Consider the following 144,179-nt stretch of genomic DNA (forward strand, 5'->3'; position numbering starts at 1 on the left):
TGGTTGACCCAAAATGGGTAGGTTGACTTTGAAAGTGTCAAATGGGTCAAAATGAACCTAAGCTAATTAATATGTGTGGTTGAAGCCTAAAACTAGTGTTAAAATGTGTAATGAACCTACTTTGGTTAATGATAGGGTTTTGTGATGAGTTAACCCGATTTTAGGGTTAAGGGTGCAAATGGGTCGGATTTGCACCATGGGTCAAATTAACACTAGGAGTGAGCTTTAGAGTGTTGACCAACTCGAGTTGTGATTTTGATATTGTGATAAATGTAATAGGTGCGTTACATTGAAGTGTTCAAGCTCGGTTATCTTTCACCAAGAGATTTGGAGGTGAGTGGAATAATTATGCATTCGTGTATATGGCGTGTTTATTTGTGGGTGTTATGGTATGAACCATCGAGCCGGTAGTACCATAGCATGTGTGTAAATTGATGTGAACCACGAGCCGGTAGCATCGAGTGTGAACCACGAGCCGGTAGCACTATAAAATAATTGATGTGAACCACGAGCCGGTAGCATCGAGTGTGAACCACGAGCCGGTAGCACTATAAACAAAGTGTGAACCACGAGCCGGTAGCACTATAAACGAGTGAGACTCAATGCGTATGGTGTGAACCACGAGCCGGTAGCACCATAGCGTCATGGTTAACCATATTAAGATTTGTTGATATTTAGCATGCTAAATTATTTATGGTTGTGTTGAGTATATGCTAACTCGGTTATGTTATTGTATGACTTGTTAAGTGTTTGAGGTTGATGACATGCTTTTGTGTTACACGTTTCGTACGAGGTATCTTGTGTTGTGATTGCAAATAGATGGGCGATATATATGTATGTGTAATTATTGCATTCACTAAGCTTTGCTTACCCTCTCGTTGTTTACCACTTTTATAGGTTCGGTGTTGGACAAGGGTAAGGGCATCGTTTTGGACTAGGGATCCCGCTTGTTGCTAAGGGACGCTTTTGGTTTTAGTAGCTCTTGGAGTTTGACCGATAGTTGGGTAGTTTAATCCCAAACGCCATGCTCATTGTGTAGTTTGGAACTTAAACTTTTTGGTGGTCGAAACTCCTAAATTGTACTAAACTTGTAATTTGGGTCGTGTAGGCCCCGCTTGTAAAACTTTAATTTTATGTTTGAAACATGTTAGTTTTACATATTTGGTTGTATGGTAAAAAGCGTTTTGTCTAAAAGTGCCGGGAACTAGTCAATCTTTTCGCGGTTAAAAGTCCCGGGGACAGCCAGATATGGCGCGGCGCGCGGGCAATATGGCGCGGCGCGCCGATGGTCTGCAACAGAATTTTTTTTTTTATTTCGTATTTTCACAAGGCTTTATCGGGTGTTGGTTTGGGTTGTTACAAGTGGTATCAGAGCATGGTCTAAGGGATTTAGGTGACTTGAGATAGGTGCCTAGACTTAGACTTTTGTGTGCGTGATTATGCGGGACTTGTAGGACTTTGGGTCGGATCGGAATGATTAGTGCATAGGTTTATGTGAACTAATCATGCGCTATTTGTTTGTGTTGTGTTTAGCAATCATCAAGCGAGATGGACGTTGTACTAGCGAGTTAGCGCGACGTGCTCGCGTAGTAATGACTAGCTACCATTACTACGGGTGCAAATTGTAGTGACCCGAACTTTTCCATGTTTATATATATTAATTGAGATTGATATTTACATGATTAAATGTTTCCAACATGTTAAGCAATCAAACTTGTTAAGACTTGATTAATTGAAATATGTTTCATATAGACAATTGACCACCCAAGTTGACCGGTGATTCACGAACGTTAAAACTTGTAAAAACTATACAATGACATATATATGGTTATATATATAGTTAACATGTTTTTATTATAAGTATGTATCTCATTAGGTATTTTAACAATGAGTTATATACATAAAAATGAGACTATTAATTTAAGAAACTCGAAAACGATATATATAACGATTATCGTTATAACAACGTCTTACTAGGTACATATGAATCATATTAAGATATTGATACACTTGGTTAATTATGTTAAATGATAAGTAAATATATTATTAAGTGTATTAACAATGAAATACATATGTAAAAATAAGACTACTAACTTAATGATTTCGAAACGAGACATATATGTAACGATTATCGTTGTAACGACATTTAACTGTATATACATCATACTAAGATATATTATATATCATAATATCATGATAATATAATAATTTAACATCTCATTTGTTATAATAAACAATGGGTTAACAGCATTCAACAAGATCGTTAACCTAAAGGTTTCAAAACAACATTTACATGTAACGACTAACGATGACTTAACGACTCAGTTAAAATGTATATACATGTAGTGTTTTAATATGTATTTATACACTTTTGAAAGACTTCAAGACACTTATCAAAATACTTATACTTAACAAAAATGCTTACAATTACATCCTCGTTCAGTTTCATCAACAATTCTACTCGTATGCACCCGTATTCGTACTCGTACAATACACAGCTTTTAGATGTATGTACTATTGGTATATACACTCCAATGATTAGCTCTTAGCAGCCCATGTGAGTCAACTAACACATGTAGGAACCATCATTTGGCAACTAGCATTAAATATCTCATAAAATTACAAAAATATGAGTAATCATTCATGACTTATTTACATGAAAACAAAATTACATATCCTTTATATCTAATCCATACACCAACGACCAAAAACACCTACAAACACTTTCATTCTTCAATTTTCTTCATCTAATTGATCTATCTCAAGTTCTATCTTCAAGTTCTAAGTGTTCTTCATATATTTTACAAGTTCTAGTTACATAAAATCAAGAATACTTTCAAGTTTGCTAGCTCACTTCCAATCTTGTAAGGTGATCATCCAACCTCAAGAAATCTTTGTTTCTTACAGTAGGTTATCATTCTAATACAAGGTAATAATCATATTCAAACTTTGGTTCAATTTCTATAACTATAATAATCTTATTTCAAGTGATGATCTTACTTGAACTTGTTTTCGTGTCATGATTCTGCTTCAAGAACTTCGAGCCATCCAAGGATCCGTTGAAGCTAGATCCATTTTTTTCTTTTCCAGTAGGTTTATCCAAGGAACTTAAGGTAGTAATGATGTTCATAACATCATTCGATTCATACATATAAAGCTATCTTATTCGAAGGTTTAAACTTGTAATCACTAGAACATAGTTTAGTTAATTCTAAACTTGTTCGCAAACAAAAGTTAATCCTTCTAACTTGACTTTTAAAATCAACTAAACACATGTTCTATATCTATATGATATGCTAACTTAATGATTTAAAACCTGGAAACACGAAAAACACCGTAAAACCGGATTTACGCCGTCGTAGTAACACCGCGGGCTGTTTTGGGTTAGTTAATTAAAAACTATGATAAACTTTGATTTAAAATTTGTTATTCTGAGAAGATGATTTTTATTATGAACATGAAACTATATCCAAAAATTATGGTTAAACTCAAAGTGGAAGTATGTTTTCTAAAATGGTCATCTAGACGTCGTTCTTTCGACTGAAATGACTACCTTTACAAAAATGACTTGTAACTTATTTTTCCGACTATAAACCTATACTTTTTCTGTTTAGATTCATAAAATAGAGTTCAATATGAAACCATGGCAATTGGATTCACTCAAAACGGATTTAAAATGAAGAAGTTATGGGTAAAACAAGATTGGATAATTTTTCTCATTTTAACTACGTGAAAATTGGTAACAAATCTATTCCAACCATAACTTAATCAACTTGTATTGTATATTATGTAATCTTGAGATACCATAGACACGTATACAATGTTTCGACCTATCATGTCGACACATCTATATATATTTCGGAACAACCATAGACACTCTATATGTGAATGTTGGAGTTAGCTATACAGGGTTGAGGTTGATTCCAAAATATATATAGTTTGAGTTGTGATCAATACTGAGATACGTATACACTGGGTCATGGATTGATTCAAGATAATATTTATCGATTTATTTCTGTACATCTAATTGTGGACAACTAGTTGTAGGTTACTAACGAGGACAGCTGACTTAATAAACTTAAAACATCAAAATATATTAAAAGTATTGTAAATATATTTTGAACATACTTTGATATATATGTATATATTGTTATAGGTTCGTGAATCAACCAGTGGCCAAGTCTCACTTCCCGACGAAGTAAAAATCTGTGAAAGTGAGTTATAGTCCCACTTTTAAAATCTAATATTTTTGGGATGAGAATACATACAGGTTTTATAAATGATTTACAAAATAGACACAAGTACGTGAAACTACATTCTATGGTTGAATTATCGAAATCGAATATGCCCCTTTTTATTAAGTCTGGTAATCTAAGAATTAGGGAACAGACACCCTAATTGACGCGAATCCTAAAGATAGATCTATCGGGCCCAACAAGCCCCATCCAAAGTACCGGATGCTTTAGTACTTCGAAATTTATATCATATCCGAAGGGTGTCCCGGAATGATGGGGATATTCTTATATATGCATCTTGTTAATGTCGGTTACCAGGTGTTCACCATATGAATGATTTTTATCTCTATGTATGGGATGCGTATTGAAATATGAAATCTTGTGGTCTATTATTATGATTTGATATATATAGGTTAAACCTATAACTCACCAACATTTTTGTTGACGTTTTAAGCATGTTTATTCTCAGGTGATTATTAAGAGCTTCCGCTGTCACATACTTAAATAAGGACGAGATTTGGAGTCCATGCTTGTATGATATTGTGTAAAAACTGCATTCAAGAAACTTATTTTGTTGTAACATATTTGTATTGTAAACCATTATGTAATGGTCGTGTGTAAACAGGATATTTTAGATTATCATTATTTGATAATCTACGTAAAGCTTTTTAAACCTTTATTGATGAAATAAAGGTTATGGTTTGTTTTAAAATGAATGCAGTCTTTGAAAAACGTCTCATATAGAGGTCAAAACCTCGCAACGAAATCAATTAATATGGAACGTTTTTAATCAATAAGAACGGGACATTTCAGTTGGTATCAGAGCGTTGGTCTTAGAGAACCAGAAAATTTGCATTAGTGTGTCTTATCGAGTTTGTTAGGATGCATTAGTGAGTCTGGACTTCGACCGTGTTTTCTTTAAAAATGATTGCTTAACATTTTTGTTAGAAACTATATATTTTTAACATATGAATATTATGTGATATATTAATCTCTTAACGTGTTTGACATTATGTGATAGATGTCTACCTCTAGAACAAGTCCCATTGACTCACCTAATAATAATGAAGAGTCAAATGTAAATTGGAATGATTCGTGGACTGATTCACAAGTTCCCGAAGAGGAACCGGAAGAAGAGTCGGAACCGGAAGAAGAATCGGAACCGGATGAAGAAATAGAACCGGTGGGGGAAAAAATAAAACGGTTAAGTAAAAGAAAATCCTCAACCAACCGACCAAGGTTAATTATGGTCAATGGTGTTTCCGCCAAGGAAGCAAAATATTGGGAGGATTACCAATTCTCCGATGAATCGGATTCCGAAGAGAATTCCGATGATGTTATAGAAATTACCCCAACTGAATTTAAAAAGGCAAAAGAAAATAATAAGGGAAAGGGCATAAAAATAGAGAAATCTAATTCCAACCCCGATGAACTTTATATGTATCGTCAACCCCCGAAGTCCTTAAGTTGTAACAATGACCCGGGAACCTCTAAACCACCAGGTTTTTCTAAACCAATGTGGATAACGACGGCTCGTATTAGGGGAAAATCATATATCCCTAGAAACTTGGCAAAACGAACCAAAACCGAAGAAGAAGAAACAAGCGAGTCGGAATAAGATAGTTGTATTCATGTGGTGTAATATATGTAATATAGTGTGCTTATGCTTTATGATATATGTAAAAATTGCTTGTATTAATAAGTATTTTTTTTTATGAATCTAACTCTTGTCTATTTTACAGTATAAAAACGCAAAATGGATAGACAACCCAATATTTTAAGAGACCTACCCGGAGACATGATTGATGAAATCTTGTCTAGAGTCGGTCAGAATTCCTCGGCACAACTATTTAAGGCGAGATCAGTTTGTAAGACATTCGAAGAATGTTCCAAGAATGTCTTGGTTTATAAGAGACTTTCGTTTGAAAGATGGGGGATATCACATTGGGAAACCCATAAGTTACGATGTGTTTACTTTGACGCATATATTGCGGGGAACCCAAATGCTATTTTACGCAACGGGTTAAGAAATTATTTTGACTCAATGTATCCGAATATAGGACTTCATGATTTAGAAAAAGCGGCTAACATGCAACATAAAGAAGCATGCTATTCTTATGGGTTAGTAATGTTCACTTCTCACCAAAGTGAGAAAAAGAACATCGGGCTACAGCTATTAAACAAAACGTTCCCACAAGTGACGGAGTCGGTAATTGGGGTAAGAAATGAGGTTTTTAGATTGTTACGGGACTGTTGGACATTACGTAACCCTCGTCCCTTTGACGACGTTACAACACGCTGTCTTATCAACGGCCATAACGGTTATGTTGCACAAGACCAAGGATGGGAAGTAGTCCTAGTAAAACCAGAATGCATGACTTGTTTCTGGACGTATGAATTACGTGTCTTTATTGTCTTTGCTGAACGACTTGTGTACTAGCTAGAATTATCTTCACAACTATCTTGTATCAAAGTTATTGTGTGCTATATTTCATGCTTTATGTAAAATAAGCGGTATTGTAAGTTTGTAAAATATTGTATAAAAGTTTGAACGCGAAATATTATTATAATCAGTTTTTCATATAGAATTGTAGTAGTTGAATTGTATATTAGCTACTAAGTATGAACTTAACGGGTAGGTACTACCCGAATTTAAACTTATAAAATGCTAATATGAAGAAAAAGCTTTTATAAATGAGTTCATATTATGCTACGAAATACTATTAACTACTCTTAATATTCTGTATGATTAACTTGTTCCATTTGACTATTTTGAAGGAAATGGCACCGACTACTTGACACACCGTGAATATGAATGAAGAGGAATTCCGTACTTTTCTAGCTTCAAACATAGCCGCAGTACAGGCTGCGCTACATACCAACAATAACCTTGGATCTAGCAGTACAGGAAATCGTGTAGGATGCACCTACAAAGAATTCACTGCCTGCAAACCTTTGGAATTTGATGGAACCGAAGGACCGATCGGATTGAAACGGTGGACCGAGAAGGTTGAATCGGTGTTTGCCATAAGTAAGTGTACTGAAGAGGACAAAGTGAAGTACGCTACGCATACCTTCACAGGTTCTGCGTTAACATGGTGGAATACCTATCTAGAGCAAGTGGGACAAGACGATGCGTACGCACTACCGTGGTCAGCATTCAAGCACTTGATGAATGAGAAGTACCGTCCCAGAACCGAGGTCAATAAGCTCAAGACAGAACTTAGAGGGTTACGAACCTAAGGATTTGATATTACCACGTACGAAAGACGATTCACAGAATTGTGCCTATTGTGTCCGGGAGCATTCGAAGATGAGGAAGAGAAGATCGACGCGTTTGTGAAAGGATTACCGGAAAGAATCCAAGAAGATATAAGTTCACACGAGCCCGCCTCCATACAACAGGCATGTAGAATGGCTCACAAACTAGTGAACCAGATTGAAGAAAGAATTAAAGAACAGACTGCTGAAGAGGCCAATGTGAAGCAAGTCAAAAGAAAGTGGGAGGAAAACGGTGATAAGAATCACCAATACAACAACAACAGCAATTATAACAATAATCGCAACAACTATCCTAACAATCGCAACATCAATCGCAACTACAACAAACGGCCCAACAACAACAACAACAACAACAACAGCAACCACAACAATCATCTTAACAACAATAATAACCGCAACAACAACAACAATCAAAAGCAGCTATGCCAAAGGTGTGAAAAGTATCACTCGGGGTTCTGCACCAAATTTTGCAACAAGTGTAAAAGAAATGGTCATAGCGCGGCGAAGTGTGAGATTTACGGACCAGGGGTTAATAGAACGAAAGGAACAAATGGTGTCGGAACGAGTAATGGTGGAGCAAGTAGTGTCGGAGCAAGTTATGCCAATGTAGTTTGTTATAAATGTGGAAAACCGGGCCACATTATTAGAAATTGCCCGAACCAGGAGAACACGAATGGACAAGGCCGCGGAAGAGTTTTCAATATTAATGCGGCAGAGGCACAGGAAGACCCGGAGCTTGTTACGGGTACGTTTCTTATTGACAATAAATCTGCTTACGTTTTATTTGATTCGGGTGCGGATAGAAGCTATATGAGTAGAGATTTTTGTGCTAAATTAAGTTATCCATTGACGCCTTTGGATAGTAAATTTTTACTCGAATTAGCAAATGGTAAATTAATTTCAGCAGATAATATATGTCGGAATCGAGAAATTAAACTGGTTAGCGAAACATTTAAGATTGATTTGATACCAGTAGAGTTAGGGAGTTTTGATGTGATAATCGGTATGGACTGGTTGAAAGAAGTGAAAGCAGAGATCGTTTGTTACAAAAATGCAATTCGCATTATACGAGAAAAAGGAAAACCCTTAATGGTGTACGGAGAAAAGGGCAACACGAAGCTACATCTTATTAGTAATTTGAAGGCACAAAAACTAATAAGAAAAGGTTGCTATGCTGTTCTAGCACACGTCGAGAAAGTACAAACTGAAGAAAAGAGCATCAATGATGTTCCCATTGCAAAAGAATTTCCCGATGTATTTCCGAAAGAATTACCGGGATTACCCCCACATCGATCCGTTGAATTTCAAATAGATCTTGTACCAGGAGCTGCACCAATAGCTCGTGCTCCTTACAGACTCGCACCCAGCGAGATGAAAGAACTACAAAGCCAATTACAAGAACTTTTAGAGCGTGGTTTCATTCGACCAAGCACATCACCGTGGGGAGCTCCTGTTTTGTTTGTCAAGAAGAAAGATGGTACATTCAGGTTGTGTATCGACTACCGAGAGTTGAACAAACTTACCATCAAGAACCGCTACCCACTACCAAGAATCGACGACTTATTTGATCAACTACAAGGCTCGTCTGTTTATTCAAAGATTGACTTACGTTCCGGGTATCATCAAATGCGGGTGAAAGAAGATGATATTCCAAAGACTGCTTTCAGAACATGTTACGTTCATTACGAGTTTATGGTCATGCCGTTTGGTTTAACTAATGCACCAGCTGTGTTCATGGACCTTATGAACCGAGTGTGTGGACCATACCTTGACAAGTTTGTCATTGTTTTCATTGATGACATACTTATTTACTCAAAGAATGACCAAGAACACGGTGAACATTTGAGAAAGGTGTTAGATGTATTGAGGAAGGAAGAATTGTACGCTAAGTTTTCAAAGTGTGCATTTTGGTTGGAAGAAGTTCAATTCCTCGGTCACATAGTGAACAAAGAAGGTATTAAGGTGGATCCGGCAAAGATAGAAACTGTTGAAAAGTGGGAAACCCCGAAAACTCCGAAACACATACGCCAGTTTTTAGGACTAGCTGGTTACTACAGAAGGTTCATCCAAGATTTTTCCAGAATAGCAAAACCCTTGACTGCATTAACGCATAAAGGGAAGAAATTTGAATGGAATGATGAACAAGAGAAAGCGTTTCAGTTATTGAAGAAAAAGCTAACTACGGCACCTATATTGTCATTGCCTGAAGGGAATGATGATTTTGTGATTTATTGTGACGCATCAAAGCAAGGTCTCGGTTGTGTATTAATTCAACGAACGAAGGTGATTGCTTATGCGTCTAGACAATTGAAGATTCACGAACAAAATTATACGACGCATGATTTGGAATTAGGAGCGGTTGTTTTTGCATTAAAGACTTGGAGGCACTACTTATATGGGGTCAAAAGTATTATATATACCGACCACAAAAGTCTTCAACACATATTTAATCAGAAACAACTGAATATGAGGCAGCGTAGGTGGATTGAATTGTTGAATGATTACGACTTTGAGATTCGTTGTGGAAGGCAAATGTGGTAGCCGATGCCTTGAGCAGGAAGGACAGAGAACCCATTCGAGTAAAATCTATGAATATAATGATTCATAATAACCTTACTACTCAAATAAAGGAGGCGCAACAAGGAGTTTTAAAAGAGGGAAATTTAAAGGATGAAATACCCAAAGGATCGGAGAAGCATCTTAATATTCAGGAAGACGGAACCCGGTATAGGGCTGAAAGGATTTGGGTACCAAAATTTGGAGATATGAGAGAAATGGTACTTAGAGAAGCTCATAAAACCAGATACTCAATACATCCTGGAACGGGGAAGATGTACAAGGATCTCAAGAAACATTTTTGGTGGCCGGGTATGAAAGTCGATGTTGCTAAATACGTAGGAGAATGTTTGACGTGTTCTAAGGTCAAAGCTGAGCATCAGAAACCATCAGGTCTACTTCAACAACCCGAAATCCCGGAATGGAAATGGGAAAACATTACCATGGATTTCATCACTAAATTGCCAAGGACTGCAAGTGGTTTTGATACTATTTGGGTAATAGTTGATCATCTCACCAAATCAGCACACTTCCTGCCAATAAGAGAAGATGACAAGATGGAGAAGTTAGCACGAATGTATTTGAAGGAAGTCATCTCCAGACATGGAATACCAATCTCTATTATCTCTGATAGGGATGGCAGATTTATTTCAAGATTCTGGCAGACATTACAGCAAGCATTAGGAACTCGTCTAGACATGAGTACTGCCTATCATCCATAAACTAATGGGCAGAGCGAAAGGACGATACAAACGCTTGAAGACATGCTACGAGCATGTGTTATTGATTTCGGAAACAGTTGGGATCGACATCTACCGTTAGCAGAATTTTTCTACAACAACAGCTACCATTCAAGCATTGAGATGGCGCCGTTTGAAGCACTTTATGGTAGAAAGTGCAGGTCTCCGATTTGTTGGAGTGAAGTGGGGGATAGACAGATTACGGGTCCGGAGATTATACAAGAAACTACCGATAAGATCATCCAAATTCAACAACGGTTGAAAACCGCCCAAAGTCGACAAAAGAGCTACGCTGACATTAAAAGAAAAGATATAGAATTTGAAATTGGAGAGATGGTCATGCTTAAAGTTGCACCTTGGAAAGGCGTTGTTCGATTTGGTAAACGAGGGAAATTAAATCCAAGGTATATTGGACCATTCAAGATTATTGATCGTGTCGGACCAGTAGCTTACCGACTTGAGTTACCTCAACAACTCGTGACTGTACATAACACTTTCCACGTCTCGAATTTGAAGAAATGTTTTGCTAAAGAAGATCTCACTATTCCGTTAGATGAAATCCAAATCAACGAAAAACTTCAATTCATCGAAGAACCCGTCGAAATAATGGATCGTGAGGTTAAAAGACTTAAGCAAAACAAGATACCAATTGTTAAGGTTCGATGGAATGCTCGTAGAGGACCCGAGTTCACCTGGGAGCGTGAAGATCAGATGAAAAAGAAATACCCGCATCTATTTCCAGAATATTCGTCAACACCTTCAACAGCTTAAAATTTCGGGACGAAATTTATTTAACGGGTAGGTACTGTAGTGACCCGAACTTTTCCATGTTTATATATATTAATTGAGATTGATATTTACATGATTAAATGTTTCCAACATGTTAAGCAATCAAACTTGTTAAGACTTGATTAATTGAAATATGTTTCATATAGACAATTGACCACCCAAGTTGACCGGTGATTCACGAACGTTAAAACTTGTAAAAACTATACAATGACATATATATGGTTATATATATAGTTAACATGTTTTTATTATAAGTATGTATCTCATTAGGTATTTTAACAATGAGTTATATACATAAAAATGAGACTATTAATTTAAGAAACTCGAAAACGATATATATAACGATTATCGTTATAACAACGTCTTACTAGGTACATATGAATCATATTAAGATATTGATACACTTGGTTAATTATGTTAAATGATAAGTAAATATATTATTAAGTGTATTAACAATGAAATACATATGTAAAAATAAGACTACTAACTTAATGATTTCGAAACGAGACATATATGTAACGATTATCGTTGTAACGACATTTAACTGTATATACATCATACTAAGATATATTATATATCATAATATCATGATAATATAATAATTTAACATCTCATTTGTTATAATAAACAATGGGTTAACAGCATTCAACAAGATCGTTAACCTAAAGGTTTCAAAACAACATTTACATGTAACGACTAACGATGACTTAACGACTCAGTTAAAATGTATATACATGTAGTGTTTTAATATGTATTTATACACTTTTGAAAGACTTCAAGACACTTATCAAAATACTTATACTTAACAAAAATGCTTACAATTACATCCTCGTTCAGTTTCATCAACAATTCTACTCGTATGCACCCGTATTCGTACTCGTACAATACACAGCTTTTAGATGTATGTACTATTGGTATATACACTCCAATGATTAGCTCTTAGCAGCCCATGTGAGTCAACTAACACATGTGGGAACCATCATTTGGCAACTAGCATTAAATATCTCATAAAATTACAAAAATATGAGTAATCATTCATGACTTATTTACATGAAAACAAAATTACATATCCTTTATATCTAATCCATACACCAACGACCAAAAACACCTACAAACACTTTCATTCTTCAATTTTCTTCATCTAATTGATCTATCTCAAGTTCTATCTTCAAGTTCTAAGTGTTCTTCATATATTTTACAAGTTCTAGTTACATAAAATCAAGAATACTTTCAAGTTTGCTAGCTCACTTCCAATCTTGTAAGGTGATCATCCAACCTCAAGAAATCTTTGTTTCTTACAGTAGGTTATCATTCTAATACAAGGTAATAATCATATTCAAACTTTGGTTCAATTTCTATAACTATAATAATCTTATTTCAAGTGATGATCTTACTTGAACTTGTTTTCGTGTCATGATTCTGCTTCAAGAACTTCGAGCCATCCAAGGATCCGTTGAAGCTAGATCCATTTTTTTCTTTTCCAGTAGGTTTATCCAAGGAACTTAAGGTAGTAATGATGTTCATAACATCATTCGATTCATACATATAAAGCTATCTTATTCGAAGGTTTAAACTTGTAATCACTAGAACATAGTTTAGTTAATTCTAAACTTGTTCGCAAACAAAAGTTAATCCTTCTAACTTGACTTTTAAAATCAACTAAACACATGTTCTATATCTATATGATATGCTAACTTAATGATTTAAAACCTGGAAACACGAAAAACACCGTAAAACCGGATTTACGCCGTCGTAGTAACACCGCGGGCTGTTTTGGGTTAGTTAATTAAAAACTATGATAAACTTTGATTTAAAATTTGTTATTCTGAGAAGATGATTTTTATTATGAACATGAAACTATATCCAAAAATTATGGTTAAACTCAAAGTGGAAGTATGTTTTCTAAAATGGTCATCTAGACGTCGTTCTTTCGACTGAAATGACTACCTTTACAAAAATGACTTGTAACTTATTTTTCCGACTATAAACCTATACTTTTTCTGTTTAGATTCATAAAATAGAGTTCAATATGAAACCATGGCAATTGGATTCACTCAAAACGGATTTAAAATGAAGAAGTTATGGGTAAAACAAGATTGGATAATTTTTCTCATTTTAGCTACGTGAAAATTGGTAACAAATCTATTCCAACCATAACTTAATCAACTTGTATTGTATATTATGTAATCTTGAGATACCATAGACACGTATACAATGTTTCGACCTATCATGTCGACACATCTATATATATTTCGGAACAACCATAGACACTCTATATGTGAATGTTGGAGTTAGCTATACAGGGTTGAGGTTGATTCCAAAATATATATAGTTTGAGTTGTGATCAATACTGAGATACGTATACACTGGGTCGTGGATTGATTCAAGATAATATTTATCGATTTATTTCTGTACATCTAATTGTGGACCACTAGTTGTAGGTTACTAACGAGGACAGCTGACTTAATAAACTTAAAACATCAAAATATATTAAAAGTATTGTAAATATATTTTGAACATACTTTGATATATATGTATATATTGTTATAGGTTCGTGAATCAACCAGTGGCCAAGTCTCACTTCCCGACGAAGTAAAAATCTGTGAAAGTGAGTTATAGTCCCACTTTTAAAATCTAATATTTTTGGGATGAGAATACATGCAAGTTTTATAAATGATTTACAAAATAGACACAAGTACGTGAAACTACATTCTATGGTTGAATTATCGAAATCAAATATGCCCCTTTTTATTAAGTATGGTAATCTAAGAATTAGGGAACAGACACCCTAATTGACGCGAATCCTAAAGATAGATCTATCGGGCCCAACAAGCCCCATCCAAAGTACTGGATGCTTTAGTACTTCGAAATTTATATCATATCCGAAGGGTGTCCCGGAATGATGGGGATATTCTTATATATGCATCTTGTTAATGTCGGTTACCAGGTGTTCACCATATGAATGATTTTTATCTCTATGTATGGGATGCGTATTGAAATATGAAATCTTGTGGTCTATTATTATGATTTGATATATATAGGTTAAACCTATAACTCACCAACATTTTTGTTGACGTTTTAAGCATGTTTATTCTCAGGTGATTATTAAGAGCTTCCGCTATCACATACTTAAATAAGGACGAGATTTGGAGTCCATGCTTGTATGATATTGTGTAAAAACTGCATTCAAGAAACTTATTTTGTTGTAACATATTTGTATTGTAAACCATTATGTAATGGTCGTGTGTAAACAGGATATTTTAGATTATCATTATTTGATAATCTACGTAAAGCTTTTTAAACCTTTATTGATGAAATAAAGGTTATGGTTTGTTTTAAAATGAATGCAGTCTTTGAAAAACGTCTCATATAGAGGTCAAAACCTCGCAACGAAATCAATTAATATGGAACGTTTTTAATCAATAAGAACGGGACATTTCACAAATCGGGTCAAACAAGCAATGTACGACGATTGTTGAGCGAGATGGGGTAGTGAGGCATATATGTATGTAATTGTGTATATTTGCCCTTTCGTTTCGTGGTTTAACCTAATTCGTTTTATAGAATGAAGACGAGAAACGGTCCCGATCACGATAACGGAAGTACAAGTGAAGACGCCGAGTTCTCAACCAAGGTCGAGGCCGTCTTTAAGAAGTTGAAATCGGATTTTCTTGCGGACGTTCGAAAGGTCTTCCAAGAGTCGGTCGATGGGCAAGTGACCGAAATGATAAACGAACGAATGAAGGCCACTATTGAAGAGGCCCTTGATGCTAGAAACGTTTATCCTCGAGGTGAAGGGGGTGATGGAAAGAGAGACTTCCACTACAAAAATTTTAAGGATACTCAACCTCCGACGTTTAATGGGGTGAGGGATCCGTTGAAAAGTACTTGTTGGATTTCGGACATCGAGGGGGCCTTCCGTACCGCGGAGTGTCCTCCCGAGAAGAAGACGAGGTTTGGGTCTAGCATGTTACGTGAAGAGGGCAAGTTGTGGTGGGATGATAAAATCAATTTGTATGGCGAAGAGCAATGCATGGACTTGACATGGGAGGAGTTCAAGAAAGAGTTTTTCAAGGAATACCGAACTTCATCCGATCTTGATCGAATCCGGGACGAGTTGCATCATTTGCAACAAGGTTCCATGGATTTAGTTACCCTCAAGTCTACATTCTTGGCAAAGACTCGTTTTTGCCCGGAGTATGTGGGTGATGATCATAAGCTTATTAAAGATTTTTATCGTACCTTGAATGCCGACTACAAGAGCAAGATTAGCCGGGGTATGGCTAAGACTTTTGATGAATTGTTTGAGTTGGCTCGGGGTTTTGAGCCGGAGGTGCCTAGGAAGAGTGATTTTACTTTTTCGAAAAGGAAGTTTGAAGGATCGAGCCATTCGAATTTTTCAAACAAGAAGTCCAAAAGAGGCGCCGAGAGCGTTAATAGTGCGAGGAAGGGTGGTTCCGGGAGTTTTGGACCCACTTGCTTTAATTGTAATCAAAGAGGGCACATGGCTCGCGAATGTCCTAAGGCGTCGACCAAGGTTACTTGCTTTAATTGCGGCAAAGAGGGGCATAAGAAGCCGGAGTGTCCCGACTTGCGAAATGATAATGTGAAAAGGTTGGAGAGGGTGGCGGGTACGGCTAGGGGTCGCAACTATTTGATGACTAATGATGAAGCCAAACAATCGAACGAAGTTGTCTCAGGTACTTTTATGGTTAATTCTAATCCGGCGAGAATTCTTTTTGATAGCGGTGCAAATTTGTCGTTTGTTTCTCCTAAATTTGTGCCTAAACTTGATAGACCGTTAGCTAAGTTAAGTCGTCCGGTAGAAGTCGAAATAGCGGACGGCAAGACGGTGCTAGTGGTTGATGTGTGTAGGAATTGTGATGTTGTTTTTGGTGCCGAAACTTTTAAAATTAATCTCATTCCAATGACCTTGGGCGATTTTGATATTGTCATTGGTATGGATTGGCTTGATCATTACAGAGCCGATATTGCATGCCATGACAAGTTTATTCGTGTTAAGGCCCCAAGTGGGGGAGAAATGATTATTCATGGTGATAAGAGAAGAAGAACGGTACCGATATGCACTTTTGCACGGGCGCGTCGTTCCGTTGTTACCGGTGGCATGGCTTTCCTTGTTCATGTTGTTGATACTCGTAATGAGCCACCACCTATTTGTGAAATTCCGGTAGTTAATGAGTTTGAAGACGTTTTTCCGGATGAGTTACCGGGTGTTCCGGCGGAAAGACAAGTCGAGTTTCGCATTGAGTTGGTTCCGGGGGCTACCCCCATCGCTAAAACTCCTTATCGTTTAGCACCAACGGAAATGCAAGAGTTGTTGAATCAAATTCAAGAGTTGCTTGAGAAAGGTTTTATCCGACCGAGTGCTTCGCCGTGGGGCGCTCCGGTCTTATTCGTGAAGAAGAAAGATGGTAGTATGCGTATGTGCATCGATTACCGTGAGTTAAATAAAGTGACGATCAAGAATCGTTATCCGTTACCTAGGATTGACGATTTGTTTGATCAACTTCAAGGCGCGACGTATTTCTCTAAGATCGACCTACGGTCCGGCTATCATCAAATGCGGGTCCGTGAGGAAGACATTGAGAAAACGGCTTTCCGAACGCGTTATGGGCATTATGAGTTTGTGGTTATGCCTTTTGGTCTTACGAATGCACCGGCGGCATTCATGGATCTTATGAACCGGGTGTGCCAACCTATGTTGGACAAGTCGGTCATTGTGTTCATTGACGACATACTAGTCTACTCGAAAAGTATGCACGAACATGAACGTCACTTGCGTGAAGTTTTGAAGACATTAAGAAAGGAGAAGTTGTATGCAAAATTCTCTAAATGTGAATTTTGGCTAAGAGAGGTCCAATTTCTTGGCCATATTGTGAACGAAGGCGGTATCCAAGTGGATCCGGGGAAGATTGAGACGGTGAAGAGTTGGGGACGACCGACTACGCCTACGGAAATCCGGAGTTTTCTCGGGTTGGCCGGTTATTATCGTCGGTTTATCCAAGATTTTTCTAAGATCGCTTCTTCGTTGACGAAATTGACAAGGAAGAATGCGAAGTTTGTTTGGGAGAACGAGCAAGAAATTGCTTTTCAATTGTTAAAAGAGAAGTTATGTCAGGCTCCGGTGTTAGTGTTACCGGAAGGTGTCGAAGATATGGTAGTTTATTGTGATGCTTCCTTAAATGGGCTCGGGTGTGTTCTTATGCAAAGGGGTAAAGTCATTGCTTATGCCTCTCGACAATTAAAGGAGCACGAGACGAGGTACCCGACTCACGATTTAGAGATGGCGGCGGTTGTGCATGCGTTGAAAATTTGGCGCCATTACTTGTATGGTGTCAAGTGTACGATATATTCGGATCATAAAAATTTGAAACATCTTTTCACTCAAAGAGATTTGAATTATCGTCAACGTAGGTGGATGGATGTGGTGAAGGACTATGATTATGAGATACTTTATCATCCGGGTAAGGCGAATGTGGTCGCGGATGCGTTAAGTCGAAAGACTCAACATCCGGCGATACGTGTAGCATCGTTACGTTTGGTTATCACTAACGACTTTCTTGAAAAGATGGGTGAAGATCAAATAGAGGCTTATGTTCACAATAAGCATGCGGAGCGAATTGTGGGCCAATCGGAATTCATTACTATGGGCCCGCGGGTTTTATTGTCGTTTCAAGGAAGGGTGTGGGTGCCTAAGATGGGTGATTACCGACGGGTGCTACTTGACGAGGCACATAAGTCAAAATATTCTATTCATCCGGGCGCGACAAAAATGTATCACGACTTGAAGAAAGACTATTGGTGGCCGGGCATGAAACGCGATGTTGTGAAATATGTTGAACGATGTGTTACTTGCTTGCAAGTTAAAGCCGAGCACCAAAAGCCGTATGGTAAGTTGCAACCGTTAGAGATCCTGAAGTGGAAATGGGAGCACATTACCATGGATTTCATCACTAAGTTACCTAAGACGGCGAGGACTCAATATGATTCGATTTGGGTTATAGTTGATCGGTTGACGAAAAGCGCTTTGTTTCTTCCCATTAAAGAAGCAATATCGTCGGAGACCTTGGCTAAGTGGTTTATCAAGGAAGTGGTCGCTCGTCATGGGGTTCCTATATCTATTATCTCGGATCGAGATACCCGTTTTACATCTCGATTTTGGGAAAAGTTTCATGAAGATATGGGTACGCAATTGAAGTTGAGCACGACGTATCATCCTCAAACGGACGGTCAAACCGAACGTACGAACCAAACTCTAGAAGATATGTTACGGGCGTGCATTATTGATTTTGGTGGTAGTTGGGACGAGCATGTGCCTTTGGTGGAATTCTCGTACAATAATAGTTATCATACTAGTATCGGGATGCCACCGTATGAGATGCTCTATGGGCGTAGATGTCGAACTCCCGTTTGTTGGGGAGAAGTGGGTCAACGAGAGATCGGGAGTACCGATTTGGTTTTGGAGACGAACAACAAGATTGATATTATTCGGGAACATTTGAAGAAGGCTCAAGATAGGCAAAAGTCGTATGCCGACAAACGTAGGCGAACGATCGAATTTCAAGAAGGCGACATGGTGATGCTTAAAGTTTCGCCATGGAAGGGTATTATTCGATTTCGAAAATGGGGAAAGTTAGCTCCTCGGTTTATTGGGCCATTCAAGGTTTTAGCTCGTGTTGGCGAAGTTGCATATCGATTGGAATTACCCGAAGAGCTTGCGGGGATCCATAATACATTCCATGTTTCCCACCTCCGTAAGTGTCTTGCGGATGATTCCTTATGGATGCCTTTAGACGAGATCGAGCTAAACAACAAGTTGGAATATGTCGAAGAACCGGTCGCCATACTCGATGAGAAAGTTAAGAGGTTGAGACATAAAGAAGTGAGGACTTTTAAAGTCCAATGGCGGCATAGCAAGGGTTCCGAGTTCACTTGGGAACCCGAAGAGTTCGTGTTAGTGTATCTTCCCTCTTGTCATGCGGCTTGGATTGCGAGGGCGCAATCCGAATAAGTGGGGGAGAGTTGTAAGACCCGAATAATTGAAGTGTACACATGTGTATATAAGTGTATTGTGCGGTACTCGAATCGGGGTTTGGTTGTATATATTTAAAAAGGCAAAAGGAGCTGGACTGGGAGAGTTGCGCGCCGCGCGGCCTGGTGGCGCGCCGCGCCATCTGTCTGTGACAGATTCCCTCTTTCTTTTAAATTAGATATTTTGAGGGTATTTTGGTAAAATCACTTGGAGGCCGGATTTAATGCCTTAGATCAGTTTTGGGGAGTTCATTTACTCCTTCCACAACTACCAACACTTATCCAAATCAATTCTAGAGAGAGAGTGGCTTTTAGTGAGGGAAACCCCATTTTGGAGAAGAAGAAGAAGGTTTCTTGCTTAAGTCCAAGCATTAAAGTTGTTCGCCTTCCCTCTAGCTTCGTTGTGATAGTTGTGGTATGCTCTAATCTTAATTTCTTTGTTTAATTTGATTTAGGGCTAGGGTTTGGGGTGAAGATGAACATAAAACCCATTTTGTTAGTGTTTTGGGTGTTCTAGGGTAATTTGAGTCATGTAGACTCAATATTGGGTTAACTAGGGTTTGGAAGAGTTAATTGTTGTTAGAGAACCCTAATTAGCTAGTAAAATTGCTAGAACACCATGATTTATGTAAATGGGTGTAAATGGGTTAGTGGTTGACCCAAAATGGGTAGGTTGACTCTGAAAGTGTCAAATGGGTCAAAATGAACCTAAGCTAATTAATATGTGTGGTTGAAGCCTAAAACTAGTGTTAAAATGTGTAATGAACCTACTTTGGTTAATGATAGGGTTTTGTGATGAGTTAACCCGATTTTAGGGTTAAGGGTGCAAATGGGTCGGATTTGCACCATGGGTCAAATTAACACTAGGAGTGAGCTTTAGAGTGTTGACCAACTCGAGTTGTGATTTTGATATTGTGATAAATGTAATAGGTGCGTTACATTGAAGTGTTCAAGCTCGGTTATCTTTCACCAAGAGATTTGGAGGTGAGTGGAATAATTATGCATTCGTGTATATGGCGTGTTTATTTGTGGGTGTTATGGTATGAACCATCGAGCCGGTAGTACCATAGCATGTGTGTAGCATCGAGTGTGAACCACGAGCCGGTAGCATCGAGTGTGAACCACGAGCCGGTAGCACTATAAAATAATTGATGTGAACCACGAGCCGGTAGCATCGAGTGTGAACCACGAGCCGGTAGCACTATAAACAAAGTGTGAACCACGAGCCGGTAGCACTATAAACGAGTGAGACTCAATGCGTATGGTGTGAACCACGAGCCGGTAGCACCATAGCGTCATGGTTAACCATATTAAGATTTGTTGATATTTAGCATGCTAAATTATTTATGGTTGTGTTGAGTATATGCTAACTCGGTTATGTTATTGTATGACTTGTTAAGTGTTTGAGGTTGATGACATGCTTTTGTGTTACACGTTTCGTACGAGGTATCTTGTGTTGTGATTGCAAATAGATGGGCGATATATATGTATGTGTAATTATTGCATTCACTAAGCTTTGCTTACCCTCTCGTTGTTTACCACTTTTATAGGTTCGGTGTTGGACAAGGGTAAGGGCATCGTTTTGGACTAGGGATCCCGCTTGTTGCTAAGGGACGCTTTTGGTTTTAGTAGCTCTTGGAGTTTGACCGATAGTTGGGTAGTTTAATCCCAAACGCCATGCTCATTGTGTAGTTTGGAACTTAAACTTTTTGGTGGTCGAAACTCCTAAATTGTACTAAACTTGTAATTTGGGTCGTGTGGGCCCCGCTTGTAAAACTTTAATTTTATGTTTGAAACATGTTAGTTTTACATATTTGGTTGTATGGTAAAAAGCGTTTTGTCTAAAAGTGCCGGGAACTAGTCAATCTTTTCGCGGTTAAAAGTCCCGGGGACAGCCAGATATGGCGCGGCGCGCGGGCAATATGGCGCGGCGCGCCGATGGTCTGCAACAGAAATTTTTTTTTTATTTCGTATTTTCACAAGGCTTTGTCGGGTGTTGGTTTGGGTTGTTACACAATGGCATAATCGTCCATCGAGAACTACATGTATAATCTGCAATCGGAAACTGAGGACTCGAGGACATCTGGCTAGCTCGGGGCAGAAAGGCATCAAGGACGCAAGGTTAACCTTGCGTAACAGATGTGCAAGACGCAAGGACGCAAGGTTAACCTTGCGTAACTTATGATCAAGACGCAAGGACGCAAGGGTTACCTTGCGTGCACATGCAAAGGTAAAATTATAGCAAACGTAAGGTCGCAAATATCACCTTGCGTACATTGTGAGGCATACGCAAGGACACAAGGATTGACTTGCGTCTACATAGCAATAGAGTTACACAACTTGAATCTAGCAAAAATTCCTGGGTATCGTACGCAATCTCAATAATATACAATCAAAAACACAAAATACAAAAAATTCCGTTGACACATTTTTTCGAACAGTTGGCGTGCAAAGAGTGCAAAAACTTTGTTTTAGCACATAAATCTAAGCACTATGAAGTAGATCGAATAATATAACATAGATCTAAGAAATCTAACCTGTTCTTGAGACATAGTGAACGATGATGGTGATTCGATGATGTTGGTGGCGTAGAAGCTCGCTTGTACTCGGGAAGATCGAAGATGGAAGGATGAAGAAGATCTAGTAACGATGAAGATGTGAGGAGGATGACGTGAGGATGATGATGAAGATTTTGCGAGTGATTTGCGAGTGTTTGGATCTTGCGAATGACGAGCGAAAGGGCACCAGAGAGGAGTTTGCGTATGTGTGTGGGAACAGTGAACGCAAACTGATCATTTAACTAGTTCTTTTACTGCTACACGCAAGGTCGCAACGTCGCAAAGACGCAAAGACTCAAGGTCGCAAGGTCGCAAGGACGCAAGCTGTCTTGCGCCTTGCGAGGGCAAATTGTCAAACTTTTTTTTTTTAGGGCTGTCAGTCAACAAGCTTAAAAAAAAGGGCATTTTGGTGATAATCCCTTTTATTTAGGGATTATTATTGGGCTTTTTTACTTTATATTTACTATCTTAATTAATGTGGCCATATTACTGAGTATTTCATAATGGAAAAGCGATTTTATTTATATAATATATAGTTTGATTAGGGTTTTTAGTAGACGGGCCAGTCCAGAGGCACATTGGTGGGTTTTGGAGGTTAAAACGTTGGTTGAGTAATTGACCAAATGATTTCTTTGATTTTTCTTTAAAATATATAATTTGGTATATACAACAACACAAAAACAAAACTCAATCCCACATGTATGGGTTATAGGAGAGGTGAGACGTATATAATCCTTCATCTATCCTTGAATAAAAAAAATTCGTTTCTCCACCCCAAGTGAAACACTCACAAATGTAGAAAAAGTTATCTCTCTCTTTGACGGGTAGAGAGATTGCTTTCAAGGAAACCTCCGGCCAATATGAAACCGATCATATACAAATTACATACAAAATAGAAAAATTGTTTACTTTTTAAGTATTATAAAATATCGTTATATGTTACTCCTCGGTCCAAAATACACAGTTTAAAACATTACATTCATTATATTATACTTTTTATTTACTTCACCATTTAACCACTTACTTTTTACCTATATTTTTATCTTATATACAAAAGGTAATGATTATTTTTATCTATTTTTGGAAGTCGACTTATAATTTACCTTTATAAGACGTTTATTTATTATTGATTAAGAAAAGTATTGAAATTATGTGTATGTGGATTTGGTCTCCGTAGCGAAGCACGGACCTCCAAAACTAGTTTATTTACTATAGGACGTGCAGTTTTTTTGCACATGTTATAATTGTCGATGATGCAATTTGTTACACACGAGTATTTGGTATCTGTAAAGTCATGAAAATTTGGGGATAGTAGTGTTTTACTACTGAGAAATTAACCACATCGATTACAAAGTGTCGATATTCCATACACTAGATTATAATTACGTGGATAGTCCATGTGAATAATTTTAACGGACTCAGATAACCTTCGTTAGAGTGAGAGATGAAATTGAGACTTTAAAATGCTTTTAAGGATGAAAAATGCAGAAAATAAAATACATGAATGAAATGAGCAAAAAGTGGAAAACACAAGGACGAAATGAGCTAAAATTTTAAATTAACTGAGTGAAATATTTAATTGCTAATTTAGAAAATAGTAGTCATCCCCCTATAGCCAACCTTTTTTACAATATTATCCTTTTCTCTTGTATCTCTTCGATCCAAATTCACTTCATCATTTGTATTTCAACATTGAAAATCACCTTTGTTACGTCTTCATTTCTGATGGTCCGACACTTGAAACCTCCTCAGTTAGTGTTACTGGCGTTTTGTTCCAATTTCCTGTGTTCCGTTTCAATTGCCCGAGTTCCGATTAGCAGCGAAGAAGACGTGTTTTTCGATATTATATTTTGGATTTAGGGTTCTTTGGATTTTTCGTGCGTACGTTATTAGGGATGATAATTAATCGGATATGGATCGGGTGATGTCATATTCATACCCATTTAATTTTTGTTAATCAATATCCGTTTGATTTCATTTCATCCATCCAAATCTATATCCAATGAATTAAGCTATGTTAATTAATATCAAGTACATATTCAATATATACGGAGTATTAATCTAACAACGATTTTTGAATTTAAATTTATTTAAATATAAATTATAACAAATGTAAATGTATAATCTTTATCAGATGTATCTTTGAGCATAGGCAAGATAGGCAACCGTCTAGGGCTCAAAAATTTTGAAGGGCCCAAAATTTTGAATATGTTAATATTTTTCTCAATATATTTAATTAAATAAAATAAAAAATTGTCAATTAAAGTAAAAATATCTTGTTTTTAATAGTTAAATACAATGTAAGTAAATAAATAGATAAATTGGAGTATAATTTTTAATGCGCAGTAAAAAAATTTAACGTATATGTGGGCCCATTTTTTTTTTCTTCCGTCTAGGGCTTTTAAATTGTTGAGACGGCCATGATCTTTATATTTTGGTTTATACACATGTCTTGATTGTAATTTGTCACTAATTGTGACTTTAATTTAGAAATATATATTACAACATAAGAAAAATATATGTTTAAACCAATCTAAATGTGTAACATTAAATTTTATAAGTAACAATCTAATAATTGCAACTTTTATATTGCTTATTATTGTTAATAAATTTATAATTTATATTGCACGTTATATGTATATGTATATCGATATGTAGATGTATATACATATATTTAGTACGTATATATGTATGTATAGATGTATTTCGGGTGATAATATATATAATAGTTATCAATATCCAATCCATAAAGATAATCAATATCCATATCCATAATTCATTCATTTAGATCATCCATATCCATTATAAATAGATCAAATCGGATGAATATCTATTGATGGAACATCCATTGTCATCCCCTAACATTACTAACAAACGTCCATTTGGAGTTTTGGGTATTTGCCAAAAAAAAAAGAGATATAGAGTTTTTATAGTTGATTATACATATTGAATTCGGAGTTTTTATATAATTAAGTGGTAGTAAGGATTTAATGACAACTCAAAAGTGAGTGAGAACTCTAAGAACTTGAATTTGAACATTTTCATGCAAAGAACGAATTTAGGGTATGTCCCAACAATTTTGAGATGTTGAAGGACGTTCACTCTATAATTTTCTGAAGTCGAACGTTCTACACTGAGTTCGACAAAAAAAAAACGTGTTTGAATAATTTTGTGTTCTACAATTTTTCGCTCTACAGTTTTCAAAATTCAAATTTTTACACTAAGCTAGAACAAAAAATACACTGTTTTCGAACAATTTTCTTTCTACAAATCCGAGTTCGAACAAAAAAGGCTAAATTCGAACAACAAAAATCAAAAAAATTGTGTGCCCTTAGATTTCTCAGCGTCCTCTAATATATTGAGTTCTCATCATCCCTCCCATACATATTTACATTCATCTTTGATTTTTTAATTTATCGATTTTATATCTACTTGCTGAGAATTGAGTATAATTATAATTATTTATTAATTCGTGTTTAAGTCCGGTAAACACGCGGGTTATAAACTAGTATGTTAAAAAAATTCACAATTTAATTAATAAAAATTTGTTATACGGAATTATAATTAGGTGTATTAAACAAACGGTAACACAATCCGGGTTCAATTTCTGGCTATGCCAAATTGTTCAGAAAGTGAGTGTGACCAGAGGGTGCGCATAATGCACAGTTGACATGATACCAAATCTCGCGCTCGGATGACTTGATATGGTAAGCCAATGTACTTGTTTGCTACGAACAAAAAAAAAAGGGTAACACACTACAACCATAATAATAATACTAGCATATTGCGTAAATGTTTGGTAGATTCACAGTACACAACTCTTAGACCATCTTTAACTCTCTCGAGAATGTTGACGTGTTGCTGGGTGGGGGTGGGGTGCTTGATAAACATGATGGTAAACTGTTAGATAATGGGTGGCGTGTTGCTGGGTAGGGGTGGTGTATTTTTAATTTCTTTATTTTTCTTGATTTTAATTTATTTTGTTTAATTACTTATATTATTATTTTGTAAATTATAAAAAAAACAAATAAAATTAATAAAACACACTAAAATTAAAATTAAAATAAAAAAAATACGATTACATAAGTCCTATAAAAAAAACTAACTTAATTTATTTTTAAAAAGTCCTGAAATTTAAAAAATACAATACAAATCTAAATAATAAAACTACTCATCGTCGTCCTCATCCAACAATTAAATTAAGTGTCGTACTCTGCGAGCAAGGTCTTCTTCATCTTCAAGCATCGTTTCTTTTCCTTCAGGTTCCTTATGTTTGTGATGTCCAAGGACGAAATCCATTTTGTGGCTTCGAGTGCGGTTTTCATACGTTCCTTGGTGATTGTGTCCATTTGTTCAAGCTTTTTCTTTGCAACTTCGCTCTTGTACGCGTTAACCGATTCACATAACTCCTCAAATTTTGAAGAGTTTGTAGAACTAGAGCTTTGTGATGCATCGGAAGATGCGGAAGTCCTAGCCACTTTCTTTGCTCGATTCCTTCCAATGGGCGTTCAATCGTATCATCACCTAAAAGCACATTATCATTACAATCATCAGTGGTATCTATCGTTTAGACCATGTCCTCCTCATCCTCTCCGCGCAAACCTTTACCATAAACAGTTCCTCCAACCGCAGCAGGCGCAAGCCACTTCGGTTTGTCTTTCAAAAACTCTAATGCATCTTTAAACGCCCAAGTTTTCAACTCAGTATTACAATACGCTTTTACCGCAGCCTCATAAAAGCATTTTTTAGTTTTTCCACTACGCCTTGGATTGCGTTTTTCGGCCTCATAATAGCATTGAAAAGCTTTGCACCCCCTGTCCACATAACGCCATTTTTCCGATAACGCATCTTCATTTCGATACCATCCTTCTTCGTTATTGTTGAATTTTCTCATAATGGTACCCCACAATGATGCATATCTTTGAGAGTTCCGACAATCGGATTCTCGGACGCATCAAGCCAACATTTCGCCAACCAAACTTCTTCGGCCGATGTCCAAATTCTTTTTTGACACAATTCACGTGCCTTTTGTTTGTCTTTACGTTGGTGACTTCTTCTTCTCCTCGCACCACCGTCTTGTTCGGGTTCGGGTTCTACTTCAAATTGTGATTCAGTTTGTGGTTGTGTTTGTGATTGAAAATGTTGATGTGGGGATACCCGAGTTCTCTTTGAATTTCTTGTAATTTTTGAAATTGTTGTAGTTGATGGATTTGTTGTTCAACTTCTTGTGGGTTCATATTCATATTGAACGAGCTAGTTGTATAATTGGCAAAACCAAGTCCAGGTCGAGTGACGAACCGGGTGTTGTCGGCTCGCCACTGCCGGTTAAAATGTTGTTAAACACGGACCACTCGTTCGGGGTTGACATTGTTAATAATTTTGTGAGATAAAGTGTTTGAAAATGAATATGAGATGAAGTGTTTGAGTTGTGAAAAAGTGTATATGTTTGAAGTGTATATGTTTGAAGTGTATATATAGAGGAGTGTTTAATTAATTTATTTATTTATGTTACAGCCAACACCAACGCTAAACTAGCCGTTGCATTTGAATTAGCCAATAACATTCAAAAATTCAAGTTAATTGCACGCTGTAAACTCCACCTGTGTTGGAAACAAGCACGCCGAACTTTATACACACCAATACGCCGCGTTAGCCACGTGTTGGTGGCGTGTTGGTGGCACTATGGTGGTAAAACGTCATGGTTAGAGATGGTCTTCTATATGACCCAAAACCATCCCTAAAACACCAAAAATAAAAAAAACCCAAAACCCTGAAGCAAAGACAGGCGAATATTTCCGGCCTTTTTGTCCCGGCTACGGTCTTCGTCACTCCCATGGAGTCCACGCTATGAGGTTCTTCTATTCATCATCCTTCTCCGTCACAAAAGATTCAAACATATTCATATTTTGCGTCACTCCCTTCTCTCCTGTATTTCTTCTTGTTTCAGGTACTATTTTATGATCTGGTGATTGTATTATTATGTGTTTTTTACACATTTTTTTATATATTTCTTGCATACTTTAGTAAACGTTTAGTTGAAAAATTTCAGTATATTCCAAATGGATATTAATTAATTGTTTCAATAAAATATATATGATCATATTGTATATATGATATATGAATATGAATATATGATCATTATTGCATCTTTCTCCTGTCTCTCTCCTCTCCTGTCTTTCTTCATGTTTCCGGTACTAATTTTTGATCATATTGTTTTATGTGTGTTTATTTTATGTTTTTATATGCTTTCTTGCATATTTTTTTTTTTTTTAAATTCTTACTTTAGTATTTAGTATATGTTTAATGTTTAATTTGCAAGTTTCAGTATATGTTTCAAGAAAATGCTAACTACATTATGTAAAATAAAAGTTATATCACATCACATGGTATAAATAAGTGTATAATATTGATTGTTACTGAGCTTGACCTATGAATATAAATTTATGTATATTCTTGTTTTGAATTGAAAAGGGAATAATTATTTGAATTGAATAGTGGTGTATAGATGGATCAAAGGGAATTGAACAATTAAACTGGTATCTTGAGGACAAGAGTAACACTTATTCTATGCTATTTTTACATATTTGATATTTATATGCCTGAATTAGAAATTTGTATGTATTTATACTTGAATGAATCTTAATGTATATTTATGTGTAACATCTTGATAGTTGATTACTAAGGAGAGGCCCGTTGAGATGTATTACGCTTTGGAGCAGGGCAGAATCTTTTGATCTTACAACCGACACTACCAGATTCCTTTTTTCTTATCCTGAAGTGGCAGAATTTTCCTTGTATAAGACCATTCCCAACCACCCGCCCTCACCCATGTCATCCACCATTTCCTCGAGGGCTCCATTGGCATTGTCCATGCCCTCACAAGCCCTCATCCGCCCTCAATGACTTCGCCCTGATTCATTTCTTCACCAAGCATATGCGAGGACGGATTTCTTTCTCTTTCTTCATGTATATGTGCAATAATTACTTGTACATAAGCAAATAAACTTGTACTTTAATTTATTTAATTAATTTTGTGGGGTATGTAATGAGGAGAGAGTATGTCATGGTTGGCAATGGTGTGTTCTGAGAGTGTTATGGGAGGAAGTGGTGAGAAAGGAGGAGAGAGAAAGCTGATGTGGCGCTGAGGAAGTGTCCATGACGGCGTCATGGTTGGGAGTGGTCTAAGTCCATTCGTTATCTTTGGTATCTTCTACACGTCGTTTCATGTTTTGCTTGATCTGGGACTTAAGGCTAGTGTTCAAGTTGACATTTTAAGATACGTCAAGGATTTAATTAGTTGGCTTTGTCGATGTCTAATTTCTCTTATTAAAGTATTTTTTATTGTTAGTTTATATTTTTTGATTAAGCTATCTCATTATATATTTATGTAGGATCTGTGAGAATGCGTGCTTGCTGCTCCTTATAGAATTGTTGGTTTAAAGCCATCATTAGTCGCATATGACTCTCCAGGTCTGTATTATAATTTGAAAGTCTGCCATTGTATTTTAAACTTTTAAATAATTATGTCAATCCTGTCTTTCATGGTTATACCTTTGAACTAGACGGTTGGAATATTCTTGATGTGTAAGTACTCTTGATGTTGTCCATTTTCACCTACTTTTAAAGGAGGCTAAATGAGTTTGGAACCTACTTGTAAAGGTGGCAAAATGAGTTTGGGTCATTACAGATTGATGATGCTAAAAAGGAACATATTATTAGTATCATTATCCTTCCAATATGTAAAATTTTTAGTTGCAATTGTTCTATTTTTATGTAATATTCGTTTAAATAAATAAGTGCGAAGACAAAAGAAGAAAACGACGATTTGAAGAAGCAAATGACCAAAGCTTAAATGTACAAGATATAATTCAAGTGGTTCAATTTATTGATGAGAAACGTCTTAAAATTACAAGAGTACGAGTCGCAAAACGCAAAGTACAAGATATTAAATTATACGAAAGGACGTTCGAAAAACCGGAACCGGGACCTGAGCCAACTATCAACGCGCGACGCAACGAAGCTAAAATTACAAGTCAACTATGCACAAGAATATAATATAATATTTAAATAATTATATAAATTATTATATATTATATATTATATTAAATAACGTCGACAAACTAGCAAACAAAAAATATATGAGCTGGATCTGACGGCCATGCGATCGCATGGGAAATAGGCATAAACCCATGCGAGTGCATGAATCTCATGCGATCGCATGAGTTTTTGTAGCAGGCCACATCCTATAAATTCGCCAGTTTTCTGTGAGTTTTAGGACATCTTTTTCTATTTTCTTTCTCTTATCTCTCAATTTATATTTATATTTATATTTTAATTATAATTTTAATTTAAATTAATAATAATTGGGTTATTGTAAGAAATGTTTTACGGGTTTTAAAGTCGGAACTCTGTCCGGGTAACGCTACGCGATAAATAATCACTGTAAGCTATGTTCTTCCTTTTTAAATTAATGACTCGTAACTACGTTATTATTATGCTTATTTGAGCCGAAGTAATCGTGATGTTGGACTAAAATATTAAGACGGAGTTATTGGATTTTGTACCATAATTAAGATTTGGACAAAAGACCGACACTTGTGGACATTGGACTATTGACTTTTAATAGGTAGGAGGTATTGTCTAATTGAACGACAACTCATTAGAACCTGTCGAACCTATTTTCAAATTAGTTAAACTAATAATTATTAAATTGATTACGAATGTCCTATTTAGTGACGTTTATACGACATCGTTTACGATCATTTAATTAATTATTCGGGTTGGGTAATTGATTATTCATTCTGATCAAGTGGGTAAATTAATATTCATATCTCATTAAAATAGGGGTGGATTACATACACGAATAATTGATGTAATTGTTAACAAAGTAATAAAATCTTGGATTACACGCAGTCGATAACCTGGTGTAATCATTAAACAAAGTATTAAAACCTTGTTACAGTTCGAATCCCTAATTAGTTGGAATATTTGACTTCGGAAATAAGGTTAATTTGACGAGCATTTTATAATTATGACCGATGGACTATTATGGACAAAAACCAAATAGGTATCAAATAAATCAGGACAAAGGACAATTAACCCGGGTAACAATTAATTAAAATCAAAACGTCAAACATCATGGTTACGGAAGTTTAAATAAGCATAATTCCTTTATTTCATATTTCATCACAATTTTATTTATCGTCATTTTATTTATCGCACTTTAAATTACCGCACTTTAATTATTATCAATTACTTTACGCTTTAAATTAAGTTATTTTTATTTTTAATATTTTACATTAGGTTTTAACTGCGACTAAAGTTTTAAAATCGACAAACCGGTCATTAAACGGTAAAACCCCCTTTTATAATAATAATAATACTACTTATATATATATTTATATTTATACAAATATAGTTTTAAAAATATAGCGTTAAACTTGGCTAGTTCCCTGTGGACGAACCGGACTTACTAAAAACTACACTACTGTACGATTAGGTACGCTGCCTATAAGTGTTGTAGCAAGGTTTAGGTATTTCCACTCTATAAATAAATAAATAAATAACTTGTATAAAATTGTATCGCATTTAATAGTATTTCGCAATAAAAATATAAATATTTCGTATACACCTCTACGCACATCAAGTATTTTTGGCGCCGCTGCCGGGGAAACTTAACGCCGAAGCGAAACGCTATAAAAAAAATTATTAAGTTTTAATTTCTTTTTGTAAAAATACGTTTTAAATACAAAAATATAAAAAGAAAAACAATATATATATTTTTAAGAGTTTGTTTAAAATTATAAAGTATTTTTATTTTTCTATTTTAGTTTTTAAATATAAGTTTTATTTATATAAATATTTTATTTAAATTAAAAACAGAAAAAAAATATAAATATAAATAAGTATTCGGGCCTGGTACTGTAGCAGCCCAAGACCTGGCCTGGTATCCGAAGCCATGCGATCGCATGGCCCAGCCACATAAAACTCATGTGATCGCATGAGGCTGTCTGACATGTCTGATCCCAGCAATTATTACGCAGTAGGGTTTTATTATTAATTATATTTATTAATTAACCCTAATTAGGTTTTAATTAATTAATTAGTTTTTAAATTTAGTTTTAATTTATATTTAGTAATATTAAGTTTTAATACTATTATTAATTATATAAATTAATACTTTTATAAAATAAATATAAAAATAATATTTTTATAAAAATAAGTAATTTTATCACTTTTTATATCTTTTTATATTTCGTATCTTTTTAATCGTTTATTCGTAAATTGTATATTTATCGTTCGTAATTAGTTTAAGCTATAGTTTTTGCCGTAGTTATTTTTATTTCTAGATTTTTAGGCCTTACCGTAAAATCCCTTAAGTGCTTTTTCTTTAGACTAAGATTTAGGTGCTTTAGAATTTTGCGACGCCGTTTTAAATTTTAGTGCCTATTAAGTTATTGCCGTTTTGGATATATAATTCCCTTTAAACTTTAATACCTTTAGATGTAAGTTTTAATTTTTAGTTTTTAGAATTCTAAGTTTTGACGCTTATTTTCTTATTTTTATTTTTTGACATTTATTTTTCGACGTTTTTCGACGCGCTCTTTTTCTTTCTTATTTCTCGACGCTCTAGTTTTTAGGACATAGAATTTTCTATTTCTTCTCTAAAATTTCAAAAGGAAAATTTATTTTAAGCGGTTAAATTGATAGACATCCAAAATTTTCTGGTTCGTAGTAATAGTTGGATTTGTTAGTGGCGAGTTGTGGGCTTCCGATTTAAAGGGTCCTGGCTACCTGCTGCATCTATTGGCTATTCGAAACGTGGGCAAAATCAGAAAAGTCTATTAATTTGATAACTTATATAATTTTTATTTTTATAACTAATAGGATATTCAGTGAATGCACCGAGCAAAACGTTCACCACCTTTCATACGTTCACCACCTGTAACTCGATCAAGACATCTAGCCAATATTGTCGCCGTTGATTTTTCTTTAGAATCGTCATCCAGTCGACTAAGTACTCCAATTCAAATTTCCGATAATCCATTTTTTGAACCCGACCTCACAATTGAGAATCCGGAGGATATTCAAGGACAATTCAGAGATCCTGAACCACTAATCATTCCTCCGGAACCACAAAGTACTCATCCAGAGATTGTCAAGGAAGAAACCATTAAATCAAAATCCTCTAGTGATTCAGATTCAACAAATTCAATTATGAAAGTAATGGAACCTCTAAGTATGGAAGACCGAATGAGAGCCACACGCACGGGCCAAGGTCACGCCATTATTAAACCAGACATTAATGCGACAGATTATGAAATCAAAGGACAAATCCTACACATGGTAACTAATCAATGTCAATATAGTGGTACGCCAAAAGAAGATCCAAACAAACATCTTCGAACCTTTAATAGGATTTGTACTCTATTCAAAATCAGAGAAGTTGAGGATGAACAGATCTATCTCATGTTGTTTCCCTGGACTTTAAAGGGAGAAGCCAAAGATTGGTTAGAATCGTTACCTGAAGGGCCGATTGACACATGGGATGTTTTAGTTGAGAAATTTCTTAAACAATTCTTTCCAGCATCTAAAGCTGTGAGACTTCAAGGAGAAATTGTTACGTTCACATAAAACTCAAATGAAACTCTATATGAGGCGTGGACAAGATTTGGAAAGTTATTAAGAGGATGTCCGCAACACGGTTTAGATACTTATCAAATAGTACAAATATTCTACCAAGGATGCGATGTTGCTACGCGAAAAGACATCGACATAACAGCTGTTGGTTCCATTATGAAGAAAACCGCAACCGAAGCTCACAAAATCATTGATAACACAGCATCCCACTCGCATGAGTGGCATCAAGAAAAAGATATCTTTCGTTCATCTAAAGCGGCTAGAGCTGATTCTAGCCATGACTTTGATTCCATTTCCGCAAAAATAGATGCTTTCGAGAGATGAATGGAAAAGATGACTAAAGATATTCACGCAATACGAATCAGTTGTGATCAATGCGGTGGACCACACTTAACAAAAGATTGTCACATCGAGCAAACGATGGAACAACGTGAGAATGTTTCCTACATGAACCAAAGGCCGGGAAATAATTATCAATCGCCAAGGCCAAACTTCAATCGAAATCAAAACATTCTTTACAATCCAAATGGACCCAATAATAACTCGTATAACCAACAAGGTCCGAATAACCAACCAACTCAAAACAACACTTTCAATCAACAAAGACCTGGCTTATATAAACCACCACAACAAACCGAAGAGAAAAAGCCAAATCTAGAAGAAATGATGGCAAAGCTAATGGAATCTCAAACACAATTTATTACATCTCAAACCCAAATGAATGAGAGGTTTGATCAATCATTAAGAACTCAACAAGCTTTCATTTTGAATCTAGAAAAACACGTAGGTACTCTTGCTAGCATGATGAGTGAGAGGGAACAAGGAAAGCTACCGAGTAATACTGAAGTAAATCCTCGGAATGAGAATTGTAATATAGTTTCAACCAATTCTGAAAAACTAGCATCAGAAGATGGGAAGTTTTTTGATGTGAGTAACAATGAAGAAGTTACAACACCACCACCACCCGAGTATGTAAAGCCAGTGGTGGCACCATACAGACCACCCATCCCGTTTCCAAGAAAAGGAGTTGAGTATGAGCAAGTAATAGGCAATAAAGTTTGTGAAACCTCTGGAAAGAAGAAGAAGAATAAGAAAGTACAAGAAACAAAAATATGTAAAAGTAAACCCAGTGAAGACAGTTCCACCAAAACCTCCACCCAGGTTGGGTGATCCGGGTGAATTTATCGTTCTTTGTCTACTTAGTGATTGTGTCATGTATGATGCACTAGCAGATTTAGGTGCAAGTGTGAGTGTTATGCCTCTTTCATTCTATAAAAGATTAGGAGTAGGTGAGTTAAGTCCAACGAAAATGAGTGTTCGACTCTTTGATCAAACTATTAAACACCCAGTTGGAATTGCTGACAACCTACCCGTTCAAGTGGGTAATTTAACCTTTTTAGTCGAATTTATTGTCATTGACATAGAAGAGGACTCAAACATTCCTCTCATTTTAGGTCGACCATTCTTAGCGTCCACCAGGACGTTATTTGATGTAAGAAAAGGTAGAATGACACTTAGTGATGGTGACAAATCGGTCACCTTTGTGATTCGGAAGTCTAAATCTCCACCAACCAAAACCGTTGAACCAACAAAAACGATTGGTAAAAACCATATTGATTTACCAACTCCAACGGTAGTGCTTAACAATAATAAAATGCCTAAGTGTGGGGAAGATGAAGCAACACCTAATGATGACCTGATAACAAAGAACCCCGTTGTTGATACGAAATTAAATGACTCCGTTATTAATAGTTCAATGAAGAAACTTATTAAATGGATTCGCGATGCTAGAACCATGGGGAACTTTACGTTATGTAACCGGTTAGTATCCAATCTATCGCCTAAAGAAAAGGCGAAACTAGTTGAATTTGTGGAAATTACACAGGAATCCGACCAATGGCTTAAAGCAAAAGTCACAGATATGCAAGTTGATTATGGTCCAAATGAAATTAACGATGAAGTTAATCACAATTTCAAAACCACAGCTACCTAAGTGTGGGGAGATTCAAATGTTCTAAAAAGAAAATGTTATTTAGAATTAGTTGTTCTGTTCTCGTGTAGTTCCGAGAATGGAATCCGATTGGTCTTTTCCACTAGCAGACACTAAAGAACTAGTTTTTTTCCCCCATTCTGAATTTTTGTTTTGTAGGTTTTATATTAAATTAATACGCATTTTTAAATTTAATTTTTATGTGATTTAAAAAAAAACAAAAATTACTTTATTTCATTAAGTTTAAAAATGATTTCTAAAATTCATCGTAAGTTGAAGACTAGGTCATGAAATCGAAATTGCTTTACCAGAGGGTGGGGCGAAAAATTTTGTTATCATTATTTTTAATTTTATTGATCTAAAGTATACAAAAAAAAAATTAAAAAACCCAAAAATCTTTGCTTTTAAAATAATCGCTTTAAAAACGACAAATTTTAAATTTTGTCGAGGGACGGACTAGGTAAACATACCGAAACTACCTAAAGTAAAAGGAAACAAAATTTTAAAAAAATTATTCATTTAAATTGTTTTAATAAATAAAGGTTTTATAAAATATATATATATATATATATATATATATATATATATATATATATATATATATATATATATATATATATATATATATATATTTGTATATATATTATATATATGTTTGTAGTTTATCTTATATACAAAACTGGGTAAAACAGCGCACTTTTAAAGACAGACATTAAGTTCAGCAAAAGCTACTAATTTTGACGACAAGACGCAAAATATCAAATGTGATATAAAATAATATGTTTGCAAACTCGGTATTTTTAATCACTTTTCTACACTAATCACCCTCATGAATTTATAATTATAGTCTGATTTCATGCAAATGAGGGCATTGCATGATCTCAAGTGTGGGGAAGGGTTATAAATTCTTTCGGGTTTACACTTAGTTTAATTGCCAAATTTTGTGAAAATTTGAAAAAATTTCAACTAAATGAATTCAAAATCATGTTTATACATATTTATGAACGATAAAACTAGGTGTTAATACCGAAATTATTGTTACCTCGGAGAGAACATAAATGGAGAAACAACCCAAAACGTTAGAATTCATTTAAAATGGAATAGAGGAGAATAAAAAGGTAAAGAAAAAAAATAAATAAAAGCTAAGTGTGGGAAGAATTTACCAAGTTATTTAAAACACATTTCACATATGTTTGTACAAGATTATTACAGGTACTTTTGTTTTGGACGATTTTAATCAGTTTTACCTAATTTACTGTAATATATTTGAAAGAAAGATGGATCTGCACGATGAATCAATTCCATCATTAAAAGGAAGTAAAGTGTTCCGAAAAAGACACGCGCTTCTTGATTTAGGTCAGGAAGTTGTCGTCCAGACCAGTTGTAGAGTCTAAGAAAAACCTTGAAAAGTTTTCTCGAAAATCAGCTGGAAATCCACGGACCTCAGCATCAAACAGGGTCGCCAAGTGGTCAGACTTATCCTAACCATGAGAGGATCTGTCTCGTAAAATGGGGAGGGCGCCGTGCAAATTAGCTTGATAAGACTAATGAATCAGACCCCCAGAAAGGATAATCTCCTTAAAAGATTAAAAATCAGCTTTTAAGCCTGATATTACTCAATCCTTGAGATTGACTTTAAAGATTGAGAATTACAAACTCATGGAATTCAATGATATCTAAACTCGAGCTTGAACGAGAAAATATTTTGCTCAAATTACAAACCGATTTGTTTTATGAAAACCCATTTTCAATGCGTTCATTACCATTGAACGTAAAATCCTAAGAATTCATCTGGAATTCATTAGGTCACCTGAACCAATCCGGGTGTCAACCGTAAGAACGGTGGTTGCATAGCATGGTCGAAGACAGGACCTTGTGCCAGACCGAAAAACTATAGGGTGATCTTTACTATTGCTCCTACAAAGGATAGTAATTGCATTCGACACGTTTTAGACCATGAACATCTGCATGTCATTAGACATTGCCTTAACAGTTGCTTGTTCAACGCTTTCCTTTACAACCGGACGGTAGTTTACCGAAAGGTAATATACAGAGCAAGTATACTGGACGTGTGCTTTCCTAATACAAGGTTAGCAAGTGGGTGACACAAAACCGCAAGTTTTGAGCTAAAATTTTAAAATCTGAAACCCACAAAAATATTTTGCAAACACCGGTGAATGGTTATTCCGGAAAACTTATCTAGGGTAAAAGCTAGAATAAATTTTCAAAAGATCAAATGTTTTCATAAAGATCCAATTTCCTTAAAGGATCTAAATTTTTAATAGTCATGTGGGACTATAAACCACATCGTTACTATCATTGTTTATACCGCCGTATCAAAATCACTGATGTATAAAGTGTGAAAATAAAAAAGTGATTCGAGTGAAGTGTGATTTAATTTCAAATTCTGTATTGCTTGAGGACAAGCAACGTTCAAGTGTGGGGATATTTGATAATGCTAAAAAGGAACATATTATTAGTATCAATATCCTTCCAATATGTAAAGCTTTTAGTTGCAATTGTTCTATTTTTATGTAATATTCGTTTAAATAAATAAGTGCGAAGACAAAAGAAGAAAATGACGATTTGAAGAAGCAAATGACCAAAGCTTAAATGTACAACATATAATTCAAGTGGTTCAATTTATTGAAGAGAAACGTCTCAAAATTACAAGAGTACGAGTCGCAAAATGCAAAGTACAAGATATTAAATTATACGAAAGGACGTTCGAAAAACCGGTACCGGGACCTGAGCTAACTATCAACGCGCGAAGCAACGGAGCTAAAATTACAAGTCAACTATGCACAAGAATATAATATAATATTTAAATAATTATATAAATTATTTATATATTATATATTATATTAAATAGCGTCGACAAACTAGCAAACAAAAAATATGTGAGCTGGATCTGATGGCCATGCGATCGCATGTGAAATAGGCATAAAACCCATGCGAGTGCATGAGTCCATGCGAGTGCATGAGATTTGCACTAAAATCTCATGCGATCGCATGAGTTGCTGTAGCAGGCCACATCCTATAAATTCGCCAGTTTTCTGTGAGTTTTAGGACATCTTTTTCTATTTTCTTTCTCTTATCTCTCAATTTATATTTATATTTATATTTTAATTATAATTTAAATTTAAATTAATAATAATTGGGTTATTGTAAGAAATGTTTTACGGGTTTTAAAGTCGAAACTCTGTCCGGGTAACGCTACGCGATAAATAATCACTGTAAGCTATGTTCTTCCTTTTTAAATTAATGTCTCGTAACTAAGTTATTATTATGCTTATTTGAGCCGAAGTAATCGTGATGTTGGACTAAAATATTAAGACGGGGTTATTGGATTTTGTACCATAATAAAGGTTTGGACAAAAGACCGACACTTGTGGACATTGGACTATTGACTATTAATAGGTAGGGGGTATTGTCTAATTGAACGACAACTCATTAGAACTTGTCGAACCTATTTTCAAATTAGTTAAACTAATAATTATTAAATTGATTACGAATGTCCTATTTAGTGACGTTTATACGACATCGTTTACGATCATTTAATTAATTATTCGGGTTGGGTAATTGATTATTCATTCTGATCAAGTGGGTAAATTAATAGTCATATCTCATTAAAACAGGGGTGGATTACATACTAGGATAATTGATGTAATTGTTAACAAAGTAATAAAACCTTAGATTACACGCAGTCGATAACCTGGTGTAATCATTAAACAAAGTATTAAAACCTTGTTACAGTTCGAATCCCTAATTAGTTGGAATATTTGACTTCAGAAATAAGGTTAATTTGACGAGCATTTTATAATTATGACCGATGGACTATTATGGACAAAAACCAAATAGGTATCAAATAAACCAGAACAAAGGACAATTAACCCGGGTAACAATTAATTAAAATCAAAACGTCAAACATCATGGTTACGGAAGTTTAAATAAGCATAATTCCTTTATTTCATATTTCATCACAATTTTATTTATCGTCATTTTATTTATCGCACTTTAAATTACCGCACTTTAATTATTGTCAATTACTTTACGCTTTAAATTAAGTTATTTTTATTTTTAATATTTTACATTAGGTTTTAACTGCGACTAAAGTTTTAAAATCGACAAACCGGTCATTAAACGGTAAAATCCCCTTTTATAATAATAATACTACTTATATATATATATATATATATATATATATATATATATATATATATATATATATATATATATATATATATATATATATATATATATATATATTTATACAAATATAGTTTTAAAAATATAGCGTTAAACTTGACTAGTTCCCTGTGGACGAACCGGACTTACTAAAAACTACACTACTGTACGATTAGGTACACTGCCTATAAGTGTTGTAGCAAGGTTTAGGTATTTCCACTCTATAAATAAATAAATAACTTGTGTAAAAATGTATCGTATTTAATAGTATTTCGCAATAAAAATATAACTATTTCGTATACACCTCTACGCACATCAAGAAAAACAATATATATATATTTTTAAGAGTTTGTTTAAAATTATATAGTATTTTTATTTTTCTATTTTAGTTTTTAAATATAAGTTTTATTTATATAAATATTTTTTTAAATATGAGTATAAATATATGTATATTCTTGTATTGGAAAGGGATTAGTTATTTAAATGGAACACTTATGTATCGATGGATCGAAGGGAATTGAACAATTAAATTGGTATCTGAAGAAAAGAGCAACACTTATTATATGCTATGTTTATGTATTTGATCGTTAGAGCCTTAGAGGTCTGAAATAGAGAGGGAAGTTGAAAATTCGTGTATATTTATTTATGCTTGAATGGCTTATATTGTGTAGCATCAGATTCCTTTTATTTTTTCCTATCCTGGAGTGGCAGAATTTTCCTTGTACAATCTATTTGTTATCTTTGGTATCATTTACATATTGTATGCTTGGACTTAAGGCTGATGATGTTCAAGCTAATCTTTTTTGATACATCAGGTATTATTATTATTATTATTATTATTATTATTTTAAAAAAAATTTCAGTGTGTTTAATATTATTAGAAATCTATATTATTAACATACTATAAATTGTTTGGATATTAGATTTAAGAGGTTTGAACCATTATAGTATTCATTCTACTAATAGTATAATCGACTTGCATGAGTCACATCGATGAGATTGTTTTATTTGTCATGAAGTTATTAAAGATTGGATCAGTTGACCGTTTAGAGTTGTAAGATTTTCTAAACAGACCCTGTAACGACCCGTCAAAATCGCTATTGACGCGGCACGTTAATCATTGATTCCACAGTGAGGTTTTGACCTCTATATGATACGTTTTGATAAAATATTGCATTCATTAAAATAAGTGACTTTCTAAACATAAAAAGTTATAAACATGTGGGCGAGTGCTTAGGTATAAGCAAAACCCCAAAATACATAAGTCTTTAATTTACAGGTTGACATCACAGTCCATTTATTTATTACACAACGCAGTTTTATTTTGAATGCAATGAACTTTGTACAAAGCATGAGAGACTCCATGCAGGCAACAAGCACATCACAGCGGAAGCAGTCTAAGGACCTGAGAATAAAACATGCTAAAAAGTCAACACGAATGTTGGTGAGTTATAGGTTTAATTGCTCGAGTCATAAACATATATAAAGATAGACCACAAGATTTCATCAAAAGTTTATCAATAGATTCTATGTAACAGAGCACCCTGGTAACTAAACTTAATGCTATAGTGATAATTACCCCATTCGTTTTAATACACGCAAACCAACGTGTCTTAAACTCAAATAACATACGTCCATTAAAAGGCTAGCGCTCTAGCTCGGACGGGGATGTCAAGCCCTATGGTTCCATATACAATTATTCGCACCCACCAGTCCATATCCTATGTACTGGAAGCTACTAGTTACCAAAGCTAAGGGATTTTCGGTTTAACTCAGTGTAGAATTTAGTATGTACTTGTGTCTTATTGCGTTTAAAATAAATTGCATGTATTCTCAGCCCAAAAATATTTAAAGTATTTAAAAAGGGAGACTATAAGCTCACAGTACAATATTGCGATTCAATATTGTAGGTAAATTGCGTAGACGTAATGATGGTAGACGACTGTATGGTTGGCCTTGGATTCAAGAACAATACCCCGAACAATACCCAATATTTCCTTAGCTTAAAGCGGTTTGAAACCCGAATTAAAAACACCCTCATATATACCTTATTATTATTAAACTTAAATTTAATATTATAATTATAATATAAATATAAATAAATTACGAAATAAAAATAAAGTGTGAAGTATATCGTCGAACAAACTGGCCTTTTATAGTACTTTTCGATTTACTGTAGCTCATGCGAGCGCATGAGTTTTCAGTGTTTTTGCCATGCGATCGCATGGCCGCCTTTTCCGTTTTTGTTTGCTAGTTCATCGACATCAAATAGTATTTTTGCTGTAGCAAATAGTGTTTACTGTAGTAAATAGTGTTTACTGTAGTAAATAGTGTTACTGTAGCAATTCACTGTAGCAAATAGTGTACTGTAGCAAATAGTATTTACTGTAGCAAATAGTGTTTAATGTAGCAATAGTTTTCACTGTAGTACTGTAGCAAAATACGGGTTTCACTGTAGCAAATAGTGTTTTACTGTAGCAAATAGTGTTTTACTGTAGCAAAGTCATTTTTACAGTAGCAATTAGTGTTTTACTTGTACATATATATATATATATATATATATATATATATATATATATATATATATATATATATATGTATATTTATATAATATTAAATTATATAGAGAATTGATTTAAATTAGTCGAAATTTTCCGGGTCATCACATAACCTCCCCGTTAAAGAAAATTTTGTCCTGAAATTTTGAGTAGTACCTGTTTTATGAGCGATATCAGTGAACAAATGTGGATACTTTTGCTTCATTTGATCCTCACGTTCCCAAATAAACTCGGGTCCTCATCTAGCGTTCTAATGAACCCTAACTATCGGTATTTTACTTTGTTTTAATTGTTTGACCTCACGGTCCATGATTTCAACAGGTTCTTCGATAAAATAGAGTTTATCATTGATTCGTATTTCGTCAAGAGGAATTACGACATCCTCTTCAGTTAAACATTTCTTTAAATTTGACACGTGAAATGTGTCATGAACACTACTAAGTTCTTGCGGTAGCTTTAATCGATAAGCAACTGCTCCAATTCTTTCGGTGATTTCAAAGGGTCCTACGTACCTAGGACTTAGCTTTCCTCGTTTACCGAATCGTACAACACCTTTCCAGGGTGACACTTTCAACATGAGTTTGTCGCCCACTTGAAATTCTAGCGGTTTTCTTCTTACATCAGCATAACTCTTTTGGCGGCTCATGGCCGTTTTCAATCACTGTTGTATTTGAATGATCTTGTCGGTGGTTTCATGAATAATTTCTGGTCTAGTAAGTTATCTTTCTCCTACTTCACTCCAACAGATAGGAGATCTGCACTTTCTACCGTAAAGTGCTTCAAATGGCGCTGCGTTGATGCTCGTATGATAGCTGTTATTGTATGAAAATTCTGCCAACGGTAAGTGTCGATCCCAACTGGTTCCAAAGTCAATCACGCATGCCCGTAACATGTCTTCCAATGTTTGTATTGTTCTTTCACTTTGACCATCTGTCTGTGGGTGATAAGCGGTGCTCATATCTAATCGAGTTCCCAATGCTTTTTGTAATGACTGCCAGAAACGTGATGTGAATTGGGTGTCGCGATCAGATATGATAGAGATGGGTACACCATGCCTGGAAACTACTTCCTTCAAATATAGGCGTGCTAATTTCTCCATACTGTCTATCTCCTTTATTTATAGAAAGTGAGCTGATTTTGTTAGACGATCAACTATCACCCAAATAGTATCATGACTACTTGCAGTCCTTGGCAATTTCGTAATAAAATCCATGGTTATTCTTTTCCATTTCCACTATAGAATTTCTGGTTGTTGCAGTAATCCTGACGGCTTTTGGTGCTCAGCTTTGACCTTTGCACACGTCAAACATTTGCTTACATAAGTAGCAATTTCTGTCTTCATATTAGGCCACCAATAAAACTTCTTGAGATCGTGGTACATTTTCTCGTTTCTTGGGTGAATTGAGTACCTCGTTTTGTGTGCTTCATCTAGTACTAGTTGCCTTAGGTTATCATGTCTTGGTACCCATATCCTACCAGAAAAATACAGGGTTCCATCGGCTTTTACTTCAAGCTGTTTTTCTAATCCTCTGCTCATTTCGCCTTTTTCATTTTCTTCTTTTAAAGCCTCTAACTGTGCTGCTTGAATTTGTTTTCTGAGATCAGTACGAATTGTAATATTCAAAGCTCGGACCCTAAGAGGTTTTACTCTTTCTTTCCGACTTAGGGCATCAGCTACAACATTAGCCTTTCCGGGGTGGTAACGGATTTCACAATCGTAATCGTTTAACAACTCTACCCAGCGATGTTGCCTCATATTGAGTTGTTTTTGATCAAAAATATGCTGAAGACTCTTATGATCGGTGTACACTGTACACTTGCTGCCATATAGATAGTGTCTCCATATTTTGAGTGCAAAAACTACTGCTCCAAGTTCCAAATCGTACGTCGTATAGTTCTTTTCATGAATTTTTAGTTGTCGTGAGGCATATGCGATAACTTTTGTGCGTTGCATTAATACACATCCTAAACCTTGGCGCGAAGCATCACAATATATCACGAAATCATCATTTCCTTCTGGTAATGACAAAATGGGTGCAGACGTTAACTTCTTCTTTAATAACTGGAATGAGGATTCCTGTTCCGTGGACCAATCATACTTCTTTCCCTTTTGAGTCAATGTAGTTAAGGGTTTGGCGATTCTAGAGAAATCTTGAATGAATCTTCGGTAGTAACCAGCAAGACCTAAGAATTGGCGGATTTGTGTTGGAGTCTTCGGTGTTTCCCATTTACTAATGGCTTCGATCTTGGCAGGGTCAACTTTAATTCCAATGTTACTGACAACATGGCCCAAAAATTGTACTTCTTGTAACCAGAAATCACACTTCGAAAATTTTGCGTACAATTCTTCTTTCTTGAGTATCTCTAGTACCAGTCTTAAGTGTTGCTCATGTTCTTCCTTGTTCTTCGAGTAAATCAATATGTCGTCGATAAAAACAATGACAAATTTGTCTAAATACGGTCTACAGATGCGATTCATTAGATCCATGAATACTGCTGGAGCATTAGTTAATCCAAAAGGCATGACTAGAAACTCATAGTGACCGTAACGGGTTCTGAACGCGGTTTTAGGAACATCTTCTTCCTTCACTCTCAGCTGATGATATCCGGAGCGTAGATCAATCTTGGAATAAACACTTGATCCTTGCAATTGATCAAACAAATCATCAATCCTCGGTAATGGGTACCGATTCTTGATCGTTAATTTGTTTAATTCTCAGTAATCTATGCACATTCTCATAGATCCATCCTTCTTCTTGATGAACAGAATAGGAGCACCCCAAGGTGAAAAACTGGGACGAATAAATCCACGGTCCTATAATTCTTGCAACTGGTCTTTTAATTCTTGCATTTCTGAAGGTGCAAGTCTATATGGAGATCGGGCTACAGGTGTAGCTCCTGGTATGAGATCAATATGGAATTCTACACATCTGTGTGGAGGTAGCCCCGGTAATTCTTCTGGAAATACTCCGGGATATTCTCTTACAACCGGCATGTCATCAATGTTTCTTTCTTCAGTATCGATCTTCTTTACGTGTGCCAAAATAGCATAACAACCTTTTCTTATAAGTTTCTGAGCCTTCATACAGCTGATAAGGTTCAGCTTCGAGTTGATCTTCTCCCCATACAGCTGATAAGCATCAGATTCCTTTTATTTTTTCTGAGCCTTCATACAGCTGATAAGCATCAGATTCCTTTTATTTTTTCCTATCCTAGAGTGGCAGAATTTTACTTGTACAATCTATTTGTTATCTTTGGTATCATTTACATATTGTATGCTTGGACTTAAGGCTGATGATGTTCAAGCTGATCTTTTTGATACATCAGGTATTATTATTATTATTATTTTTAAAAAAAAATTTCAGTGTGTTTAATATTATTAGAAATCTATATTATTAACATACTATAAATTGTTTGGATATTAGATTTAGGAGGTTTGAACCATTATAGTATTCATTCTACTAATAGTATAATCGACTTGCATGAGTCACATCGATGAGATTGTTTTATTTGTCATGAAGTTATTAAAGATTGGATCAGTTGACCGTTTAGAGTTGTAAGATTTTCCAAATAGACCCTGTAACGACCCGTCAAAATCGCTATTGACGCGGCACATTAATCATTGATTCCACAGTGAGGTTTTGACCTCTATATGATACGTTTTGATAAAATATTGCATTCATTAAAATAAGTTACTTTCTAAACATAAAAAGTTATAAACATGTGGGCGAGTGCTTAGGTATAAGCAAAACCTCAAAATACATAAGTCTTTAATTTACAGGTTGACATCACAGTCCATTTATTTATTACACAACGCGGTTTTATTTTGAATGCAATAAACTTTGTACAAAGCATGAGAGACTCCATACAGGCAACAAGCACATCACAGCGGAAGCACTCTAAGGACCTGAGAATAAAACATGCTAAAAAGTCAACACGAATGCTGGTGAGTTATAGGTTTAATTGCTTGAGTCATAAACATATATAAAGATAGACCGCAAGATTTCATCAAAAGTTTATCAATAGATTCTACGTAACAGAGCACCCTGGTAACTAAACTTAACGCTATAGTGATAATTACCCCATTCGTTTTAATACACGCAAACCAACGTGTCTTAAACTCAAATAAAATACGTCCGTTAAAAGGCTAGCGCTCTAGCTCGGACGGGGATGTCAAGCCCTATGGATCCATATACAATTATTCGCGCCCACCAGTCCATATCCTATGTACTGGCAGCTACTAGTTACCAAAGCTAAGGGATTTTCGGTTTAACTCAGTGTAGAATTTAGTATGTACTTGTGTCTTATTGCGTTTAAAATAAATTGCATGTATTCTCAGCCCAAAAATATTTAAAGTATTTAAAAAAGGGAGACTATAAACTCACAGTTCAATATTGCGATTCAATATTGTAGGTAAATTGTGTAGATGTAATGATGGTAGACGACTGCATGGTTGGCCTTGGATTCAAGAACAATACCCCGAACAATACCCAATATTTCCTTAGCTTAAAGCAGTTTGAAACCCGAATTAAAAACACCCTCGTATATACCTTATTATTATTAAACTTAAATTTAAAATTATAATTATAATATAAATATAAATAAATTATAGAATAAAAATAAAGTGTGAAGTATATCGTCGAACAAACTGGCCTTTTATAGTACTTTTCGATTTACTGTAGCTCATGCGATTGCATGAGTTTTCAGTGTTTTTGTCATGCGATCGCATGGCCGCCTTTTCCGTTTTTGTTTGCTAGTTCGTCGACATCAAATAGTGTTTTACTGTATCAAACAGTGTTACTGTAGCAAATAGTGTTTACTGTAGCAAATAGTGTTTACTGTAGCAAATAGTGTTGCAAAGTCGTTTTCACTGCAGCACTGTAGCAAAATACGGCTTCACTGTAGCAAATCGTGTTTTACTTGTACATCTTAATATATATATATATATATATATATATATATATATATATATATATATATATATATATATATATATATATATATATATATATATATATGTATATGTATATATATATATATATATGTATATGTATATATATATGTATATGTATGTATATATATATATATATATATATATATATATATATATATATATATATATATATATATATATATATATATATATATGTGTGTGTGTGTGTGTGTGTGTATATTTATATAATATTAAATCATATAGAGAGATTGGTTTAAATTAGTCGAAATTTTTCGAGTCATCACATAACCTCCCCTAGTAAATGGGTAGAATTTTCCACCTCTAGTTGTCCAACTGACAGAAGATCAAGGCTTCAAGACGTTTCAATGGCAACTTATGTAAACCAGTCACTGTATATGATATCTTTTATCTCTGGCCTCTTTATAATTAGAATCAATTTTTTTTCTTGTCACAGTTAGCAGCTTAAACTATATCTGCCCATGCTAAGGCTTTCCATTCATATGTCTAGTATCAGGCTCGCCAAATTTAAAAGGGTTCATTTCACATACCATACTTAAAATTTAAATTTGATCTTTCACCCAAATTGTGTTCTAATGTTGACCTAAGTTTTTACATTCATATACCAGTTTTATATGATGATGGCAGTGATGATGTCAGAGTTTGATGTTCTGATAGCCTTGATAATGCTCTGGATTGCAAGGACATAATGCAATTTAGCAACTTCTCTTTGTTATTTTTTACAAAAGCAGTGGGTACCTAATACATGTTCTGGACTATATAGTATATACAGACTCAAGGATAATAGTTGTAGTATATACTATGTACCACTGATCGGATGTCAATCAATCCATACAACATTTTATGAGTAAACGGGTCAAAATTATCACCTCCACTATAAGCCTCTAATAAATATTTCTGAATAATTTTGTTGCAGGAAAAGCTAAATGAAGATTCATGAATAGAATTTCACTATAGCAGATGTGATCTTTACGCCTACGTTTGAGTATAATCCTCTTATTCCGAATCCATCTACTTTTGACACATATACAAAGGGTTCTTAGTCATCTATGCTCTTATTTATTTAATACTCTAAATTCTATTCTATACACCATAAACTATGAACCACTTGTTAAAAAAGAGGCAAAATAACTCACCTTAGGAATCATATGATATCATCTGTTGAACCATACTATTATCCATCACGCGTCTTTTTTAACCTTGCTATTATATAAATGTCGAATCTGTGAGAATACATGCTTCTCTTTGTGTAACTCTCTAAGTCAGTATTATAATTTGAATGTCCACTTTTGTATCTTAATTTTTTTTAATAATAATGTCAATCTTTGTTTACCAGGGTTACACCTTTGAACTCGACATGTTGAATGGTTGAAATACTATGTGGCACAATGGAGGATTCTCTGATTGTGTAAGTATTCTTGATTCATGATATTTTCACATACCTCTTAAGGAGAAAAAAAAATGAAAATAAACATATACTGTAATGTTTAACATTGTTCAAAACCATATGGATCGGGTTGACCCACCATTTACTTTTCTCCATTTCCTAAATATACAAATAGTAAATGTATTTAATATTTTTAGAAACATTATCTATCGTGATATGGATACCACGTGTTATGCACGTGAGAAGTTAAAGAGATGCCACATGGAGATCACGTGCATAAGCTGGAGAGTTTAAGTCTTTTTCCTTGCTCATTTTCTGTTGTAGTTGTGAAGATAAATAGTAGCTGTAAGAAATTAGTTAATCGTGTTTTTCAGTTGTAACAAATTACTCTCTCTTAATTCCAATTTCAATATCAATTAAGTTCATCGATTCTACTATAAGGTTTTTCTTAATCTTAGGCCTCTAAGTTTAATCGATTGTTCAATTGTGGTTTATGAACTTAGATTGAACATATCATATTGACACGGTATAAATAAAATATTAGATTTAGGATTCAAATAACACGCGACCTTCTAATAGTAATTCATCTTCAATGACTCATATCCATTGGATTGTCTTGTTTATCATGAAGCGATTAAATGTTGGATCAGTTGACTCGTTAGAGTTGTGAGTGATCCCAAACAGACCCATTTCAAGTGAATGGGTAGATTTTTCCGCCTCTAGCTGTCCAACCGACAGAAGCTCATTGGCTTTAAAGCATTCCCATGAGAACTGATGGAAAATCGTGTGTACTTTTACCAAATCAGATTAACGCAGCGGATAGTTAAATTAATAATCTTTTATTATTTCATAAAACTTTTACAAGATTAAATAATCACTTATTTAATGAAACATGCACACGATTAATTTATCCCATTAGATCCAGTTACACCATAATAATTGTCATGAATATAAAACAAAAGAGGAGTTAACGATATACCTTTCTTAAAGAAACTGATGTACGGAGAGAAACCTACGATCAAAAGTATGACCGTCTCTTTGGATAGTCCACACTATACTTCAAACAACGTCAATGGATTCCCAAGTAATAATTAATCAACCTTTGATTAATATTATGAACCAAAATATGTAATATGTGTTTTTGTTCAGTTCACCGAAAGAATGGGGGATGAATTGTATTGTTATTGATTGATATAAATCCATGTGTGTTTTTTAAACCAATAATCTCTCATGATATATATATATTAATGTGTATCTCACATGCCAACAAAATGACTACGATCCTTTTATTTAAACAAATATACTTTTAAGATTTCCAAAATCAATCCAAGATCTTTTTATTTAAACAAATCTACTTTTAAGATTTCCAAAATCAATCCAAGATCCTTTTATTTAAACAAATCTACTTTTAAGATTTCCAAAATCAATACAAATCTCCTTTTCATATTCATGAATATGATTTATTACATTAATTAATCATTAATTAATTAATTAATTTTATTTAATTACTAGAATAATATATATCAAATATATATTATTAATTGACGTCTAGGTGTATATGTGTGTGACCCCGAAGGCTCAAATGAATTTAGCCATATAGTTATATGTTGTACCTTGCACATTAATCCTTCAGACTCCCACTTGTGCATGGCACAACACCAAGTAACTATACAAACAACGGTAAGCGTCTAGCAACACGTCATTGTCCCCAAATTCACGTGAGGGTAGTTTCTCGAAACTGTTTATGGTAAGTTTTAAATATCATTTGTCCTTTTGTTTCAGATACTTTAGTTAAACTTGAGATATGGATCATCGGTCATTCTCATTTGTTTAACAATTTTATTTCTTGATCTTAGAACTGAATTAGATCACCAAATTAATTAAGTATCATCTTAATTACATCTGGGTGCGGCCACACAAATATCTTATTCATTCATCGAGGAGCTCAAAAGTATCTAACTCCAAATATTTTGGAGGAACAAATTGTAGTGACCCGAACTTTTCCATGTTTATATATATTAATTGAGATTGATATTTACATGATTAAATGTTTCCAACATGTTAAGCAATCAAACTTGTTAAGACTTGATTAATTGAAATATGTTTCATATAGACAATTGACCACCCAAGTTGACCGGTGATTCACGAACGTTAAAACTTGTAAAAAATATATGATGACATATATATGGATATATATATAGTTAACATGATACTATGATAAGTAAACATATCATTAAGTATATTAACAATGAACTACATATGTAAAAACAAGACTACTAACTTAATGATTTTTAAACGAGACATATATGTAACGATTATCGTTGTAAAGACATTTAATGTATATATATCATATTAAGAGATATTCATACATGATAATATCATGATAATATAATAATTTAAAATCTCATTTGATATTATAAACATTGGGTTAACAACATTTGACAAGATCGTTAACCTAAAGGTTTCAAAACAACACTTACATGTAACGACTAACGATGACTTAACGACTCAGTTAAAATGTATATACATGTAGTGTTTTAATATGTATTTATACACTTTTGAAAGACTTCAATACACTTATCAAAATACTTCTACTTAACAAAAATTCTTACAATTACATCCTCGTTCAGTTTCATCAACAATTCTACTAGTATGCACCCGTATTCGTACTCGTACAATACACAGCTTTTAGATGTATGTACTATTGGTATATACACTCCAATTATCATATCTTAGCAGCCCATGTGAGTCACCTAACACATGTGGGAACCATCATTTGGCAACTAGCATGAAATATCTCATAAAATTACAAAAATATGAGTAATCATTCATGACTTATTTACATGAAAACAAAATTACATATCCTTTATATCTAATCCATACACCAACGACCAAAAATACCTACAAACACTTTCATTCTTCAATTTTCTTCATCTAATTGATCTCTCTCAAGTTCTATCTTCAAGTTCTAAGTGTTCTTCATAAATTCAAAAGTTCTAGTTTCATAAAATCAAGAATACTTTCAAGTTTGCTAGCTCACTTCCAATCTTGTAAGGTGATCATCCAACCTCAAGAAATCTTTGTTTCTTACAGTAGGTTATCATTCTAATACAAGGTAATAATCATATTCAAACTTTGGTTCAATTTCTATAACTATAACAATCTTATTTCAAGTGATGATCTTACTTGAACTTGTTTTCGTGTCATGATTTTGCTTCAAGAACTTCGAGCCATCCAAGGATCCATTGAAGCTAGATCCATTTTTCTCTTTTCCAGTAGGTTTATCCAAGGAACTTAAGGTAGTAATGATGTTCATAACATCATTCGATTCATACATATAAAGCTATCTTATTCGAAGGTTTAAACTTGTAATCACTAGAACATAGTTTAGTTAATTCTAAACTTGTTCGCAAACAAAAGTTAATCCTTCTAACTTGACTTTTAAAATCAACTAAAAAAATGTTCTATATCTATATGATATGCTAACTTAATGATTTAAAACCTGAAAACACGAAAAACACCGTAAAACCGGATTTACGCCGTCGTAGTAACACCGCAGGCTGTTTTGGGTTAGTTAATTAAAAACTATGATAAACTTTGATTTAAAAGTTGTTATTCTGAGAAAATGATTTTTATTATGAACATGAAACTATATCCAAAAATTATGGTTAAACTCAAAGTGGAAGTATGTTTTCTAAAATGGTCATCTAGACGTCGTTCTTTCGACTGAAATGACTACCTTTACAAAAACGACTTGTAACTTATTTTTCCGACTATAAACCTATACTTTTTCTGTTTAGATTCATAAAATAGAGTTCAATATGAAACCATAGCAATTTGATTCACTCAAAACGGATTTAAAATGAAGAAGTTATGGGTAAAACAAGATTGGATAATTTTTCTCATTTTAGCTACGTGAAAATTGGTAACAAATCTATTCCAACCATAACTTAATCAACTTGTATTGTATATTATGTAATCTTGAGATACCATAGACACGTATACAATGTTTCGACCTATCATGTCGACACATCTATATATATTTCGGAACAACCATAGACACTCTATATGTGAATGTTGGAGTTAGCTATACAGGGTTGAGGTTGATTCCAAAATATATATAGTTTGAGTTGTGATCAATACTGAGATACGTATACACTGGGTCGTGGATTGATTCAAGATAATATTTATCGATTTATTTCTGTACATCTAACTGTGGACAACTAGTTGTAGGTTACTAACGAGGACAGCTGACTTAATAAACTTAAAACATCAAAATATATTAAAAGTGTTGTAAATATATTTTGAACATACTTTGATATATATGTATATATTGTTATAGGTTCGTGAATCAACCAGTGGCCAAGTCTTACTTCCCGACGAAGTAAAAATCTGTGAAAGTGAGTTATAGTCCCACTTTTAAAATCTAATATTTTTGGGATGAGAATACATGCAGGTTTTATAAATGATTTACAAAATAGACACAAGTACGTGAAACTACATTCTATGGTTGAATTATCGAAATCGAATATGCCCCTTTTTATTAAGTCTGGTAATATAAGAATTAGGGAACATACACCCTAATTGACGCGAATCCTAAAGATAGATCTATTGGTCCTAACAAACCCCATCCAAAGTACCAGATGCTTTAGTACTTCGAAATTTATATCATATCCGAAGGGTGTCCCGGAATGATGGGGATATTCTTATATATGCATCATGTTAATGTCGGTTACCAAGTGTTCACCATATGAATGATTTTTATCTCTATGTATGGGATGTGTATTGAAATATGAAATCTTGTGGTCTATTATTATGATTTGATATATATAGGTTAAACCTATAGCTCACCAACATTTTTGTTGACGTTTTAAGCATGTTTATTCTCAGGTGATTATTAAGAGCTTCCGCTGTCGCATACTTAAATAAGGACAAGATTTGGAGTCCATGCTTGTATGATATTATGTAAAAACTGCATTCAAGAAACTTATTTTGTTGTAACATATTTGTATTGTAAACCATTATGTAATGGTCGTGTGTAAACAGTATATTTTAGATTATCATTATTTGATAATCTACGTAAAGCTTTTTAAACCTTTATTGATGAAATAAAGGTTATGGTTTGTTTTAAAATGAATGCAGTCTTTGAAAAACGTCTCATATAGAGGTTAAAACCTCGCAACGAAATCAATTAATATGGAACGTTTTTAATCAATAAGAACGGGACATTTCAGTTGGTATCCGAGCGTTGGTCTTAGAGAACCAGAATTTTGCATTAGTGTGTCTTATCGAGTTTGTTAGGATGCATTAGTGAGTCTGGACTTCGACCGTGTTTACTTGAAAAATGATTGCTTAACAAATTTTGTTGGAAACTATATATTTTTAACATGTGAATATTATGTGATATATTAATCTCTTAACGCGTTTGATATTATGTGATAGATGTCTACCTCTAGAACAAGTCCCATTGACTCACCTAATATTAATGAAGAGTCAAATGTAAATTGGAATGATTCGTGGACTGATTCACAAGTTCCCGAAGAGGAACCGGAAGAAGAGTCGGAACCGGAAGAAGAATCGGAACCGGAAGAAGAATCGGAACCGGATGAAGAAATAGAACCGGTGGGGGAAATAATAAAACGGTTAAGTAAAAGAGAATCCTCAACCAACCGACCAAGGTTAATTATGGTCAATGGTGTTTCCGCCAAGGAAGCAAAATATTGGGAGGATCACCAATTCTCCGATGAATCGGATTCCGACGAGAATTCCGATGATGTTATAGAAATTACCCCAACTGAATTTAAAAAGGCAGAAGAAAATAATAAGGGAAAGGGCATAAAAATAGAGAAATCTAATTCCAACCCCGATGAACTTTATATGTATCGTCAACCCCCGAAGTCCTTAAGTTGTAACAATGACCCGGGAACCTCTAAACCACCAGGTTTTTCTAAACCAATGTGGACAACGACGGCTTGTATTAGGGGAACATCATATATCCCTAGAAACTTGGCAAAACGAACCAAAACCGAACAAGAAGAAACGAGCGAGTCAGAATAAGATAGTTGTATTCGTGTGGTGTAATATATGTAATATAGTGTGCTTATGCTTTATGATATATGTAAAAATTGCTTGTATTAATAAGTATTTTTTTTATGAATCTAACTCTTGTCTATTTTACAGTATAAAAACACAAAATGGATAGACAACCCAATATTTTAAGAGACCTACCCGGAGACATGATTGATGAAATCTTGTCTAGAGTCGGTCAGAATTCCTCGGCACATCTATTTAAGGCGAGATCAGTTTGTAAGACATTCGAAGAACGTTCCAAGAATGTCTTGGTTTATAAGAGACTTTCGTTTGAAAGATGGGGGATATCACATTGGGAAACCCATAAGTTACGATGTGTTTACTTTGACGCATATATTGCGGGGAACCCGAATGCTATTTTACGCAACGGGTTAAGAAATTATTTTGACTCAATATATCCGAATATTGGACTTCGTGATTTAGAAAAAGCGGCTAACATGCAACATAAAGAAGCATGTTATGCTTACGGATTAGTAATGTTCGCTTCTCACCAAAGTGAGAACAATAACATCGGGCTACAACTATTAAACAAAACATTTCCACAAGTGACAGAGTCGGTAATTGGGGTTAGAAATGAGGTTTTTAGATTATTACGGGACTGTTGGACATTACGTAACCCTCGTCCCTTTGACGACGTTACAACACGCTGTCTTATCAACGGCCATAACGGTTATGTTCCACAAGACCAAGGATGGGAAGTAATCCTAGTAAAACCAGAATGCATGACTTGTTTCTGGACGTATGAATTACGTGTCTTTTTTGCCTTTGCTGAACGACTTGTGTACTAGCTAGAATTATCTTCACAACCATCTTGTATCAAATTTATTTTGTGCTATATTTCATGCTATATGTAAAATAAGCGGTATTGTAAGTTTGTAAAATATTGTGTAAAAGTTTGAACGCGAAATATTATTATAATCAGTTTTTCATATAGAATTGTAGTAGTTGAATTGTATATTAGCTACTAAGTATGAACTTAACGGGTAGGTACTACCCGAATTTAAACTTATAAAACGCTAATATGAAGAAAAAGCTTTTATAAATGAGTTCATATTATGCTACAAAATACTATTAACTACTCTTAATATTCTGTATGATTAACTTGTTCCATTTGACTATTTTGAAGGAAATGGCACCGACTACTCGACACACCGTGAATATGAATGAAGAGGAATTCCGTACTTTTCTAGCTTCAAACATAGCCGCAGTACAGGTTGCGCTACATACCAACAATAACCTTGGATCTAGCAGTACAGGAAATCGTGTAGGATGCACCTACAAAGAATTCACTGCCTGCAAACCTTTGGAATTTAATGGAACCGAAGGACCGATTGGATTGAATCGGTGGACCGATAAGGTCGAATCGGTGTTTGCCATAAGTAAGTGTACTGAAGAGGACAAAGTGAAGTACGCTACGCATACCTTCACAGGTTCTGCGTTAACATGGTGGAATACCTATCTAGAGCAAGTGGGACAAGACGATGCGTACGCACTACCGTGGTCAGCATTCAAGCACTTGATGAACGAGAAGTACCGTCCCAGAACCGAGGTCAATAAGCTCAAGACAGAACTTAGAGGGTTACGAACCCAAGGATTTGATATTACCACGTACGAAAGACGATTCACAGAATTGTGCCTATTGTGTCCGGGAGCATTCGAAGATGAGGAAGAGAAGATCGACGCATTTGTGAAAGGATTACCGGAAAGAATCCAAGAAGATATAAGTTCACACGAGCCCGCCTCTATACAACAGGCATGTAGAATGGCTCACAAACTAGTGAACCAGATTGAAGAAAGAATTAAAGAACAGAATGCTGAAGAGGCCAATGTGAAGCAAGTCAAAAGAAAGTGGGAGGAAAACAGTGATAAGAATCACCAATTCAACAACAACAGCAATTACAACAATAATCGCAACAATTATCCCAACAATCGCAACATCAATCGCAACTACAACAAACGGCCCAACAACAACAACAACAACAACAACAGCAGCAGCAACTACAACAATCATCCCAACAACAATAATAACCGCAACAACAACAACAATCAGAAGCAGCTATGCCAAAGGTGTGAAAAGTATCACTCGGGGTTCTGCACCAAATTTTGCAACAAGTGTAAAAGAAATGGTCATAGCGCGGAGAAGTGTGAGGTCTACGGACCAGGGGTTAATAGAACGAAAGGAACAAATGGTGTCGGAACAAGTAATGGCGGAGCAAGTAGTGTCGGAGCAAGTTATGCCAATGTAGTTTGTTATAAATGTGGAAAACCGGGCCAAATTATTAGAAATTGCCGCAGAAGAGTTTTCAATATTAATGTGGCAGAGGCACAGGAAGACCCGGAGCTTGTTACGGGTACGTTTCTTATTGACAATAAATCTGCTTACGTTTTATTTGATTCGGGTGCGGATAGAAGCTATATGAGTAGAGATTTTTGTGCTAACTTAAGTTGTCCATTGACGCCTTTGGATAGTAAATTTTTACTCGAATTAGCAAATGGTAAATTAATTTCAGCAGATAATATATGTCGGAATCGAGAAATTAAACTGGTTAGCGAAACATTTAAGATTGATTTGATACCAGTAGAGTTAGGGAGTTTTGATGTGATAATCGGTATGGACTGGTTGAAAGAAGTGAAAGCAGAGATTGTTTGTTACAAAAATGCAATTCGCATTATACGAGAAAAAGGAAAACCCTTAATGGTGTACGGAGAAAAGAGCAACACGAAGCTACATCTTATTAGTAATTTGAAGGCACAAAAACTAATAAGAAAAGGTTGCTATGCTGTTCTAGCACACGTCGAGAAAGTACAAATTGAAGAAAAGAGCATCAATGATGTTCCCATTGCAAAAGAATTTCCCGATGTATTTCCGAAAGAATTACCGGGATTACCCCCACATCGATCCGTTGAATTTCAAATAGATCTTGTACCAGGAGCTGCACCAATAGCTCGTGCTCCTTACAGACTCGCACCCAGCGAGATGAAAGAACTGCAAAGCCAATTACAAGAACTTTTAGAGCGTGGTTTCATTCGACCAAGCACATCACCGTGGGGAGCTCCTGTTTTGTTTGTCAAGAAGAAAGATGGTACATTCAGGTTGTGTATCGACTACCGAGAGTTGAACAAACTTACCATCAAGAACCGCTACCCACTACCGAGAATCGACGACTTATTTGATCAACTACAAGGCTCGTCTGTTTATTCAAAGATTGACTTACGTTCCGGGTATCATCAAATGCGGGTGAAAGAAGATGATATTCCAAAGACTGCTTTCAGAACACGTTACGGTCATTACGAGTTTATGGTCATGCTGTTTGGTTTAACTAATGCACCAGCTGTATTCATGGACCTTATGAACCGAGTGTGTGGACCATACCTTGACAAGTTTGTCATTGTTTTCATTGATGACATACTTATTTACTCAAAGAATGACCAAGAATACGGTGAACATTTGAGAAAGGTGTTAGAAGTATTGAGGAAGGAAGAATTGTACGCTAAGTTTTCAAAGTGTGCATTTTGGTTGGAAGAAGTTCAATTCCTCGGTCACATAGTGAACAAAGAAGGTATTAAGGTGGATCCGGCAAAGATAGAAACTGTTGAAAAGTGGGAAACCCCAAAAACTCCAAAACACATACGCCAGTTTTTAGGACTAGCTGGTTACTACAGAAGGTTCATCCAAGACTTTTCCAGAATAGCAAAACCCTTGACTGCATTAACGCATAAAGGGAAGAAATTTGAATGGAATGATGAACAAGAGAAAGCGTTTCAGTTATTGAAGAAAAAGCTAACTACGGCACCTATATTGTCATTGCCTGAAGGGAATGATGATTTTGTGATTTATTGTGATGCATCAAAGCAAGGTCTCGGTTGTGTATTAATGCAACGAACGTAGGTGATTGCTTATGCGTCTAGACAATTGAAGATTCACGAACAAAATTATACGACGCATGATTTGGAATTAGACGCGGTTGTTTTTGCATTAAAGACTTGGAGGCACTACTTATATGGGGTCAAAAGTATTATATATACCGACCACAAAAGTCTTCAACACATATTTAATCAGAAACAACTGAATATGAGGCAGCGTAGGTGGATTGAATTATTGAATGATTACGACTTTGAGATTCATTACCACCCGGGGAAGGCAAATGTGGTAGCCGATGCCTTGAGCAGGAAGGACAGAGAACCCATTCGAGTAAAATCTATGAATATAATGATTCATAATAACATTACTACTCAAATAAAGGAGGCGCAACAAGGTGTTTTAAAAGAGGGAAATTTAAAGGATGAAATACCCAAAGGATCGGAGAAGCATCTTAATATTTGGGAAGACGGAACCCGGTATAGGGCTGAAAGGATTTGGGTACCAAAATTTGGAGATATGAGAGAAATGGTACTTAGAGAAGCTCATAAAACCCGATACTCAATATATCCTGGAACGGGGAAGATGTACAAGGATCTCAAGAAACATTTTTGGTGGCCGGGTATGAAAGCCGATGTTGCTAAATACGTAGGAGAATGTTTGACGTGTTCTAAGGTCAAAGCTGAGCATCAGAAACCATCAGGTCTACTTCAACAACCCGAAATCCCGGAATGGAAATGGGAAAACATTACCATGGATTTCATCACTAAATTGCCAAGGACTGCAAGTGGTTTTGATACTATTTGGGTAATAGTTGATCGTCTCACCAAATCAGCACACTTCCTGCCAATAAGAGAAGATGACAAGATGGAGAAGTTAGCACGACTGTATTTGAAGGAAGTCGTCTCCAGACATGGAATACCAATCTCTATTATCTCTGATAGGGATGGCAGATTTATTTCAAGATTCTGGCAGACATTACAGCAAGCATTAGGAACTCGTCTAGACATGAGTACTGCCTATCATCCACAAACTGATGGGCAGAGCGAAAGGACGATACAAACGCTTGAAGACATGCTACGAGCATGTGTTATTGATTTCGGAACCAGTTGGGATCGACATCTACCGTTAGCAGAATTTTCCTACAACAACAGCTACCATTCATGCATTGAGATGGCGCCATTTGAAGCACTTTATGGTAGAAAGTGCAGGTCTCCGATTTGTTGGAGTGAAGTGGGGGATAGACAGATTACGGGTCCGGAGATTATACAAGAAACTACCGAGAAGATCATCCAAATTCAACAACGGTTGAAAACCGCCCAAAGTCGACAAAAGAGTTACGCTGACATTAAAAGAAAAGATATAGAATTTGAAATTGGAGAGATGGTCATGCTTAAAGTTGCACCTTGGAAAGGCGTTGTTCGATTTGGTAAATGAGGGAAATTAAATCCAAGGTATATTGGACCATTCAAGATTATTGATCGTGTCGGACCAGTAGCTTACCGACTTGAGTTACCTCAACAACTCACGGCTGTACATAACACTTTCCACGTCTCGAATTTGAAGAAATGTTTTGCTAAAGAAGATCTCACTATTCCGTTAGATGAAATCCAAATCAACGAAAAACTCCAATTCATCGAAGAACCCGTCGAAATAATGGATCGTGAGGTTAAAAGACTTAAGCAAAACAAGATACCAATTGTTAAGGTTCGATGGAATGCTCGTAGAGGACCCGAGTTCACCTGGGAGCATGAAGATCAGATGAAGAAGAAATACCCGCATCTATTTCCAGAAGATTCATCAACACCTTCAACAGCTTAAAATTTCGGGACGAAATTTATTTAACGGGTAGGTACTGTAGTGACCCGAACTTTTCCATGTTTATATATATTAATTGAGATTGATATTTACATGATTAAATGTTTCCAACATGTTAAGCAATCAAACTTGTTAAGACTTGATTAATTGAAATATGTTTCATATAGACAATTGACCACCCAAGTTGACCGGTGATTCACGAACGTTAAAACTTGTAAAAAATATATGATGACATATATATGGATATATATATATAGTTAACATGATACTATGATAAGTAAACATATCATTAAGTATATTAACAATGAACTACATATGTAAAAACAAGACTACTAACTTAATGATTTTTAAACGAGACATATATGTAACGATTATCGTTGTAAAGACATTTAATGTATATATATCATATTAAGAGATATTCATACATGATAATATCATGATAATATAATAATTTAAAATCTCATTTGATATTATAAACATTGGGTTAACAACATTTGACAAGATCGTTAACCTAAAGGTTTCAAAACAACACTTACATGTAACGACTAACGATGACTTAACGACTCAGTTAAAATGTATATACATGTAGTGTTTTAATATGTATTTATACACTTTTGAAAGACTTCAATACACTTATCAAAATACTTCTACTTAACAAAAATTCTTACAATTACATCCTCGTTCAGTTTCATCAACAATTCTACTCGTATGCACCCGTATTCGTACTCGTACAATACACAGCTTTTAGATGTATGTACTATTGGTATATACACTCCAATGATCAGCTCTTAGCAGCCCATGTGAGTCACCTAACACATGTGGGAACCATCATTTGGCAACTAGCATGAAATATCTCATAAAATTACAAAAATATGAGTAATCATTCATGACTTATTTACATGAAAACAAAATTACATATCCTTTATATCTAATCCATACACCAACGACCAAAAACACCTAAAAAAACTTTCATTCTTCAATTTTCTTCATCTAATTGATCTCTCTCAAGTTCTATCTTCAAGTTCTAAGTGTTCTTCATAAATTCAAAAGTTCTAGTTTCATAAAATCAAGAATACTTTCAAGTTTGCTAGCTCACTTCCAATCTTGTAAGGTGATCATCCAACCTCAAGAAATCTTTGTTTCTTACAGTAGGTTATCATTCTAATACAAGGTAATAATCATATTCAAACTTTGGTTCAATTTCTATAACTATAACAATCTTATTTCAAGTGATGATCTTACTTGAACTTGTTTTCGTGTCATGATTTTGCTTCAAGAACTTCGAGCCATCCAAGGATCCATTGAAGCTAGATCCATTTTTCTATTTTCCAGTAGATTTATCCAAGGAACTTAAGGTAGTAATGATGTTCATAACATCATTCGATTCATACATATAAAGCTATCTTATTCGAAGGTTTAAACTTGTAATCACTAGAACATAGTTTAGTTAATTCTAAACTTGTTCGCAAACAAAAGTTAATCCTTCTAAATTGACTTTTAAAATCAACTAAACACATGTTCTATATCTATATGATATGCTAACTTAATGATTTAAAACCTGAAAACACGGAAAACACCGTAAAACCGGATTTACGCCGTCGTAGTAACACCGCGGGCTGTTTTGGGTTAGTTAATTAAAAACTATGATAAACTTTGATTTAAAAGTTGTTATTCTGAGAAAATGATTTTTATTATGAACATGAAACTATATCCAAAAATTATGGTTAAACTCAAAGTGGAAGTATGTTTTCTAAAATGGTCATCTAGACGTCGTTCTTTCGACTGAAATGACTACCTTTACAAAAATGACTTGTAACTTATTTTTCCGATATAAACCTATAATTTTTCTATTTAGATTCATAAAATAGAGTTCAATATGAAACCATAGCAATTTGATTCACTCAAAACGGATTTAAAATGAAGAAGTTATGGATAAAACAAGATTGGATAATTTTTCTCATTTTAGCTACGTGAAAATTGGTAACAAATCTATTCCAACCATAACTTAATCAACTTGTATTGTATATTATGTAATCTTGAGATACCATAGACACGTATACAATGTTTTGACCTATCATGTCGACACATCTATATATATTTCGGAACAACAATAGACACTCTATATGTGAATGTTGGAGTTAGCTATACAGGGTTGAGGTTGATTCCAAAATATATATAGTTTGAGTTGTGATCAATACTGAGATACGTATACACTGGGTCGTGGATTGATTCAAGATAATATTTATCGATTTATTTTTGTACATCTAACTGTGGATAACTAGTTGTAGGTTACTAACGAGGACAGCTGACTTAATAAACTTAAAACATCAAAATATATTAAAAGTGTTGTAAATATATTTTGAACATACTTTGATATATATGTATATATTGTTATAGGTTCGTGAATCAACCAGTGGCCAAGTCTTACTTCCCGACGAAGTAAAAATCTGTGAAAGTGAGTTATAGTCCCACTTTTAAAATCTAATATTTTTGGGATGAGAATACATGCAGGTTTTATAAATGATTTACAAAATAGACACAAGTACGTGAAACTACATTCTATGGTTGAATTATCGAAATCGAATATGCCCCTTTTTATTAAGTCTGGTAATCTAAGAATTAGGGAACAAACACCCTAATTGACGCGAATCCTAAAGATAGATCTATTGGGCCTAACAAACCCCATCCAAAGTACCGGATGCTTTAGTACTTCGAAATTTATATCATATCCGAAGGGTGTCCCGGAATGATGGGGATATTCTTATATATGCATCTTGTTAATGTCGGTTACCAGGTGTTCACCATATGAATGATTTTTATCTCTATGTATGGGATGTGTATTGAAATATGAAATCTTGTGGTCTATTATTATGATTTGATATATATAGGTTAAACCTATAGCTCACCAACATTTTTGTTGACGTTTTAAGCATGTTTATTCTCAGGTGATTATTAAGAGCTTCCGCTGTCGCATACTTAAATAAGGACAAGATTTGGAGTCCATGCTTGTATGATATTGTGTAAAAACTGCATTCAAGAAACTTATTTTGTTGTAACATATTTGTATTGTAAACCATTATGTAATGGTCGTGTGTAAACAGTATATTTTAGATTATCATTATTTGATAATCTACGTAAAGCTTTTTAAACCTTTATTGATGAAATAAAGGTTATGGTTTGTTTTAAAATGAATGCAGTCTTTGAAAAACGTCTCATATAGAGGTTAAAACCTCGCAACGAAATCAATTAATATGGAACGTTTTTAATCAATAAGAACGGGACATTTCACAAATCCTATATTGCATACACGTGTCTATCACGAGCTTTACATTATACCCAATAATGGCCTTTATAATAGCCTTATTCAGGACAGCGTTTAACCATATCAAAGTACAATGCTACACTCATCAAGATGGGCGTGCATCTCAAGTCTAAGGACACAAAGACATAATTACTAAAAGATTCACTACTGACTACGATCCATGTAGTGACATCTCATGGTTGGGTCATTCCAATATTCATCATCAATGAATACATATGAAATTTGGTCTCAACAAGTTAACTATTTGTCATCAATAAATATAACCAAAACTTCATATTAATCTTAATTCATGTTATTCCCATAACATGATTGATTATGGAGATTTTGAATAATCAACAATTACTCATAGATTAAACATGCTAATATAGAACACAGTGATATATATGAAAACGATCATACGATCAATATATCAATTCATTATGATAAAACTGTTTAATGTTCCAAAAATATCCAAATACTAAATTACAAATTAAAAATATCAGCAGCATAACGAAGTCCAATACTACTAGCATGATCATCATGCTTGTTGTGTGTCATGGACTTCTTGAACGGATCAGCCACATTATCATCTATACGAACCTTAAGAATACTAATATCATTCCTCTCAACGACTTCTTGAATGTAGTCAAACTTTCGAAGAATGTGTCTGCTACCTTTACGTACACGTGATTCTTTCGTAAGTATAATAGCACTTGAATTATCACAGTACATTTCCATAGGGGATTCAATGCTGGGAACTACTCCGAGTTCATCAATAAACTTCCTTATCCAGACAGCTTCTTGAGCAGCTTCTGAGACAGCAATGTATTCTGCTTCCGTTGTAGACTGTGCAACTGTGCTCTGCTTTGAGCTTCTCCAATCAACTGCCCCGTCATTCATGACAAAGACATACCCTGACTAGGATCGAGAATCATCTCGATCAGTTTGGAAACTAGCATCTGTATAACATCTAATACTCAACTCTTCTTCCAAACCACCGTAAACCAAGAACATATCTTTAGTTCTCCGCAAATATTTAAGAATGCTTTTAACAACAATCCAATGTTCTTCACCTGGATTCTGTTGATAACGACTCATCAAACTCAAAGCTAACGAGACATCAGGTCTAGTACATAACATGGCATACATAATGGATCCTATAGCCGAAGCATACATAACACATTTCATTCGTCTTATCTCATCAAGTGTGATAGGACTTTGAGACTTGCTCAAGGTTATGCCCTTTTTGCATGAGCAATGCTACGCGCTTGGAGTTTTGCATGTTAAATCTTCGCAAGATTTTGTCAATGTATGTACTTTGACTCAAACCAATAAGCCTTTTTGTAACAACCCGACTTCATAACCCCAAAAACGCGTACCAAAAAAAAATTTTATGGCAGTGCATCTAGACGGCGTCCAGAATCCTGGACGGCGTCCAGCTTAGAAGGGTGGGACGGCGTCCAGAGTTTGGGACGGCGTCCAGCTCAACCAACTGGGATGGCGTCCAATCAATTGGGACGGCGTCCCAATGGCCTTCCAGCTACTGATCACGGGTCCAACTCACACGAGCGGAAAACCCGCTTCCCGACACTTTAAAACGAAAACCTTTTTACCACAAGTCAATATAAGTGAAACTAAGAGATTTTCATCATCAAATCAAGTTTTACATCAACGGGCCCACATCGCCCATTTTACGAGTTTCGTTCAAAAATAAAAGTTTCGACCAAATATAAGTTTAAGTTCCAAAAGACACTAGAGCATGGTGTTTGGGGTTAAACTACCCAATCTCGGTCGAACTCCAAAAGCTAACACCCAAAAGCATCCCCTAACAAAACAAGCGGGAGATCACTAATCCAATTGAACGCTCTTACCCTTGTCAACGCCCGAGCCTATAAAAAAAAGTAAACAATGAGAGGGTAAGCAAAGCTTAGTGAATGCAATAATTATACGAATACATATATAATTATACCTACTTGCATACACTTACACAACCGCAAACATGCTAGCAAACAACATTAGCTTATCGTCGCAATAACAAGCTATAATTCACCAATACCCCCAAGCTAGCATAACATCCGCATATAAATATAACTCGAATAATATAATATGCTTACAACACAAATAACCATGGTCGACCAATAGTACAAGGGAACGGCGCTCGCGAAAACGCCATCGGTGTTCATAACATCCGTTAGGGCACTTAACACCTCGCACCACTAACCCCTAGGGTGGCACCTTAACACCTCGGCACATCACCCCGAGTGGCATCTTAACACCTCGATGCAACACTCATTATTTTACGGAGTGGTGTCTTAACACCTCGACACTACACTCCTAGGTGGCATCTTAACACCTCGATGCTACACTCGAGTGGCATCTTAACACCTCTATGCTACACTCTTCACGTGAAACGTGGTGTCTTAACACCTCGACACTACACCTTTCACGCTACAACAAATAGATACATTATATACATACGCATATAATTATTCCACTCACCTCAAAGTCTTGTGAAAAGATACCCGAACTTGCAACGTCAATGTAACGTACCTATTACATTTTAGCACATAATCAATTCACAACTCAAGTCGGTCAAGCAACTCACTTAACAATCTAGAGTCTTTTGACCCTAAGTGCAATCCCGACCCATTTTGCACCTTTAACCCTAATAATGGGTTAACTTCACCAAAAACCCTAACTTTATCCAATTAAGGTCTTAACACACTTTTAACCACAAAGTTAACTCGTTTTCATACATGCAAGACAACCTAGGTCATCAAAGACCCATTTGACCCATTTCTAGGTCAACACACCCATTTGGGTCACCCACAACCCAAATCACACCCACTAACATTAACTATAAGTGTATTAGTAATCTATTAGGCCTTTAAGACCCATTTACACATTTCAATATTTCAAAACCCTAAGTTAGTCACCATTTGGGTCTTCATGACCCAACTTACTCAAAACCCCCAAATCACTCATACATGGGTTTTATGTACAACATTAACCCAAACCCTAACCCTTAAACACATTTACTAGAGAAATCAATTTTAGGGCTTACCACCACAATCAAAACGAAGCTAACGAGGAGATGAACAACTTCAATGCTCGAGCTAGGACCCGAAACAAGCTTCTTCCTCTCCTATTTGAGCTTTCTCACACTTAAGAGCACTCTCTCTCTAGAATTAAAGTAGATGATGTTTGGTGGTTGTGAATGGAGTAATGAGACTCCCCAAAACTGATCTAGGGCTTTAAAATTCGCCCAAGAAGTGAAATTACCAAAATACCCATCTAAAAATAATTAATAGCAAAAAGACATGCCTGCCAGCCATTCTGGACGGCGTCCAAAATGTTGGACGGCGTCCAGGTCTTCAAACTGGGACGGCGTCCCAAATGTTTGGACGGCGTCCAAACCCAAAAAGAAAACAGGATCTTACAACTCTCCCCCACTTGAACCGGATTGCGACCTCGCAATCCAAGCCGCATGACACGAGGGAAGATAAACTAACACGAACTCTTCGGGCTCCCAAGTGAACTCAGAACCTTTACTTCGCCGCCATTGAACCTTAAAAGTTCTCACCTCTTTATTCCTCAACATTTTCACCTTCTCGTCAAGGATAGCAATCGGTTCCTCGACATATTCTAACTTGTTGTTTAGCTCGATCTCGTCTAAAGGCATCCATGAGGAATCATCCGCAAGACACTTACGGAGGTGGGAAACATGAAATGTATTATGGATCCAAGCAAGCTCTTCGGGTAATTCCAATCGATATGCAACTTCACCAACACGAGCTGAAACCTTGAACGGCCCAATAAACCGAGGAGCTAACTTTCCCCGTTTTCGAAATCGAATAATACCCTTCCATGGCGAAACCTTAAGCATCACCATATCGCCTTCTTGGAACTCAATCAATCGCCTACGTCTATCGGCATACGACTTTTGCCTATCTTGAGCCTTCTTCAAATGTTCCCGAATCAAATCGATCTTGCTATTTGTCTCTAAAACCAAATCGGTACTCCCGATCTCTCTTTGACCCACTTCTCCCCAACAAACGGGAGTTCGACACCTACGCCCATAAAGCATTTCGTAAGGTGGCATCCCGATACTAGTATGATAACTATTATTGTACGAGAATTCCACCAAAGGCAAATGCTCATCCCAACTACCACCAAAGTCAATGATGCACGCCAGTAACATATCTTCCAAAGTTTGATTCGTACGTTTGGTTTGACCGTTCGTTTGAGGATGATACGCCATGCTCAACTTCAATTGCGTACCCATATCTTCATGAAACTTTTCCCAAAACCGAGATGTAAAACGGGTATCTCGATCCGAAATAATAGATATAGGAACCCCATGTCGCGAGACCACTTCCTTGATAAACAACTTAGCCAAGGCCTCCGACGATATCGCTTCTTTAATGGGAAGAAACAAAGCGCTTTTTGTCAATCGGTCAACTATAACCCAAATCGAATCGAATTGGGTTCTCACCGTTTTAGGTAACTTTGTAATGAAATCCATGGTAATGTGTTCCCATTTCCACTTCGGGATTTCTAACGGTTGCAACTTACCATACGGCTTTTGGTGTTCGGCTTTTACTTGTAAACACGTGACACATTGCTCAACATACTTCACAACATCACGTTTCATGCCCGGCCACCAATAATCTTTCTTCAAGTCAAGATACATTTTCGTCGCGCCCGAATGAATGGAGTATTTTGACTTATGTGCTTCATCAAGTAGCACTCGTCGGTAATCACCCATCTTAGGCACCCACAACCTTCCTTGGAAAGACAACAAACCACGCGGACCCATAGTAATAAACTCCGATTGGCCCACGATTCGCTCCGTATGCTTGTTGTGAACATAAGCCTCTATTTGAATCTCACCAAGCTTTTCAAGAAAATCGTTGGTAATAATCAAACATAACGACCCTACTTTTATCGCCGGATGTTGACTCTTTCGACTCAACGCATCCGCGACCACATTCGCCTTACCCGGATGATAAAGTATTTCACAATCGTAGTCTTTCACCACATCCATCCACCTACGTTGGCGATAATTCAAATCTCGTTGATTAAAGAGATGTTTCAAACTCTTATGATCCGAATAAATCGTACACTTGACACCATACAAGTAATGGCGCCAAATTTTCAACGCATGCACTACCGCCGCCAACTCAAGATCATGAGTCGGATACCTCGTTTCATGTTCCTTTAATTGTCGAGAGGCATAAGCGATGACTTTACCTCTTTGCATTAGAACACACCCGAGACCATTTAAGGAAGCATCACAATAAACCACCATGTCTTCAACACCTTCCGGTAACACTAACACCGGAGCTTGACACAACTTCTCCTTTAACAATTGAAAAGCAATTTCTTGCTCGTTCTCCCAACCAAACCTCGCATTCTTCCTTGTCAATTTCGTCAACGAAGAAGCGATCTTAGAAAAATCTTGGATAAACCGACGATAATAACCGGCCAATCCGAGAAAACTTCGGATTTCCGTAGGCGTAGTCGGTCGTCCCCAACTCTTCACCGTTTCGATCTTCCCTGGATCTACTTGAATACCGTTTTCGTTCACAATATAACCAAGGAATTGAACTTCCCTTAGCCAAAATTCACATTTGGAGAACTTTGCATACAACTTCTCCTTTCGTAGCGTCTTCAATACTTCACGCAAATGATGTTCATGTTCGTTCATACTTTTCGAGTAGACTAGTATGTCGTCAATGAACACTATTACCGACTTGTCCAACATAGGTTGGCACACTCGGTTCATAAGATCCATGAATGCCGCCGGTGCATTCGTAAGACCAAAGGGCATAACTACAAACTCATAATGCCCGTAACGCGTTTTAAAAGCCGTTTTCTCTATGTCTTCCTCACGGACCCGCATTTAGTGATAGCCGGACCGTAGGTTGATCTTAGAGAAATACGTTGCACCTTGAAGTTGATCAAATAAATCGTCAATCCTAGGTAATGGATAACGATTCTTGATCGTCACTTTATTCAACTCACGGTAATCAATGCACATACGCATACTACCATCTTTCTTCTTCACAAGTAACACCGGAGCGCCCCATGGCGAAGCACTCGGTCGAATAAAACCCTTCTCGAGCAACTCTTGGGTTTGATTTAACAACTCTTGCATTTCCGTTAGTGCTAAACGATAAGGAGTTTTAGCAATGGGAGTAGCTCCCGGAACCAACTTAATACGAAACTCAACTTGTCTTTCCGCCGAAACACCCGGTAATTCGTCCGGAAAAATGTCTTCGAATTCACTAACAACCAGAATTTCACAAATGGGTGGTGGCTCATTACGAGTATCAACAACATGAGCAAGGAAAGCCATGCCACCGGTAACAACAAAACGACGTGCCCGTGCAAAAGTGCATATCGGCACCGGTCTCCTTCGCTTATCACCATGAATAATTAACTCTCCCCCACTTAGGGTCTTCACACGAATAAACTTATCATGGCATGCAATATCGGCTCTATAACGATCGAGCCAATCCATACCAACGACAATATCAAAGTCGCCCAAGGTCATTGGAATAAGATCAATTTTAAAGGTTTCGGCACCAAAAACAACATCACAATTTTCACACACATCAACCACTAGCACCGTCTTGCCGTCCGCTATTTCGACTTCTATCAGACGACTTAACTTAGCTAACGGTCTATTAAGTTTAGGCACAAATTTAGGAGACACAAATGACAATTTTGCACCGCTATCGAAAAGAATCCTTGCCGGATTAGAATTAACCATGTAAGTACCTGAGACAACTTCGTGCGATTGTTTGGCTTCATCATTGGTCATCAAGTAGTTACGACCCCTAGCCGTACCCGCCACCTTCTCTAACCGCTTCACATTATCATTTCGCAAATCGGGACACTCCGGCTTCTTATGCCCCTCTTTGTCGCAATTAAAACAAGTGATTTTGTTTCCGGAATGTGGTTTCGGACACTCACGAGCCATATGACCAGGTTGCCCACAGTTGTAGCACGTATAAGAAAACCCGCCGGTAGTGCCCTTCTTTGCACTATTGACACTTTCGGCCCCCCTCTTGCTCTTGCTCTTCTTGCTTGAGGCGTTAGAGTAACTAAAACCTTCAAATTTTCTTTTGGAAAACATGAAATCACTCTTTCTTGGAACCTCCGGCTCAAAACCCCGAGCCAACTCAAACAATTCATCAAAAGACTTAGCCATACCCCGACTAATCTTCCCCTTGTACTCATCATTCAAAGTACGGTAGAAATCCTTCATGAGCTTATGATCATCACCAACATATTCCGGGCAAAAACGAGTCTTTGCCAAGAATGTAGTCTTGAGGGTAACCAAATCCATGGAACCTTGTTGCAAATGGTGCAACTCGTCCCGGATTCTATCGAGATCGGAAGAAGTTCGGTATTCCTTGAAAAACTCCTTCTTAAACTCTTCCCACGTCAAGCCCATACATTGTTCCTCACCATACAAGTTGATTTTATCATCCCACCATAACTTAGCCTCTTCTCGTAGCATGCTAGAGCCATACCTCGCCTTCTTTTCGGGAGGACATTCCGCGGTACGGAAATCTCCCTCAATATCAGAGATCCAACATGTACTTTTTAAAGGATCCCGCACCCCATTAAACATCGGGGGTTGAGCATCCTTGAAGTTCTTGTAGTGGAAGTCCCGCCTTCCTTCACCTCCTTCACCGCGAGGGTAGATATTCCTAGCGTCAAGGGCCTCTTCGATAGTGGCCTTCATTCGTTCATTTATCAAATCGGTCACCTGCCCATCGACCGAATCTTGAAAGACCTTTCGGACGTCCGTAAGAAAATCCGCTTTTAACTTTTTAAAGATGGCCTCAACCTTGGCCGAAAACTCGGCGTCCTCGCTTGTACTTCCGTTATCATGATCGGGACCGTTTCTCGTCTTCATTCTATAAAACGAAATAGGTTAAACCACAAAAACGAAAGGACAATTACATGTGTATATACATATATGCCACACTACTCTATCTCGCTCAACAATCATCGTATATTGCTTGTTTAACACGATTTGCACCCGTAACAACGGTAGCTACTCGTTGTTATACGAGCACGTCGCATTCACTTGCTAGTACAACGTTCGTCTTGCTTGATGATTGCTAAACACAACACAAAACAATTAGCACAAGGTTAATTCTCATAAACCAAAGCACTAACAATTCCCGGTTAGACCCAAAGTCCTACAAGTCCCGCATAAGGCGCTCACACAATAAAGTCTAAGTCTAGGCACCTATCTCAAGTCGCCTAAATCCCTTAGACCATGCTCTGATACCACTTGTAACAACCCGACTTCATAAACCCAAAAACGCGTACCAAAAATTTTTTTTATGGCAGTGCATCTGGACGGCGTCCAGAATCCTGGACGGCGTCCAGCTCAGAAGGGTGGGACGGCATCCAGAGTTTGGGACGGTGTCCAGCTCAACCAACTGGGACGGCGTCCAATCAATTGGGACGGCGTCCCAATGGCCTTCCAGCTACTGATCACGGGTCCAACTCACAAGAGCGAAAACCCGCTTCCCGACACTTTCAAACGAAAACCTTTTTACCACAAGTCAATATAAGTGAAACTAAGAGATTTTCATCATCAAATCAAGTTTTACATCAACGGGCCCACATCGCCCATTTTACGAGTTTCGTTCAAAAATAAAAGTTTCGACCAAATATAAGTTTAAGTTCCAAACGACACTAGAGCATGGTGTTTGGGGTTAAACTACCCAATCTCGGTCGAACTCCAAAAGCTAACACCCAAAAGCATCCCCTAACAAAACAAGCGGGAGATCACTAATCCAATTGAACGCTCTTACCCTTGTCAACGCTCGAGCCTATAAAAAAAAGTAAACAACGAGAGGGTAAGCAAAGCTTAGTGAATGCAATAATTATATGAATACATATATAATTATACCTACTTGCATACACTTACACAACCGCAAACATGCTAGCAAACAACATTAGCTTATCGTCGCAATAACAAGCTATAATTCACCAATACCCCCAAGCCAGCATAACATCCGCATATAAATATAACTCGAATAATATAATATGCTTACAACACAAATAACCATGGTCGACCAATAGTACAAGGGAACGGCGCTCGCGAAAACGCCATCGGTGTTCATAACATCCGTTAGGGCACTTAACACCTCGCACCACTAACCCCTAGGGTGGAACCTTAACACCTCGGCACATCACCCCGAGTGGCATCTTAACACCTCGATGCAACACTCATTATTTTACGGAGTGGTGTCTTAACACCTCGACACTACACTCCTAGGTGGCATCTTAACACCTCGATGCTACACCCGAGTGGCATCTTAACACCTCGATGCTACACTCTTCACGTGAAACGTGGTGTCTTAACATCTCGACACTACACCTTTCACGCTACAACAAATAGATACATTATATACATACGTATATAATTATTCCACTCACCTCAAAGTCTTGTGAAAAGATACCCGAACTTGCAACGTCAATGTAACGTACCTATTACATTTTAGCACATAATCAATTCACAACTCAAGTCGGTCAAGCAACTCACTTAACAATCTAGAGTCTTTTGACCCTAAGTGCAATCCCGACCCATTTTGCACCTTTAACCCTAATAATGGGTTAACTTTACCAAAAACCCTAACTTTATCCAATTAAGGTCTTAACACACTTTTAACCACAAAGTTAACTCGTTTTCATACATGCAAGACAACCTAGGTCATCAAAGACCCATTTGACCCATTTCTAGGTCAACACACCCATTTGGGTCACCCACAACCCAAATCACACCCACTAACATTAACTATAAGTGTATTAGTAATCTATTAGGCCTTTAAGACCCATTTACACATTTCAACATTTAAAACCCTAAGTTAGTCACCATTTGGGTCTTCATGACCCAACTTACCCAAAACCCCCAAATCACTCATACATGGGTTTTATGTACAACATTAACCCAAACCCTAACCCTTAAACATATTTACTAGAGAAATCAATTTTAGGGCTTACCACCACAATCAAAACGAAGCTAACGAGGAGATGAACAACTTCAATGCTCGAGCTAGGACCCGAAACAAGCTTCTTCCTCTCCTATTTGAGCTTTCTCACACTTAAGAGCACTCTCTCTCTAGAATTAAAGTAGATGATGTTTGGTGGTTGTGAATGGAGTAATGAGACTCCCCAAAACTGATCTAGGGCTTTAAAATTCGCCCAAGAAGTGAAATTACCAAAATACCCATCTAAAAATAATTAATAGCAAAAAGACATGCCTGCCAGCCATTCTGGACGGCGTCCAGGTCTTCAAACTGGGACGGCGTCCTAAATGTTTGGACGGCGTCCAAACCCAAAAAGAAAACAGGATCTTACACTTTTGGATCTATTTCTATAGATCCTGGTTCCTAGAATATACTTAGCTTCTCCAAGATCTTTCATGGCAAAACATTTTTCAAGCCAAGATTTGACATCTTGCAAAGTTGGAATGTCATTTCCAATAAGTAGTATGTCATCAACATACAAGATCAAGAAGACAACTTTGCTCCCACTAGCTCTAATGTAAACACATGGCTCATCTTGGTTTTGAGAAAAACCAAACTCTTTGATTTTCTGATCAAACTTAAGATTCCAGCTCCTGGATGCTTGCTTTAATCCATAAATAGATTTTAGAAGCTTGTATACTTTAGTTGGATGTTTAGGATTCACAAACCCTTCTGGCTGAACCATATATACGTCCCCGCTTAGGTCGTCATTTAGGAAATCAGTTTTGACATCCATTTGCCATATTTCATAATCATGAAAAGCAGCTATGGCAATGAGTATCCTAATTGATTTAATGCTCGCGACTGGTGAAAAAGTTTCCTCATAATCAATTCCTTGAGTTTTAGTATAACCTTTTGCCACCAATCGAGCCTTAAAAGTGTTTACATTATCGTCCATGTCAGCCTTCTTCTTAAAGACCCATTTACTGCCCACTGTCTTGCAATTGGGTGGAAGATCAATCAAGTCCCATACCTGATTATCTTTCATGGACTGCATCTCTGCCTTCATAGCATCTCCCCATTTGTCAGATTGTGGATCTGACATGGCTTCACCATAGCTAGAGGATTCATCATAATCCCCTAGATGAGGTTCATCTGAATTAATCTGAAGATTTAACCTCTCAGGTTGAGTAAGAGTTCTACTAGATCTACGAAGTATAGGTGCAACACGTTCTGGCTCACTAACAGTGTGTCTAGCTTCAACGTGCGGTTGGCTAGTGCCTTCAAAAGGTATGTTACTTTGTGATTCTTGAATTTCCTCAAGATCTACTTTACTCCCACTGACTTCTTTTAAGAGAAGATCTCTTTCAAAGAATTCAGCAAACCGAGCAGTAAACACTTTGTTTTCAGCTTGGTAGTAAAAGTAGTAACTCATTGTTTCCTTTGAGTATCCCACAAAGTGACATTTGATACCTCTGGGTTCTAACTTGTTTGAAGTGTCACGTTTCACATACGCTTCACAACCCCAGACTTTCAAATAAGATAACTTAGGACTCTTTCCATGCCATAACTCATATGGTGTCTTTTCTACCTTCTTGGTTGGAACCATATTGAGTATGCGTGCAGCAGACTCTAATGCATAACCCCAAAAAGACATCGGTAGAGTAGTTAGACTCATCATAGATCGAACCATATCAAGTAAAGTTCGATTCCTCCGCTCCGACACACCATTGTGCTGTGGTGTATAAGGTGGAGTGAATTGTGAGACAATCCCACGATTCTTCAGGTGGTCCAAAAACTCTTGACTCATATATTCCCCTCATCGATCAGAACGAAGGGCTTTAATGGTCTTTCCAAGTTGATTCTCTACTTCATTTTGGAAGATTTTAAACGTTTCAAAAACTTCATGTTTATGTTTCAGCAAGTAAACATAACCATATCTACTATAATTGATAATGCTAAAAACGAACATCTATTTCATAGCATTATCCCTCAAGAAAGACAAGCTTTTAGTTGCAATTGTTCTATTTACAAGTAATATTCGTTTAAATAATAAAAGGTGAAGATAAAAGACAGATTTGACGAATTGAAGACGCAAACGACCAAAAAGCTCAAAAGTACAAAGTACAATCAAAGTGGTTCCAATTATTGATGAGAAACGTCTCAAAATTACAAGAGTACAAGACGCGAAACGCAAAATATAAGATATTAAATTGTACGCAAGGACGTTCAAAAATCCGGAACCGGGACCAAAGTCAACTCTCAACGCTCGACGCAACGGACTAAAAATTACAAGTCAACTATGCACATAAATAAAATATAATATTTAAATAATTTTTAAAATTATTTATATATTATATTTATTTATTAAACCGTCGGCAAAGCTAGGAAACAAATCATGTGAGCTGAAAAAAGTGGCCATGCGATCGCATGGCCTGGAAGGCAAAAATCCATGCGATCGCATGGCAGTAGGTAGCAGGCCACATCTATAAATTTCGCGTGTTTTGGCTCAGTTTTACACATCTTTTTCTTCCTTCTTACTCACTCGTAATATATATATATATATATATATATATATATATATATATATATATATATATATATATATATATATATATATATATATATATATATATTAATTATAATTTTAATTTTAATTTTAATTCTAATAATAAGGGTATGTTAGCGAATGTTGTAAGGGTGTAAGTCGAAATTCTGTCCGTGTAACGCTACGCTATTTTTAATCATTGTAAGTTATGTTCAACCTTTTTAATTTAATGTCTCGTAGCTAAATTATTATTATGCTTATTTAATGCCGAAGTAATCGTGATGTTGGGCTAAATATTAAAATTGGGTAATTGGGCTTTGGACCATAATTGAGGTTTGGATAAAAGAACGACACTTGTGGAAATTAGACTATGGGCTATTAATGGGTTTTATATTAACTAAATGATACATCGTTGATTTAATATATAGACTTATAATTTGACGTATTTATATATAACCACATACGCTTGACTGGGTACGGTGGGCGGGATATCTATAAATACCAATAATTGTTCATTTTACCGGACACGGGATTGGATTAATAGTTAATAGACTCGTTGAAACAGGGGTGGATTACATTCAAGGGTAATTGATGTAATTGTTAACAAAGTAGTAAAACCTTTGACTACACGCAGTCGATAACCTGGTGTATTCATTAAACAAAGTATTAAGACCTTGTTACAATTCGAATCCCCAATTAGTTGGAATATTTGACTTCGAGAATAAGAATAATTTGACGAAGACTTCCGCATTTTATGATTATGACTGATGGACTATTATGGACAAATCCGTATGGACATATTGAATAATCCAGGACAAAGAACAATTAACCCATTGGAATAAACTAAAAACAACACGTCAAACATCATGATTACGGAAGTTTAAATAAGCATAATTTATATATTTCATATTTAATTGCACTTTTAATTATCGCACTTTTATTTATCGCAATTTCATTATCGTTATTTACTTTACGCTTTAAATTAAGTTATATTTATTTTTAATATTTTTCATTAGGTTTTAACTGCGACTAAAGTTTTAAAAATCGACAAACCGGTCATTAAACGGTAAAAACCCCCCTTTATAATAATAATATTACTTATATATATTTTTGTATTTTTACAATTATATAGCGTTAAGCTTGTATAAAGTCTCCCTGTGGAACGAACCGGACTTACTAAAAACTATACTACTGTACGATTAGGTACACTGCCTATAAGTGTTGTAGCAAGGTTTAGGTATATCCATTCTATAAATTAATAAATAACTTGTGTAAAATTGTATCGTATTTAATAGTTTTTCCTAATAAATATATAACTATTTCCAAGTACACCTCGCACACATCAAGTATTTTTGGCGCCGCTGCCGGGGAGCGCTAAAACGCCGGAAGCGCAACGCTATAAAAAAAGATTTTTATTAATTTTTAGTTTACTCTTATAAAAATACACTTTTGTAAAAATACGTTTTAAATATACAAAAAAAAATAACAAAATATATATATATTTAAGAGTTGTTACATATATATATAAAATTATAAAGTTTCTTTATCTTTATTTTTAGTTTTTAAGAATTAAGTTTTTATTTAATTTATATAAATATTTATTTATTTTAAAAACAGAAAAAAAAAAATAGTAAACTACTCGGCCCGATCACTGTAGCAGCCCATATCCTGGCCCAGAAACCTACTTCATGCGACCGCATGGATTTTCAACGTGAGGACCATGCGATCGCATGGCCCTGTCTGACACGCCAGAGTTGACTGGTAACAGCAATCATTACGGAGTATATTATTATTATTATTATTTAATCAAAACCCTAATTAGGGTTTAGTTATTTAATTAATTAAGTTTTAGTTTTATTATTAATTTGTATTATTAAGTGTAATTAGTTTTATAAATATATAAAATTAATAGTTTTATAAAATAAATAATATAAAAATAATATTTTTATAAAAATTGTACTTTTTACAACTTTAAGTTTATTGTTATATTTTGTAACTTTTTATTTGTTTTAGCGTAATATTTATATTTTTCGATCGTACTTAGTTTTAAACTTAGTTTTTGCCATAGTTATTTTTATTTCTAGATTTTTTAGGCTTTGCCGTAAAATCCCGTAAGTGCTTTTTCTTTAGAATAAGATTTAGGTGCTTTAGAATTTTGCGACGCCGCTTTTAATATTTTAGTCCTTTTTAAGTTTCGACGCGCTACTTTCTTTTTATTTTTCGACCTTTTATTTTTCGGCATTTTTCGACGCGCAATCTTTTTCTTTCTTATTTCTCGACGCTCTAGTTTATAGGACATAGAATTTTTTTTTTCTATTTCTTCTCTAAAATTTCAAAACGAAAAATTATTTTAAGTGGTTAAATCGATAGACATCCATTTTCTGGTTCGTAGTAATAGTTGGATTTGTACGTGGATCGGGTTATTGGAGCCAAACAGTACTCAATTATATTGAGACCAAACGAATCCTGCCCCTCTGCTGCATCTTTTGGCTATTCGAAACGTGGGCAAAATCAGAAAAGTCTATTATTTTGATAACTTATATAATTTTTCTTATTTTTATAACTAATATGATATTCAGTGAATGCACCGAGCAAAACGTTCACCACCTTTTGTACGTTCACCACCTGTAACTCGATCAAGACATCTAGTAAATATTGTCGCCGTTGATTTTTCTTTAGAATCGTCATCCAGTCGACCAAGTACTCCAATTCAAATTTCCGATAATCCATTTTTTGAACCCGACCTCACAATTGAGAATCCGGAGGATATTCAGGAACAATTCAGAGATCCTGAACCATTAATCTTTCCTCCGAAACCACCAATCATTCAAACAGAGATTGTTGAGGAACCTACCATTAAATCAGAATCCTGCGTTGTTTGTTTATATAACCAAGACGACAATGCCATAGATAGGTATTATTCAAGTCTTTCTTGACTCGTTTGGCAGTACAGGTATATACAGAATTATTATTTGAAATCACACCATGCATATCAATTTCAAAAATACCATCACGTGGAATAGCATTAGAATAAAATACATTATTCTTAGAAACTGAAATGCCAAGGTGCGTAAAAGTAAATTCAAAACCAACATTTTTCAAAAGAGAAACTGAAATTACATTGCTCGTAATACTAGGAGCATAATGGCATTGTTCCAACAAAACAATAAGACCACTAGGTAAAGTAAGCTCATAGGTGCCAATAGCTTCAACAGCAGCTCGAGCCTCATTGCCCACTCTTAAGTCTAGTGTGTCTTTCTTCAGTCTCTTAGTTCTTCTCATTCCCTGCATATTGTTACAGATGTGAGTACCACAACCAGTATCAAAAATCCAGGAATCACTAGAAAAAGTATATAACTGTATATGAAATATACCTGATTTGCTGGTCTGGCCAGCTTTGCCTTTTCTCAACTCAGATAGGTAGGAAGGACAGTTCCTCCTCCAGTGGCCAACCTTTCCACAGTGGAAACATTCGGCGTCTTTCGCTGGGTTTTCTTTCTTGTGAGGTGGTGGAATCTTTTTCTTAGCAATTGACTTGCCTTTTCCTTTTCTCCAAGTTTTCAGCTTATTCTTTCTCACCTTACCATCCCTAATCATCAGGACACCTGGATTGGAAACCTTATATGGAATATCCTGTTCAGCAGTTTTGAGCATCGAGTGCACCTCTGCCAGAGATTTCTCCCAACCTTGCATACTGTAATTCATTACAAATTGGTGATACGATTTTGGTAGTGAAACCAAAACCGTGTTCATAGCCAAGTTAGGCGGCAAGGTAGTTCCAAGTTTTTTCAATCGGTCAATGTAGCTTTTCATTTTCAAGACATGAGAGCTCACTGATTGACCCTCCTCCATTTTGCATGTTTGAAGAAGCTTATAAGTTTCATATAACTCTTGACTAGCCTGTTTTTGAAACATATTTTTCAGCTCAGTAATCATATCATATGCTGTACGATCTTCCATTTTCTTTTGGAGGTCAGAAGTCATACTAGCAAACATGATTAAAGCTATCTTCTCTTGCTCATCAAACAACTTCTGATAAGCATTCTTTTGAGCAGCAGTAGCTGTCTCAGGAGGAGCTTCGGGTAAGGGTTCTTCAATTTTGTTCAACTTTCCTTCATATTTGAGAACAATTCTCAGGTTGCGGTACCAATCGAGGAAGTTTGAACCATTGAGTTTCTCCTTCTCCAACAAAGAACGGAGGGTGTTTTGGTTTACCTTTTAATTGTTTGACATCTACAAAAGAACAAGGTTCAATTTTAGTATTTTCGATATATTACTTTAATAAATTAATTATCCAAGTTTTAATATATTTAAAGAAAAACAATTAATTTACGAAAGCCTAAGATCCACATAGATGTTCCATAACTACATCTGTTGATCAGCTAGCAGTTATAGAGTCTACTGGTAGGTAGCGAGTACCAATTGCATCACATGTGCAACTCTTAGATCTTTATGGATCTTGAGATATGTGTAGTCTAAAAACCACTATTATCTATTGACATGTTTGTCCCATCCTTGCCTCGAACTCAGGTCTCACCGTGAATACGATTAAGTCGTCCAATTTGGGAACGGTGGAAATTCAACCTAGTCTCACTCGTAACTGAAAATCCACCTCGTGGCTATAATTCGATTAGGTCTCACCGTAATCAAAAAATAACGAGGAGTGTTTGCAAGCTCATTGGATGGCATGACTTAAATTTGACGGGTATTTTTTAAAAAAGTGTGTGTTAACGAATAATGCATGCACACAAGATTCGCTACACTATTTGTTAAAAATCATTTTAACCAATTTTATATAGATCGATCGTGTTTCTGCGTCTAGTTTGTTATTTTATTTTATATATAAAAGTAACAAATACACAAACGTGTATCGTTTTAAAACAATTTTAAAAGATTTCGGTCATATATAATTTATGTTTCAAAAAAACATTTAACTTTAAACTCGTTAGAGTTTAACTTTTAAAATCATCAATTTTAATCTTTGAAACTGTTTCCGGTTTTATTTGATGTTTTCATCAAAAACATTTACCATATATTATAATCAACAATTAAATATAAATGCATAAAATAAAACACAATCATACCATGCATCACACACACATAGCCTAGCCCAAAAATCCTATGCTTGATCCCATGAGCCGACATGAGATCAAGAGGTTAAACTAAGGGTAATATTGTAGCTCCCACTTGATTCAAGAATCAAGTGAAAACTTGACAAACGCCATCGTTGTCAACTTGACCTGTTCGCCATCCTCTAAGCCAAAAGCATGTTGTATTTTATCTTCAATCTTCATCTTATTACATTTATTTAAATTTAAAAATACAACTAAACTAGTACTTTTACAAATTGAAATAAACTTAAATACAATACTATGAAAATGAAAAATAAATATAATACAACTTTGGCTTCAAAATGGCCTTTTCTAATAATACAAATAATCAACATGACATAATATTGCCGTAATCAACAATCACAACAATCATACATAGGTCGGGGCATCATGAGCTATGTGTGCAATCACAATTTTAATAACTACATTATTAAAGCTTAAAAATGACTTGTCCATGGTTACAATACATGTGTATAACCATGGAATAAAACAATCAACAATTATAATAAATATTCAAGTCATAACAATTAAATCTACAATTTAAATTTGTGATATTCTTTCAATCATATTTGTGCGTCATGAGGTTAAGTCTAGATCAGCCGAGTTGACTTTAAAAACCAAAAAGGTTTCGACTTTCACCAATATACCACAAAGCTAAATCTAAAGAATAGTCACACGACAATTAATATGGTGTAAAAGCGGCTCTGATACCACTGATGGAAAATCGTGTGTACTTTTAACAAATCAGATTAACGCAGAGGATAGTTAAATTAATAATCTTTTATTATTTCATAAAACTTTTACAAGATTAAATAATCACTTATTTAATGAAACATGCACACGATTAATTTATCCCAATTAGATCCAGTTACACCATAATAATTGTCATGAATATAAAACAAAAGAGGAGTTAACGATATACCTTTCTTGAAGAAACTGATGAATGGAGAGAAACCTACGATCAAAAGTATGACCGTCTCTTTGGATAGTCCATACTACACTTCAAACAACGTCAATGGATGCTAGTCCAAACCCAAGTAATAATTAATCAACCTTTGATTAATATTATGAACCAAAATATGCAATATGTGTTTTTGTTCAGTTCACCGAAAGAATGAGGGATGAATTGTATTGTTATTGATTGATATAAATCCTTGTGTGTTTTTTTAACCAAGAATCTCTCATGATATATATATATTAATGTGTATCTCACATGCCAACAAAATGACTACGATTCTTTTATTTAAACAAATCTACTTTTAAGATTTCCAAAATCAATCCAAGATCTTTTTATTTAAACAAATCTACTTTTAAGATTTTCAAAATCAATACAAATCTCCTTTTCATATTCATGAATATGATTTATTACATTAATTAATCATTAATTAATTACTTTTATTTAATTACTAGAATAATATATATCAAATATATATTATTAATTGACGTCTAGGTGTATATGTGTGTGACCCCGAAGGTTTAAATGAATTTAGCCATATAATTATATGTCACATTAATCCTTCAAGAACTTATGTACATCAATCACTGTCATATACTCATATGTTATGCTGGAATGAGTGGTGGATCTGAAAACACAACTTCGTTCTCTTACCTCTTTATAATTTTGTCCCATGAAATCCTAGATCGTTCTTGTAATTTGTTTGTTAGTTCTCTCCATGTACACCTTTTTATATGACCCTCGAAGTGACTATACGGGGATAAAAAAGTGATGCGTTTGGCAGATTATGTAGCTATAGGCGCAGATCGTGTAACTTATCTACGGCATTATTTTGAAAAGCAGTACATACTTAAAACATGTCAAGGACTATATATAGACTCAAAGATAATTTTTCTGAATATGTATAGATTATTCTTATTATCATTTAAGCATATTCCAGTTACTGTTTATGGGGTTATTATATTAAATTTTTATACCACTATTATTTCTTTTTAATACGAAGGTGAATAAGGCTAAGTTACTTTCATAATAATTTATCTTATTATTTTTTTGCTTTTTGTTGGAATTTGATATGGTGTTTACAAGATAAATGAATTGATTAAAAGTTTATATATGGTTATTGTTTAATACTTTTATTAAAAATTGATTTTCGTTGGTAATGGTAAAGCAATATATTAATAAAAGTGAGGAAGGAGGATACAATGGTCGTGAGGAAGGAGGAAAAGGCGTTCACTATGCCGAAGTCGAATGATTATTCATGTACCAAGTCGAGTTGTATATCATCGTTTATGATTTTCAACTTCCCGGATACGTGGTCTCGAGTCGATTGTTGGAGTGTTTTCGAGAAGTACGGCGCTCTTAATGACGTGTATTTAGCTCGTAAGAGACTATCGAGTGGACAACGCTTTGGATATGTAAGATACGATGACATTAGCGATATTGAATGCTTCATCAGAGTATTAAACACCATTCAAATAAATGGTAGACGGATTCGTGTGTTCAAGGCATTGGAGAGAAAACATGGTGTGGCAAATCGTTCAGGGTGTTATGATAATAAAAGCTCCCCGGAGGCTGCTAGAAACATGGACTTCCCGACTGCTCCTTGGAACCGTGTTCCATCTAAACCATCCAAATGGGAAGGAAGAACCTTTGTTGATACACTAACAGGTGAAGATAAGAACTCCAAGAAGTTTCTGTTTCAGACGAGTGATCGTATCGAAATAAAGGTAGGGGATATGTGTCTCGAGTTTAATCTTCCTGTTTCTGTGAACAATCACAACCTCGTGTTTAGCTATAGTAAAGAACGGTTATCGTGGACCTTGGTTGAAGTGAATAACAAACAGCTTGATGTCGCTGATATCGATGGTTTGAGAAAGGGTATCGTGTCTGGTACTAAAGACAAGGGTATACCGTTCCAAACCTTTTCTGGTGAGGCCAAAGACAATGTTGTGAACATTGAATCGACAACCAGTGATAAAGAAAAAGCTCATTCTGGTTCGTCGGTTTTTTCTCCGGCAGAAGATGTCGAAGAAGGTGAGATAATTATGGATATTTCTACTCACGACAATGAGATTACTACAAGTATCGGCGACCTTCAGGCAAAGGTTCCCACACCGGAGGTGGATTCCAACGTTGATCGGGAGGCAAAGGGATCCCAGAGAGACGTTTCAATTCCGTCGGATGATCCTACTGTTTCTCATGGGTTATCCGGCGACGTACAGTCGAATAACTCCAACAATTGCCAAAAAGAAAAACCTACGCTGGTCAAGAATTTAGAGTCATCTGATGTTAAAACATGTGAGAAGATTCATGTTTCGTCGTCGTTATTTACTCCGGCGAAGGATGACAACGGCGGTAGAGAGTCTCCGACCAACGGATTTGAGGGTAGTTCGATGGTTGCGGATGCCCATGAGTCTCCGGGCATCGATTCATGTGCATCTTTCTCGTGTTCCAAAGATGGGCGCTCCCTTCCCGAGGCTGACGTGGGAAATAGTAAAAGCTTCACGCATGCTTGTGAGAATTCAAATTCAAAGTATAAAGTTGGAAAAAGTGAATTTTTAAATGCATGCATGCCTAACTTTTCAGCTGGGTGTAACTTTAACAATGTTAGTAATCATGTCAATTCACTACGTGATATTGCATCAAAGCATGGTCCACAAAAATCAAATGATGTTTTCTATTCACCTAGGCCATTTGTTGGACCATCATATGGGCCAAATGATTTGGGCTCCTCGTTTTCTATTGGGCTAAACACAGAGTTGTCTATGGATGAATCTATTGGGCCAAGCCTAAAAATTGCGAATTATAGTAGTTTAAACATCTCTAGTTCAACATCTACCGTGGTAGCTCGTTTTCGTATTAAAGAGAGAAAAGCCCATCCATTAATTAAAAGTCATTTCATTAATCATGTTTGGGGAAGGAAAAATATGAAGCGTAACCGACGTCGGGATAAATTTCGATGGTGTGAAAGATATATTATTAATGATGTGATGAATGATTCGGAAGAGGACGATGATGAAGTTGATTGTTGCTCATGTTCCTCATCCTGCTCATCCTCGGGCTCAGAAACATAGATTTAAAAACTAGTCGTGGTGTTTCATCATTTCGGGGTCGTGTATGTATGTGGTTCTCGTGTATGGGTTCGTGTATGGTCTTTTGTGTGGTTCTTTAGTAGTTGGGCTAGGGGTTTGCGTCTTTCCTTTAGTGTTTTCGTGCTAGTGTGTTCGAGTTTTTGTTAGTTTGTGTGTGGTCTCGTGTCTTGTCTAGCTTCTTGCTAGTTTGTTCGTTTATTTTTATATATATTTAATACATGCTTGCCTTTAAAAAAAAAAAAAAAAAAAAAATTTTTATACCACTTTTTTATTCGTATAAGTAGTATATTTCAGGGATAAACTTCAATTGTAATCTGGCTTGGATGGTAACTATTGCTTTATGTCGCACAAACGTCCGGGTTCAACTCATATCCTACGCGCTTTTCTAGTTTTTTGTCAATCCACCCATACAACCTTTCATGAGATGGGTCATAATTATCACCTCCACTATATTTCAAATAAATATTTCTGAATAACTTTAGTGCAGGAACCTTTAAATGAAGATTCACGAATAGATAGATATTCACTATGGTAGATGTCATCTTTACATCTATAGTCTTATTATTAGGGATGGCGCCCGCAGGTAATGGGCACGGGTTCTATATACCCGCGACCCGTTCGTCGGGTTTCTTTTTTGCACGTTGAGACCCGTTACCCGCCCACGGGCAAAAACTTTTCGCCCATGCTCGTGACCCCTGGATACCCGTGATCCGCGGGTAACCCGCGGGTAATAATGATATACAAATTTTTATTAGAAAATTCAAATAATTTTATTAATTATAAAACCATATGTACAAGCTTTATGTATAATGACGTGAAAATTAAGTTTTTTACTTGTATATAATATTATATTTTTAATCATTATTCAAATACTAGTAAAATAGCCTTTTAATTTAATAATTGTAAGTATTAATTCGTGGGTAAATTAAGAAAAGTCTTATGTATTCAATTCACGGGTCAGGATTTACCGGCGACGGGTAGTATATACCCACGACCCGCCCGCGACCCGTCGGCGGGCGTAAATTTTTACCCGTACCCATGCCCGCGGGTAAGATTTAATGATTTTACCCGCCCATCGCGGATCGAGTACCCGTGGATCACAGATTTTTTCTCGCCCATTGCCATCCCTACTTATTATGAATCCAATGGTCGATAGTTTTTATGCTCGTATTAGCTAATACTCTAATTTCTATGCATGCAACTATGAACCATTTGTTAAAAAAGAAGCATGAAAACTTACCTTAGGAATCATAGGTTGTACATAATCATTATACTTCAAATATCTCAATTTGACTTATTTTTGATTTTTTATAGTGTAACAATTTGATATGAAATAAAGGATGATGTTATGAGACTGTTGAATTTGATTACATAGATGGTTTAAAATTTTTATGTCTCATTGTTTAGTTTCGTTTTTAGGCTGCAATCGTTCTTTCTCTCAGCTTCAGTTGTGCGATATGCGATACCTGGAATTTTTTTGGGGTTTGGTAGCTGTGACTGTTAGGCAGGCTGCATTAAGTCGCTTTGTTTTATTCGTAAAGGTGACAGAATGGGTGGTTCATATGGTGAGTCCACTGATGTCGTGTGTGACGGGCTTGTTGGAAATAGGAGGCTAGGTATATTATTTGGGGAAGAGAGGATTGATAATTTCGAAGTTTGATTGATCTTGAAAACTTTGTTTTATTGCTTAACTAGTTAAATACCCGTGATTTCGCGGGTTTTATGGAATAGTAATATTTTAAGACAATCTTCAACCATTATAAAACAAATAAATAATATATCATTCTAAAAGTTCAAATGTGTAAAAATATGAATAAAAAAACTGTTCAAAACAATTAAATTCGAAAGTAGTAGTATTCAACAGTTCGTATATGCTAATAGGTTCGAAGTATAAAGTTGCATGCATGGGTGGAGCTTTATTAGGGCAGTAGGGGGCCCTCGCCCCAACAAAACTTTCAGTAAGTAACGGAATTTTGTAACCTTTGAGTTACGGACGTTTGAACTTTTAAATAAACAAAATCGGAGTCTGTATGAAGAAGATATTGCGAAAATGGTGAATGTTCGCAGATTTTGTTTTTCTCAACATTTTGTTTCATTCTTCCATATCTCTTGGGAATTTTTACTTTGAAATTAAACTAAAACTAAAGTTTAACGAGTTAACATAGATTATATACAATTACGATCGATATTATCATCTAAAATATGTATAAAATGTAAAATTTTGTTCTCCAAAATTTGTGTTTTTTCTTGCTAAAAACTTATCACACATTAAACAAAATTTGGCTCCTCCAACCATTACGTCCAAGCTCCGCCACTGGTTGCAGGCAGTGATAACGTAAAATAAGAACAACTTTTTTGAAGGTGTTTTTTATTAGTATTAAACGTATAATCAAGCCTAACAAACCTATGATGTAATACAAAAGAGGTCATGTGCAAGTTTTAATGACTAAAGAAGACATTATTACGATGTATTTATTCTCTCATTCAAGTTTAGTGAATTTTCAAGTGCACATTTGGGGTACAAGTTCACTATTGTTGGGGTTGCTTTTCTATGTACATTTAGCAAAAGTTTAGAGAGACAAACTTCTTTTATAACACCACAATATCGACTTCAAAGAATGAAACATTAACAAGGACTCTTATAGCATGGAGTGACACTTTCGTTTGGTATTCCATTGCAAACTTCCATTTGTGTTCTGGATCTTAAAGCACAATTTAGGAAATAATAACTTAATTTGAGAAAAGTGATACACATAATATTGAACATCAAGTCTCGCCAAATTACATCTATGGGAATTATGTGAGGAAAGTGATACACATAACATTATAGCAATCGTGGTCCTTAAAAAACATTATTCAAATTAAGTGAGAAATACCTATTGGGAATAATATGATTACATATATACGAAGTAGAAGTACAGGTTGTACAACTATTGACTCATTAGTGATGAAACGTGAACTAAATCAACCCATTCATACAAAATGAGTTAAAACTGAAACTCCTACAAATTTTGTTACTTTGAAGAAAACCCTAAGCATAAGCATCAAGGATGTTATACCTTCTTGGTATGCACCTATCGTATGTATCCTTTTATTTATAAGATAGAACCTTTAATATACGAGTAAATATAAAACGTAAAAGAAAATGACGTTTCTTCCTTGATGATAAAACTATAAATGCATAAACATAAGCTTGAAAGATAGTAAACACCTTAATAACAGTTTTTCAATTTTAACGATAAACAATAGCGAAAACGTTCATAAAACTGACCAAAAGTGAGTAACATTAAGTGTACACAGAACATGAGTTAAAGAAATTAATTCACATGTATTTGGATCTCATTGTTAGTGCTCACAGCAACCCTCCGCCACCCGAGATAACAAAATCACCTACAAAATCCACCGATACATCACAAATTATAAATTAGTCCTATAATTCGACAGTGGAGTATACGGTAAGACGTAGATGTGATATTCTATAGCAACACAATGTTCGGTTACCTTCACTAGAAAATTTTGGATCCTATTTCTAAAAGTCTCTATTATTATAATTAGAAGACTTACAGTGACATATATTCTTGCGTATATGTCATTTCAATCTTTCCTTTTATGTCCATAACTGATGCCAAATTTTTTCCCTATATGTGGGATTCAAACTTTTCTCATTCTCATTTTCACAAACCTCAATCCATCTGCATTTGTCGTCAAATAAACCTACCATCTGTATTAACGTCATTCCCTAGAATCTAAACCCTAGAATCTAAACCCTAACATAAACCCTAAATCTAAACCCAAAACCTAACATCTAAATCCTAAAATCTAAACCCAAAACCCTAGATCTAAACCCTAACCTAAACTCTAAATCCAAACCTCAAACCCTAAACCCTAAATCTAAACACTAAACCTAAACCCTAAATCTAAACCCTAAACACTTAAACTAAACCCTAAATCTAAACCCAACCCTAAACCCTAAACCCAAAACCATAAACACTAAACCTAAACCGAAAAACCTAAATCTAAACCCGAAACCCTAACCTAAACCCAAAAACCCTAAATCTAAACCTTAAACCCTAACCTAAACCCTAAATCCTAAACCCTAAACCCCAAACCCTAAATCTAAACCCAAAACCCTAAACCCTAAATCTAAACCCAAAACCCAAGAATAGGTAAATTAGGTTAAAAATCACCCAAATAGTAGTTTGAGTGTATAAAACCTCTGTATTCATTTCACTCGAAAACTAATAATATTTTAACGTATCATAACTTGTGTGTTGATACGTGAAAAATCAACTTTAAAAGTTAGTACTACAAATATGGATGCTTTAGAGTTTTGGTTCAACCCATGTTTTGACCCATTACTCAACATCCACTTAACCTAAACATTTTTTTAGCATAACCCGAAATAGTAGGAAACCGTGAGTAATAAATCATCTTTAGAACTAAATATTACTAACGCTACAGTCAGTGTTACGCTCGAGCAATGTGTTCATAGTTGAGCTTTCCTCTGTTCTAAGAGAGTGCCAAACAGAAAGGTGCAATACAGAGTCATTCCATTATGCATGTCTTAGAGTGCCAAACAGAAAGGTGCAATAGAGAAGCATTCCATTATGCATGTATAGAAGATAAATTATTAATATATCTTTATAAGTTTAGACTACATGACTCGATGCAGATTAGTAGACAAATATGGTTGATTCTCATCGGGTCAAAGCGGTCAACGCTTCGTTTGATTTTTCTAACCTTCATGATAAACCAAAACAATAGTTGATACCTATAGTTATTTCAAAATTATGATTCAAGTGTCAAATTTTTATCATTACTATCGGAAGTAAAGGACCGAATATCTTTCTGAATATCTCCTCAAGGAGTCTTATGGTACATCAAGCAAAATGGTAAGAGAAATCTTTCTCAAACAGATAAAAAATAGCATTAGTTAACACCAGCTAAAAGAACAATCGCATACTATAATCAATTAATCATGTATAAATAATAGTTCAGTAAACAAAACTGAAAAAACAAACGCATAAATGTAAATGCAGGTACCAGAAAACATGGGCAAAATAAAAAAAAATTGTATTGTACGAAGAAGAAACCTGTAAATATTTGATACTCCATGAAGAAAAATGAAACCAAGCACGTCTACGAAAGATATACGCATATGATATCATCTGCACAAACATGCTAACAAAATATTAAAAAAGGCACATGTACTGTTACCTTTTTTTTCAAGCAACAAAGGAAAAGATGGTAAAGATAAACGAAAAAAATAAAACACTAACCTTTGAGTCATTTTTTCATGGATTTTATTTCATGTATTTTGCGTTGCACGGGTGGATAAAAAATCGAGCAAAATTAATTGACTTTATCAAATGATTATTGTTGTGAGTTATAGATAAATTAGTCTAAATAAAATGTCGTATTATATGTACTTATGAATAGCCAATTTTGCTATAAATGCAAAAAATAAACAGGAAAACATCTTTGTCTAATACGATTGAAATATAAAAAGTAAAAAAGGTAGATCGAGACTACAAAATATTTGTTAAAACGTTTGGAAAATCTCCATTATCTTAAGTCCAACGATAAATGCAACAAAGGCCAACTAAGAAAACCACATTTTGTCAGCTGTGAAATCAAGTCGACTACTCCCAGCAAGTATCCTAACTAACAGAGTTTTGACCTGAAAAGCCAAATTAACTGTTAGTATGCAGAATAACTTTATTTATGAAATATATTTGTAGTTTGGCCAACTAAATCAATGAGTAGAAATAGAGTTAATTAAAGTAACTGAAGTTGACGAATATTTATATAAAAAGTCTAGTATCTCATATCATAACACAACGGAGTTTACTACCAACTTTGAGAATAAAAAGCGAGACGTAGAATATACCTAGATTGGAAATCAGTAATATTGAGCTCAATTCTATTCATGTAAACCTTAGTAGTAGTAGTACTGATATCCCCAATAGTGAGTCGACCTTCTGTTGTGATGATACAGATTGTAGAAGTTTTTGTGTACATATGTAAATTTTTAGATCATGGGCCGAAAAATCATTCCCTAATAACAATAGTATATTCACTGTACATTGTTTATTTATCACCAATTCCTTATAAAAGTTTCATTTCAAGTGTGTTTGGATGTGCAATTTAAAAGTGTTTGATATATTTTCTTGAAAGATCTTAATTTAGTTATTTCAACATAGTGTATTTATTAGCACTAAACAAACTGAATCCTGTGACAATCGTTCCAAATCCATATGGACGAACACGTCATTCATCGATTTCATTGCGTGGTATTTGACCTCTATATGTTACGTTTTGTAAACATTGCATTCTTTTGAAAAGGCACACCATAAATGAATATTTAAATCAAAGGTTTTCGTCATCTGATGATTTCTACATATAGACAATCACCGTAAATAATAGTTTACAATAGTACTTCCGTTGACAATGCAGTCAAAATAAGATACATGGTGATGATTTGGTGAATGCAACGTTTCCTTGAAAAATATGCCATATAAGACTCCATGCACATAGCTTGTCTAACATATATGCAAACAGCGGAAGACTTCTAGGAAACCTGAGAATAAACATGCTAACAAGTGTCAACACAAAGGTTGGTGAGTTCATAGTTTTAATGTTTTGCATAATCTGTACATAAAGGTAGATCACAAGATTTCAGTTGTTTCATCCAGAAACGTTTATCAAAATATTCTACAAGATTGAGCACCCTGGTAACTAAACTTTAACGTCTATATAATAAGTACCCCTGTTTTAACATACATGCAACCAACATGTACAATACACGCAAACCAACATGTACTAACCTCAAATAGCATACGTCTGTTTTATAGTTCAGGCTAGGGTTTCTATACCTGGAACAGACGGGGATGTCAAGCCCTATGGATCCATATACAACTACTCGTGCCCACCAGTTCTTATAACCGGCAGTTACTAGTTACCAAAGCTAAGGGATTTTCGGTTCAAACTCAGTGTAGAATTTAGTATGTACTTGTATCCATTGCGTTTAAAATAAAGTGCATGTATTCTCAGCCCAAAAATATAGATTGCAAAAGCAATTAAAAAGGGAGAAAATGAAACTCACCTTAGCAGCATATAAAGTCGTTCACCAAAATGTGACTGAAACTCGGATTACCAAATAACCATAGATCTCAACCTAGAGAACATATGTTGGTCAATAAATGTCTATCAAGCTTGGTCAGGTCATAGTGTATCATAATCCTAATGCTCGAGATCGACATACAAAAGTTATCAAAAGTTATTTCAAAAAGTCAATCTGACTCAATACAATAGTTGAATGATCATGGTAATCGAATCATTTTAACATTTCTCATAGTTTCCCAATTCTTGTAAAATTAAACTATAGTTTTTATAAGGTTTTAAAATATGATAAAACAATCAGTTTTGACAATTGTTCAACAAAACGAGACGTGCCTTATATAAGAATTCATTTACTCGGCTGGTAATATTTAAAAATCCATTTTATCAATCTCGTAAACAAGTTGTTTAAATCTTAATTGCAGATTCAAAAGCAATTTCAATTATCGTCAATCATAATTCAGTTGATCATATCTTTTAATCCGTTCATCGAAACTATTCGATATCTAAATAAAAAGTCATTGATTTTTCGCCAGCTTTCCAAAAACATGCATATCATATACCTTTTTCTAGTAATATATGTATTTAATTCATGATTCATTATAAACTATTTAACGACGAAATTTAGCATACAAGCATATATAAATATATATACTCGAGCACTAGACATGGATACACAATTAATATATAAAAGATAAGATATGAATGCTCACGTATCAATATTGAGATTCAATATTGCAGGAAAGTACGTAGACGCAACAGAGATGATAAACACTATGTATGACTTGCAAACAGTACCCATGAATATTACCCATAACCTCCATAGCTATAACCCATAATTTTCTTAGCTCTATCCCACTCGAAAACCTATTTTTGAATGTGACATGCTCATAACATCGTCGTAGTATTTTATGTATAATACTAATTTATAATACTAATAATAATAAGATTAATAATAATATTAATCTTAATAATAATAATAATAATAATAATAATAATAATAATAATAATAATAATAATAATAATAATATAAATAAGTAAATAATTACGGAGTATATGAAATGAATGAGACCAGAGCCAATTCGATCAATTTATAGGACTTGACCTGAAAAAGTACCCCATGCGACCGCATGGTTTTTGGGCATCAAGGCCATGTGATCGCATGGCCCTCTGATCCAGCTCACATTCTTTTAACTTCTAGTTTGTCGACATAATTAAATATTAATATAGAATATATAATTTAAATTAATTAATTATATATTATATTATATTCCCGTGCATAGTTGATTTGTAATTTTTGTTCCGATAAGTCGTACGTCATCACGCGACTTATGTCCCAGTTCCGGTTTTTCGAACGTCCTTTCGTACGCTGAGAAAACTTGTACTTTATGTTTCGTGACTCGTACCTTTGTCAAAATGTAGATTTAAATTATCCATAAACTATATCACTAGAATTGTAACTTATACACTTGAGTGTTTTGGTCATTTACTTCTATAAATCATCGTCTCGCTATTTGTTAATACATATATAATATCAAATCGTTTTATTACCAAGTTAATATTATATTTTATCTTATTGATAAATATATATTTTCAATATTAATAAACACGTTTTGAAATACACATCGCAAGTTATTCATATATCTAATTCTAACAGTTAATATTCTTGTTATTGTATGCGTCCAAATTACGTTATTTAAACAAACACTTTACCATTTATTCCGAATACCGTTAAACATGAATGATTTCCCAAATCAACGTGAACCTCACAACAGAGACCCGTAATAATATCATAATCCTTAAGGGACTCAATAAATATCTTTTAATTCAATCGTTTGGCATAATCTTTTAACTCTGTAGTTAAATATATCAATCAGATAATCAAACCAATAAGTTTAATGCACAATATCATATACCCATAACTTTGTTACGTTTTCAAGTTATAGAATGTATCTATTTACATATAATTGTTCGTGATTCGTTGAGAATAACCGAAGGGTATTTGAATAGTTTAATAATTTTAGGATTCAACTTCATAGACTTTGCTTATCGTGTCGGAAACGTTAAAGATTAAGTTTAAATTTAATCAGAAATTTTCGGGTCATCACAGTACCTACCCGTTAAAGAAATTTCGTCCCGAAATTTGAGTGAGGTTGTCATGGCTAACAATAAAAATGTTTTCATGACGAATATGAGTCGATAAATAGAGTTTTATCTCCGTTGAATAATATGGATAAAACAATCCAATTACTCGAAGCGTATGAGGGAAGTTATCGTAATAGAATGAAATGGAGAATAGAGATGTGTCTTATCTCTTGATGTAGTAACGATTGATTTCCAGAATTTAACGAATAGAAAATCTTCATAATCTAAATAAGATTTGATTCTTTGGGAATTAAGGAAATTAAGATTTCCTTTGATTAAATGCGTAATCTGCCTTGATTGCTATGTCTGATATTTCGCTATAAATTAACCACTTCCGTTTCATTATTTTCATCACTCCTACATCTTCTTCCTCATTTCATACTTCCAAAAGATTGTGAAATGCTTCATCCAGTTCTGATTCTTGATATACTCCTAACTTTCATATCTGTCATTCTTCTCTTTCATCTACCGCCATAGGAAGTTGTTTTCTTCTACCATTACCTTGGGGTTATAGTGTTTTTCATTCTTCCGTGTCTTTATAGTGATATACGCATTGATATACACGGTTTGTAAATTTTGGGGTTGTTATCGGGCTTATATTCTCCTTTATATTTCAGAGCTCCATGCTTTCAATTTCTCTTCCCGACTTTAAGTCAAGCGAATAATGGTCCAGAATTTGTAGGTATGGATTTCAGGATGAACATAGTTAATGTTCTAAGAAAGAAATTGTAATGGCACGATCTTAATTTGTCAAATTACTAGAATATCTGAAAAAGACCAAATCATCAAGAAATATATTTTCTTGATATATTTAGAGAGTATATAGAATAAAAGAGTTATGTAACATGGTTCATGATGATGGTGGGATCTGTGAACCTTTATCACGTTCCATTAGAAACTCAGCATGACTTACTATAATATAATCACGTTGATCAAGTGTCATTATATTATACTAACTCATGCTTCAGTTCCCCACACTACTTCAAAACATTCATATTTTAAACTTGAAGATTTCAGAATTTAGAAACTAAAATAGTTTCTTTTATGATGTAACACAGATAGCATGAGAAGATAAATGATTTCAGATAAGAATAGTTATGAAAATATCTTCAGAAATATCGAGGATATTTATAATGAAAGATATGATGATATCTTAGAATATTTAAGATAAGATGATGATGAAGAATATTATCCGTAAAGGTTTTAGAGTAAGGAGCAAGGTATTTGCTAAGGATTTCAGCAGACACTGAATCATTTGGATTCTTTGAAAGCATGTTTAGTCCTTGTGATTTGTCCACAGCCTCCTTCATGATTTGCTCAATCCGTTTTTTAGTACCAAACTTTCTCTTTTTCTGTACTTTTCCAACACACTACTCTTTATCATCAAACTTTCGACTGTTAAAGTCGTTTACAGTTTTTGCTGCTTCATCAGCATTTTTCCAAAATTCGGAGAACTAGTTTCGCAGTTTGGGTGTTTTTCAGAAACTTCATATTCGAAGTAAATAATTCTAGGAGATGGACATTATATGTATATATATAACTGTTGGCGTAGAATTGCTGCGAAATTCGAATTACTGATTGCTAATTCCCAGTAGTTGGTATGGCAATTACCGTTACAAGATGTGGATGAGTACATGATAGGGTTTCAATGAACAATTATAATGGTTTTTCGGAGAGACTTTAAGTCACAGATTAATGAATTTACTGGTACATTTACTGTTAATGTGGTGGAACATGAAAGGTTCCCCAGTAATAAAAAGGTATATGCCAAAGTTACAAGTCTGAAAGGTCGTCGTTGACTGGTTGAACGGTTGATAATACTGGATACTTTGAAAAGGAATTGCAAGGTTATTTTCGGTAAAAACAATGCTAAAGGATCTTGCACAGATTTAAAGTCAAAGTATATCTTTGAAAGATGTAGAGATCTAAGAATGATGTCACCGGTTCAGAGTTATGACTTGGATTCTGATCCATCAATATCAGAATATGTAATTGAATTTGTATGAAAACGATTGTATATCGTTGTGAACATTGTTAATATTTTTTGAATCAAAGTTGAAGAATGTACAGTGTAACATATTAATTGCGAACTTATATATTTTCCGGGTATTACCTACCCGTTAAAGATTTCACAATTAATACTTTGTACAAAAGAATTTTTATTACCGTCTTTATGAAAATATGTGTATGTATATTTTCTTCAGATGTAACACAGATTTAATGAGTTAATATCATATTAAGCTCATTTGATTTTCGGCTTGACTTAGAAATGATTAATCTCTAAAACATTAAAGATTACATAATCTTTGCAGAGTATTTTGCTAATGTAATCGATACTTCATTATTTATTCTTATTCCTCGGTGAAGGATATTGATGCTCGTGGAATTTTTGTGAACCTTACAAGACACAGATGATGTTTTCTGGAAAGTTTCGAGTACATTGAAAATGAAAATGTAAAATCAATTATGTAATTGAATAATACACTTGGTTTATTATGAAATGGAATTCATTGAGTTGAAACAGAGTTTGTAGTTAACAATGGTTAAGTTGTTAAGGAATGATGTACATCATTGCATATTAGTAATTTGAACTAACCGAGTAGTACCTACCAGTTAAGATTCACACGTAATAGCTTAGTACGAAAAGATTTATTTTGATTTCAAAATTCATATATATTAAATATACATAAAATTTCTTCTGGGGAAATGAGTTAATACTTCATCGGTTATTGTTGCTGGTATTTCTTGGTAACTACGGTGCGTATGACATTGATGTTCAAGGTACATATTGTGATGTTGAGGCTTGCGGTGCGGATGTTGTTGGTGGTGGTAATGGTACTGTTGGTGTTGTTGTCGGTGGTACTGATAGTGCTCCAAATGAACATATATTTAGTAGCAATATCCTCCCAATATGTAAATTATTTAGTTGTAATTGTCCTATTTTAAGTTGTAATCGTTTATATTAAATAAGTGCGAAGACAAAAGGCGAAAACGATGATTTGAAGACGCAAATGACCAAAAAGCTCAAATGTACAAGATACAATCCAAGTGGTTCAATTTATTGATAAGAAACGTCTAAAAATGACAAGAGTACAAGTTACAAAACACAAAGTACAAGATATTAAATTGTACGCAAGGACGTTCGAAAATCCGGAACCGGGACATGAGTCAACTCTCAACGCGCGACGCAACGGTGCAAAAATTACAAGTCTACTATACACAAGAATATAATATAATATATAAATAATTATATTAATTATTTATATTTTATATTTATATATTTATTATGTGGACAAGCTAGGAGCCAAAAGTTTGTGAGCTGGATTTTCAAACTCCACGACTCGCGGAGTTTGAAGGCCAAAAACTCCACGACTCGCGGAGCTGCCAAATTCCAAAATGCCTATAAAAGGTCACGAATTCTGCGAGTAAAAAGATAAAAAAAAACATAATAATAATAATAATACTCCGTAGTATAATATAATATATATATATATATATATATATATATATATATATATATATATATATATATATATATATAATATAGATTAGTGTTATATTAGATTAGTTCGGGTTATGTAAAGGTTATTTTACGGGTTTTAAAGTCGGAGCTCTGTCCTTGTAACACTACGCGATAAATAATCAATGTAAGCTATGTTCTCCTTTTTAAATTAATGTCTCGTACTTAAGTTATTATTATGCTTATTTAAGACGAAGTAATCATGATGTTGGGCTAAAAAATATTAAAATTGGGTAATTGGGCTTTGTACCATAATTGGGGTTTGGACAAAAGAACGACACTTGTGGAAATTAGACTATGGGCTATTAATGGGCTTTATATTAAATTAACGATACCTCGTTAATTTAATATAAAGGTTATGATTTGACGTATCTATATATAACCACATACGCTTAATCGGACACGATGAGCGGGATATTTATAAGTACGAATTATTGTTCATTTGACCGGACACGGGAATGGATTAATAGTCTATGGAATTATTAAAACAGGGGTGAAATTATGTACAAGGACACTTGGTGTAATTGTTAACAAAGTATTAAACCTTGGATTACACGCAGTCGATATCCTTGTGTAATTATTAAACAAAATATTAAAACCTTGTTACAGTTTAAGTCCCCAATTAGTTGGAATATTTGACTTCGGATATAAGGATAATTTGATGAGGACACTCGCACTTTATATTTATGACTGATGGACTGTTATGGACAAAAACCAGACGGGCATATTAAATAATCCAGGACAAAGAATAATTTACCCTTGAGAATAAACTAAAAATCAACACGTCAAACATCATGATTACGGAAGTTTAAATAAGCATAATATATTTTATTTCATATTTCCTCGTACTTTTATTTATTGTCATTTTAATTATTGTTATTTATTTTATATTGTTAGTTAAATATCGTCATTTACTTTACGCTTCGCTTAAAATATAAAATCGACAAACCGGTCATTAAACGGTAAACCCCCTTTTATATATTATTAATATAATATATTTTGTACAAATATAATTTTTTAAAAATATAGTGTGAAATAAGCCCGCTCCCTGTGGAACGAACCGGACTTACTAAAAACTATACTACTCTACGATTAGGTACACTGCCTATAGTGTTGTAGCAAGGTTTAGGTATATCCCATCTGTAAATAAATACTTAAAACTTGTGTAATTTGTAACGTATTTCGTAGTAAAAATATAGTACTATTTCGTACCCCCACGCTACGACACCAAGTTTTTGGCGCCGCTGCCGGGGACTCGGCGAAACGCTATATTTTTAATTTATTTTTGTATAAATATATTTTTATATATTTTTAGAAAAACAATATAAAATTAAAAAAAAAAAAACCTGGAACCCAGACCCATGCGATCGCATGAGCCGGGTGCCATAAAACCATGCGATCGCATGAAGCCAACTGACACGCCAGGTTTGACTCTGCAACTGCATTAATTACGGAGTATATTTTAATTATTATTATTAAAACCCTAATTAGGGTTTATTAGTTAATTAATATTAATTACTTTAGTTTTATTTATTTAATTTGTATTTTTAAGTTTAATTAGTTTTATAAATTATAAAATTAATACTTTTATAAAAATAATAATATAAAAATAATATTTTTATAAAAATTGTACTTTTTACAACTTTAAGATTATTTTTATATTTTGTATCTTTTTGTTTGTTTTAGCGTAATATTTGTATTTTATCGCTCGTACTTAGTTTTAAACTTAGTTTTTGCCGTAGTTATTTTTACTTCTAGATTTTTAGGCATTGCCGTAAAATCCCTTAAGTGTTTTTTCTTTAGACTAAGATTTAGATGCTTTAGAATTTTGCGACGCCGTTTTTAGATCTTAGTGCCTAATTAAGTTATTGCCGTTTTGGATATAGAATTCCTTTAAGCTTTAATACCTTTAGGCGTAACTTTTTAGATTTAATTTTTAGACTTTTAAGTTACGACGCGCTATTTTCTTATTTTTATTTTTCAACATTTTTCGACGCGCTCTTTTTCTTTCTTATTTCTCGCCATTCTAGTTTTTAGGACTTAGAATTTTCTCTATTTCTTCTCTAATAATTCAAAACGAAAAATTATTTTAAGCGGTTAAATTGATAGACATCCAAATTTTCTGCTTCGTAGTAAGAGTTGGATTTGTTAGTGGCTGAGTTGTGAGCTTCCGATTTAAAGGGTTTTGGCTCCCTGCTGCATCTATTGGCTATTCGAAACGTGGGCAAAAGCAGAAAAGTCTATTAATTTGATAACTTATATAATTTTTATATTTATAACTAATAGGATAATTAAAATTTGGTAATAAGCGCATTATGAAAAGTCTCGAAGATATTTTGGAAACTCTTTACGACATACGAAATCAATACTCTCAACCGGGTGTTGATGACAATTCGTTCGGTCAATCTTGGATCACGAATGACGAAACAATAACTGGTTGTGAAATCTGTGGAGATTATCACTCAACATGGAAATGTTATTATTACGTTCCTATGGAAAATTACACACCCACGGAACCTGAATGGAATGATTATGAAGAATACAATTCAAATTGGGATTATTCCCAAGAATATTTCCAAACTCAACAACCAGTAGACGAGGAAAATTACGTGTCTGAAAATTTATTAGACAATATGAAAATCAAACTCGAAGAACTCAATGCTCAAAATGAACAAATGAGAGAGTTTGTAAACCGGCAAGCTGAAACTCTATCAGACTACACACCTGTTGATCTGAGGAGTAATGTGCAAGAAAATCTCATATCATCGAATTTTGATGAATTCGAGAGCTCCGAAATCACCAATTATCCCGATGATACTTTTTATTCAGTCTTACCAATTTCACAACATATCGACACATTAGCCTCTACCGACGAAATCATCGATCCATCAATGGATAAAGAAGAAGTAAGGGTAACAAATTGGTACTCTTGGGAATACGATAACGTTGAAAATTTTACCCCCGAGGCCAAACCGAACTTCACCATTCCACAACCTTCCAACCCAATATTCTCAATAGATGAGTCATCCACCGGAAATGAACTACGAGCTGTAATAGATAATGACACCTCGAATTTCACCCAATTGGGTAATAGAGGTGAAAACTTTGATCACGAGAATAAAAGGAAGGAAATATTAGGAATTGTCCACCCTATAGAAATAAGTATGTCGGTGTATATCGATCCATTTGACCAAGAACCAGAAAAGAGACATATCCATTTACTAAAAGCTACACTTAAAAAAGAATTAAGTAGTGACGATCGGGTGAGTCTAAACTTTAAACCCATTGATATATTATACACCACCCGAGATGTAAATAACTGGCTCACTATTCTAATTCGTGGAACTTATTCTACCGACTTCACATGTCATCAGCTAAGTGTGGGGAAGTCTAACCCCACTTAACGTTAAACTAGGGGTTCGGGTTAGTGCATAACTCGTTAATAAAAATGCACAATTAGGGTAAAAGACGCATTTTCAAAAATTAGCAAACAGTTTAGAAAAGCAACCATTCTTGAAGAAAAACATGTGTGATAAAACAAGAAGGAATGAACGATGAGGTGCGCCATCTATCATTCGACGAGCTTTGTAATTACAAACTGGGTATTTTCAATCACTTTTCTACACTAATCACCCTCATGAATTTATAATTAGAGTCTGATTTCATGCAAATGAGGGCATTGCATGATCTTAAGTGTGGGGAAGGGTTATAAATTCTGTCGGGTCTATTCTTGGCTTATTTTCTAAATTTTGTGAAATTTTAAAAAAAATTTCAACTAAATGAATTTAAAATCATGTTTATATATATTTATGAACGATGAAAACTAGGTGTTAATACCGAAATTATCGTTACCTCGAAAAGGACATAAATTGAGAAACAACTAAAATGCTTGAATTTATTTATTAGGATATAAAAAGACGCATGAAAAAAGCCAAGTGTGGGGAGAATATACCAAGTTATTCAATAAAAAATTATCTATCACATGTTTCTGTAAAGTTTATTGCATGTGCTTTTGTTTTGGACTAAATTAACTGTTTTACCCAATTTACTGTAATGAAAGATGGATCTACACGATGAATCAATTCCATCATTAAAAGGAAGTAAAGTCTTCCGAAAAATACACGCGCTTCTTGATTTAGGTCAAGAAGTTGTCGTCCAGACCAGCTGTAGGTTGACGAAAAATCTAGAAAAGTCATCTCTAAAATCAGCAGGAAATCCACGGACCTCAGCATCAAACAGGGTCACCATGTGGTCAGACTTATCCTAACCATGAGAGGACATGTCTCGTAAAATGGGGAGGGCACCGTGCAGATTAGCTTGATAAAACTAATAAATCAGATCCCCAGAAAGGATAATCTCCTTAAAGATTAAAAATCAGCTTTTAAGACTGATATTACTCAATCCTTGAGATTGACCTTAAAGATTGAGAATTACAAACTCATGGAATTCAATGATATCTAAACTCGAGCTTGAACGAGAAAATATTTTGATCAAAATTACAAACCGATTTGTTTTCTGAAAACCTATTTTCAATGCGTTCATTACCATTGAACGTAAAATCCTAGGAATTCACCTGGAATTCATTAGGTCACCTGAACCAAATCGGGTGTCAACCGTAAGAACGGTGGTTGCATAGCATGGTCGAAGACATGACCTTGTGCCAGACCGAAAAATCATAGGATGATCTTTACTATTGCTCCTACAAAGGATAGTAATAGCATCCGACACGTTTTTGGACCATAATCAAATGCATGTCATTAGACATTGCCTTAACAGTTTCTTGTTCATCGCTTTCCTTTACAACCGGACGGTAGTTTGCCGAAAGGTAATATACGGGACAAGTAAACTGGACGTGTTGCTTTCCTAATACAAGGTTAGCAAATGGGTGACACAAAACCATAAGTTTTGAGCTAAAATTTTCAAATCTGAAACCCACAAAACCCACAAAAATATTTTGCAAACACCGGTGAAGGGTTATTCCGGAAAACTTGTCTAGGGTAAAATCTAGCTTGAATTTTCAAAAGATCAAATGTTTTCATAAAGATCCAAATTCTTAACGGATCTAAATTTTCATAGTCATGTGGGACTGTAAACCGCCTTTCAAATGTGCACTTTGCTTTGGAAACTGAAAGTAAATCGGCTATTTGATTGCAAGTGTCGTTGACCTAAACCCGAGGCAACTGTGGATGACACACCCACCTTTAACCATGGTTCTATCGTTACTACCATTGTTCATACCGCCATCTCAAAATCACTAATGTATAAAGTGTGATGAATAAAAAAGTGATTCATGTATGTTTTTATTTCAAGTTCTGTATTGCCTGAGGACAAGCAACGTTCAAGTGTGGGGATATTTGATAGTGCTCCAAATGAACATATATTTAGTAGCAATATCCTCCCAATATGTAAATTATTTAGTTGTAATTGTCCTATTTTAAGTTGTAATCGTTTATATTAAATAAGTGCGAAGACAAAAGGCGAAAGAGACGATTTGAAGACGCAAATGACCAAAAAGCTCAAATGTACAAGATACAATCCAAGTGGTTCAATTTATTGATAAGAAACGTCTAAAAATGACAAGAGTACAAGTTACAAAACGCAAAGTACAAGATATTAAATTGTACGCAAGGACGTTCGAAAATCCGGAACCGGGACATGAGTCAACTCTCAACGCGCGACGCAACGGTGCAAAAATTACAAGTCTACTATGTACAAGAATATAATATAATATATAAATAATTATATTAATTATTTATATTTTATATTTATATATTTATTATGTCGACAAGCTAGGAGCCAAAAGTTTGTGAGCTGGATTTTCAAACTCCACGACTCGCGGAGTTTGAAGGCCAAAAACTCCACGACTCGTAGAGCTGCCAAATTCCAAAATGCCTATAAAAGGTCACGAATTCTGAGAGTAAAAAGATAAAAAAAAACATAATAATAATAATACTCCGTAGTATAATATAATATAATATAATATATATATATATATATATATATATATATATATATATATATATATATATATATAATATAGATTAGTGTTATATTAGATTAGTTCGGGTTATGTAAAGGTTATTTTACGGGTTTTAAAGTCGGAGCTCTGTCCGTGTAACACTACGCGATAAATAATCAATGTAAGCTATGTTCTCCTTTTTAAATTAATGTCTCGTACTTAAGTTATTATTATGCTTATTTAAGACAAAGTAATCATGATGTTGGGCTAAAAAATATTAAAATTGGGTAATTGGGCTTTGTACCATAATTGGGATTTGGACAAAAGAACGACACTTGTGAAAATTAGACTATGGGCTATTAATGGGCTTTATATTAAATTAACGATACCTCGTTAATTTATTATAAAGGTTATGATTTGACGTATCTATATATAACCACATACGCTTAATCGGACACGATGGGCGGGATATTTATAAGTACGAATTATTGTTCATTTGACCGGACACGGGAATGGATTAATAGTCTATGGAATTATTAAAACAGGGGTGAAATTATGTACAGGGACACTTGGTGTAATTGTTAACAAAGTATTAAACCTTGGATTACACGCAGTCGATATCCTTGTGTAATTATTAAACAAAGTATTAAAACCTTGTTACAGTTTAAGTCCTCAATTAGTTGGAATATTTGACTTCGGATATAAGGATAATTTGACGAGGACACTCGCACTTTATATTTATGACTGATGGACTGTTATGGACAAAAACCAGACGGGCATATTAAATAATCCAGGACAAAGAATAATTAACCTATGGGAATAAACTAAAAATCAACACGTCAAACATCATGATTACGGAAGTTTAAATAAGCATAATATATTTTATTTCATATTTCCTCGTACTTTTATTTATTGTCATTTTAATTATTGTTATTTATTTTATATTGTTAGTTAAATATCGTCATTTACTTTACGCTTCGCTTAAAATATAAAATCGACAAACCGGTCATTAAACGGTAAACCCCCTTTTATATATTATTAATATAATATATTTTGTACAAATATAATTTTTTAAAAATATAGTGTGAAATAAGCCCGCTCCCTGTGGAACGAACCGGACTTACTAAAAACTATACTACTCTACGATTAGGTACACTGCCTATAGTGTTGTAGCAAGGTTTAGGTATATCCCATCTGTAAATAAATAATTAAAACTTGTGTAATTTGTAACGTATTTCGTAGTAAAAATATAGTACTATTTCGTACCCCCACGCTACGACACCAGGTACTGTTGATGCCGGTGATTCTGCTGGTGCTTGTAACCTTTGCACCATATTCTTCAAAGCCACTACCCGAGCACGAAGCTCGTTGACTTCTTCTACTACACCGGGATGATTGGCGGTTCAGACGAGCGGATGAATAAGATCCAGAATTTGAGAGAGTATATGATTATGACGAGATATTCTGGAGATGAGAGAGAAAATGGTATTACGAACAGGTTCACCGGTAAGTGCTTCAGGTTCTTCGCCAATAGGGCAATGTGGTGGATGGAAGGAATCGCCTTCTTCTTGTCTCCAATGATTAAGTAAGCTACGAACCCATTCTCAATTCATCCAGAATAGGTGATGGCTGATTGGTTGATCCATTCCGGTTACACTGTCTTCGGAATTCAGGTGAATATTCATATCGAAATAGCTGTCGGAGTTTAAGGAATTTGAACTAGATGCAGGATCCATCTTGTATAATTAGGGAATTGATTTTTGATATGAATTAGATTATAGGACTAATTTGGTACTCCTCAATACATAGTTTACATATGTATTTATAATACCAGAATCCCATAAATTACGGGGGATTTTACGGAAGATGTCAGACAAAGTTTACTGTAATAGATATGCCAAGATATGAATTTTGTCTATACTATCTATGCAATCAATGCAATAAGACGCGTTTAGACTTAAGATGATAGACAGGTAATTTTCGACAAGAAATGATAAGCAAAACTTTTGACATGCAGACACGGTCGAAGTCCAGACTCACTAATGCATCTTAACAACTATCAGTTAGACACACTCATGCAAGACCTGGTTCGCTAGGACCAACGCTCTGATACCAACTGTGACGATCGTTCCAAATCCATATGGACGAACACATCATTCATCGATTTCATTGCGAGGTATTTGACCTCTATATGTTACGTTTTGTAAACATTGCATTCTTTTGAAAAGGCACACCATAAATGAATATTTAAATCAAAGGTTTTCGTCATCTGATGATTTCTACATATAGACAATCACCGTAAATAATAGTTTACAATAGTACTTCCGTTGACAATGCAGTCAAAATAAGATACATGGTGATGATTTGGTGAATGCAACGTTTCCTTGAAAAATATGCCATGTAAGACTCCATGCACATAGCTTGTCTAACATATAAGCAAACAACGAAAGACTTCTAGGGAACCTGAGAATAAACATGCTAACAAGTGTCAACACAAAGGTTGGTGAGTTCATAGTTTTAATGTTTTGCATAATCTGTACATAAAGGTGGATCACAAGATTTCAGTTGTTTCATCCAGAAACGTTTATCAAAATATTCTACAAGATTGAGCACCCTGGTAACTAAACTTTAACGTCTATATAATAAGTACCCCTGTTTTAACATACATGCAACCAACATGTACAATACACGCAAACCAACGTGTACTAACCTCAAATAGCATACGTCTGTTTTATAGTTCAGGCTAGGGTTTCTATACCTGGAACAGACGGGGATGTCAAGCCCTATGGATCCATATACAACTACTCGCGCCCACCAGTTCTTATAACCAGCAGTTACTAGTTACCAAAGCTAAGGGATTTTTGATTCAAACTCAGTGTAGAATTTAATATGTACTTGTATCCATTGCGTTTAAAATAAAGTGCATGTATTCTCAGCCCAAAAATATAGATTGCAAAAGCAATTAAAAAGGGAGCAAATGAAACTCACCTTAGCAGCATATAAAGTCGTTCACCAAAATGTGACTGAAACTCGGATTACCAAATAACCATAGATCTCAACCTAGAGAACATATGTTGGTCAATAAATGTCTATCAAGCTAGGTCAGGTCATAGTGTATCATAATCCTAATGCTCGAGATCGACATACAAAAGTTATCAAAAGTTATTTCAAAAAGTCAATCTGACTCAATACAATAGTTGAATGATCATGGTAATCGAATCATTTTAACATTTCTCATAGTTTCCCAATTCTTGTAAAATTAAGCTATAGTTTTTATAAGGTTTTAAAATATGATAAAACAATCAGTTTTGACAATTGTTCAACAAAACGAGACGTGTCTTATATAAGAATTCATTTGCTCGGCTGGTAATATTTAAAAATCCATTTTATCAATCTCGTAAACAAGTTGTTTAAATCATAATTGCAGATTCAAAAGCAATTTCAATTATCGTCAATCATAATTCAGTTGATCATATCTTTTAATCCGTTCATCGAAACTATTCGATATCTAAATGAAAAGTCATTGATTTTTCGCCAGCTTTCCAAAAAACATGCATATCATATACCTTTTTCCAGTAATATATGTATTTAATTCGTGATTCATTATAAACTGTTTAACGACAAAATTTAGCATACAAGCATATATAAATATATATACTCGAGCACTAGACATGGATACACAATTAATATATAAAAGATAAGATATGAATGCTCATGTATCAATATTGAGATTCAATATTGCAGGAAAGTACGTAGAAGCAACAGAGATGATAAACACTAGGTTTGACTTACGAACAGTACCCATGAATATTACCCATAACCTCCATAGCTATAACCCATAATTTCCTTAGCTCTATCCCGCTTGAAAACCTATTTTTGAATGTGACATGCTCATAACCTCGTCGTAGTATTTTATGTATAATACTAATTAATAATACTAATAATAATAAGATTAATAATAATATTAATCTTAATAATAATAATAATAATAATAATAATAATAATAATAATAATAATAATAATAACAATAATAATAATAATATAAATAAGTAAATAATTACGGAGTATATGAAATGAATGAGACCAGAGCCAATTCGATCAATTTATAGGACTTGGCCTAAAAAAGTACCCCATGCGATCGCATAGTTTTTGGGCATCAAGGCCATGCGATCGTATGGCTATTTGATCCAGCTCACATTCTTTTAACTTCTAGTTTGTCGACATAAATAAATATTAATATAATATATATAATTTAAATTAATTAATTATATATTATATTATATTCTCGTGCATCGTTGATTTGTAATTTTTGTTCTGATAAGTCGTACGTCATCACGCGACTTATGTCCCGGTTCCAGTTTTTCGAACGTCCTTTCGTACGCTGAGAAAACTTGTACTTTATGTTTCGTGACTCGTACCTTTGTCAAAATATAGATTTAAATTATCCATAAACTATATCACTAGAATTGTAACTTATACACTTGAGTGTTTTGGTCATTTACTTCTATAAATCACCGTCTCGCTATTTGTTAATACATATATAATATCAAATCGTTTTATTACCAAGTTAATATTATATTTTATCATATTGTTAAATATATATTTTCAATATTAATAAACATGTTTTGAAATACACATCGCAAGTTATTCATATATCTAATTCTAACAGTTAATATTCTTATTATTGTATGTGTCCAAATTACGTTATTTAAACAAACACTTTACCATTTATTCCGAATATCGTTAAACATGAATGATTTCCCAAATCAACGTGAACCTCACAACAGAGATCCGTAATAATATCATAATCCTTAAGGGACTCAATAAATATCTTTTAATTCAATCGTTTGGCATAATATTTTAACTCCGTAGTTAAATATATCAATCAGATGATCAAACCAATAAGTTTAATGCACAGTATCATATACTCATCATTTTGTTACGTTTTCAAGTTATAGTATGTATCTATTTACATATAATTGTTCGTGATTCGTTGAGAATAACCGAAGGATATTTGAATAGTTTAATAATTTTAGGATTCAACTTCATAGACTTTGCTTATCGTGTCGGAAACGTTAAAGATTAAGTTTAATTTTGGTCAGAAATTTCCGGGTCATCACAAATCCACACCCCCAAAACTATAATGCAATTTTGTAACCATCGAAATATCACAAAACCAAAAATATAAGCATAAAAAATAATTGAACTTCATATTCCTATTTACCCCAAAAAATGTCAATAATACGAATACTAATTGGCGATAGAACATTAAATCCTAAATTGAAAATCACAGTCATTAAGGAAAATAAACATTAATTCGATTAGAGAATAAGTTAAGTAAGGGGCTGACCATGTGGAAGGTAATCAATAAGCATTATTGAAATTGATATATGAATTTCTGACCAGTAGCATGCTCGTAATTGAAAGGGGAATAACCGTGCAGAAATGTACACACAATAGCAGGAGAATGGGTGGGTGACATTAAATTATTTCTTTTAAGTTATCTGGCCCACCTGACCCTCCCAGATTGCCACCTACACAACATAAAAAGATATGTAAAGACAAGCAGTACATAATTAACGTACCTGTAAGTACCTCAAAAGGATAATATTTCACAAATATTACATATAGTGTTACACCCACAATACACACATCTCCAATCAGTATTTTTAAACAATGACTACATGATAAACAACTGTCACAATAGATCTATTTATTATATAATAGAGCAGGGATGCAGAAATAGGTTTATTTGGATTAGAACGTCAACTGTCATTCCGAAATCAAAAGATATAAGATACAAATACCTCTATGTTGCCATCATAGTCTTCCTTTTGCAAGGCTTCGGGCAGCTCTGTGAACTTCCAAACAGTAACAAATGAGCTGCCTTCATCGACCCTATTAAAAAATTCCTTTATCATTTAATTAAAAATAAAATAATTAGCAGCCTATTAGTGCCACGTCAGCATAATTAGCAGCGCATTAGTCTCTAATTGCCAGCTAATACCAAGTTTGATAATAAAGTTACTTTGACCAAAGGAAAAATGTAATACAACTTTTAAGCCAACTGAAAAGTTCAACAAATATTAAATAAATTTACAAAGCCATAAGTTGGAACGACTTGCAAATACTTTACACATTTTGTTTCTTGGCTCATTTGATCTCCTTAAACCTATTATGTACTAAGTAATTTAAAAAGGTATCTATGTGACCCGTAATAGGCGAAGTATACCCAAATCCGCTTATTTATCATTTACGGAGTAATAGATTCAAGGTTACACCTCTGTATAAATGACAATTTATAAAAAAGATTTAAAATATGTTTTTGCATATTCAGAGATTTAATTAAGAATAATACCTTAAATTGTAAGATGATAAATTGATTGCTCCTTCGATCTTTGAATATGATTTAAGCGATCAAGTCAACGACTACCATTGTAGCAGATTGTTACCTGAAACACTATAAAATATTCACAATTTATCAGAATATAGATATGGGTGTTGCAAAACAGATGGTAAATTTAGGTTTTCTATATCAGAGATAAAAGGGAAATCAACAACTTCGGAAAAATTGTTGATAATCGTAAAAATTTGACAATTCCTTTCCATGGATAACAACAAAACTTTAGTAAGATTGATTATGGTGATTGATATTAACAAACCTGTAATCAAATCGCAGTGACTCAAAATTAATTCCGGCTTTTAAATAATGGAGATCATAGATATGTAGCACGGGAGTCTGGATCTCTGTGAATCGATGGGTTCAATTTGTTAGTGTTTGTCAGAAACCCCTAATTTTTTTTAGAAGCTACCGTGTTTTTTTATTATTAGAAGGGTATTTTAGGGATGAATTATATGTAAAATTGATTTATTAGCTACTTTTTTAGTGGATGATTAAGGACCGTTGGATTAACGGGTATTATAATGTAATTTTCTAATCTAATGGTAATAAAGAGGGTTTTAAAAATATTTATTAGCTAATCGAGACTCTCTTTTAATGTATATAGTGATTGTTTTGCTTGATTACAAATGAGGGGTGAAGCCCTCTATTTATACTACTCAATGGAGTAGTCTAGAACTCTTCATCATCTACTAATATCTAGATATTTCCTAAGCATTATCTAGATATTTTCTAAGTATTATCTTTAGATATTTTACAAGATTTTTCTACGCACTTTCACTACTACATATTTCAAGAAGTTTCTACATAATGAACTACAATCTTGATCCAAAATACTTGATATTTGCAAGCCTAAATCCAAAACACATAGCCCAAATCAAGTTTAGTTTCCAACAGCCCCCCTTAAACTTGATTTAGTTACTCCGAGCATATTTCGTAGTCTCTGAAACATCTTGTGTTTTAGAGGCTTTGTGAAAATATCAGCAACTTGGTCAAATGACTTCATGTATTTTATATGCACCTCTTTATTTGTAACACCCTCCTTGATGAAATGGTATTTCGTATCGATGTGCTTGCTTCGATCATGGAAGACTGGATTCTTTGCTAGAGCAATCGCATACTTGTTATCCACATATATCTCCGTAGCTTCCTTTTGGAAAAACTTAAGCTCGTTTAGTAACTTCCTCAGCCATACTGCATGACAGGTGCACGATGTTGTTGCTATAAACTCGGCTTCACACGTTGACAAAGTTACTATAGGTTGCTTCTTCGAACTCCATGTGAATGCCGTATCTCCCATATAGAACACGAAACCACTTGTACTCTTACGATCATCTTTGTCTCAAGCCCAATCACTATCACTGTATCCAACTAGCTTGAAATGATCAGAAGGTGAATAAAACAGACCATAGTCAACCGTACCTTTGATGTAGCGAAGTATCCTCTTAGCTGCCTTCAAGTGATTTATTGTAGGTGCTTCCATATATCGACTCACTAGTCCAACTCCGTAGAGAATATCTGGCCTTGTGCAGGTTAGGTACCTCAGACTTCCAACTAAACTCTTGTATTGTGTTGGGTCCACCAAGTATCCTTCATCATCTTTTGACAATTTGAGATTGAAATCCACCGGTGTGTTCATTGACTTGCAGTCATTCATCTTAAACTTCTTGAGCACCTCATTCGCATAACCTTCTTGGGATATGAATATTCCTTCTTTCTTTTGAGCCATAAGTTCAATGTCGGTCATCTCGAACTCCCGAACTATTGCTTTCTTGAACTCCTCAAATATTTTGGGATTACTGCCAGTGAATATCAAGTCATCCACATATAGGCACACAATCATAACATCTCCTTCCTTGCTTACTTTGGTATAGAGAGCATGCTCATATGGGCATTTTGTAAAGCCATTCTGTTGGAAATACTTTTCTATCCTGCTATTCCATGCTCGAGGCGCTTGCTTAAACCCATATAAGGCCTTTTTCAATTTCAGCACCTTATTCTTTTGGCCTTTCACGATGTATCCCAAAGGTTGTTCTATATAGACTTCTTCTTCTAAGTGGCCATTAAGGAACGCGGATTTGACATCCATTTGATTAATCTTCCAATTATGTTGAGCCGTAAGTGAGATTATTAATCTTATAGTTTCTAGACGAGTGACGGGAGCAAATACCTCGTCATAGTCTATGCCGGCTCGTTGACTATATCTCTTCGCCACCAACCTTGCCTTATATCTTTTAACTTCACCTTTGGAATTCTTCTTGGCCTTGTACACTCATTTTACACTAATAGCCTTATGTCCCTTTGGTAGTGTGGCAAAATCCCACGTATTATTCTTCTCAATTGCTTGAATCTCTTTGTCCATAGCACGTTTCCACTTTTTGGCTTTTTGCTGCATCTTCATAACTTATTGGCTCACAATCGGCAAGAAGGCGGAACAATGATAGATCCTCCATAGGCTGGGTTACCTCGTACAACTCCCTAATGCTCCTTGTGTTATGTTGTAGCCTACTTAATTCTCCTCCTGATGTTGGTGTCACTTCATTAGGTGTAGTGGTTGGAGTACGTGGATAGTGCGGAGATGGTGTACTAGAAGGTTCTTGAACTTCTAGATATTCTTCGTTCCTTGCAGTACTCTCGAATAGATAAGGGAGAAAGTCGTAGTTCTCCTCTTTGGGAACATTCCAATCCCATGTTGCTTCTTCATCGAACACCACATCTCGAATTGAGATTACTTTACCAGTCTTGGGATTGTATAACTTGTAACCCCTTGAGTCATAGCCAAAGAATATGAGTTTCTCGCTTTTATCATCGAGCTTCGTCCTCTTCTTTTCTGGTACATGAGCATATGCCACACTTCCGAACACTCGAAGGTGTGAGATGCCAGGCTTGCTTCCACTCCAAGCTTCAATGGGCGTTTTGTTCTTGACGCTTCTAGTGGGCGAGCGATTTGCTAGGTAGTTCGCACAGTCCACTGCCTCAGCCCAAAACTCCTTAGGCATCCTTTTGCTCTTTAACATACTCCGGGCCATATCAAGGATGGACTTATTCTTTCTTTCTGCAACACCATTTTGCTGAGATGAATACGGAAGAGTAAGAGGATGTCGTAAGCCATTGGTGTCGCAAAATTCTTTGAACTCCTTGGATGTTAACTCTCCTCCACGGTCGGATCTTACAGCCTTTATGGTGAGACCACTTTTATTCTCTACAAATGCTTTGAACTTCTTGAACATTCCAAAGACTTCTGACTTCTCTTTTAGAAAACAGACCCATGTCTTTCGACTAAAATCATTAATGAATAGAAGAAAATATCTATTTTTACCCAAAGATGGTGGATGGATGGGTCCACAAATATCCGTGTGAATAAGTTCTAGAGGTTTCTTTGCTCTACTGGAAGCCTCTACTGGAAAACTGTTTCGAAAGTGTTTTCCTAGAAGGCATCCCTCACAGATTTGATCCGGATGATTAATTGGAGGCAAACCCTTCAGCATTCCTTTATTAGATAATAACTTTAAGCCTCCAAAATTTAAGTGCCCGTATCTTATGTGCCAAAGCCAAGAATTATCTTTGAAACACGCTTTTAAACATCTTGGAATGTCATGTTGAATATTTAGCAAAAACATCCTATTCGTGGACATTGGCACTTTAGCAATCAAACCTCCTCTTTGATCTCTTATAGAAAGACTGCGATTTATCATGTGAATATCATAGCCTTTCTCTAAGAGTTGTCCAACACTCAGTATATTTGTCTTCATATTGGGTACATAATATACGTTGGAGATAAATTGATGTCTTCCATTCTTCAAGCGGATGAGGATCTTACCTTTGCCTTTAACCGGGACTTTAGAGGAATCACCGAATGTGATATTTCCACTTATTACCTCGCCTTTCAGGTATCACAATTAATATATATTAATCTACCAATCTTACATATTAATAAATGAAAGTTCAGTACCCATAGTTTCTGAGCACGTAGGTCTGCCACCCCATTGCCGACTCATATCTGCCATACCAAGTACAATAGGGCATAGCCCTTGTTGGAAACTAAACTTAATTTAGGGTATGTGTTTTGGATTTGGGCTTGCAAATATCAAGTATTTTGGATCAAGATTGTAGTCCATTATGTAGAAACTTCTTGAAATATATAGTAGTGAAAGTGTGTAGAAAAATCTTGTAAAATATCTAAAGATAATACTTAGAAAATATCTAGATAATGCTTAGGAAATATCTAGATATTAGTAGATGATGAAGAGTTCTAGACTACTCCATTGAGTAGTATAAATAGAGGGCTTCACCCCTCATTTGTAATCAAGCAATTCAATAAGCAATAAAAGAAAAACTTTCAATATCAATCAAACTTCTAAATCACCAATCCTCTCTTCCACAAATAATATACATAACCTCCTATCACTACAGGAAAAAAGCTCTTTCCGGACGACTCTTGGGGACGATTTTTCGTCCCAGAAAGTCTTCCCGGACGACACATCGTCCAGAATGTGTCGCCCAGAAAGGTTCGTCCCGGAAAGTTTTTCTGACGGCATTTTTTTTCCCGGACGGAAGGTGGGGCCCACATTGACTTTCAACGCTTGCCTTCGTGGACGCTTTTTCCGGACGACCCTTGGGGACGACTTATCGTCCCAAAAGAAATAATATTAAAATAATACTAATTATTTATTATTAATTATTTATTAATAATAGAAAAAGAAAAAAAAAACCGGACGACTCTTCCTGGACGACTAGTCGTCCGGTGTAACACCGGCCATTTTTTTTAAACACAGCGGAAGACTTTATTAACAAACACACTATAAGTCGCGTCATTAAAGTAATCTGGGTAATTAAGTTTAATTTTACACAACGGTGTTACGTTATTACAAAACATTATTTAAACAAAAGTCAACATCAGAGTAGGGTTGTCAAACATGTCTTCTGCAACAGCACCCATCCCGACTAGCAGTACCTAAACCTACAAGGGGAGAATATGTGGGGGATTAGCGCACCGCTAAGTGAATGGAATCTATCTAACAGATATAGCTTAAGCCACACACAAGCTATATACTACAACAATATATGCTAACTACCAACTAGCATACAATAAGACAATACGAGGATCGACGGCTTGTACGAGCACACGACTCTCAGCTGATCGGGCCTGAGTCTACTGATAGTCCCTGCTACTCAATTCACAGTATAGTTATCCAGATGCAGGGGATGCATCATTCACACTATACTCCACAATCAGTAGCCTATGGACCCAACCTCCCCTAGGCACGGTTGACCTCATACGGACTCTAACCTCTCCTAGGCACGGTCTCGAGTCCCCAGTCTCCCTAGGCCCGACTGGTGCCATTCACACAGTGTACACATAATTTACACACAACATCAGGCATACGATATCATTCTATCATGGCAATTTCTACACTATGCATGGTAAAAGAGTCAACCACAGTAGCATGATATGCTACTTAAACTCTATCCGGAGATAGACCCACTCACTGAATACCAGCAACTAGCTCAGATAATCTGTCATTGAGCGGCTTCCTTATCCTGATCACCTAAACATAAGGCAAATCAAGTTAGTTTCTGTCTGTTAACACAAAATAGCACAGTACAGAAAATCAGTCACAAAAAGCGTCGCAAAAAGGTCTACTTAACAAAAAGTGTACGAGTTGTGTTCAGTTTTGAAAATCATAAAAACACGCGGACAGCATAACAGCTATAAATCAAAACTTAGTAAAAATTTTACTGTCTAAGACCATCGATCGATGGTCCCATCCATCGGCTGATCGTCAACACATCATCGGTCGATGGTCTCCCATAATCGGTCGATCGTCAAAATTACATCCGTTGGTCAGAAGTCATACACCATCGGTCGATGGTCTTGTCCACCGGCGGATTGTCCCTCACCATCGGTCGATGGTCAACGACCATCGGTCGAAGGTAGTTCATCAGCTGCAAAGTAGCAAAGTGACGGGTTTCAACCCAAAATCACCAAATCTCGAATTTGGACACGTTTTTGACCTCAAAACTGAACACAACTCGTACACTAAACTTTTTGGAACATAAACCCACAACATTCAAACACAAACAACATCAATTTCTACTAATTTGACACAAAACCCCATTTTAACAAAAACTAACTTAAAAACTCGTTTAATCACAGATTTGATCATGAAATCTTACAAACTTTACCTTGTTAGAATCACAATGGCACAAGGAACGTTTTGACACCAAAATCAATCTTCAATTCGAGATCAAATGATTTAGGGTTGAGATGAAGATGGTAAAGTTTAGGTTAGGTGAATGTGTGAGTGAGAGGAAGGTTCAGAAAACCTCAAGAAAAGAGCTGGTCACTAGCTTTTATTTGTGTTAAAACACAATACCCCATCGCACACGGGTATTTACCAATTATCTGATATCTTTCGAACAAGATTAGGTAACCCAAACGAGGTCCAATTAAAATAAACAAACCTGTTCCGGGACCCTTGTCACAAACTAGGCAACTTACAACTTGCCCGGGTTTCAGTCTGTTACAAATCCACCCCCTTTAATGAGATTCCGTCCTCGAAATCTCGTCTTGGTCAAACAATTGAGGGTAGCGAGTTCTCATCAACTCTTCTGTCTCCCACGTAAGGTTAGAACCCAAACTGTGTTTCCACTCAATCAACACCATCGGAATCTCTTTCTTTCTCAGCTTAGTCACCTTTCGGTCAACTATACGAACTGGCACTTCCACCAATTTCTTATTCAAATCGACCCTTAAATCTTCTAAAGGAAGAAGTTGCGTTTCATCGTCGACTTTACACTTACGAAGATAACATACGTTGAATGTATTATGAATACCGGCTAACTCTGGCGGGAGATCTAACACCACAGTCTGATCATTCAACACTTCACTGATCGAAAATGGACCAATGAATCTCGGCGCTAACTTATCACGTTTACCGAATCTAATAACCCCTTTCCATGGCGAAACTTTCAGATACACTCGTTCACGCACACTAAAGGTTACCGGACGTCTTCGCGGATCAGCATACATTTTCTGCCTGTCTCTAGCGGCTTTCAACTTTTCTCCGCGCAATTGCAACTTTTTCGACTGTCATTTGAACAATTTCGGGACCTGGAAACTGTTTCTCCCCGGCTTCTAACCAACAATTCGGAGTTCTGCAACGACGACCGTACAACATTTCATAGGGCGGCATCCCTATACTCGAATGATATGAATTATTATACGCGAATTCAACCAACGGTAAATGTGTATCCCACGAACCACCATATTCTAACACGCAAGCCCTTAACATATCCTCCAAAGTCTGTATCGTTCTTTCACTCTGACCGTCTGTCTGAGGATGATAAGTTGTACTTAAATTCACACGTGTACCCAGATTCTGTTGAAGACTATTCCAAAAATTCGACACAAATCTGGAATCTCTGTCTGAAACGATCGATAACCGCACACCATGTCGACTAACTATTTCTTTCACGTACAATTCGGCTAACTCACTTAACGAAGCTGTCTCACGAGTAGTAAGAAAATGAGCACTTTTAGTTAGACGATCCACTATTACCCAAATCATATCATGTCTTTTCTGAATTCGAGGTAATTTAGTCACAAAATCCATCGTTATATGTTCCCATTTCCACTCTGGAATATGTAACTAACGTAATGAACCATAAGGTTTCTGATGTTCTGCTTTCACTTGAGCACATATATGACACTTTTCGACATAACAGGCGATATCTGATTTCATTGTTGGCCACCAATACACTTTTTCATGTCATGATACATCTTATTACTACTCGAATGTACTGTTAATCTGGATTTGTGAGCTTCTGTCAGGATTAAATCCCTCAAATCTCCAAGTTTAGGCACCCAAACACGATTGTTTTGTAGTGACCTGAACTTTTCCATATTTATATATATTAATTGAGATTGATATTTACATGATTAAATGTTTCCAACATGTTAAACAATCAAACTTGTTAAGACTTGATTAATTGTAATATGTTTCATATAGACAATTGACCACCCAAGTTGACCGGTGATTCACGAACGTTAAAACTTGTAAAAACTATATGATGACATATATATGGATATATATATATATATAGTTAACATGATACTATGATAAGTAAACATATCATTAAGTATATTAACAATGAATTACATATGTAAAAACAAGACTACTAACTTAATGATTTTTAAACGAGACATATATGTAACGATTATCGTTGTAAAGACATTTAATGTATATATATCATATTAAGAGATATTCATACATGATAATATCATGATAATATAATAATTTAAAATCTCATTTGATATTATAAACATTGGGTTAACAACATTTAACAAGATCGTTAACCTAAAGGTTTCAAAACAACACTTACATGTAACGACTAACGATGACTTAACGACTCAGTTAAAGTGTATATACATGTAGTGTTTTAATATGTATTTATACACTTTTGAAAGACTTCAATACACTTATAAAAATACTTCTACTTAACAAAAATGCTTACAATTACATCCTAGTTCAGTTTCATCAACAATTCTACTCGTATGCACCCGTATTCGTACTCGTACAATACACAGCTTTTAGATGTATGTACTATTGGTATATACACTCCAATGATCAGCTCTTAGCAGCCCATGTGAGTCACCTAATACATGTGGGAACCATCATTTGGCAACTAGCATGAAATATCTCATAAAATTACAAAAATATGAGTAATCATTCATGACTTATTTACATGAAAACAAAATTACATATCCTTTATATCTAATCCATACACCAACGACCAAAAACACCTACAAACACTTTCATTCTTCAATTTTCTTCATCTAATTGATCTCTCTCAAGTTCTATCTTCAAGTTCTAAGTGTTCTTCATATATTCTACAAGTTCTAGTTACATAAAATCAAGAATACTTTCAAGTTTGCTAGCTCACTTCCAATCTTGTAAGGTGATCATCCAACCTCAAGAAATCTTTGTTTCTTACAGTAGGTTATCATTCTAATACAAGGTAATAATCATATTCAAACTTTGGTTCAATTTCTATAACTATAACAATCTTATTTCAAGTGATGATCTTACTTGAACTTGTTTTCGTGTCATGATTCTACTTCAAGAACTTCGAGCCATCCAAGGATCCGTTGAAGCTAGATCCATTTTTCTCTTTTCCAATAGGTTTATCCAAGGAACTTAAGGTAGTAATGATGTTCATAACATCATTCGATCCATACATATAAAGCTATCTTATTCGAAGGTTTAAACTTGTAATCACTAGAACATAGTTTAGTTAATTCTAAACTTGTTCGCAAACAAAAGTTAATCCTTCTAACTTGACTTTTAAAATCAACTAAACACATGTTCTATATCTATATGATATGCTAACTTAATGATTTAAAACCCGGAAACACGAAAAAACACCGTAAAACCGGATTTACGCCGTCGTAGTAACACCGCGGGCTGTTTTGGGTTAGTTATTTAAAAACTATGATAAACTTTGATTTAAAAGTTTTTATTCTGAGAAAATGATTTTTATTATGAACATGAAACTATATCCAAAAATTATGGTTAAACTCAAAGTGGAAGTATGTTTTCTAAAATGGTCATCTAGACGTCGTTCTTTCGACTGAAATGACTACCTTTACAAATATGACTTGTAACTTATTTTTCCGACTATAAACCTATACTTTTTCTGTTTAGATTCATAAAATAGAGTTCAATATGAAACCATAGCAATTTGATTCACTCAAAACGGATTTAAAATGAAGAAGTTATGGGTAAAACAAGATTGGATAATTTTTCTCATTTTAGCTACGTGAAAATTGGTAACAAATCTATTCCAACCATAACTTAATCAACTTGTATTGTATATTATGTAATCTTGAGATACCATAGACACGTATACAATGTTTTGACCTATCATGTCGACACATCTATATATATTTCGGAACAACCATAGACACTCTATATGTGAATGTTGGAGTTAGCTATACAGGGTTGAGGTTGATTCCAAAATATATATAGTTTGAGTTGTGATCAATACTGAGATACGTATACACTGGGTCGTGGATTGATTCAAGATAATATTTATCGATTTATTTCTGTACATCTAACTGTGGACAACTAGTTGTAGGTTACTAACGAGGACAACCGACTTAATAAACTTAAAACATCAAAATATATTAAAAGTGTTGTAAATATATTTTGAACATACTTTGATATATATGTATATATTGTTATAGGTTCGTGAATCAACCAGTGGCCAAGTCTTACTTCCCGACGAAGTAAAAATCTGTGAAAGTGAGTTATAGTCCCACTTTTAAAATCTAATATTTTTGGGATGAGAATACATGCAGGTTTTATAAATGATTTACAAAATAGACACAAGTACGTGAAACTACATTCTATGGTTGAATTATCGAAATCGAATATGCCCATTTTTATTAAGTCTGGTAATCTAAGAATTAGGGAATAGACGCCCTAATTGACACGAATCCTAAAGATAGATCTATTGGGCCTAACAAACCCCATCCAAAGTACCGGATGCTTTAGTACTTCGAAATTTATATCATATCCGAAGGGTGTCCCGGAATGATGGGGATATTCTTATATATGCATCTTTTTAATGTCGGTTACCAGGTGTTCACCATATGAATGATTTTTATCTCTATGTATGGGATGTGTATTGAAATATGAAATCTTGTGGTCTATTATTATGATTTGATATATATAGGTTAAACCTATAACTCACCAACATTTTTGTTGACGTTTTAAGCATGTTTATTCTCAGGTGATTATTAAGAGCTTCCGCTATCGCATACTTAAATAAGGACGAGATTTGGAGTCCATGCTTGTATGATATTGTGTAAAAACTGCATTCAAGAAACTTATTTTTGTTGTAACATATTTGTATTGTAAACCATTATGTAATGGTCGTGTGTAAACAGGATATTTTAGATTATCATTATTTGATAATCTACGTAAAGCTTTTTAAAACCTTTATCTATGAAATAAAGGTTGTGGTTTGTTTTAAAAATGAATGCAGTCTTTGAAAAACGTCTCATATAGAGGTCAAAACCTCGCAACGAAATCAATTAATATGGAACGTTTTTAATCAATAAGAACAGGACATTTCAGTTGGTATCCGAGCGTTGGTCTTAGAGAACCAGAATTTTGCATTAGTGTGTCTTATCGACTTTGTTAGGATGCATTAGCGAGTCTGGACTTCGACCGTGTTTACTTGAAAAATGATTGCTTAACAAATTTTGTTGGAAACTATATATTTTTAACATGTGAATATTATGTGATATATTAATCTCTTAACGTGTTTGATATTATGTGATAGATGTCTACCTCTAGAACAAGTCCCATTGACTCACCTAATAATAATGAAGAGTCAAATGTAAATTGGTATGATTCGTGGACTGATTCACAAGTTCCCGAAGAGGAACCGGAAGAAGAGTCGAAACCGGAAGAAGAATCAGAACCGGAAGAAGAATCGGAACCGGATGAAGAAATAGAACCGGTGGGGGAAATAATAAAACGGTTAAGTAAAAGAAAATCCTCAACCAACCGACCAAGGTTAATTATGGTCAATGGTGTTTCCGCCAAGGAAGCAAAATATTGGGAGGATTACTAATTCTCCGATGAATCGAATTCTGACGAGAATTCCGATGATGTTATAGAAATTACCCCAACTGAATTTAAAAAGGCAAAAGAAAATAATAAGGGAAAGGGCATAAAAATAGAGAAATCTAATTCCAACCCCGATGAACTTTATATGTATCGTCAACCCCCGAAGTCCTTAAGTTGTAACAATGATCCGGGAACCTCTAAACCACCAGGGTTTTCTAAACCAATGTGGAAAACGACGGCTTGTATTAGGGGAACATCATATATCCCTAGAAACTTGGCAAAACGAACCAAAACTGAAGAAGAAGAAACAAACGAGTTGGAATAAGATAGTTGTATTCGTGTGGTGTAATATATGTAATATAGTGTGCTTATGCTTTATGATATATGTAAAAATTGCTTGTATTAATAAGTATTTTTTTTATGAATCTAACTCTTGTCTATTTTACAGTATAAAAACACAAAATGGATAGACAACCCAATATTTTAAGAGACCTACCCGGAGACATGATTGATGAAATCTTGTCTAGAGTCGGTCAGAATTCTTCGGCACAACTATTTAAGGCGAGATCAGTTTGTAAGACATTCGAAGAACGTTCCAAGAATGCCTTGGTTTATAAAAGGCTTTCGTTCGAAAGACGGGGGATATCACATTGGGAAATCCATAAGTTACGATGTGTTTACTTTGACGCATATATTGCGGGGAACCCAAATGCTATTTTACGTAATGGGTTAAGAAATTATTTTGACTCAATATATTCGAATATTGGACTTCGTGATTTAGAAAAAGCGGCTAACATGCAACATAAAGAAGCATGTTATGCTTACGGATTAGTAATGTTCGCTTCTCACCAAAGTGAGAACAAGAACATCGGGCTACAACTATTAAACAAAACGTTCCCACAAGTGACGGAGTCGGTAATTGGGGTAAGAAATGAGGTTTTTAGATTGTTACGGGACTGTTGGACATTACGTAACCCTCGTCCCTTTGACGACGTTACAACACACTGTCTTATCAACGGCCATAACGGTTATGTTCCACAAGACCAAGGATGGGAAGTAATCCTAGTAAAACCAGAATGCATGACTTGTTTCTGGACGTATGAATTACGTGTCTTTATTGCCTTTGCTGAACGACTTGTGTACTAGCTAGAATTATCTTCACAACCATCTTGTATCAAATTTATTGTGTGCTATATTTCATGCTATATGTAAAATAAGCGGTATTGTAAGTTTGTAAAATATTGTGTAAAAGTTTGAACGCGAAATATTATTATAATCAGTTTTTCATATAGAATTGTAGTAGTTGAATTGTATATTAGCTACTAAGTATGAACTTAACGGGTAGGTACTACCCGAATTTAAACTTATAAAACGCTAATATGAAGAAAAAGCTTTTATAAATGAGTTCATATTATGCTACGAAATACTATTAACTACTCTTAATATTCTGTATGATTAACTTGTTCCACTTGACTATTTTGAAGGAAATGGCACTGACTACTCGACACACCGTGAATATGAATGAAGAGGAATTTCGTACTTTTCTAGCTTTAAACATAGCCGCAGTACAGGCTGCGCTACATACCAACAATAACCTTGGATCTAGCAGTACAGGAAATCGTGTAGGATGCACCTACAAAGAATTCACTGCCTGCAAACCTTTGGAATTTGATGGAACCGAAGGACCGATCGGATTGAAACGGTGGACCAAGAAGGTCGAATCGGTGTTTGCCATAAGTAAGTGTACTGAAGAGGACAAAGTGAAGTACGCTACGCATACCTTCACAGGTTCTGCGTTAACATGGTGGAATACCGATCTAGAGCAAGTGGGACAAGACGATGCGTACACACTACCGTGGTCAGCATTCAAGCACTTGATGAACGAGAAGTACCGTACCAGAACCGAGGTCAATAAGCTCAAGACAGAACTTAGAGGGTTACGAACCCAAGGATTTGATATTACCACGTACGAAAGACGATTCACAGAATTGTGCCTATTGTGTCCGGGAGCATTCGAAGATGAGGAAGAGAAGATCGACACGTTTGTGAAAGGATTACCGGAAAGAATCCAAGAAGATAAGTTCACACGAGCTCGCCTCCATACAACAGGCATGTAGAATGGCTCACAAACTAGTGAACCAGATTGAAGAAAGAATTAAAGAACAGACTGCTGAAGAGGCCAATGTGAAGCAAGTCAAAAGAAAGTGGGAGGAAAACGGTGATAAGAATCACCAATACAACAACAACAGCAATTACAACAATAATCGCAAAAATTATCCCAACAATCGCAACATCAATCGCAACTACAACAAACGGCCCAACAACAACAACAACAATAACAACAACAACAACAACTACAACAATCATCCCAACAACAATAATAACCGCAACAACAACAACAATCAGAAGCAGCTATGCCAAAGGTGTGAAAAGTATCACTCGGGGTTCTGCACCAAATTTTGCAACAAGTGTAAAAGAAATGGTCATAGCGCGGTGAAGTGTGAGGTCTACGGACCAGGGGTTAATAGAACGAAAGGAACAAATGGTGTCGGAACGAGTAATGGCGGAGCAAGTAGTGTCGGAGCAAGTTATGCTAATGTAGTTTGTTATAAATGTGGAAAACCGGGCCACATTATTAGAAATTGCCCGAACCAGGAGAACACGAATGGACAAGGCCGCGGAAGAGTTTTCAATTTAATGCGGCAGAGGCACAGGAAGACCCGGAGCTTGTTACGGGTACGTTTCTTATTGACAATAAATCTGCTTACGTTTTATTTGATTCGGGTGCGGATAGAAGCTATATGAGTAGAGATTTTTGTGCTAAATTAAGTTGTCCATTGACGCCTTTGGATAGTAAATTTTTACTCGAATTAGCAAATGGTAAATTAATTTCAGCAGATAATATATGTCGGAATCGAGAAATTAAACTGGTTAGCGAAACATTTAAGATTGATTTGATACCAGTAGAGTTAGGGAGTTTTGATGTGATAATCGGTATGGACTGGTTGAAAGAAGTGAAAGCAGAGATCGTTTGTTACAAAAATGCAATTCGCATTATACGAGAAAAAGGAAAACCCTTAATGGTGTACGGAGAAAAGGGCAACACGAAGCTACATCTTATTAGTAATTTGAAGGCACAAAAACAAATAAGAAAAGGTTGCTATGCTGTTCTAGCACACGTCGAGAAAGTACAAACAGAAGAAAAGAGCATCAATGATGTTCCCATTGCAAAAGAATTTTCCGATGTATTTCCGAAAGAATTACCGGGATTACCCCCACATCGATCCGTTGAATTTCAAATAGATCTTGTACCAGGAGCTGCACCAATAGCTCGTGCTCCTTACAGACTCGCACCCAGCGAGATGAAAGAACTGCAAAGCCAATTACAAGAACTTTTAGAGCGTGGTTTCATTCGACCAAGCACATCACCGTGGGGAGCTCCTGTTTTGTTTGTCAAGAAGAAAGATGGTACATTCAGGTTGTGTATCGACTACCGAGAGTTGAACAAACTTACCATCAAGAACCGCTACCCACTACCGAGAATCGACGACTTATTTGATCAACTACAAGGCTCGTCTGTTTATTCAAAGATTGACTTACGTTCCGGGTATCATCAAATGCGGGTGAAAGAAGATGATATTCCAATGACTGCTTTCAGAACACGTTACGGTCATTACGAGTTTATGGTCATGCCGTTTGGTTTAACTAATGCACCAGATGTGTTCATGGACCTTATGAACCGAGTGTGTGGACCATACCTTGATAAGTTTGTCATTGTTTTCATTGATGACATACTTATTTACTCAAAGAATGACCAAGAACACGGTGAACATTTGAGAAAGGTGTTAGAAGTATTGAGGAAGGAAGAATTGTATGCTAAGTTTTCAAAGTATGCATTTTGGTTGGAAGAAGTTCAATTCCTCGGTCACATAGTGAACAAAGAAGGTATTAAGGTGGATCCGGCAAAGATAGAAACTGTTGAAAAGTGGGAAACCCCGCAAACTCCGAAACACATACGCCAGTTTTTAGGACTAGCTGGTTACTACAGAAGGTTCATCCAAGAATTTTCCAGAATAGCAAAACCCTTGACTGCATTAACGCATAAAGGGAAGAAATTTGAATGGAATGATGAACAAGAGAAAGCGTTTCAGTTATTGAAGAAAAAGCTAACTACGGCACCTATATTGTCATTGCCTGAAGGGAATGATGATTTTGTGATTTATTGTGACGCATCAAAGCAAGGTCTCTATTGTGTATTAATACAACGAACGAAGGTGATTGCTTATGCGTCTAGACAATTGAAGATTCACGAACAAAATTATACGACGCATGATTTGGAATTAGGCGCGATTGTTTTTGCATTAAAGACTTGGAGGCACTACTTATATGGGGTCAAAAGTATTATATATACCGACCACAAAAGTCTTCAACACATATTTAATCAGAAACAACTGAATATGAGGCAGCGTAGGTGGATTGAATTGTTGAATGATTACGACTTTGAGATTCGTTACCACCCGGGGAAGGCAAATGTGGTAGCCGATGCCATTAGCAGGAAGGACAGAGAACCCATTCGAGTAAAATCTATGAATATAATGATTCATAATAACCTTACTACTCAAATAAAGGAGGCGCAACAAGGAGTTTTAAAAGAGGGAAATTTAAAGGATGAAATACCCAAAGGATCGGAGAAGCATCTTAATATTCGGGAAGACGGAACCCGGTATAGGGCTGAAAGGATTTGGGTACCAAAATTTGGAGATATGAGAGAAATGGTACTTAGAGAAGCTCATAAAACCAGATACTCAATACATCCTGGAACGGGGAAGATGTACAAGGATCTCAAGAAACATTTTTGGTGGCCGGGTATGAAAGCCGATGTTGCTAAATACGTAGGAGAATGTTTGACGTGTTCTAAGGTCAAAGCTGAGCATCAGAAACCATCAGGTCTACTTCAACAGCCCGAAATCCCGGAATGGAAATGGGAAAACATTACCATGGATTTCATCACTAAATTGCCAAGGACTGCAAGTGGTTTTGATACTATTTGGGTAATAGTTGATCGTCTCACCAAATCAGCACACTTCCTGCCAATAAGAGAAGATTACAAGATGGAGAAGTTAGCACGATTGTATTTGAAGGAAGTCATCTCCAGACATGGAATACCAATCTCTATTATCTCTGATAGGGATGGCAGATTTATTTCAAGATTCTGGCAGACATTACAGCAAGCATTAGGAACTCGTCTAGACATGAGTACTGCCTATCATCCACAAACTGATGGGCAGAGTGAAAGGACGATACAAACGCTTGAATACATGCTACGAGCATGTGTTATTGATTTCAAAAACAGTTGGGATCGACATCTACCGTTAGCAGAATTTTCCTACAACAACAGCTACCATTCAAGCATTGAGATGGCGCCGTTTGAAGCACTTTATGGTAGAAAGTGCAGGTCTCCGATTTGTTGGAGTGAAGTGGGGGATAGACAGATTACGGGTCCGGAGATTATACAAGAAACTACCGAGAAGATCATCCAAATTCAACAACGGTTGAAAACCGCCCAAAGTCGACAAAAGAGCTACGCTGACATTAAAAGAAAAGATATAGAATTTGAAATTGGAGAGATGGTCATGCTTAAAGTTGCACCTTGGAAAAGGCGTTGTTCGATTTGGTAAACGAGGGAAATTAAATCCGAGGTATATTGGACCATTCAAGATTATTGATCGTGTCGGACCAGTAGCTTACCGACTTGAGTTACCTCAACAACTCGCAGCTGTACATAACACTTTCCACGTCTCGAATTTGAAGAAATGTTTTGCTAAAGAAGATCTCACAATTCAGTTAGATGAAATCCAAATCAACGAAAAACTTCAATTCATCGAAGAACCCGTCGAAATAATGGATCGTGAGGTTAAAAGACTTAAGCAAAACAAGATACCAATTGTTAAGGTTCGATGGAATGCTCGTAGAGGACCCGAGTTCACCTGGGAGCGTGAAGATCAGATGGAGAAGAAATACCCGCATCTATTTCCAGAAGATTCGTCAACACCTTCAACAGCTTAAAATTTCGGGACGAAATTTATTTAACGGGTAGGTACTGTAGTGACCCGAACTTTTCCATGTTTATATATATTAATTGAGATTGATATTTACATGATTAAATGTTTCCAACATGTTAAACAATCAAACTTGTTAAGACTTGATTAATTGTAATATGTTTCATATAGACAATTGACCACCCAAGTTGACCGGTGATTCACGAACGTTAAAACATGTAAAAACTATATGATGACATATATATGGATATATATATATATAGTTAACATGATACTATGATAAGTAAACATATCATTAAGTATATTAACAATGAATTACATATGTAAAAACAAGACTACTAACTTAATGATTTTTAAACGAGACATATATGTAACGATTATCATTGTAAAGACATTTAATGTATATATATCATATTAAGAGATATTCATACATGATAATATCATGATAATATAATAATTTAAAATCTCATTTGATATTATAAACATTGTGTTAACAACATTTAACAAGATCGTTAACCTAAAGGTTTCAAAACAACACTTACATGTAACGACTAACGATGACTTAACGACTCAGTTAAAGTGTATATACATGTAGTGTTTTAATATGTATTTATACACTTTTGAAAGACTTCAATACACTTATCAAAATACTTCTACTTAACAAAAATGCTTACAATTACATCCTCGTTCAGTTTCATCAACAATTCTACTCGTATGCACCCGTATTCGTACTCGTACAATACACAGCTTTTAGATGTATGTACTATTGGTATATACACTCCAATGATCAGCTCTTAGAAGCCCATGTGAGTCACCTAACACATTTGGGAACCATCATTTGGCAACTAGCATGAAATATCTCATAAAATTACAAAAATATGAGTAATCATTCATGACTTATTTACATGAAAACAAAATTACATATCCTTTATATCTAATCCATACACCAACGACCAAAAACACCTACAAACACTTTCATTCTTCAATTTTCTTCATCTAATTGATCTCTCTCAAGTTCTATCTTCAAGTTCTAAGTGTTCTTCATATATTCTACAAGTTCTAGTTACATAAAATCAAGAATACTTTCAAGTTTGCTAGCTCACTTCCAATCTTGTAAGGTGATCATCCAACCTCAAGAAATCTTTGTTTCTTACAGTAGGTTATTGATGTTTCGCGAGGTGTATATAAAATACTATTAAATTTTACAAGGAAATACTATTAAATACGATACAATTTTACACAAGATATTTATTTATTTATAGAATGGATATACTTAAACCTTGCTACAACACTTATAGGCAGTGTACCTAATCGTACAGTAGTGTAGTTTTTAGTAAGTCCGGTTCGTTCCACAGGGAAAATCTTTAAACAAAGCTTAACGCTATATTAGTTTACTTTTATAAAAATACAAATATATATACAAGTAATATTATTATTATAAAGGGGGATTTTTTTACCGTTTAATGACCGGTTTGTCGATTTTAAAAACTTTAGTCGTAGTTAAAACCAAATGTAAAATATTAAAAATAAATACAAGACTTAAATTAAAGCGTAACGTAAATAACGATAATGAAATTGCGAATAATAAAAGTGCGATAAAATAAACTTGCGATAATTAAAAAGTATGATAATTAAAAGTGCAATTAAATAAAGTAACAACAAAAATGCGATAATTAGAAGTGCAATTAAATATAAAATAAATTAAATTAAATATGAAATAAAAGAATTATGCTTATTTAAACTTCCGTAATCATGATGTTTGACCTGTTGATTTTAGTTTTATGCCCATGGGTTAATTGTCCTTTGTCCTGGATTATTTAATATGTCCGTCTGGTTTTTGTCCATAACAGTCCATCAGTCATAAATATAAAGTGCGAGTGTCCTTGTCAAATTATTCTTATACCCGAAGTTAAATATTCCAACTAATTGGGGACTTAAACTGTAACAAGATTTTAATACTTTGTTTAATAATTACACCAGGATGTTGACTGAGTGTAACCCAAGGTTTTAATATTTTGTTATCAATTATACCAAGTGTCCTTGTACATAATTTCACCCCTGTTTTAATTATTCTAATGGCTATTAATCCATTCCTGTGTCCGGTTAAATGAACGATTATTCGTACATATAAATACCCCGCCCATCATGTCCGATCGAGTGTATATGGTAATTTATAGGGACGCCCAATTGTAAATCTTTATATTAACATTAACAAACTATCATTTAGTTAAACAAATATAAAGCCCATTAATAGCCCATAGTCTAATTTCCACAAGTGTCGTTCTTTTGTCCAAACCCCAATTATGGTACAAAGCCCAATTACCCAATTTTAGTAATTAGCCCAACATCATGATTACTTCGGATTAAATAAGTATAATAATAATTTAGCTACGAGACATTAAATTAAAAAGGTTGAACATAACTTACAATGATTAAAAATAGCGTAGCGTTACACGGACATAATTTCGACTTACACCCTTACAATATTCGCTAACATACCCTTATTATTAGAATTAAAATTAAAATTAAAATTAAAATTATGATATATATATATATATATATATATATATATATATATATATATATATATATATATATATATATATATATATATATATATATATATATATATATATATATATATATATATATTACGTTTGTAAGATAGAGAGATAGGATATATGATATGAAAAATGATCAGAATTCGGTTGGCTTTATAGGGAATTGAGTTCAGGTATACTCCGCGACTCGCGGCCCTTTTTGCCTTCAAACTCCGCGAGTCGCGGAGTTTGAAATTACAGCTCACAAACTTTGGAGTCTTTCTTGCCGACGGATTTTTATTATTTATATAATATATAAATAATTATAAGAATTATTTAAATATTATATTATATTTATGTGCATAGTTGTCTTGTAATTTTTAGTCCGTTGCGTCGAGCGTTAAGAGTTGACTCTGGTCCCGGTTCCGGATTTTCGAACGTCCTTGCGTACAATTTAATATCTTGTACTTTGCGTTTTGAATCTTGTACTCTTGTAATTTCGAGACGTTTCTTATCAATAATTGGAACCTCTTTGATTGTATTTTGTACTTTTGAGCTTTTTGGTCGTTTGCGTCTTCAATTCGTCGAATCTGTCTTTTGTTTTCACCTTTTATTATTTAAACGAATATCACTTTTAAATAGAACAATTGCAACTAAAAGCTTGTCTTTCTTGAGGAATAATGCTATGAAATATATGTTCATTTTTAGCATTATCAAATATTCCCACACTTGAGCGTTGCTTGTCCTCAAGCAATATCGTCTTGAAATACTAGAATCACTTCTTTATTCTTCACACTTTGTACATCAGTGATTTCTATACGGCAGTATAAACAATGGTAGTAACGATATGGTTTACAGTCCCACATGACTATAAAAATTTAGATCCATTAAGGAAATTGGATCTTTATGAAAACATTTGATCTTTTGAAAATTAAATCTAGTTTTTACCCTAGATAAGTTTTTCCGGAATAACCCTTCACCGGTGTTTGCAAAATATTTTTGTGGGTTTGGTGGGTTTCAGATTTGAAAATTTTAGCTCAAAACTTGCGGTTTTGTGTCACCCACTTGCTAACCTTGTATTAGGAAAGCAACACGTCCAGTTTACTTGTCTCGTATATTACCTTTCGGTAAACTACCGTCCGGTTGTAAAGGAAAGCGTTGAACAAGCAACTGTTAAGGCAATGTCCCCTGACATGCTTTTAATTATGGTCTATAACGTGTCGGACGCAATTACTATCCTTTGTAGGAGCAATAGTAAAGCTCACCCTTATAATTTGTAGGTTTGGCACAAGGTCCTGTCTTTGACCACTATGCAACCACCGTTCTTACGGTTGACACCCGATTTGGTTCAGGTGACCTAATGAATTCCAGGTGAATTCCTAGGATTTTACGTTCAATGGTAATGAATGCATTGAAAATAGGGTTTTCAGAAAACAAATCGGTTTGTAATTTTGATCAAAATATTTTCTCGTTCAAACTCGAGTTTAGATATCATTGAATTCCATGAGTTTGAATTCTCAATCTTTAAGGTCAATCTCTAGGATTGAGTAATATCAGGCTTAAAAGTTGATTTTTAATCTTTAAGGAGATTATCCTTTCTGGGGATCTGATTCATTAGTCTTATCCAGCTAATTTGCACGGTGCCCCCCCCCATTTTACGAGATAAATCCTTCTCATGGTTAGGATAAATCTGACCACTTGGCGACCCTGTTTAATGCTGAGGTCCGTGGATTTCCTGCTGATTTTAGTGATGACTTTTCTAGATTTTTCGTCAACCTACAACTGGTCTGGACGACAACTTCATGACCTAAATCAAGAAGCGCGTTTCTTTTTTGGAAGACTTTACTTCCTTTTAATGATGGAATTGATTCATCGTGTAGATCCATCTTTCTTACAGTAAATCAGGTAAAACTTTTTAGTTTAGTCCAAAGCAAAAGTATTTTCAGTTATTTGTACAAAAATATGTGATATATGTTTTGAATAACTTGGAGAATTTTCCCACACTTGGCTTTTATTTTCCTTTTTATCGCCCTCTATTCCATTTTGAATGAATTTTAACATTTTGGTTTGTTTCTCAATTTATGTCCTTTCTGAGGTAACAATAATTTCGGTGTTAAAACCTAGTTTTATCGTTCATAAATATGTATAAACATGATTTTGAGTTCATTTAATTGAAAATTTTGAAAAATTTTACTAGAATTGGGTAGTCAGTATATAAGACTAGGGCTGTTCTTTATTATCAGAGAGCACTAGATTCTAACACAACTACTGCTTTACCAGTATTTTTAATGGTAACCCAGTGTTTAAGATAAAAATTTTAAAATCCGAAAGAATTTAACCCCTTCCCACACTTAAGATCTTGCAATGCCCTCATTTGCAAGAAATCAGTAACAATTTAAATTATTGAGGGTGATTTGTGTGAAAATGATTAAATTTTACCAAAGTTTCCAAATATATTGGCGTTTGTTTGCTGAATGATAAATGGTGCACATCATTTGTTCATTCCGTCTTGTTGTTATTTCACATATATTTTGCATCTTGTCGTCAAAATTAGTTGCTTTTGCTGAACTTAATGCCAGTCTTTGAAAATGCGTTGTTTTACCCTGTTGTGTACATAAGATAAACTGCAAACATATATACATATTTTTGAAGTTTGGTATATTACCTCACATTCAAAAATTATTAAAATCTAAGAATAAAAGTTAGAAAATTATAAAAACTATAACAATATTAACATAAGTATTAAACGTATCAACATTACAAATTACAAAATAAATAAAACTAAGTAGACTAGGGATGATACTGATACCAATAGGGGTTCCATGCATAACCATAGGTGCTATAGAATGCTTCGGCTGGGTTATACGTAGGATACGGTGGTTGCATCTCTATAGACCAGGGAGGGAATATGGGTTTTGGAGTAGGAATATAGTTTCTACCTATATATTGGCAATGAGCTATGATTTGGTTTTGATGAACTTGCCAATCTTCAAATGCTCTCTGTCTAGCATTTTCGTATTCCTGTGAAGCTATAAACCTTTGCATTTCTTGCATTTCATTTCCCCCTCCTACATTACCTTGCTGTTGGTTTCTCTCAACCTGTGGATGTCTACCATGGTATTGTACTGCGGCGTTATTTCGCTTTTTCAAAACTTTCGCACCATGGTATACATTTAAACCTATCGTATCGCGGGGTTCTGGTTCTTCGACTAATAATCCCCCCGACTTATATCCACACCGAGATATTTAGCAATCAAAGTAATAAAAATACCACCTCCTATTATGCTATGCGGTCTCATCCCCCTAACCATAGTTGATAAATAATAACCCACACAATAAGGTATACTTACAGCGCTTTGTGGGTCTCGAATACACATATGGTAAAACAAATCCTGTTCATTTACCGTTTCCTTGTTCTTACCTCTTTGTATAATCGAATTAGCTAAAAACCTATGAATTACTCTTAATTCAGCTCTATCTATATCCAAATAAGAGTAATTTCCCCCTTTAAATCGGTGATGGCTTGTCATTTGACTCCATACACCATGTGTATCAAAATTTTCATCTATCTTTCTACCATTTAGTATCAACCCTCTACAATCGGCAGATGCTAACTCCTCAGGCGTATATATACGTAAAGCCTGAGCCATGTCTAGTAAAGACATGTGGCGCATCGAACCTCCTAACAAAAATCTAATAAAAGATCGATCGGTTAAACTAGCTACCCGATCATTTAATTCTATACTACATAACAATTCTTCACACCATACTTTATATACAGGTCTACGCATGGTGAATAAACGTACCCAGTCGTTAAAAGTAGAATTACCATACCTCTGTGCAAGTAATTCCCTAATTGGCCCGGCCAATTCTACAGCTTCTAATGGTCCCCATTCTATGACCCTAGGTACCTCAACAACTTTAGAATGAAGAATATGCAAACCCCTTTGGTATTTTGGATAATCTATCCAAAGTCTGTCAAATCTCAGGTTCGGATGCAAATCTTCCAAGTACATATCAGAAAATGTCATGACTGGATGAGGTATATCTTGCTTGTAGTAGTTATCCACCTCTTGTTGTTCCGCATTCTCAGCAGGAGCATTGCGAGCTTGGGATGAAGATTCACCCCTTTCAGTCTGCAAAACACATCAAACACAATTTTTGTGCATCCAAATATGCATTAGTGTCAGCAAAATCATCAATCAAAATAATTACAATGACATGATCAATTTATATCAAACTTGAGCTCATTTTCATATTTTTATCAAATCTACACTTTTTTAAATAAGCATATACGAAAATGTTCGCCAAGTTCATAAGCATTCAACTCAATTAACATGTCAAAATAATCATTACTAGCAATTAAACAAGTTTCAAATGGCATTATCTCTCAAAAATCAAGTTCATGAATTTTAGACTTGAAAAAGTCCACTTTAATTCTCATAATCATGTTTAGGCTCAAAGTTTGGATCATTTAACTACCTAAACATGTTACACTACTTAATTTAGCAACAATTCATGACAAAAATCGGCCATAACCTGTTTATATCAAAAAGCCCCAAATTTGCTCAAGAACACAAACCCTAGATTACTCAAAATTTGAAGTTTAAGGCTTCTAATCATGTTAAATAGCATCAATCTAGGTTATACAAGCATAATACATAAACAATTTAAGCATAATTACACTAAAAAGCATCAAAATCAAATTGGGGAAAAAAATTGCTCAAGAACACTAATTTTCGGATTAAATGGTGTTTAGGTGTAGAAATTTACCATTTTTCTTGAGTAATTCCTTGATAGCATCCTTCTCAACATGATTTTAGTAAAAGATTTGATGATTAACGGTTAAAAATTGTGATTTTAGGGGTGTTTTTGCGGGTTTATTTTTGCAGTGTTTTCTTTGTGTGTTGTGTGGACTGAGCTGTTCCAGCTCTTATATTTTTTTTTTCTGTAATTCGATACCTCCGCGAGTCGCGGTGTTTGAAACTGCAAACTCCGCGAGTCGCGGAGTTTGTATTTTTTTTTTTTAACATCTTATACTAATTAAAACAATTAAGTAATTAATTTTAAAATTTTGTTTCCGTTGTTATTTAGGACGAGGTCGTTTCGGATCGTTGTCCTAGTCCGTCCTTCGACAAAATTTTAAAATTTATCTTTTTGTAGTGATTGTTTTAAAAGCTAAGATTTTTGGGTTTTTTAATGTTTTTGGCATACTTTAATTCAATAAGATTAAAAATAATGATAATAAAAGTTCTCGTCCCTCCCTCGGGTAAAGCAATTTCGGTTTAAAGACCTAGTCTTCAACTTACGACGAATTTTAAAAATTATATTTTTAACTTAATGAGATAAAGTAAATTTTTGTTTTTAAATTCACACAACTTAAATATAAAATTCAAAATTAATATTAAAAATTCACACCAAACTTAAAATTTGAAATGCATAAAATTAAAAATTCATATTTTAAAAATTAAAAATTCATACCAAACTTAATTTAAAAATTCATATTATAAATTCACACCAAACTTATATTAATTTTTCAAATATTTACAATTTTAAATATATTGATTTTATAAAGTTTACAATATTAATTTAAGATTTAAATATTAATTTTAAAAACATGGTAAAAATAAAATTAAAAATCTTTTTGGCTTTTTATCCCACTTTAATCAATCAAATATTATCAAAAATATGCGCCCCTCTTTTCGGTAAAGTAATTTTGGTTCCAAGACCTAATTTAACTCATGACGAATTTTTGAAATATTTTGGGTTGATTGATTAAAGATATTTATACCTTAAGAATAAACGTTAAATTTCGCAGTGATGTAATAAATTTTTGAATGATATCAATAATTTCGGTCGCCAAACCTAATTTTATTCAATATCAATTTAATACTTTATAGCGAACAAATTAGCGTTTATTATCAAAAGGTTAAAAATAAAAAAAAAATAAAATAAAAACTGTACAAACATACCTGTGAAATAGATTTCTTAGTTATATGATCTATCCCATTCATAAGATAGTCGGTTTAATTGGTTTTTCATGGCTACATAGGCTTAATCTCGAGCATTCAGTGTCTTTTCTTCTAAACATACGAACGGTCCGTCTCTGCATAAAGTAACAAATTCGGTATTTGAATAGGTTTGATTATTTGAACATTTACCTCCATGTGACCATTTTCCGCATTTGTGACATCTTTCTAGGTGTCGTGCTCTTCTTTTCACTGCGGATTTTGATTTTCCTTTACCAAATTGTAACTTATTATCTTCGCATCTGGATTCTTTTCTAACTCCGTCAAATCTTTCTCTGATTACTGATACTATTTCACTCGGTAGTGTGTCATTATTACGTTTAGTGATCAAAGCGTGTAGCATTAGACCATGGTTTAGTTCACAGGCAGTCTTCATTTTATAAAAACCTAAAAAAAATAAAAATTCAGAATGGGGGGAGAAGACTAGTTCTTTAGGGTCTGCTAGGGAAAGACCATTCGGGTTCCTTTTTCGAGAACTACACGAAAACAGACAATCTAACTCTAACAGAAATACATATTATCCTTTAAAGACTTGATTCTCCCCACACTTAGTTAGCTGTGGTGTCGAAATTGTGATTAACTTCGTTGTCGACTTCCATAGGACTATATATGTAGTGTTTAACTCTGTGACCATTAACTTTAAATTCAATCCCATTTGAATTTATTAATTCTATCGTTCCGTATGGGAAAACTCTTTTAACTATGAATGGTCCAGACCATCTTGATTTCAATTTTCCAGGAAATAGCTTGAATCGTGAATTGAAAAGAAGAACTCTGTCTCCTTCTTTAAATTCTTTTGAACTTCTGATTCTTTTATCATGCTATTTCTTCGTTCTTTCTTTATAGATTAACGAATTATCGTATGCTTCATGTCTTAATTCTTCTAATTCATTTAGTTGACTTAATCGTAGACGTCCGGCTTCATGTAAATCAAGATTACATGTCTTCAAAGCCCAAAATGTTTGTGTTCAATTTCTACTGGAAGATGACATGCTTTTCCATAAATAAGTCTAAAAGGTGTGGTTCCAATTGGAGTTTTGTAGGCTGTTCTAAAAGCCCAGAGTGCATCCTCCAATTTAATGGACCATTCCTTTGGATTTGATCCTACGGTTTTCTCTAGAATACGTTTTAAAGCTTGGTTGGTATTTTCAACTTGTTCACTTGTTTGTGGATGATATGCGGTGGAGATTTTATGAGTTACTCCATATCTTTTAAGAACTTTCTCAAGTTGATTATTACAGAAATGAGTACCCCGATCACTTATTAAAGCTTTCGGTGTTCCAAACCTTGCAAAAAGACGTTTTAAAAAGTTGACTACAACTCGTGCATCGTTAGTTGGGAGAGCTTGTGCTTCCGCCCATTTAGATACATAATCAATGGCTACGAGTGTATATAGATTATTATGAGATTTTGGAAATGGACCCATAAAGTCAATACCCCAAATGTCAAATACTTCACATACTTGTATGACATTTTGTGGCATTTCATCACGTTGACTTATTTTTCCGGCCCTTTGACAAGCATCACAGGATTTGCAAAGAAGGTGTGCGTCTTTGTAAATTGTAGGCCAATAGAATTCAGCATCATAAACTTTTCTTGCTGTTAGTTGAGGCCCATAATGCCCTCCTGTTGGTCCTGTGTGACAATGGTTTAATATTTTACTAGCTTCATCTCCAAATACACATCAGCGTATTATTCCATTGGGACAACTTTTAAACAAATGTGGATCTTCCCAAAAATAGTGTTTTATATCACTGAAGAATTTCTTTCGTCTTTGGTACGATAATCCTTTTTCAAGGAATCCACAAACTAAGTAGTTTGCATAGTCTGCAAACCATGGAATTTCTTTATAATCTATCTTCAATAGATATTCATCAGGAAAGTTGTCTTGTATGGCCGATTCATTTAGAACTTCTAACTCAGGATTTTCAAGACGAGAAAGATGATCAGCGGCGAGATTTTCTGCTCCTCTTTTATCTCGGATTTCAATATCAAACTCTTGTAAGAGTAAGATCCAACGGATTAATCTTGGTTTAGCATCTTGTTTTGAAAATAGGTATCTAAGAGCAGAATGGTCGGTATAGACCACCGTTTTTGCTAGAACGAGATATGATCGAAATTTGTCAAAAGCAAAGACAATAGCAAGGAGTTCTTTTTCGGTAGTTGTATAGTTCGTTTGTGCTCCTTGTAACGTCTTACTAGCATAATATATAGGTTGAAATTATTTTTCAATCCTTTGTCCTAAAACGGCTCCCATTGCAAAATCACTTGCATCGCACATTAGTTCAAATGGTAGATTCCAATTTGGTGTTATCATGATCGGCGCATTAGTGAGTTTCTCTTTAAGAATATTAAAAGATTTGATACACTCATCTGAAAAGATGAATGGAGCATCCTTTTCTAGGAGTTTATTCATAGGAGTGGCAATTTTAGAAAAATATTTTATGAAACGTCGGTAAAAAATGGCATGCCCTAGAAAACTCCTAACTCCTCTAACATTGGTAGGATGTGGAAGTTTAGCAATTACATCTACTTTAGCTCTATCCACTTCAATTCCTTCTTTTGAAATTTTATGTCCAAGAACGATGCCTTCTTTAACCATGAAATGGCATTTCTCCCAATTAAGTACTAGATTTGATTGTTCGCATCTAATAAGCATTCGTTCAAGATTAGCTAGACATGATTCAAATGTATCACCGAAGACTGAAAAGTCATCCATGAAAACTTCCATGCATTCTTCTATCATGTCATGAAAAGTCGCCATCATACACCTTTGAAAGGTTGCAGGGGCGTTACAAAGTCCAAATGGCATGCGTTTGTAAGCAAAAGTACCATAAGGGCACGTGAATGTGGTTTTCTCTTAATCCTCGGGTGCTATTGGAATTTGAAAATATCCGGAAAATCCATCTAGAAAACAATAGTAACTATTTCTGGCTAATCTTTCCAACATTTGATCTATGAAAGGTAAGGGAAAGTGATCTTTTCTGGTGGCGTCATTTAATTTTCTATAATCAATACACACACGCCATCCTGTTACGGTTCTAGTAGGAATAAGCTCATTTTTCTCATTTGTAATGACAGTCATGCCACCCTTCTTAGGCACGCATTGAACTGGGCTTACCCATGGACTATCAGAAATTGGATAAATTAAACCTGCATCTAGCAGTTTAATAATCTCTTTCTTAACTACATCTTGCATATTAGGATTTAGTCTTCGTTGACGTTGCACATACGTTTTATGACCTTCTTCCATAAGGATTTTATGTGTGCAATACGAAGGACTTATTCCTTTAATATCATGAATCTTCCATGCAATGGCTGGTTTATGGGCTTTCAACACAGAAATGAGTTGTGATTTCTCATTTTCAGTAAGAGAAGACGATATTATTACAGGTAATTCAGATTCACCATGTAAATAAGCGTATTCCAAATGGTTTGGAAGTGGCTTTAACTCTAATTTCGGAGGTTCTTCTATCGATGATTTGTATCGATATCTGTCTTCTTCTTTTAGCATTTGAATTTCTTCTGTTGTTGGTTCATATCCATTAGCTATAAGTGTAGCTAACATTTCAGCTTCATCAATTTGTTCTGTTCCTTCTCCTAAAGAACATTCTCCTGTTCCTTGTAATTCTGGAAATTCTTCTAACAATTCTGCATGTGCATCTATAGTTTGAATATAATAACATGTATCATCTGCAGATTGCGGTTGTTGTATTGCTCTATCAACTGAAAAGGTAACACTCTCATCCTCTATACTTAGGGTCAATTTCTTACCGAACACGTCTATCATTGCTTTAGCCGTGTTTAAGAATGGTCTTCCTAATATGAGAGGAACTTGAGAATCTTCTTCCATGTCCAAAACAATAAAATCTACTGGAAATACTAAAGTACCAACTTTAACTAGCATGTTCTCCATTATCCCTCTAGGATATTTTATTGATCTATCGGCTAGTTATATGCTTATTCTAGTTGGTTTCAATTCTCCAAGGTCTAGTTTAGCGTATAGTGAATACGGCATTAGATTTATACTAGCACCTAAATCTGCTAATGCTTCTATTGAACTAAGACTACCCAGAAAACATGGAATCGTGAAACTTCCTGAATCAGATAGTTTTTCTGGTATCTTATTCAACAGCACTGCTGAACAATTAGCATTCATGGTAACAGCCGAGAGTTCTTCCATTTTATTTCTATTTGAGATTAGATCTTTCAAGAATTTAGCATATCTAGGCATTACTGAAATCACATCAATGAAAGGAAGATTTACATTTATCTGTTTAAACATATCCAAGAATTTGGATTGCTCGGCTTCAAGTTTCTCTTTCTTCATTTTACTCGGGTAAGGAAGTGGTGGTTGGTATAGTTTAACATAAGGTTTAGCCTTAACTGTGTTATCTTCATTAACCTTTTCAACTACCGGTTCTTTTTCCTTATCTTGATCAGGTTGTGGTTCTTGTGGAGTAGGAATAGCTTCATCAGAAGTTACAGGTATTTCAGGTGGTTTAAGTGTTGTACCACTTCTTGTGGTAATGGCTTTAGCTGTTTCATTCCGGGGGTTAGCGTTTGTATCACTAGGTAGACTTCCCGGTTTTCTTTCACCTATTAACCTTGCTAGGTTACTTACTTCTTGTTCCAGATTTTGAATAGAAGCTTGTTGATTTCTAAATGCTTGAGCATTTTGTTCATTGGTTTGTTTTTGAGATGTGAAAAACTGCGTTTGAGTTTCAACTAGCTTCGTCATCATATCTTCTAAATTCGGCTTTTTATCATCGGTTTGTTGTGGTGGTTTGTTTTGAAAATTAGGTCTTTGCTGATTGTAATTATTATTGGATACTTGTTGATTGCTAGGACCTTGTTTGTTGTTGTATGGAATATTTCGGTTATAGTTCTGGTTTTGATTGTAAATCGGTCTTGGCGGTTGATAATTATTCTGATAATTATTTCCAGGCCTTTGGTTTATGTATGAAATATTCTCTCTTTGTTCCATTGTTAATTCAATACTGAGACAATCTTTTGTCAAATGTGGTCCTCCACACTGCTCACAACTAATTCGTATTGAGTGAATATCTTTAGTCATCTTTTCCATTTGTCTCTCAACAGCATCTATCTTTGCGGAAATGGAATCTAAGTCATGGCTAGAATCGGCTCTAGCTGCTTTAGATGATCTAACGATATCTTTTTCTTGGTGCCACTCATGTGAGTGGGAAGCAGTGTTATCAATAATTTTGTAAGGATCAGTTTCGGTTTTCTTCATAATAGAACCACCAGCTGCTATATCTATGTCTTTCCTTGTAGTGATGTCGCATCCTTGGTAGAATATTTGTACTATTTGACAGGTATCTAAACCATGTTGCGGACATCCTCTTAATAACTTTCCAAATCTTGTCCACGCCTCATATAGAGTTTCATTTGGTTTCTGTGTAAACGTAACAATTTCTGCTTGAAGTCTTACGGCTTTAGATGCAGGAAAAAATTGTTTAAGAAAATTTTCAACTAAAACATCCCATGTATCAATCGCCCCTTCAGGTAACGATTCCAACCAATCTTTGGCTTCTCCCTTTAAAGTCCAGGGAAATAACATGAGATATATCTGTTCATCCTCCACTTCTCAGATTTTAAATAGTGTGCAGATCCTATTAAAGGTACGTAGATGTTCATTTAGATCTTCCTTCGGCGCACCACTAAATTAGCATTGATTAGTCACCATGTGTAGAATTTGTCCTTTGATTTCATAATCTGGCGCATTAATGTCTGGATGAGTAATTGCGTGACCTTGGCCAGTGCGTTTAGCTCTCATTCGATCTTCCATACTTAAAGGTTCCAGATTCTCCATAATTGAACTTGTTGAATCGGAATCACTAGAGGATTCTGATTTAATGGTTCGTTCCTCAACAATCTCTGTTTGAATGATTGGTGGTTCCGGAGGAAAATTTAGTGGTTCAGGATCTACGAATCGTTCCTGAATATTCTCCGGATTCTCAATTGTGAGGTCGGGTTCAAAAAATGGATTATCGGAAATTTGAACTGGAGTACTTGGTCGACTGGATGATGATTCTAAAGAAAAATCAACGGCAGTAATATTTGCTAAATGTCTTGATCTAGTTACAGGTGGTGAACGTACAAAAGGTGGTGAACGTCTTGCTCGGTGCATTCACTGAATATCCTATTAGTTTTTAAAAGGAAAGAAAAATTATAATAAGTTATCCAATCAATATACTTTTCTGATTTTGCCCACGTTTCGAATAGCCAAAAGATGCAGCAGAGGGGCAGGATTCGTTTGGTCTCAATATAATTGAGGACTGTTTGGCTCCAATAACCCGGTCCACGTACAAATCCAACTATTACTACGAACCAGAAAATTTTGATGTCTATCAATTTAACCACTTAAAATAAATTTTCGTAATTTTAAGAAAATTAGATAAGAAGTAGAATAAAAATCTATGTCCTAAAACTAGAATAGCGAGAAATAAGAAAGAAAAAGAGCGCGTCGAAAAAGGTCGAAAAAGAAAAATGGTTGAAAAATAAAAGGTGACGGACAAATAAAAGAAACTTATAAAACTTAAAAACACTTGACTAACCTAACCTTATTACTACAACTAACTTAAAATTATAATCGCAAATTGAGATTACTAATTGGAATGATAATTGATACATAGGTAAAAGTCGTCTAAAAATATTAAAGCTTACAGGAAAAAAACTAAATCCCAAATGGAAATAACTTAAAAAGAAACTAAAACTTAAAAAGGCGTCGCAAAATTCTAAAGTACCTAAATCTTAGTCTAAAGAAAAAGCACTTAAGGGATTCTACGGCAAAGCCTAAAAATCTAGAAGTAAAAATAACTATGGCAAAAACTAAGTTTAAAACTAAATATGAGCTAAAAATACAAATATTACGCTAAAACGATTAAAAAGGGATAAAATATAAAAATATACAAAAAGTTGTAAAAAGTAAAATTTTTATAAAAAATATTATTTTTATATTATTTATTTAATAAAACTATTAATTTTAAACTTTAAATAAACTAATTAAACTAAATAATA

Source organism: Rutidosis leptorrhynchoides, chromosome 4 (assembly GCF_046630445.1).
Source record: "Rutidosis leptorrhynchoides isolate AG116_Rl617_1_P2 chromosome 4, CSIRO_AGI_Rlap_v1, whole genome shotgun sequence".
Lineage (NCBI taxonomy): Eukaryota > Viridiplantae > Streptophyta > Magnoliopsida > Asterales > Asteraceae > Rutidosis > Rutidosis leptorrhynchoides.